At 43.4% G+C, this 144,179-nt stretch overlaps 6 protein-coding genes across 9 annotated transcripts; 3 read left to right on the forward strand and 3 right to left on the reverse strand.

The window, feature by feature from the left end:
- The first annotated feature begins 8,877 nt into the window (after window positions 1–8,877).
- Window positions 8,878–19,839, forward strand: LOC120054700 (coiled-coil domain-containing protein 124-like). Of its 4 annotated transcripts, XM_039002242.1 has the most exons (6): window positions 8,878–8,961; window positions 14,657–14,786; window positions 15,393–15,576; window positions 15,769–15,976; window positions 16,081–16,186; window positions 17,813–19,839. In XM_039002242.1, exons 3-6 carry the CDS (start codon window positions 15,418–15,420, stop codon window positions 18,012–18,014), a joined length of 675 nt encoding a protein of 224 aa, XP_038858170.1. In that variant the 5' UTR covers window positions 8,878–8,961; window positions 14,657–14,786; window positions 15,393–15,417; the 3' UTR covers window positions 18,015–19,839. The 4 variants fall into 4 exon arrangements, with proteins under 4 accessions (XP_038858170.1, XP_038858169.1, XP_038858173.1 ...); XM_039002241.1 differs by lacking the exon at window positions 14,657–14,786; XM_039002245.1 differs by lacking the exons at window positions 8,878–8,961; window positions 14,657–14,786 and adding an exon at window positions 10,107–10,149.
- A 4,391-nt stretch (window positions 19,840–24,230) lies between these two features.
- Window positions 24,231–30,873, forward strand: LOC120055174 (small conductance calcium-activated potassium channel protein 1-like). Its single transcript, XM_039003096.1, has 9 exons — window positions 24,231–24,403; window positions 25,298–25,874; window positions 26,017–26,112; window positions 26,228–26,664; window positions 26,911–27,052; window positions 27,835–27,945; window positions 30,151–30,278; window positions 30,411–30,480; window positions 30,592–30,873. Exons 1-9 carry the CDS (start codon window positions 24,231–24,233, stop codon window positions 30,871–30,873), a joined length of 2,016 nt encoding a protein of 671 aa, XP_038859024.1.
- A 9,645-nt stretch (window positions 30,874–40,518) lies between these two features.
- Window positions 40,519–108,079, reverse strand: LOC120054701 (probable cation-transporting ATPase 13A3). Its single transcript, XM_039002246.1, has 32 exons — window positions 107,909–108,079; window positions 85,649–85,729; window positions 69,176–69,260; window positions 67,627–67,800; window positions 61,526–61,705; window positions 61,275–61,345; window positions 59,626–59,709; window positions 59,092–59,161; window positions 57,591–57,725; window positions 56,962–57,034; window positions 56,503–56,637; window positions 56,120–56,296; window positions 55,804–55,961; window positions 55,348–55,536; window positions 54,955–55,167; window positions 54,665–54,784; window positions 54,469–54,486; window positions 54,211–54,364; window positions 53,734–53,979; window positions 52,646–52,818; window positions 50,235–50,363; window positions 50,065–50,144; window positions 49,884–49,926; window positions 49,662–49,771; window positions 49,386–49,482; window positions 49,202–49,274; window positions 44,172–44,349; window positions 43,679–43,857; window positions 43,411–43,499; window positions 43,166–43,246; window positions 42,049–42,141; window positions 40,519–41,173 (listed from the first exon to the last, which is right to left on the reverse strand). The coding sequence occupies exons 3-32, from the start codon at window positions 69,224–69,226 to the stop codon at window positions 40,961–40,963; spliced, it is 3,786 nt and encodes a 1,261-aa protein (XP_038858174.1). The 5' UTR covers window positions 69,227–69,260; window positions 85,649–85,729; window positions 107,909–108,079; the 3' UTR covers window positions 40,519–40,960.
- Window positions 108,080–119,920: 11,841 nt separating this feature from the next.
- On the reverse strand, window positions 119,921–125,763 carry tmem44 (transmembrane protein 44). The gene is made up of 9 exons (XM_039002248.1): window positions 124,249–125,763; window positions 124,046–124,133; window positions 123,580–123,743; window positions 123,387–123,473; window positions 123,034–123,201; window positions 122,777–122,917; window positions 122,444–122,548; window positions 122,187–122,333; window positions 119,921–120,262 (listed from the first exon to the last, which is right to left on the reverse strand). The coding sequence occupies exons 2-9, from the start codon at window positions 124,125–124,127 to the stop codon at window positions 120,134–120,136; spliced, it is 1,023 nt and encodes a 340-aa protein (XP_038858176.1). The 5' UTR covers window positions 124,128–124,133; window positions 124,249–125,763; the 3' UTR covers window positions 119,921–120,133.
- Window positions 125,764–126,622: 859 nt separating this feature from the next.
- Window positions 126,623–133,911, reverse strand: lsg1 (large 60S subunit nuclear export GTPase 1). Its single transcript, XM_039002247.1, has 14 exons — window positions 133,712–133,911; window positions 131,879–132,005; window positions 131,658–131,778; window positions 131,425–131,511; window positions 129,867–129,953; window positions 129,713–129,773; window positions 129,389–129,565; window positions 128,872–129,267; window positions 128,658–128,759; window positions 128,398–128,541; window positions 128,031–128,154; window positions 127,820–127,899; window positions 127,423–127,593; window positions 126,623–127,262 (listed from the first exon to the last, which is right to left on the reverse strand). Exons 1-14 carry the CDS (start codon window positions 133,802–133,804, stop codon window positions 127,071–127,073), a joined length of 1,962 nt encoding a protein of 653 aa, XP_038858175.1. The 5' UTR covers window positions 133,805–133,911; the 3' UTR covers window positions 126,623–127,070.
- Window positions 133,912–135,104: 1,193 nt separating this feature from the next.
- LOC120054433 (protein FAM43A-like) lies at window positions 135,105–137,077 on the forward strand. Its single transcript, XM_039001850.1, has one exon. It carries the CDS (start codon window positions 135,313–135,315, stop codon window positions 136,345–136,347), a length of 1,035 nt encoding a protein of 344 aa, XP_038857778.1. The 5' UTR covers window positions 135,105–135,312; the 3' UTR covers window positions 136,348–137,077.
- The last annotated feature ends 7,102 nt before the right edge of the window (window positions 137,078–144,179 follow it).

Below are 144,179 nucleotides of genomic sequence, written 5' to 3' on the forward strand. Positions count from 1 at the left end.
TAACCCTAACCCTAACAGCTATTCAAAATGTACAGACGGTATAACTGTGCACCTCTCTACTACCTAAATAAAACAAACAAAAGATAAATAATGTAAAATATACTGCATCCATCAAATATATATAGTATGTATAAGCTGGAAGGAGAAGCCTAAGTGTTACTTTCCATTAGTTTACTCCAATTAGGGGAGGGGTTGCCAAGAGTGTGCACAGCTGTCATCAATGCAAATGGTGGCTACTACGAAGAATCTAAAATATATTTTGATTTATTTAAAACAACAATGGTTACTACATGATTCCATATGTGTTATTTCATGGTTTTGATGTCTTCAGTATTATTCTACAATGTAGAAATTAGTAAAAATAAAGAAAAACCCTTGAATGAGTAGGTGTGTCCAAACTTTTAACTGGTACTGTAATAAGAAAATCTCTAAAAATCTGTCAATTTAAACTAGAGAGCTTTTTTTTGCAGTGGATCCCCCGCATCGGTGGATGTCGCACTTCCACAACTCCGGTGAAAGGTGACAGAGCTAGAGCGGTGTTTGTCAGACCATGAGACATCCTGAAAATCGGTATTCGCACAAAATTGTCTGTAGCGTCCGAACAGTTTGGTCTACAAACTATTATTACTATTACTATGGTGTTCTCCGTTTTGCCCCCACAAGAGTCTTGGTACCCATCTGAAGTTGGTAGAACCGATCTGCCAACTTCTGTCTGTAGTGTCCGAACAGTTTGGGCTACGCACTAATATGAAACCCCTGTGGAAAGGTGAGACTCTCACGAAAACATTGGTTTTGCTCTAGGGCCTGGAGTATTTGACAATGTTTAGGGCCTTCCTCTGACACCGCCTGGTACAGAGGTCCTGGATGGCAGGAAGCTTGGCCTCAGTGATGTACTGGGCCGTACGCACTACCCTCTGTAGTGCCTTGCGTTCGGAGGCCAAGCAGTTGCAATACCAGGCAGTGATGCAACCAGGCAGGATGCTCTCAATGGTGCAGCTGTATAACCTTTTGAAGATCTGAGGACCCATGCCAAATCTTTTCAGTTTTCTGAGGGGGAAAAGGTTTTGTCATGCCCTCTTCACAACTGTCTTGGTGTGCTTGGACCATGTTAGTTTGTCGGTGATGTGGACACCAAGGAATTGAAGCTCTCAACCTGCTCCACTACAGCCCCGTCGATGAGAATGGGGGTGTGCTCGGTCCTCCTTTTCCTGTAGTCCACAATCATCCCCTTTGTCTTGATCATGTTGAGGGAGAGGTTGTTGTCCTGGCACCACACAGCCAGGTCTCTGACCTCCTCCCTATAGGCTGTCTCGTTGTTGTCGGTGATCAGACCTACCACTGTTGTGTCATCAGCAAACTCAATGATGGTGTTGGAGCCTGGCCGTGCAGCCTGGCCGTGCTGTCATGAGTGAACATGGAGTACAGGAGGGGACTGAGCACACACCCCTGAGGGGCCTCTGTGTTAAAGATCAGCGTGATGGATGTGTTGTTACCTACCCTTACCACCTGGGGGTGGCCAGTCAGGAAATCCAGGATCCAGTTGCAGAGGGAGGTGTTTAGTCTCCGGGTCCTTAGCTTATTGATGAGCTATGGTGTTGAACACTGAGCTGTAGTCAATGAATAGCATTCTCACATAGGTGTTCCTTTTGTCCAGGTGGGAAAGGGCAGTGTGGAGTGCAATAGAGATTGCATCATCTGTGGATCTGTTAGGGCAGTATGCAAATTGGAGTGGGTCTAGGGTTTCTGGGATAATGATGTTGATGTGAGCCATGACCAGTTTTTCAAATCACTTCATGGCTACAGACGTGAGTGCTACGGGTCGGTAGTCATTTAGGCATGTTACCTTTGTGTTTTTGGGCACAGGGACTATGTTGGTCTGCTTAGAACATGTAGGTATTACAGACTCGGACAGGGAGAGGTTGAAAATGTCAATGAAGACACTTGCCAGTTGGCCAGCGCATGCTCGTAGTACACGTCCTGGTAATCTGTCTGGCCCTGCGGCCTTGTGAATGTTGACCTGTTTAAAGGTCTTACTCGCATCAGCTGCGGAGAGCGTGATCACACAGTCGTCCGGAACAGCTGGTGCTCTCATACATGTTTCAGTGTTATTTGCCTCGAAGCGAGCATAGAGGTAGTTTAGCTCATCTGGTAGGCTCGTGTCACTGGGCAGCTCTCGGCTGTGCTTCCCTTTGTAGTCTGTAATGGTTTGCAAGCCCTGCCACATCCGACGAGCGTCCGAGCCGGTGTAGTACAATTCGATCTTAGTCCTGTATTGACGCTTTGCCTGTTTGTTGGTTCATCGGATGGCATAGCGGGATTTCTTGTAAGCTTCCGGGTTAGAGTCCCGCTGCTTGAAAGCGGCAGCTCTAGCCTTTAGCTCAGTGTGGATGTTGCCTGTAATCCATGGCGTCTGGTTGGAGTATGTACGTACGGTCACTGTGGGGACGACGTCATCGATGCACTTATTGATGAAGCCAATGACTGATGTGGTGTACTCCTCAATGCCATTGGAAGAATCCCGGCACATATTCCAGTCTGTGCTAGCAAAACAGTCCTGTAGCTTAGCATCTGATTCATCCGACCACTTTTTAATTGACCGAGTCACTGGTGCTTCCTGCTTTAGTTTTTTCTTGTAAGCAGGAATCAGGAGGATATAATTATGGTCAGATTTGCCAAATGGAGGGCGAAGGAAAGCTTTGTACGTGTCTCTGTGTGTAGAATAAAGGTGGTCTAGAGTTTTTTTCCCCACTGGTTGCACACTTAACATGAAGGAGGGAACGAAGTAGAACATACTATGGTAAGTCAACGACCAATCCTAGTCACCTGAAGCAAACTGAAATCACACTCAACGGCCCAGTGGATACTGATACTGAGCCTGCCCCCGGAAGCCATTCCTTCTAGGCTATAATACCGGGGTTCACATCCATTTCCTCAATTCAGTTCTGCTCTTCAGCGAGCCTAAACTCCCTGACGGCGCGGGGCCAAATATGTTATGCCTCGTTCCCTCCTTCAGGTAACAGAAGTAATATTCATAACTGTTCATTCCCTTTCAGTTGGTCACTTGGTATAACATACTATGGGACCATACATTCACGCTGCAAGCCGGCTCAGAGGGTGACAAATTAGGAAGCCCAAGGCAGCCCAAGCACACACAGGTTCCAACGGCTCCAAACAGGAGTTACAGATGCCACATTTTTCCCTAATACTTACCTGAGAAGCCTGAACTGTCAGAGTCCCATATAGTGAACCAGAACATGCTGCAACTGAAACATATCCCCACAGCATGATGCTGCCACCACCATGCTTCACCGTAGGGATGGTGCCAGTTTCCTCCAGACGTGACGCTTGGCATTCAGGACAACAAGTTCAATCTTGGTTTCACCAGACCAGAGAATCTTGTTTCTCATGGTCTGAGAGTCCTTTAGGTGCCTTTTGGCAAACTCCAAGTGCGCTGTCATGTGCCTTTTACTGAGGAGTGGCTTCCTGGCCACTCTACCATAAAGGCATGATTGGTGGAGTGCTACAGAGCTGGTTGTCCTTCTGGAAGATTCTCCCATCTCCACAGAGGAACTCTGGAGCTCTGTCAGAGTGACCATTGGGTTCTTGGTCACCTTCCTGACCAAGGCCCTTCTCCCCCGAGGCCACTGTGTTCTTGGGGACATTCAATGCTGCAGAAATGTTTTGGTAGCCTTCCCCAGATCTGTGCCTCGACACAATCCTGTCTCAGCGCTCTACGGACTCTAATTCCTTTGACCTCATGGCTTGGTTTTTTCTCTGACATGCACTGTCAACTGTGGGACCTTATATAGACAGGACTGTGTGTTTCCAAATCATGTCCAATCAATTGAAAATGATTGAAAATGATTTTTTAAATACATTTTAGAATGAGGCTGCAACATAACAAAATGTGGAAAAAGTGAAGGGGTCTGAATACTTTCCGAATGTACTGAATAATAGTGTATAGACAATATGGACAGTATATGAATAGAAAAGGTGTGTACAGCAGTAGTTATATAGGATGAGCATAACTATAATACAGTATATACATATAAAGTGGATAAAACAGTGTGTAAACATTACTAAAGTGACCAGTGTTCAATGATTATGTACTGTACATATGGCAGCAGTCTCTAAGATGCAGGGTAGCGTGCCGGGTGGTAGCCAGCTAGTAACAGTGACTAAGGTTCAGGGCAGGGTACTGGGCAGAGGCCAGCTAGTGGTGACTGTTAAAAAGTAGAATGGCCTAGAGATAGAAGCTGTTTATCAGTCTCTTGGTCCCAACTTTGAACCCGAGTGGTGCAGCGGTCTAAGGCACTGCATCTCAGTGCTAGAGGCGTCACTACAGACCCTGGTTCAATTCCAGGCTGTATCACAACTGGTCGTGATTGGTAGTCCTATAGGGCGGTGCACAATTGGCCCAGCGTTGTCCGGGTTAGGGTTTGGCCGGGGTAGGCTGTAATTGTAAATAAGAATTTGTTCTTAACTGACTTGCCTAGTTAAATAAAGGTTTAAAAAATAAAAAACCTGTACTCAGGCCGTGGCTCGAGTGATGAGGTCCATGATGATCTTCTTGGCCTTCCTGTGACACCGGGTTCTGTAGATGTCAAGGACGGCAGGCAGTGTTCCCCATGTGATGCGTTGGGCTTTCCGCACCACCCTCTGGAGAGCCCTGTGTTTGTGGACATTGCAATTGCTGTACCAGGTGTTGATATAGCCCAACAGGATGCTCTCAATGGTGCATCTGTAAAAGTTTGTGAGGGTCTTATGGGCTAAGCTGAAACTCTTCAGCCTCCTAAGGTTGAAGAGGCGCTGTTGTGCCATCTTCACTGCACTGTCTGTGTAAAGGGACCACTTCAGGTCGTCAAAGATGTGCAGGCCTGAAGAACTTGAAGTTGTGGCCTTTACTGTGGCCCCGGCGATGTGGATGGGGGCTTGCTCTCTCTGCTGTCTCCTGTAGTCCACGATCAGCTCCTTTGTTTTGTTGACGTTGCGGGAGAGGTTATTTTCCTGGCACTACTGTTCCAAGGCTCTCACCTCCTCCCTGTTGGCTGTCTCGTCATTTTTGGTAATCAGGCCTACCATTGTTGTGTCGTCAGCAAACTTGATGATTGAGTTGGAGACATGCGAGGCCACGCAGTCATGGGTGAACAAAGTACAGGAGGGGGCTGAGCACGCACCCCTGTGGAGTCCAGGACCCAGTTGCACAGGGAGGGGTTCAGACCCAGGGCCCTGAGTTTAGTGATGAGCTTGGAGGGCACTATGATGTTAATTTTCTAAATATCTGTGTAGTGAGTAGGCTAGTGTTCCTGTTTGTATGTTGACAATTAATGTTATTTATTTTTAGGAGATTCATTACGATCATATCAAGCTGGTGGGAAACTGGTGGGAAAAGTCCCTTAGGTTTAAAAATGTCAAAACTAGTCTTAGAACCCATAACAAAACAATACTGTATTAAAAAAGATATATATATTATTAAATACATATAGCCAGAAATGACATATGATCAAAGTTTTAATAAAGAAATGTCAGTCAAATTGATTGGGTTAGTTTGTAACGTCACTTAAACGAGCCATTTTGTTCAGTACATCATCGCTGAGGAATTTGATTGTGGAGAAGATGGTGGAAACTGAGGTTTTGTTTGAAACTGCCAGTGAGACGGGTGAAGCTAATAGTACAGAAAGTGAGAATGAGTGGGTTACAGTGGCGAAGAAAAGGGGAAACGAGAAGGAAAGCTGTGGTGGGAAATAGGAAACCACTAGACTTGTTTTTAGTTGGGGTGAGGGTTTTGGATCAATGCTTCTTGGGAAATTCGTTTAACGTCTCGAGGAAAATCTGGAGTGTTTTGGAGGAAAGTGTGAAGTCGGCGAGAGTCACAAGAAGTGATCTTATTTAGATTTTTTGTGTGTCTGCCGAGCAGAATAAGTGTGTTTTATGACTCCAAAATATATCAGAGTGGAAGGTTTCCTGTATAGATTTTCATAGCCGGGCAACTATCAAGGGGATTATTTCTGGGGTGGCGCAAGAAATAAAGGCAGAGGATATTACTGAAGACACCGATGGAGTGGTTGGTGCACGTTGACTGACCTGTATGGTGGATGGAGAAAATATATTAACTTCATCCATGCTACTGTTCTTTGATGAAGAGTCTCTCCCTTCTCATATAAAGTTAGGATTCATGATTTTGTGCATAAGCTAGGATTCATGCTTTTTGTGCATAAGCCCCTTCAGTGTCATAAATGTAAAAGATTTGGTCATGTGTCAAGTGTGTGCAGAAGGGAAGAGTATCATATGCCAGATGAAGTGAAACTATGCAACTGTGGAGGTGAACATGCACCTGAATTCCTGGAGTGCCCTGTTAGGGTGAAGGAGAATGAGGTGGCAAGGGTAAGGAGTGTTCAGCGTGTCTCTTATCTGGAGGGGGTGAGAAGATTGGAAGGAACGAGTGGCGGGGAAGAAACAATGTGTCACGCCCTGACCTTAGAGATCCTTTATTCTCTATCTTGGTTAGGTCGGGGTGTGACTAGGTTGGGCATTCTAGTTTCTTTATTTCTAGGTTGGCTTGGTATGGTTCCCAATCAGAGGCAGCTTGTTATCGTTGTCTCTGATTGGGGATCATATTTAGGCAGCCTTTTCCCACCTGTTTGTTGTGGGATCTTGTTTTTGTGTAGTGCCTTTGAGCACTGCGTTTGCTTCACGTTTCGTTACGCTTTATTGTTTTTGTGAGTTTCATTTATTAAACATGTGGAACTCTACGCACGCTGCGCCTTGGTCCATTTATTCCAACGATCGTGACAGAAGATCCCACCACCCACGGACCAAGCAGCGTGCCCAGGAGGAGCAGTGATCCTGGGCCTGGGAGGAAAGCCAGGAGTGGAGGACATCCTGGACTTGGGACAAAATAATGGCAGGAGACAAAAGCCTGCCATGGAAGCAGGCGGAAGCAGCGAAGGAGGGACAGCGACGACACCGGGGTGTCGAAGAAGCAGCCTCAAAAAAAATTTTTGGGGGGCACATGGGGTGGTCGGCGACGCTGAGGGGTGAGTCAGAGACCATGGAGGAAGCGATGGATAGATTGAGAGAGAGTGAACGGAGGGGTGAGATAGAGACCTTCAAGGAGTGGTTGGCAAAATGTGAAGAGAGTGAAGCGGAAGAGCTGTTGGTTTGGCTGGAGAGGCAAGACAGTCGCCCTGAGGAGCGTGTTAGCCGTCCGATGCCACCTGTGTCAGCCCCCCGTATTCTACCTGAGGAGCGTGTCATCTGTCCTGTACCATCTGTGCCGGCTCCACGCACCAGGTCTCCAGTGCGCCTCCACAGCCCAGTACGTCCTGTGCCAGCTCTCCGCACTCGCTTTGAGGAGCGTGTTATCGTTCCGGTACAATGTGTGCCGGTTCTACGCACCGTGTCTCCAATACGCCTCCACAGCCCGGTGCGTCCTGTGCCAGCTCCCCGCACTTGCCGTGCGAAGGTTGTCATCTGTCCAGGACACGTTGTGCCAGCTCTACGCTCCAGACCTCCAGTGCGCCTCCACGGCCCAGTACGTCCTGTGCCGGTTCTACGCACCGTGTTTCCAGTGCGCCTCCACAGCCCAGTACGTCTTGTGCCGGCTCCACGCACCCGGCCTCCTGTGCGTCTCCTCAGCCCGGTACGTCCTGTGCCGGCTCTACGCACCAGGCCTCCTGTGCCGGCTCCCCAGCCCAGTACGTCCTGTGCCGGCTCCACGCTCCAGGCCTCCTGTGCCGGCTCCACGCACCAGGCCTCCAGTGACGGTCTGCAGTCCGGAGCCTCCAGCGACGGTTCCCAGTCCGGAGCCACCAGCGACGGATCCATGGCCCGGAGCCACCAGTGACGGATCCATGGCCCGGAGCCACCAGCGACGGATCCATGGCCCGGAGCCACCAGCGACGGATCCATGGCCCGGAGTCTCCAGCGAGGGTTCCCAATCCGGAGCCTCCAATGACGATCCACGGTCCGGAGCTCCCGACGACGTCCACGGACCGGAGCCTCCAGCGACGATCCACGGTCCGGTTCCTCCGCCGACGATCCACGGTCCAGTTCCTCCGGCGACGATCCCCGCACCAGAGCTGCCACCGAAGGGGTACTGTCACGCCCTGACCTTAGAGATCCTTTATTCTCTATTTTGGTTAGGTTGGGGTGTGACTAGGGTGGGCATTCTGGTTTCTTTATTTCTAGGTTGGCTTGGTATGGTTCCCAATCAGAGGCAGCTGTCTATCGTTGTCTCTGATTGGTGATCATATTTAGGCAGCCTTTTCCCACCTGTTTGTTGTGGGATCTTGTTTTTGTGTAGTGCCTTTGAGCACTGCGTTTGTGTCACGTTTCGTTACACTTTATTGTTTTTGTGAGTTTCATTTATTAAACATGTGGAACTCTACACACGCTGCGCCTTGGTCCATTTATTCCAACGATCGTGACACAATGGTAGTAGAGCTACCACGACCAGAGTTCTTATCAACTGAGGGACAGTGAAATTATATATTTTTAAAAGGTGGACTTTGTATTATTTATTGCAATGGGCATAAACTGTACAGCACACGTGGAGAAGAAGTCTAAGAAAATTGAAATCATTGTGAATGCCACTGAACGTTTTGTGGTTTCACAGCCGAGTCCATGCAAGAATTCCTGTCGGTGAATGTACCACCATCACAGGCCCCTGAGCCTGTGTAGGGATGTATTTTGGAGTGGACTGTGATTGAAGAAGTGGGACGGGTTTTCTTAGTTGGTGTTTTATTTTGTATGATGACGTTTTCCCCCTTTCCCGCAATATGTTTGTAGTTTCTTATTCAACACCCCGTCCAGCTGGTGGCGGTAATGCACCATTAACATTGGATCCCAACCGCCGTTAACCCCGATGGAAGAAGAAGTACGTCATCGCTGTGCGTCATTGTCACGAAAGGGGGGTTGGCAGATGCCTTTTCGAAACAACAATAACCTGTTGTCGCTCAGGTACGACCCTTTTCTTTTCACAAACATATATATATATTTTACATTGGTTAATAGCGTCAATTGCCACGAATTCAGACTCTGTGAAATCTTTAATTGGTTCATCTTTGCTAGCTAACGTTAGCTTAGTAGCTAGCTAACTTCTATAGTTAAACAGCGCGTTATGCAAGTTGGCCAGCCGTTGTATTTATATGTTGGGTAAATACAGAACTCGTGTGACTCAGGTATGTAACGTTTGGCTTAGCTTGTTAACGTTATCATGCTATAGTTGACATGGAGAGCTTCTAGCTATACCAACTAGCCAGTGTGTAACATGTCATTGCTAGCTAAGATGGCTAGCTGCTTCTAGCTATATCATCTAGCCATTGTGTAACATCATGCCATTGCTAGCCGATTACATGTTTACATTTTAGCAGATGTTCTTATCTAGACCGACTTAGCCTCGTATGAATGTACAGCAATGAGTGGATACATTTTTGTACTGGTCCCCCGTCGGACTCGAACCCACAACCCTGGCATTGCAAGTGCCATGCTCTACCAACTGAGCCACAAACACCGTGACGTTTCCAGATGCCTAACTATGGGCGCATTCGTAAATTCACTCTGGCTATCTTCTCCGATTTCAGAGCACTCTCGTCTGAGTGTGCCAGAGCGCAGAATAACTTAATCACCAACGCTCTGGATAACATGAAAACAACCTAATCCGCTCTACTAGGACGAGTAAAATAGTCAGTGAGGTGTTCTCTCATTTGTGTCTGGATGTAGCAAGCAAGCAAGCTCGCCAACGTTAGCCAGTTAGCTTGGGTGCTTGACTGCGGTTGAGGTCAGAACGATCGGATCAACCCTACTCCTAGTTTGCTAGCTAACGTAAACTCACCCCATTCCGTACAAATGTGCACAACCGCAACATTCATACGAGGCTACAAAGAAAACTAATGGGACTGTTGACTTCAAAATCGGGGGTGTGAACTACGTTTCTATTCAAGCGTTGATCGACATGGTAATGGCTCTATAGTATTGGAGAAAAGTTGAAAAAACGGACCCTCCGTTACATCGTGAAACGTGTCATGTCTTAACGTACAGCATGCATAAAGCAACTATTTCTGTCTTACAATCTCTCCACCAGGTGCAGCACTTCTCTCATGTTTAAAAACAAGAAATGGACAGTGACGGGGTAAGGGGGGATACCCGGTAATTTTTTGCGTCATCATTGCATGCAATCATCACTCTCAAAGCCGCTGTTTACTTCTAAGATCACTTTAGCACCGCCCTAAAAACCCGACTCAAATTCAACAAACCTTCAAATAGATATGTAATGACACATTATATAAACTCTTTATAGTGTTTTATTTACATTTTAGAGGCGATAAGTTGGACAAATCGAGTGAAAAAAAGCAATTTTCCCACACATCTCTCCTTCTCACTATCACGCATTAGTTTCGCTTCCCCACCCGCCATTTTTTTAAAATTGCCTTGTTGAATTATGCAGAAACGGGCAGCGTGGGGGTCATGTAATTGATTCTGTTGGAAAGGGGAGAAATTGTGCTTTACAATGGTATTGACATTACAGTTGATCTGGAAGTATTACGTTTTTGGGGCGCTAAAATAAGGTCAATTTTAACGGACCAAGGCGATGTACAAAAGTGAGTGAGTTTACGTTACTTCCAGACAAATAAGAGAACATCTCACTCTGACCATTTTACTCGCCCTAGCAGTGCTGGTTGGGCTGTTTTCGTGTTATCCAGAGCGTTGGCGACTAACTGCGCTGCTGGGAACAATTTTATTATGCCTTTTTGCCGTTTACTGACACCAGCCATAATCAACTGGTGTTGAGCGTTCGTAAATGCATCACTTATTCTGCACTCTCGCATACTCAGATGAGTGTTCTGAAATCGGAGCAGATAGCCATAGTGACCCTATTGTTCGTAAATTCACTCTGGAGTGCCAGAGAGCGCTTGTAAACTCTTTGAGCGTTTCACACTCTGAACGCTCTGGCCGAGGAGTAGGTTTGATCGGAGTGTTCTGACCTCACAACGGCAGTCAAGCACCCAAACTAACTGGCCAAGTGGTTAGAGCGTTGGGCCAAAATCAAATCAAACTTTATTTGCCACATACAACTAGTGTAGATTTTACCTTGAAATGCTTACTTACAAGCCCTTAACTTCTCTAGGGTAGGGGGCAGCATTCGGAATTTTGGATGAAAAGCATGCCCAAATTAAACTGCCTGCTACTCGGCCCCAGAAGATGTGATATGCATATAACTGGTAGATTTGGATAGAAAACACTCTAAAGTTTCCAAAACTGTTAAAATAGTGTCTGTGCGTATAACAGAACTGATTTGGCAGGCGAAAACCTGAGAAATCCATGCAGGAAGTTTTTTTTTGTTGGTTTTGTAGTTTTCTATTCAATGCCATTACAGTATCCATTGACTTAGGACTCAAATTGCAGTTCCTATGCCTTCCACTAGATGTCAACAGTCTTTAGAAATTGTTTCAGGCTTGTATTCTGAAAAATGAGGGAGTAAGAGCAGTCTGAATGAGTGAACCCTGCTGTGTCACAGAGCTTTTTCATGCGCGCGACCGAGAGAGTGCCTTTCATGTTTACCTTTTATATTGACGACGTTATTGTCCGGTTGAAATATTATAGATTATTTAGGCTAAAAACAACCTGAGGATTGAATATAAACATCGTTTGACATGTTTCTATGAACTTTACGGATACAATTTGGATTTTTTGTCTGCCTGTTGTAACTGCGTTTGAGCCTGTGGATTACTGAAGAAAACGCTCAAACAAAACGGAGGTTTTTGGATATAAAGAGAGACTTTATCGAACAAAAGGAACATTTATTGAGTAAATGAATATCTTCTGAGTGCAACCATATGAAGATCATCAAAGGTAAGGGATTAATTTTATCTCTATGACTTGTGTAACTCTTCTACTTGGGTGGTTACTGTTTGTAATGATTTGTCTGCTGGGCTATGTTCTAAAATAATCATAAGGTATGCTTTCGCCATAAAGCATTTTTTAAATCTGACACTGTGGTTGGATTCACAAGAAGTTAATCTTTAAACCTATGTAAAATATGTTTTGTTTTCTGAATTTTTATAATGACTATTTCTGTATTTGAATTTGGCGCTCTGCAATCTCACTGGATGTTGGCCAGGTGGAACGCTAGCTTCCCACATACCCTATTAACCAACAGTGCAGTTCAAGAAGAAGAAAATATTTACTAAGTAGGCTAAAATAAAAAGTAACACAATAAGAATAACGATGCTACATACAGGGGGCACCGGTACCGAGTCAGTGTGCGGGGGTACAGGATAGTTGAGGTAATCTGTACATGTAGGTGGGGGTGAAGTGACTATCCATAGGTAACAACCAAACAGCGAGTAGCAGCAGTGTACAAAAGGGGGTAGGGTCGTCAATGTAAATTGTCCGGTGGCGATTTTATGAATTGTTCAGCAGTCTTATGGCTTGGGGGTAGAAGCTGTTGAGAATCCTTTTGGTTCTAGACTTGGCACTCCGGTACCGCTTGCTGTGCGGTAGCAGAGAAAACAGTCTATAACTTGGGTGACTGGAGTCTCTGACAATTTTATGGGGCGACAGCGTAGCCTAGTGGTTAGTGTTGGACTAGTAACTGAAAGTTTGCAAGATTGAATCCCCGAGCTGACAAGGTACAAATCTGTCGTTCTGCCCCTGAACAAGGCAGTTAACCCACTGTTCCTAGGCAGTCATTGAAAATAAGAATTTGTTCTTAACTGACTTGCCTGGTAAAATAAAATAAAAATATTGGTCCTGGATGGCAGGAAGCTTGGCCCCAGTGATGTACTGGGTGGTTCAGAGGAAAGCCCATAAAACTACCCTCTGTGTAGCGCCTTTACGGTCAGATGCCAAGCAGTTGCAATACCAGGCGGTGACGCAACCGGTCAGGATGCCCTTGATGTAGAAACTTTTGAGGATCTGGGGACCCATGCCAAATCTTTTCAGTCTCCTGGGGGGGGGGGAAGGTTTTGTCGTGCCCTCTTCATGACTGTCTTGGTATGTTTGGACCATGATAGTTCGTTGGTGATGTGGACACCAAGGAACTTGAAACTCTCGACCTGCTCCACTGCAGCCCCGTCGATGTTAATGTTCGGCCCGCCTTTTCCTGTAGTCCACGATCAGCTCCTTTGTCTTGCTCACATTGAGGGAGAGGTTGTTGTCCTGGCACCACACTGCCAGTTCTCTGACCTCCCTATAGGCCGTCTCATCGTTGTTGGTGATCAGGCCTACCACTGTTGTGTCGTCAGCAAACTTAATGACGGTGTTGGTCGCGTTTGGCCATGCAGTCGTGGGTGAACAGGGAATACAGGAGGGAACTAAGTACACACCCCTGAGGGGCCCCAGTGTTAAGGATCAGCGTGGCAGAAATGTTGCTGCCTACTCTTACCACCTGGGGGCGGCCCGTCAGGAAGTCCAGGATCCAGTTGCAGAGGGAGGTGTTTAGTCCCAGAGTCCTTAGCTTAGTGATGAGCTTCGTGGGCACTATGGTGTTGAATGCTGAGCTGTAATCAATGAACAGCATTCTCACATAGGTGTTCCTTTTGTCCAGGTGAGAAAGGGCAGTGTGGAGTGCGGTTGAGATTGCGTCATCTGTGGATCTTTTGGGGCGGTATGCGAATTGGAGTGGGTCTAGGGTGTCCGGGAGGATGCTGTTGATCTGAGCCATGACCAGCCTTTCAAAGCACTTCATGGCTACCGATGTGAGTGCCACGGGTCGGTAATCATTTAGGCAGGTTATCTTCGCTTCCTTGGGCACAGGGACTATGGTGGTCTGCTTGAAACATGTTGGCATTACAGACTAGGTCAGGGAGAGGTTGAAAATGTCAGTGAAGACACTTGACAAGTTGGTCCGTGCATGCTTTGAGTACACGTCCTGGTATTCCATCTGGCCCAGCGGCTTTGTGAATATTGACCTGTAAAGGTTTTGTTCACATCGGCTACCAAGAGTGTTATCACACAGTCATCCAGAACAGCTGTTGCTCTCATGCATGCTTCAGTGTTGCTTGCCTCGAAGCGAGCATAAAAGGCATTTAGCTCGTCTGGTAGGCTCGCATCACTGGGCAGCTCGCGTCTGGGTTTCCCTTTGTAGTCCGTAATAGTTTTCAAGTGCTGCCACATCCGACGAGCGTCAGAGCCGGTGTAGTAGGATTCAATTTTAATCCTGTATTGACGCTTTTCTTGTTTGATGGTATGTCTGAGGGCATAGTGTGATTTCTTATAAGCGTCCGGATTAGTCTCCCACTCCTTGAAAGCGGCTGCTCTAGCATTTAGCTCGATGCGGATGCTGCATGTAATCCATGGCTTCTGATTGGAAGCTTATCATAAGGTACTCTACCTCAGGCGAGCAATACCTCGAGACTTCTTTAATATTAGACATCGCGCACCAGCTGTTATTGACAAAAAGACACACACCCCCACCCCTCGTCTTACCAGAGGTAGCGTCTCTGTTTTGCCGGTGCATGGAAAATCCCGCTAGCTCTATGTTGTCCGTATCTTTGTTCAGCCACGTCTCGGTGAAACATAAGATGTTACAGTTTTTAATGTCCCGTTGGTAGGATAATCTTAATAGTAGGTCATCAATTTTATTTTCCAATTATTGCACGTTAACAAGAATGGAAGGCATTGGGAGTTTACTCGCTCGCCTCCTGATTCTCAGAAGGATCCCCGATCTGCGTCCCCTTTTCCGGCGTCTTCACGCAAAAAGTGTGGATCTGGGCCTGTTCCAATGAAAGCAGGATATCCTTCTCGTCAGACCCGTTAGAGGAAAAAGTTTCTTCCAGTCCGCGGTGAGTACTCGCTTTTCTGATGTCCAGAAGTTCTTTTCGGTCATAAGAGACGGTAGCAGCAACATTATGTACACAATACTTAAAAAAGAAGTTACACAAAACTCAAAAAATAAATAAAAAAATAGCACAATTGGTTGGGAGAATGTGAAACTTCAGCCATGTTCTTCGGTGCCATTTTTCCATTTTTGGGAAAGGTTACTGGATTGAATCGCCGAGCTGACAAGGTAAAAATATGTTGTTCTGCCTCTGAGCAAGGCAGTTAACCCACTGTTCCCCGGGCACCGAAGACGTTGATGTCGATTTAAGGCATCCCCCCGCACCTCTCTGATTGAGGTTAAATGCAGAAGACACATTTCAGGTGAATACATTGTTGGACAACTGACTAGGTATCCCCCTTTCCTCTTCCCAAAGTTGGCTAGCTAGCTACTGGGGGTGCATTCGTAAATTCACTCTGGCTATCTATTCCGATTTCAGAGCATTTTTGTCTGTGTCAATTCGATGGTGAGTCAACTTGCCACCTAGTTTGGTTTATGATAGAATGGCTCTATGTATAGTTAGGTTGTTCGTCGAAAACATAATGTCAAAATAATACATTGATTCTGTCAGCTGAAGAATAGGCCTAGTCTTAGGGATGCCGAAGAAGTTCCAGGGTGAGAACTCCAAGGCGGTCACTGCCAAGGTCCGCAAGGCAGAGGCCAAAGCAGTGGAAGACGCCCGCAAGAAGAAGGAGCTGGAGGATGCACTATGGCAGGAGAACGACAAACATGTCCTGAAGAAAGAACAGAGGAAGGTGAGACCTTTCGCACTCCGTTTCCTATTCTCACACGGGGTCAAATAGTCTGCAGTAGTATTATATTGGGCTATATCACAATCCAGTATCTGGCTATGTATGTACAGACACCACACTCTAGAATTGACTGAATGTTGAAGTGGGCCTGATCATTTAGGCTTGACTTTAAATGTCCCCTCTCTGAACCTGCAGGATGACAAGGAGAAAAAGCGCCTTGAGGCCCTGGAGCGAAAGAAGGAGAACCAGCGGCTCTTAGATGAGGAGGCTGCAAAGATTAAGGGCAAGGCCAAGGAGGCTGCTGCTGCTGCTGTGGTGGCAGGCAAAGTGACTCGGGCCCAGATTGAGGAGATACTGCGTGTCGAGCAGCAGCTACAACAGCAGGAGCAACCCAAAGAGAAAGGCAATGACCTCACCAATATACCTTCAATCATTAACCAGGCTCTCTTTCCTCTCCGGGTTCTGTTCTATTCTCATGGTCTCCCTCTCCTATGTTCGTGTCCACAGAGAAGAGCCACCTGGAGACGCCCCTGGAGGAGAATGTGAATCGCATCATTCCTGAGGAAGGTGTTGTGGAGGCTAGAACCATAGAGGATGCCATTGCCATGCTCAGGTACAGAATACTGTATAGGCATAACCTCTCAATGTTGCTTTTGTAGGGGGTAACAATGTTAAGATTACAGGTGAGAACCAGGGGAGCCTTTCCATTGTTGTACCATACCGTTATCAACAAAGTGGGTTTGGTGCGCCTTCAGAAAGTCTTAACAATTCTTGGCTTTTTTCACATATTGTTGTTAGTCTAAATTTAAAATGTATTGGATTTAGATTTTGTGTCACTGATCTACACACCCCATCACATCGAAGTGGAATTGTGTTTTTAGAAATGTTTACAAATTCATTAAAAATGAAAATCTGAAATGTCTTGAGTCAATACGTATTCAACCCTTTTGTTATGGCAAGCCTAAATAAGTTCAGGAGTAAAAATGTGTTTAATAAGTCATAATTTGCATGGACTCACTGTATGCAATAACAGTGTTTAAAATTATTTTTAAATGACAACCCAATCTCTATACCCCACACACATACAATTAGGTCCCTCAGTCGAGCAATGAATTTCAAGCACAGATTCAACCACAAAGAACAGGGAGGTTTTCCAATGTTTCGCAAAGAAGGGCACCTATTGGTAGTTGTCATTTAATATCTCTTTGAGAAAGGTGAAGTTATTAATTACACTTTGGATGGTGTATCAATGCACCCAGTCACTACAAAGATACAGGCACCCTTCCTAACTCGGTTGCCCGAGAAGAAGGAAACCGCTCAGGGATTTCACCATGAGGCCAATGGTGATTTTAAAACCATTGTGATGGGAGGTAATTGACGATGAATCAACATTGTAGTTACTCCACAATACTAACCCAAATGAAAGCGTGAAAAGACGTAAGCCTGTACAGATTACAAAATATTCCAAAACATGCATCCTGTTTGCAATAAGGCATTAAAGAAATTCACTTTGTCCTGAATACAAAGTGTTTTGTTTGGGGAAAATCCATATTTTGGTGGTGGCTGCATCATGTTATGGGTATACTTGTTATCGGCAAGGGAGTTTTTCAGGATAAAAAAGAAATGGAATAGAGCTAAGCACATGCAAATCCTATAGGAAAACCTGGTTCAGTCTGCTTTCCAACAGACATTTGGAGACAAATTCACCTTTTCAGCAGGACAATTACTTAAAACCCAAGGCCAAATATACACTGCAGTTGCTTACCAAGACGACATTGAATGTTCTTGAGTGGCCTAGTTACAGTTTTGACTTAAATTGGCTTGGAAGTCTATGGAAAGACTTAAATGTCTGTCTAGCAATGATCAACAACCAACTTGACAGAGCTTGAACAATTAAAAAAATAAAATAATGGGCAAATGTTTTGCAATCCAGCTGTGCAAAGCTCTTAGACGTTCTTCCACTTTGACAGAGTATTTTGTGTAGATTGTAAACAAAAAATGTAAATGGAATCCATTTTAATCCTACTTTGTAACACAACAAAATGTGGAAAAAGTCAACGGGTGAGAATACTTTCTGAAGGCACTGTATAACATCAGTTACTTCTCATACTCTAGGCTATATACAAGAAGATGAAGCAGGCATGGCAGGTTTCATAAGTATGAGGGTCCATAGAGTAGCTAAAGTGAGAGAAGTCGAGAGCCAAATTTCAACCCGTCCTCTTGTGTGTTTCTTTCCCAGCACGGCTGAAGAGCTCGACCGCCACCCAGAGCGCAGGGTGAAGGCAGCGTTCGCTGCGTTCGAGGATCTGAACATGCCCCTTCTTAAAAAAGAGAACCCCAACATGCGGCTGTCGCAGCTCAAGCAACAGCTGAAAAAGGAGTGGATGAAGTCGCCAGAGAACCCCTTGAACCAGCGCTTTGCCAACTACAACACAAAGTGAACCAACTCCAGCAGCAGCTAATACAAAACTGTCTACATATGCACATTGGACCTTACAATGGAAGATGCCCCCAACCTATAATTATTCCCCCATTTATGAATGTGTTGCTGGAAAAGCTGCACTCATTTCCTAGGAAGGACCTCCGATGCAAGGAATGACCTTGGGACTTCCGCTTGTTACGTTCCGATTTGACAAGGAAAAGCAAACCCCCTCCCCCAACCAATGTTCCTGATGATTTGACTTTAATGTGCATGTCCACTTGTGAAGCATCTCGGCAGTTTATGGATTTTATTCCCACTGTCAGGTTTTGGCACTTATGTTGAAAAGGGATTAAAGTCATTTATTTCAGTTCACAATACACTAACATATCTAATTCTTTCTGAGAATGAGACTACAGGTATGTGATCTGCACTCTTGCCTATCGTAGTCGCCTCCATTAACCCCCGATGACGATAATAATAACCCACATAAGAAAATATCACGACCAGAGCCAGTTGTTGACTTGTAAGAATACTGGCTTGTTATGAACTGCCATTTTGAGCACCACTGGAAATGACAACCCCTTTCCCTATGATAAAGTGTCATGTGGCACCTGTTCCCCATCCTAACAAGGCCCTATTAGGTGCACCTACTCAATACATCAATACTGTTGTTGCTAATCCTGGTATCATGCAGGATTCAGACCTAATATTGCATCTGCTTTCAGGTTACATTGAATTGCATGGAGATTGTTATCGCTTTTTTGTAAGTGAAATTTGAAAAGACTACAAAATAATATTTCGGATTTCAAATTCATGTAAATCTAAATCCCCCCCCCCCAAAAAAAATGTAATGCGGGTTTACGTACCATTTTCTCACCTTCATGTTTTCGAGAGTTTATGTAGAAAGGCCGTCTCATTTATTGAAAGCATACAGCTCACCACATCTCTTGTCAGTCGTGTTTTAGGAGCTGCAGCTAAGAAGTGTCTCCTAACACCCACCACTTCTGTTTCAACAGCACAATCATTTAGCACAAGTGGGTTTTTAAAATTCACTGCATTTTGATCTACACTCATTTCGCCACTTAAATAGACTTTCAGCCGTGTGCATGCCTTACATTAGTGCTCGTTTTCAGCCAGGTTTCCATCTGAAGAGGATACTGAAAGTGTTAAGCTGTGTTCTGGTTCTCTGTCCTTCTCCTCCCCATGTCCAGACAGGCATTTACTGCACTGCTGGAGCTAGAAACAAGTCATCTGTACGCGACTAAACTCTGATTTGAAGTGCACACATGTTCACTCCCTTACATAGATTTAAAATGAATAGACTGGTGTAAGGAATACGTGCACAAATCCAGTGCTTTTAAACACATGATGGAGTCAACAAGTGCACACTTACAGTAAAAAGGAAGGGAATTGGAATTCATCTTTTTGTTCCCAGTGGCTCCTGAATTTGACTCTCATGCTATGCCACTGGATGACACTCAGTAGACTACGCTCACATCCTCATCCATTTAGTTAATTGCTGATCTATAAGATATCTTATCAATTTTATATTTATAAGGTGGAATCGACTGTTGGCATTTATACAAGAATACAGTATTGACTGTTGGCATCGACTGTTGGCATTTATACAAGAATACAGTATTGTGTAGGCATGCCTTTTACTCTGCTACAATACTGTTATAGATGCCAATACCATACAGGTGTAAGAAGTTACTGTGGAATATATATAGTCAAAACCCTCTTATCTAAGTAAATCTGCATAGGTAGAGTTCCTTTTTAGTTCAAATGAAAGTTGTAACTGAGAGGACGACCAATAAATATCATTACCATATTTGCTGTTAAAACAACTGTCTTTTTGTTTTTAATTTATGCCACATTTATATTACAATTCACTTGAACACAATATACATTGACCTTTGAAGCTCGGCAACTATTTATTTGGCTTATAACAGTGTCCTGTGCTGCCTTTCTTTACAATGTTTTTTTAAAGCACAGCAACATTCAAACAGTAGCCTGCTGACCAAGCACGCAGTGGTCTTTGTAACTTTGCCTGCCACCAGTTTGAAAGAGCGTAACGATGTATTACTAACAGGAAATGTTTATAGCTTCACCTCAATGGCGTTTTGAAAGTAGCTGGGTGTCAGAATTAATGATAGTTTAATTATACTGAACAAAAATATAAATGCAACAATTTCAAAGATTTTACTGAGTTAGAGTTCATATAAGGAAATTAGTCAATTGAAATAAATGTATTAGGCCCTAATCTATGGAATTCACATGACTGGGAATACAGATATGCATTTGTTGGTCACAGATACCTTAAAAAAAGGTAGGGGCATGGCTCAGAAAACCAGTCAGTATCTAGTGTGACCACCATTTACCTCATACAACATGACACATCTCTTTCGCATAAAGTTGATCAGGCTGTTGATTGTGGCCTGTGGAATGTTGTCCCACTCTTCAATGGCTGTGCGGAGTTGCTGGATTTTGGTGGGAACTAGAACAAGCTGTCGATCCAGAGCATCCAAAACATACTCAATGGGTGACATGTCTGGTGAGTATGCAGGCCATGGAAGAACTGGGACATTTTCAGCTTCCAGGAATTGTGTACAGATTGTTGCGACATGGAGCTGTGCATTATCATGCTGAAACATGAGGTGATGGCGGCAGATGAATGGCACGAAATCTGGCCCTCATGATCTTGTCACTTTATCTCTGTGCAGTCAAATTGCCATTGATAAAATGCAACTATGTTCGTTGTCTGTAGCTTATGCCTGCCCATACCATAACCCCGCCTCCACCATGGGGTACTCGGTTCACGACGTTGACATCAAACCGCTCGCCCACACGATGCCATACATGTGGTCTGCGGTTGTGAGGCCGGTTAGACGTACTGCCAAATTCTCTAAAACGACATCGGAGGCGCCTTATGGTAGAGAAATTAACATTCAATTCTCTGGCAACAGCTCTGGTGGACATTCCTGCAGTCAGCATGCCAATTGCACGCTCCCCCAAAACTTGAGACATCTGTGGCATTGTGCTGTGTGACAAAAGTGCACATTTTAGAGTGGCCTTTTATTGTCCCCAGCACAATGTGCATCAGTGTAATGATTATGCTGTTTAATCAGCTTCTTCATATGCCACACCTTTTAGAGAAATAAGCTTTTTGTGTGTATGGAACATTTTATTTTTTATTTCAGCTCATGAAACATGGGACCAACACTTTACATGTTGCGTTTATATGTTTGTTCAGTTTATATATGATTGTTCATTCAAATGTCATAACTCCACATGTTTTTGAACCTTCAGAGTCGCTCTTGGTTGGTGAGAGACAATCCCTGGTATCCAATGTGATTAAGCCCTCAACTATAGTAAATAATTACATGAAGCGTAATATAACACTTTTATTAAGCCTATAGGTTTAATTATGTATACATAAGTAAATGGCCTAATGACCACATTAAGGACTGTATGTTGTCAAATGCGTTATTAAATCCAATGTTTTATGATTACTTGCTATGGCAAAAGCCAATGTCACTTTTGGACAATAGGCTGATGCAAGTGCTATAATTTATGACAACTGAATATATGATAGACACTTAATTAATAGCTGTATATAATAGCTGTATATAGGCTATTATTCTCTAAAACAATGCCAGGCAGCGAGTGCTGGGTATGGGAACCTTTTACCACAAAAATGTTGAAGTGTCCCAACCACCCCTTAAATGGGGAAGTTGGTTTGGAGCAGAAAGCTTGGATTGCTATTACAAACCTAAAAACATCCCCTGTTTATGATTCAAGAATGAATGACAACCTGTGTGTCAGGAGGGTATATAACATACATTGAGAACAACAAGTCAGTTGTCTAGAGTGTGACAGATCTGATGTGATGTATTATGTTCAGGTGATCTCACTCACGTGCAGATTAAAGAAACTTTGGCCCCTTCTCAGTTTATCTTTATGATTCCACGCATATTATTTCCTCAACTCTTTCTCAAGCGTATTGGAGAAGAAGACCCAAGGTCCTACACGAGACCTTTTTCTCCAATGCGTTTTTAAAAGGAGAGAGGATGCAAGGAAAGATGAATGAGAAAGAGGCTTTGTATGTTCCTTGTGGCGGAGGAGATAAGAGGCTCTGTGTAGGCTTTTGAACAACGAAACATCAATGACAAGTTTCTCTGACCCCTAATTGACTATTCTGCTTTGAAAGCCCCGACCGACTCCCCATGCACCCAACTGTTCTTTTAGCTATCTATGGGCCTGCTTTGAGTCCATTTATGTATGTGTGAAGTGTGAATTGGTCCTTATTGCTTAGATCTGATGTCACATCATTTTCTGTATCCCGCACAGACCTAATGCTTTGTCCCCCATTGCATTTGCATGCCAGGCCTTTAATAAGCCCAGCAGCTGCCCTTTCTTCAGTTTGAATCCTAATGATCACTTTCAAAGGAAAGCGGCCCTATCTCAAGTGTTGAGCACTAGGAAGTCTGCTGTCTGGCTCCCACTTCAAAAGCCTTTCGAGCGGTGCCCTGCCCCGGCACTGGCCAAGATCACCTCCAAGTTGTGTGTGGCTTTCTACAAGGAGAGTGAGAGAAACGTATCTGAAGGAATAAGGTAAGAGTCTCTGGGCTACGGGGGTCTAGTCAGTTATTTCTCATGCTTTGTGTCGATAGAGCAGAGAAAAGTAATAAATGGGAGATTTTTTCTCCCTAAAGTGTCATACAATTGATACATTTGTTAAGCAAGCAAAGAGAGGGTCTGATAGTTGTTCAGTTTAAATGCACAATATTGTGAACTGCATTTAACCAGTTCCTTGTGGAGTTTCTTGAATATTATGTAGTCGTTTGATAAATTAGGCTAGGTTTCTTGTCCCGGGGGCAAGTATCTGCGGTGCATTAGGACACTGTTAGACGGAAATGTAAAATCAATTGAATAATATGTGATTCTAATAATTTTCTAAAATAAGTAGTACTGTGGATGTTTTACCATCACCACATTCTACAAGCTCAGTTGGAAAATACACAAGGCTAAATAATGACAAAGGTTAGCGTACACACAAAGGTTTTTGATATAGTGTATTCAACATTGATAACCCAGTTATGGTTGACAATATAGGTTTATATATATATATAATATATATTCCTGTTTGAGGAAGATTCCTATCAGAGGGGTTCATCTGGTTTTGACAGGAGCTCTCCAGTCTCACTTTGGGAGACAGTTATACACAGGTCTCCTAAAAATGTTTTATCTGTTAGAAGTCCTATGTTTGATTTGGATCTTTGTTAGCTTTTGCCGTAAAATGTAGAGCATGTAGTTCACTTAAAATGATGTCTTATTGATCAGATACTTTACAGCTTTTAAGAGGGAGTAGTGTCAATGTCTTTGTATAGTATTCCTTCATGTTTTCTCTGCTTTCTTACAGATTATTTGTGTGTGAACCCAGCGCTCTTTTAGCTGGATGACTGTAATACACCATGAATATGGATGCAGCAACCTGAATAACCTGATGAAATAGGTTATTAATAATATTATGGACTGAATCTGATTTTTTTTTCTTCAATAATGATCAACAATGCATTGGCTATTGCACATGGTTATACCAACGTAAGCAGTTGGGGTGAAAATGCGAAACATTTTCATTTGAATCTGGATTCCTTCCTAGCAAAGTCTTTGCAGTTCATCAATGTAAACAGTGTTACAAGTGACAAGATGTTCCCATTAAGTTGCCAGCATCACCGTTTTTTCAAAATTCATAAAATTCATAAACAATTCTTAGTTAACTAACAAAAACTAAATGTTGATTAAAAAGACAGTTAAAAACAACTAAATGTGAATTAACATTAAGTTAAGCTGCCATCGGATTCCGGGGCATCCCCCAAGTCGGTGCTACACATTGGTAGTACGGAGGAGTAGCTAGCCAGCTACTTACAGAGTCCATAAGGAGAAGCTGAGGACGTCGGGGACAGCGAGGTGTGGTAAAGGCTCCGGACCGGTCTCTGACTGACTCTGATATGACCACCGACCTCCCTTGCTGTGACCAAAATGCTCCCCCCATCCCTCCACCGCTCATACTGTTCTACCTCCATTCTTGCTTCAACTCCCTGACTATTTGATCTTCTTGTATCTCGTTTGGGTCATTGAAATTTGGTTTCTTGTATGTGTTACTGCAATTCAGCTTTTAGCTGCCATAGTACACAGGAAATTAAATAAATAATTATCATCATCATCATACATTATGAGGCTGGTTCTGGTCAAACCCACCAATGCAACGCGTCGGCTCGATTCAACAGGAGACGCTTGCAACGACCAAGACCCGGATCACTGCAACTCTCGAGGGCAGTCCCTACCAGACAAAGCCCCTGAGGTCATGCAGTATCGCTACTCTGGAACTGCCCTCCAGCCCCAAACGTCAATACCAGAGCAGAGCAATAGCAGCATTTCCACTTCCACTTCTCCGCCACAGGCTACTCCAAATGGAGTCGCTCCACCACGGAAATCTACACCATTAAAAACTACACTGTCAAAACTGAGCAATCAAGATCTCCTGCTCTTTTGTAGCCAGGTGGGTGGTACTCTTGAACTGCAGCGTGAAAGCCCACTGTTGGCTGAGTGGCATGGGACCACGGTGGGACGTCCTGATGAGGACTGTGGCTCTGTTTGCTATTCTCCTAGTACAAAACATGGATCAGAGGTGGCCGGTTTCCAGCCACAATCAAAGCAGGGCTTCTTAAAGGACTGCCTCTCCACATTCTCCAAGAAGGGAACTCCTCCTTCTCTACAGTATACCCACTCCTATCCTCAGAACTCCCTGGTGTCATCGTCATCCCGGTTTTTCAGGCAGAAACCAAGTCAAGAGGATCCCTCAACAGAGACTGTCAATCACGAGAAGGATAATTTCACATCCCGATGCAGAGGAGAAGACGGGCTGAAGGAGTATAATCAATGGCAGCAGCAGACCCATAATCATTTCAAGATTAAAGAGCATAACCTACCACCAGTCTCGACTACTGAAAAAACACAACCTTCACTCAATATACCTCTGAATGGCAATGAGTCAAGTAAAGTTAGGCAGCTCTTGGTTTTGTCTAAATCTCAGGACCAACAGCAACTTCCCTTAGATACACAACACCAATGGACGCTAGGAAACGGTTTACCTAGCTGCTGTGCCAATGAGTGTGGAGTACATTGTGGAAGCCAACAACCTTACTTAAACCAGCAACTACAGCAACACCCTCAAAGGCAGCATTGTTGTGACCATCTTAGCATCCTAAAATGCCATCAGTGTTCTCTCTACCCATCCAGCAGCAGCCCACGAGTGAAGAATTCATTCCCGGCTACTAGCGACAAAAGCAGTGTTCACTCCTCTTCCAGTAGCCAGCGGTGGCCGGAGAACCATCAACTAGAGGGAGAAGGGCAACGACAAGGGGAGCAACAGGTACATCCTCATACCAAAAAGGTTGGCCATGTTGGTTCAACGCCTTCCCTGTCCAAGAGCAGTAGCCCACTCCCACCCGACACAGTTGTGACAAGCGCTAAATACAATGGGGATGTTGGGAGACCCCTGAGCAGCTTAGGAGCTTCGCCACCCAACCTTTCAGAGCTGGACTCAGCGAGACAAGAGCCCCTCCAGACTCTCCACAGGTCCGTCCTGGAGGAGGTGTTCTCAAAAGGCCTCAGTGAGGACAATAGTAAGGCCAACAGCGAGGGAGGAGGAGACGCGCCACAGAAGAGGACTAAGGACATTGGCTACAGATTGGGCCAGCGTAGAGCGCTATTTGGAAAGCGCAAACAGTTGAGCGACTATGCCTTGATCTTTGGGATGTTTGGGATTGTTGTCATGGTGACGGAGACGGAACTGTCCTGGGGGGTTTACACGAAGGTAAGAAATGTCTAAAGTGCAGTGGATTGACCCGTCATAATGTCATGCAGAATTAGAGGTCTACCATGAATATGAGGCCTAGAGTAATGGTAAGACAAGACATTTTAAAAGAGGGGATCTTAATTGTCTATCTTCTCTGCAGGAATCCTCATACTCATTTGCTCTGAAATGCCTTGTCAGCCTTTCAACTGCTGTATTGCTCGGCCTCATTGTGATGTACCATGCACGGGAAATACAGGTGATATGCCACCATCACCATCTCAACATTATTACAGATTTCCCCCTTGCTCTCTTTTCCCCCGCATCTAAATCTCCTTGTTTGCCCTCCTTTGATTACACCTACACACACACAGCTCTTCATGGTGGACAATGCAGCTGATGACTGGAGGATTGCTATGACGTATGAGCGGATCTTCCTGGTTGTGCTGGAGCTGCTGGTCTGTGCCATCCACCCCATCCCGGGCCAGTACATCTTCACCTGGACAGCCCGGCTGACCTTCACCTACACACCCTCATTGACCAATGCCGACGTGGACCTCTTCCTCTCCATCCCCATGTTCCTCAGGCTCTACCTAATCGGTCGTGTCATGCTGCTGCACAGCAAGCTTTTCACGGACGCCTCGTCGCGCAGCATCGGCGCCCTCAACAAGATCAACTTCAACACGCGGTTCGTCATGAAGACCCTCATGACCATCTGCCCTGGCACGGTGCTGCTGGTCTTCAGCGTCTCTTGTTGGATCATCGCGGCGTGGACGGTGCGTGTATGTGAGAGGTACAGGCCCCAGACGCAGTAGGCATTCCATCAACACTGTATCACTACTACCCAGTACATTTCTCAGTGAATTAGATCCTTATGTAAGATTAATGGCTCTCTTGATTAGGGTTAGCTCAAGATGTTGATATGGACTTCTACTATGCCTCTTTGCTTTATATATAATGAAGCATACATAAATGTATAGAATACAGTATAAGATGTTATACTGTAAAAAAGAGATACGTGTTTATTATAATACATGTATATTTCTTGTTCCTCCAGGTATCATGACACACAGGAAGTGACCAGTAACTTCCTCGGGGCCATGTGGCTCATCTCTATCACCTTTCTCTCCATTGGTTATGGAGACATGGTCCCTCACACTTACTGTGGAAAGGGTGTGTGTCTACTGACTGGAATCATGGTATGTTTCCTATGCATCCGCAAGTGTCAAAAGAGATCTATGACATTCAGGATGAGGCAGCTCTAAGGTGTTAAGTTCGAATTTCTCAGAGTAAAAACTCTACGGACACTTTGAAAGCTTAACCAAGTTTATTCTTCCCAGAGGATCGATACAGCTGCATTAGACAAAAACCTTTTCACACAAACACTGATATGTAACCCTTCCTCCTAGGCTGAGTCTCCTCCGACACGTCTGTACAAACATTGTATCTTTACTGCTAGGCAGGACACTTAAGTGATACGGGCCATAAACTTTTCTTTCTCCCTTAACGTGACCTGACCTCGACCCCCTTCATCACTAATCCAATGGTTCTCTCCCCTTATCAATGCCTGCCACTTTCCCTACACTCAGTACATTCCAAGCTTAATTGCACACACAATATACCTTCCTTCTACAGATAAGCATTAACTTCTGGTGTAGACCCTCTAAACCTAAACACTCAATATTTCAATATGATACCTGATAGTTAACCCTATCCCAAGTTTAGGAGTTAGTACCCAGAACCAGATCAGGGTAATCCGAGAACAGGTTTGTAGTTGGATGAACTATGGTGATAATACTGATACACTGACCATACTGGCAACAGCAACAAAACAAACATATACGCTACATGTGTTATTATATTGAATAAATAATATCTAATGAGATATTGTAGATATTTTTCAAATAAAGGTAAAATAAATATATAAAGACAACACTTTTACTCATGAAAAAGTATTACTGCCTTTGTCTTTTCTCCCCAGGGGGCTGGCTGCACTGCACTGGTGGTTGCTGTAGTTGCCAGGAAGTCCGAGTTGACCAGAGCTGAGAAGCATGTTCACAACTTTATGATGGACACTCAGCTCTATAAACGAGTAAGTGGACATTAGAGGTCTTCATGGCTCCAAAATGTTGGGCCTGACCCAAACTGAACCCTTGTATTTATGACCCTAACCTGATACGTTTCGGATTATCAAAATGTTTTATGAAGAGACATTATAAATAAAGAAAATGCCCCCCAATCAGCAACCCAGTAAGCAAAATGTTGTTGACAAGACGTTGAAGATGCGTCTTTGTCTGACATTGAAGCCACTTTAGTTTTCAGTTCTAAGTGAAAGTTTAAAAGACGTATTGTAAGACATTATCAAGGCATCTTTTTACAGATGTTGAACAGACGACTCTGCCGGTAGTTGGAAAGACTCTGCCGGACCTCCTATTGACATCCAGTTTTAGTTGAAAATACGTCTATTTTGGTTGTTGTTTCTACGGCAAAATATCAAAGAAGAAAACACCATGCCAAGTTATTATGTCCCAATAAAATAACAAAATGGGGCAAAATGGAGATTAAAGTATCGATTACTGATTATTGTTTCTATCTGTCACTTTCACTTATGTCAGACTTTTCAAAAGCTTCAGAACTGTCAGTGATCATGTTTGAAGTTTACTGACACAACCAACAGAATATTTGAACTACAACAACATTCTCAGTAACAGTTACAGCAACTGAACCCTTGCAAAGTACACTGAGTATAATTCTAATGAGCTCTGCCCCCAAACAAGGACAGTCTTTAAAATCTGGACCAATCATAGACTAGTATTATTGGGCAAATCAAGGCCGATCCAGACAATACTAAATCTATGATGGTCACCGACTTGACAAAAGTGATCCGCTCAAACACACCCAAGGACAGGGTGGATGAACCAAATGTCAACCAATAATAAACGTCCATAGATGTCCTGCGTCAATCAGTGCTCACTGGGTTTGGCTGTCATGTTATTAACTGTAGGCCTGGATCATAATCATGACAACTTTTGAATTGTATTGTGTGTGTATATGTTTTATATACACTACCGTTCAAAGGTTTGGGGTCACTTAGAAATGTCATTTTTTGTGTCCATTAAAATAACATCAAATTGATCAGAAATACAGTGTAGACATTGTTAATGTTGTAAATGACTATTGTAGCTGGAAACGGCTGATTTCTTTATGGAATATCGACATAGGCATACAGAGGCCCATTATCAGCAACCATCACTCCTGTGTTCAAATGGCTCGTTGTGTTAGCTAATCCAAGTTTATCATTTTAAAAGGCTAATTGATCATTAGAAAAGCCTTTTGCAATTATGTTAGCACAGCTGAAAACTGTAGTGTTAGTTAAAGAAGCAACAAAAAACTGGCCTTCTTTAGACTAGTTGAGTATCTGGAGCATCAGCATTTGTGGGTTCGATTACAGGCTCACAATGCCAGAAACAAATAACTTCCTTCGGAAACTCGTCAGTCTATTCTTGTTCTGAGAAATGAAGGCTATTCCATGCGAGAAATTGCCAAGAACTGAAGATCTGGTACAACACTGTGTACTACTCCCTTCACAGAACAGCGCAAACTGGCTCTAACCAGAATAGAAAGAGGAGTGGGAGGCCCCGGTGCACAACTGAGCAAGAGGACAAGTACATTTACATTTTACATTTTAGTCATTTAGCAGACGCTCTTATCCAGAGCGACTTACAGTAGAGTGCATACATTTTTTTTTAATTACATTTACATACTGAGACAAGGATATCCCTACCGGCCAAACCCTCCCTAACCCGGACGACGCTATGCCAATTGTGCGTCGCCCCACGGACCTCCCGGTTGCGGCCGGCTGCGACAGAGCCTGGGCGTGAACCCAGAGACTCTGGTGGCGCAGCTAGCACTGCGATGCAGTGCCCTAGACCACTGCGCCACCCGGGAGGTCATACATTAGTACATTGAGAAACAGACGCCTCACAAGTCCTCAAATTGGCAGCTTCATTAAATAGTACTCGCAAAACACCAATCTCAACATCAACAGTGAAGAGGCGACTCCGGGATGCTGGCCTTCTAGGCAGAGTTGCAAAGAAAAAGCCATCTCTCAGACTGGCCAATAAAAAGAAAAGATTGAGATGGGCAAAAGAACACAGACACTGGACAGAGATATGGCTTTTTCTTTAAAAGGTTTATTGCCGACAAAGCGCGATCGGCTTGAATCCCGGCCCAAGTCCCATGCTACCATCATAGGACTGTACCAAAACATTTCTGTTTTCTGGAATGTTCCCTACAGGTGAAAAACACAGCTGCCAATGTACTCAGAGAGACATGGCTTATCTACAAACACACCAAGTTAGTCAAGAAGATTGATCACGCCAGGGTACGCAAACATCAGCGGAAATTTCTGCAAGCCATTCACCAGTAAGTAGTGTGCCTTCTCAAACCATTGTTAAATAAATAGTTGATGTGTGTATATCTGTGAGTATGTTATGCAGCCCAACTTACCCCTTACCTTTGCCCTCCATAACTCACTTCCACTTCACTTTCCCCTAGACTGCGCAGAGTCAAACTGGAACAGATGAAACTCACAGACCAGGCTAACACACTTGTGGATCTAGCCAAGGTGCACCTTCATGATCATCTTCATTAAGCACCTTCATTATCATCATATTTAAATTATACATTTCTTTCTAAACACTGATCACAAGTTTGACACACCGTTTTTGCGCCACAGACTCAGAATATGATATACGACCTGGTGTCTGACCTGCAGCTGCGCAGCGAGGAGCTGGATAGGAGGATTGGTAGTTTGGACGACAAACTGGACTCCATCTTAGTCAATCTGCAGGCCCTACCCAGCCTGCTCTCCCAGGCGGTCACACAGCAGCACAAGGACTTCCTGGATTGCTTGGCCCACCGTGTACGGAAAGCCTCGTCGGAATCTGAGCTTCACTGGGTTCCCGCTAGGTGCCAACGGTCCCTTTCCACTGCACCACAGACCATACCTTACAGCTGACAGCCTAGCCTCATTGCCACTATTGTGACCTTAAATTATTTATTTAATAGTGTATTTCATACTACCCCAGGGACAGGGGCATTCTATCCTCTGACAATGAATTTGAGCATGGTTATATCTCTCCAGCCCCATCCCTCAGCCGTTTACCAAAAGAAGTAGCGGCGAGGCCGGTTTGTTGTTTTCCAAATCCTGGAATGCCAGTCTGTGTACCTGGGCCATTCTTGAATTGCGGTGGCATTTAGGCATGGCATTTTGAGAAAAAGTAACTTTTTTGTGCAGCCCCCCCCCCCCCTCAAAAAAGGGAAAAATGCCAGTCTTAATAAAACCCCATTACACCATCGTGCTAGGGTGGCTAATGCTGCTCCCCTATTAGCCACCCTAGCTATTGCCCGCTACATTACCTGCGTTGGGACACCAAAGACCAGACGACATACTTTGGCAAAACTCATTAAGTTCTAAACGATGCTTCAGATTTATACCCCCTGTGACGTGTCTGGGTTTCCCCTTTTGTCTGTGGTGTAACCGCCTGCATTATAGCTGTCGAATCAGTGAGCTGCTTTTGTAGTAGTCATGAAACCACACCCACTTTAGAAGTTTAGAACGAGAAACTGCAGGCTATATAGAAATAATGACAATTACATTTAAAATGATTAAATATCAAGGATTTATCAGACTAAATCAGTGTACATTACATCACACATTCCAGTGTTTGAACTTGTAACACGGTTGCATGGAATTTCTACTAATGCCACTCAGTTCATTCCATGGCAATGTCCGCGATAGATAACGTCAGGAGCCGCTTGTAGATTTGATAGGTCTAACATTACACCTCTGACACCGCCTTAACAAAAGCAATGAAAAGCCATGTATGCATTTGTCAGCTAAATGTGGGTTACTGCTGATCTGATTGAATCTTGGCCTAAGAGTACCACGAATCATAATACCCATAAAACCTAGTGGTCAAACAGGGAAATGGTTCCAATTGTTTTTTCCACCATTAATTTTTCCCATAGTGGATTTGAGAAACACTTAAAATTAGGGCTGTGTTTCATGCAGGCTTACCCTGGTGTGACATTTTGCTAACCATGTAAATCTCTCTAGGACAAGGTGACATCAATATAGTCGCCTGTATTTACCTCCCCAAAATGAAATGCTAATTAGCTGCTAATGTGGCTATTATAAAGAACTACAAATGCCTTGATCTGGACGAGACTGCCGAATTGAGGCAAAGATATTAATCTCTGGATTAACTATCTAATGTAGTAATGAATAAATAGGCTACATTTCTTTAAAAAAATTACAATTCTGTAAACTGTCCTGTGCAAGTTTTACATTGACAATACCTGCTTGCAGGGATTTGTAGTTTGCATGGGCAAAATTAATGTAGGTAAAATGATTGGAACCATTTCCCTGTTAGACCACTAGGTTTTATGGGTATTCTGCCACTGCCACTGTGGGGCTCTATTATGCCCGGGATTCAATGTGATTGCGCTTTGTCAGCAACATACACCTTTTAAAGGCGCATGTGTTCCTGCATTCAAGGAATCCGCATCACAGAGGTATAATAAGAACAGTCTGCGTTTATGGTAAATGCTGCATATGTCCGCTCAATCGCAAACTACCTGTAAATGGCACATTGTCGACAAAGCACGATTGGATTAAATCCCGGCCTAAATTTTTCATATAATTTTTTAAAAACTATAAAGTAGTCAAACATGTTTTTTGAAGACCACATTTATTGAAAAGACAATCAAAAGAAATTAGAAACAATCCTTAGTAAAGAAAAATAAAGATATAAATTACAAGCAATCTACATCTCTGCAACAAACAAAAAAACTTTTTTCCAGAGAAGAATCTTACTGAGGGTTGGGAGATTAGATTTTGTGGCAACAAACAATCTACACACAAACAAAGACATAGAAAATTGTAATAATATGTTTACCAACAGGCTTTGTTTTCCATTCGGTTAGGTATTAACTTTATTATAATTCTCTATACGTTACAAATACACACATTTCCCTGAGGAAACAATTCCACTGGAAGTTCTACAGACTCAGTGGCTGATATGTTCTAAATGCCTCAATGGTTTGTTTCAAACACTTAATAAAAAAAACAGGTGACTACAGATGTCAACAACCGGTATAATGTACCTTAAGAGCATAGAGTTTCAGCATACACTTCATTGCTATGATAGAGCCGTATCTGGGTAAAATATAATTTAGCAGAATAACAATTTGCAAGTTTTAGGGTTATCATTATGGATTCAAAGTTGAAGCATTAAGGTACATGGTTATGACAGTTGAGAGAATCATTCCCCTAGCAGCAAAACAATCCTCTCTAGAGAGGGGTTGTGATATCCACAGCAATGCACATTCTTCAGCCTGTACATTGTGATTTTACATACAGACTGTGTATAAAAACTCAAAGCATCATTTACATATTTTAGGTGCCAGGTGCTAGTGAAAACGAACATTCAACTAAAGATTGTCAGAATATTTCTGCCCAGAAACAATATTTGTCAAACTGAGGTGCCAATACAATGCCTTCAGAAAGTATTCACACCCGTTTACTTTTTACACATTTTTGTTGGAGTGGGATTTTTTTGTCAACGATCCACACACAATATTCTGTCAAAGTGGAAGAAAAATTATATATTTATGAAAAATAGAACACAAATATATCTTGATTAGATAAGTATTCAACAAATGTTAGAATCACCTTTGCCAGCAATTACAGCTGTGAGTGTTTTTGGGTAAGTCTAAGAGCTTTGCATACCTGGATTGTACAATATTTGCCTATTATGCCATTTCAAATTCTTCAAGCTCTGTCAAGTTGGTTGTTGATGATTGATAGACAGCCATTTAAGCCCTGCCATAGATTTTCAAGCAGATTTAAGTCAAAACTGTAACTAGTCCAATCAGGAACATTCAATGTTGTCTTGGTAAGCAACTGCAGTGTATATTTGGCTTTGTTTTTTAGGTTATTGTTGAAAGGTGAATTTGTCTCCCAGGAAAGCAAATCAGGTTTTCCTCTAGGATTTTGCCTGTGCTTAGCTCTAGTCCATTTATTTTGATCCTAAATAACTCCCTAGTCTTCACCAATGACAAGCATACCCTAACATGATGCAGCCACCACCATGCTTGAAAATATGAAGAGTGGTACTCAGTGATGTGTTGGATTTGCATCAAACAAAACACTTTGTATATTAGGTCAAAAAGTTCTTTACCAAGTGTTTTGCAGTATTGCTTCAGTGCCTTGTTGCAAACAGGATGGATGTTTTTGAATGTTTTTATTCTGTACAGGTTTCATTCTTTTCACTCTGTCAATTAAGTTAGTATTGTTGAGTAACTACAATGTTGTTGATCCATCCTCAGTTTTCTCCCATCACAGCCATTAAACTCTAACTGTTTTAAAAATCAGTATTGGTCTCATGGTGAAATCCCTGAGCGGTTTCCTTCCTCTCCGGCTACAGAGATAGGAAAAACACCCGCATCTTTGTAGTGACTGGGTGTATTTATACACCATCCAAAGTGTAATTAATAACTTCACCACCCTCAAAGGGATATTCAGTCTGCTTTTTGTTTTCTACCAATAGGTGCCCTTCTTTGCAAGGCATTGGAAAACCTCCCTGGTCTTTGCGGTTGAATCTGTGCTTGAAAATTACTTTTGAACTGAGGGACCTTCCAGATAATTGTTAACTACTAACTAAATAATGTTAACTACTATTATTGCATGCAACTTAAGCAAATGTTTACTCCTGTACTTATTTAGGCTTGCCATATCAAATGGGTTGAATAGATGACTCAAGACATTTCAGGATTTCATTTTTAATTAATTTGTCAAATAAATTCTAAAAACAACATTTGACATTATGGGGTATTGTGTGTAGATCCGTGACAAATCTCCATGCAATCCATTTTACACTGTAAATGTGGAAAAAGTAAAGGGGTGGGACTTTCTGAAGGCACTGGATATTATATGGAATCCCTTATTTCAATCATTAGATTCATAGTAACTGTTTTCAGAGTACTGAGAATAAATATTCCTCACAAGACTAGATATTGGTCGTAGGGCAAGGAGTTTTTCACCTCACCAAGCAACATTCCAGGCTTTAAAAATATAACTAGGGCCCAGTTTTTCATGGTTAGGTCAGAAATAACTTCTGGCCCTAGACAATCGCACCTCATCATTGGCTTAAATAATTATAGAAATGCCCAATAGAATCATGTCTAATTCAGAAAGATGAACACAGCATTGCTGTTCCGAAAAAAAAAAAAAAAGACAGACAACTGATCGTGACAAAACAGTACCACAAATAGAGAGTAGAAAGCAACACTACAGCCCTTAGATGAATGAAAAATACAGACTTCAGACTTCAAGCACATCTCTAAACAATATTTAAGCAAAATTTTAACACAAATACTGTAAATGTACACATAATATTCCAGTCTGATTTGTATTTCGGCTTTTTGGACCGATCTGGAAACAGATAATACTTGTTTACAACCATTTGAACATTGATTAAAATGTTCTTTACTCTTTGGGAAAGACAAAATATGGTTTGTTTTATATAATCATTCAACAAACTAACATTTGATTTTGAATTGAAGTAAATGCCACATTTTTTTTTTTTTTAAATAAATCGGAGTCTTCTACAGATGTTTAGGAAAGATCCCCTAAACAGAAGAAAATAACACCACCAATGTGAATAATTCTTCAGAAACATTGAGTAAAAATACTTACTAAAACTTACTAAAAGCAAAACTGTCATGGATTCAATCATAGAGTTGGTTTAGACACGTGAATTGGCACATAAGGATGTACTATTGCCCCTGGTCATATCGTCAATCAATGACCGATATTTCTGGAAAATGCTCTTTAGTGTGCATTGTATACGCCTTTATCACATTTTGTATTTATTATGGATCCCCATTAGCTGCTGCCAGCTACTCTTCCTGGGGTCCAGCAAAATTAAGGCAGTTTATACAATTCTAAAAACATTACAATACATTCAGACTGTGTGCCCTCAGGCCCCTACTCCACCACTACCACATATATACAGTACAAAAACCCATGTGTACGTGTGTATGTGCCTATGTTTGTGTTGCTTCATAGTCCCCGCTGTTCCATAAGGTGTTTTTTTAATCTGTTTTTGTTAATCTAATTTGACTGCATGCATGAGTTGCTTGACGTGGAATAGAGTTCCATGTAGTCATGGATCTATTTAGTACTGTGCACCTTCCATAGCCTGTTCTGGACTTGGGGACTGTGACGAGACCTCTTGTGTCATGTCTTGTGGGGTATGCATGGGTGTCCGAGCTGTGCGCCAGTAGTTCAAACAGACAGCTTGGTGCATTCAAATACAAGTATGCTCTCCTCCACTTTGAGCCAGGAGAGATTGACATGCATATTATTAATATTAGCTCTCTGTGTATATCCAAGGGCCAGCCGTGCTGCCCTGTTCTGAACCAATTGCAATTTTCCTAAGTCCTTTTTCTTAAGCCCGTAGCCATATTACCAACACACAGGAGATCATTAACATTACAATAGAGATCTGTAAGGGTTGATCAGGTAATCATGTATAACTAGGACATTGTAAGTAACAACCGTTTGTTATTCTTGAAATTTAAATGTGAATCTTAAAAAAGAAACAAAAGTGATTAATGCAGAAAAAAAACGAGATAAGTTAACACTGCCTTAACATGTCATTTGATTTGAACTAGCATTCTAGCGGTATCTCTCAGTACCGTGTTTCTGACAATTCTGAAACACATTTTGGATGAACACAAACTAGGATCTCTGACGATATGTGATCTGCTACTATGAGGAGAAAGACTGGCTTAGGTAGTACACAACTGACCGGCAGAAAATATGCCATCTACAATATGGTCAACACATGAGGGTGGACAGCAATGCACACAGTACATTTTATGTTATGAAATAATGTGAACCAATTTAGCTGTTGAGAATATATGAATCGCGACAGAGTGTGTGTGTGTGTGCGCGTGCATGTTTGTGTACTGTATCTTCGAGTATATGGACAACAATGGTGGCAGAGGTATAGGACTGGCTCATTGTAATGGTTAGAATGAAATGGTATCAAACACGTTCAGACTTTTCTCTCACATGTTTTAGACTGTTCTCTCTGCTACCTCACAGCAAGCAGTACCAGTGTGCACCAAGTCTGGAACCAACAGGACCCTGTACAGCTTCTACCCCTAAGCCATAAGACTGCTAAATATAGCTGAGCAATTAAGTTTATTTTTTGTTGCTTTAAGCAACTAATTGGCTAAATTTGGTTCAATTATTTGAATTCCATTCTGTTCAGATTTTTTCTGTATGCTCAATGCGCACATTGTACAGTTTCTCTCGAGATAAATCAGATCCAGCCTGAACTGTGCGATGTAGTTTCCAACAGGTCAGTATTCTACATAGTTACATAAAACATGGTAATTAACCACAATGACCATAATCCATTGCGCATCTACTTGTCCGGTCTATGTTTCTTTTACGCCTGCTACAGGAAGAGACAAGAATGCACGATCGTGAGGTGACAGAGCGGCTGTTGCTTCGCCAGGTATCTCAACCAGAAAATACATGATCAAAGTGATTGATCGTTCTTATTCAGCAGTCATACAAGTATTATTTACTTTGAAGAGCTACAAAATAGTGATTTTGTCAGACAGCAGCTCTATAGACATGAGATGACTTGTAATGAAATAAAGTCATCAAATAAAACAAATGTAATACACTGAAATATATTCTATATTAAAGTAATGTGAACAAATGGTTAATAAGTGATCAGCAGTAATGGGCAGCATTTAACCCAAATAATCGCAACCTAAAACCGTGATTATTTTTTAATAATCCAATCAACCCCCAAAAAACCACTAATCGCTTAGCACTACTGCTAAACAAGACTGGTAAATAGATAAGGAAATGGCTACCCGGACTACCGGCATTGACTCTTTTTTTGCACTAACTCTTGCACGGACTCTATGCACACACACTGGACTCTGCCTACACACTCACTTACACCCCCAACACACACACACACACATGCATACTGATGCCACACACACTTCACACTCACCACATACACTGCTGCGGCTGTCCATTATCTATCCTGTTGCCTAGTCACTTTATACCTACTTGATGTGTATATCGACCTCAATTACCTTGTACTCCTGCACGTCGACTCGGTACCGGTACTTCCTGAATATAGCCATGTTTTTTATTTTATTTTATTTTTTTACTTGTTATTGTTATTTATTTCTTGTTACTATTTCTATTGTAATTTTTTTATCTTTAACTCTGCATTGTTGGAAAAGGACCCAGAATTTCACTCAGTCTACACCGGTTGTTTACGAAGCATGTGACAAATGAAATTAGATTGTATTTGATTTGAGCCCGTCATCCTAGATCTCCACCCAGCAGCTTCCTCTGATGGACAATGAGTATTAGCCCTTTGATTTCACTTTTGACTGTGCAGTTTTTTATACATGCATGCTATTATGGCTATAGCGCAGTGTGTATCGGTAGTACAGTATGTGTTGCCAGTTGCACGGCTGTATGGAGAGAGCATACAGCTAGCTAATGGATTTCACAATGCCATTATCATACCTTGATTCTTCTTCCATGGGAAGAAATGCAATACAGGATTTTTTTTTTTTTTCAAAGACAGTTTTTATGCGGAGTAATGCTAGCCCATGTGTGGCCAGTTTGACACGATTTTGCAAGTCTATTCACCTATGGATGGTTTCTACATGCGGGGGGGGGGGGGGGGGGGGGGGGGCAGATTGCTGCTACACATGATTCCAAGCCGTTTGCATGCTGCCTCTTGTGCGCACATACTGTTTCATAATACAAAAAGGTTCTGGTTCAGCAATAATAGGATTACAGTACTGTTGGGTAAGCAGTAGTGTTCCAACCACCATGTAACAATAGCTATATGGAGCTGGGTTCATGCACATCCATGCTTCGAGTCTCCTGTATGGTGATAACCACCTTAGTGGAGATGTCTGGTGGCTGCTTACAAACAAAAGCAAATGGGAGAAGATCTTGAGCTCCTGGAGGAATCACGGCAGCAGCAACTACAACTGTAGAAATAAGAACTAAGATTGGAGTGTGTTCGGTTGCTGCATATTTCAGCACGGGGGTCTGACTCTGCCACAGGACCCAGCCTGTCGACACCAAGGACTATTGGACTGCAGGTAGAGCGGGTGAGGAGAAGTGGGGTGGATATAGAGTAGACCAGTGGTTCTCAACTGGTTTTGCCCCGGACACAAATTAAACCAGGTTGGCTCAGTCGCGATTTGATACACTATATATATACACAAAAGTATGTGGACACCCCTTCAGATTAGTGGATTCAGCTATTTCAGCCACACCCGTTGCTGACAGGTGTATAAAATCGAGCACACAGCCATGCAATCTCCATAGACAAACATTGGCAGTAGATTGGCCTTACTGAAGAGCTCAGTGACCTTCAACATGGTCCTGTCACAGGATGCCACCTTTCCAACAAGTCAGTTCGTCAAATGTATGCCCTGCTAGAGCTGCCCCGGTCAACTGTAAGGGCTGTTATTTTGAAGTGGAAACGTCTAGGCTCACCCGCGAAGTGGTAGGCCACACAAGCTCACAGAACGGGACCGCCGAGTGCAGAAGTGCGTAAAAATCGTCTGTCCTCAGTTGCAACACTCACTACAGAGTTCCAAATTGCCATTGGAAGCAACGTCAAAATAAGAACTGTTCGTCGGGATCTTAATGAAATGGGTTTCCATGGCCGAGCAGCATCACTCAAGCCTAAGATTGCCAAGTTTCGGCTAAAGTGGTGTAAAGCTCGCCGCCAATGGACTCTGAAGCAGTGGAAACGCGTTTTCTGGAGTGATTAATCACGCTTCACCATTTGGCAGTCCGACGGACAAATCTGGGTTTGGCGGATTCCAGGAGAATGCTACCTGCCCCAATGCATAGTGCCAACTGTAAAGATTGGTGGAAGAGGAATAATGGTCTGGGACTGTTTTTCATGGTTCGTGCTAGGCCCCTTAGTTCCAGTGAAGGGAAATCTTAACGTTACAGCATACAATGACATTCTAGACGATTCTGTGCTTCCAACTTTGTGGCAACAGTTTGGGGAAGGTCCTTCACTGTTATAGCATGACAATGCCCCTGTGCACAAATCAAGGTCCATACAGAAATAGTTTGTCGAGATTGGTGTGGAAGAACTTGACTGGCCTGCATAGAGCCCTGACCTCAACCCCATTGAGCACCTTTGTGATCCAGACTCAAATCGCCTAACATCAGTGCCTGACCTCACTAATGCTCGTGTATGAATGGAAGCAAATCCTCGCAGCAATGTTCCAACATCTAGTGGAAAGCCTTCCCAGAAGAGTGGAGGCTGTTATAGCAGCAAAGGGGGCACCAACTCAATATTAATGCCCATGATTTTGGAATGAGATGTTTCACAAGCAGGTGTCCACATACCTTTGGTCATAGTGTATTTGCATTGCAAAGAAAATTTGCAAAAATGCAATCTGGAAAAATGTATGTTAATAAACTCACTGGTTTGAGACCACAAAATCAACCAACATAGCGCTGCTAATTAGCTCTAGATTGAAAATACAGTGATTGAAGAAAAATAGGTCAGATTAAATTATTTAATCACTCTAACTGGTTTAAGGTCAGACTGAGTAAATAAATAAAATATCCAGACACCTGCAACCCAAATTTGGGTTGCGACCCACCAGTTGAGAATCGCTAGAGTAAACTATCCTTGGGATGTATTTGTGTAGTAGACAAACCTTTGTAGACCAGGGGGTGGTGGCAGGTTGAGGGGTTTGGTTGGTGGTGCTTATGTAGACTAGCCAGGGTCTGAACACTGTGATGGATCTGAGCAGCAAAGAGCATGGAGAGACCAGATACCTGGAGGATCCACACTCCCATTTGTCCATCCCACAAACCATTTTTACCATCACCCCATCTTTCATAGTCTTTCGCCTCGTCCTTTTCATAGACAACAGTTTATTTTTTGTCCTTTTGGTCGTGTATGTATATCTGCTTTAGCAAGATCGGGGGCGGGGGGGTGCTAGGAGTCGGCCATGATCTGGTAGGAGGAGCAGTTTTCTGGGGTGTTGCCGGGCGGCGGGGGATTGGCTTCGGTGGTGGTGGTGGGTTTGGGGGGCCAGTCGGGGTCCACACTCAGCTCCTGGGCCAGATGCATGTAGAGTGCCTTGGGTACCTTCCTCTGCCGGCAGCACAGCCACGACAGACACTTGGGTCCCCAGAGGTCTATGCCACCCTGGAAACCGCACAACGACAACAAGAGGAGGGAAAGGGCAAAGAAAACTTAATTAATATTTTTTTCCTCTGTGGATAGGTTTCCTCATTCATTGTCTTCCCAATTGTCTTTTGTATTTTTGTGCCTTTAGAAGGTAGAATGATCTCACATGCTTATGTCACCACATGCACTATATAACCTAAAGGTAGTGATGGTATTCAGATTGGTTCACTATTGCAGCATGCATACACATTGTTTTATTATGGTTTTTAACTGTCGTGAAAAATTCTATAATTTCAACAGAATTAGTTCTTAGGTAATTCAAATTCAAGTCAAGCATGGCTGGCAATACGTTTGGGGGATTGTCCTTTTTCTGCCGAGAATTACCTCAAAACAAGCAGACATGCAGTGCAACAGAAGATAATTAGGAGAATTTGTAACACCATGGGAGGGATCAAGAGTGACACCATGGGAGGGATCAAGAGTGACACCATGGGTGGGAGACATACCCTTCTCAGCTAGCCTGCAGTGGATACATAACTGTACCTGATCGAGACCATGCGGTTTCCACTCACACTGTTAGGAGCTAACAGGGGACGCTTTGAGGCGCATGCAGCGGGAGGAGCTTACTGGAGCCAATACTGTACTACTGCTGGGGGTATTAAATACAGGAAGGAATCGTGCTCCCAGAGGAGAGTAATAACACAGACAACCCACCAGGGGGCGAAAGAGGGTCAGAGAACAATAAGGTCCACACATGCAAGGTTTGGGTAGGTTATATAATAAGAGTGCTGGGTGATAGAGAAAGAGAAAGGAGAGAAAGAAGAAAGGGGGGGATGGGGGTCACCAGGGGAGATTAAAAGCGACGGTGGAAGAGGAGTGTCAGATTTCCCAACCTGTGTTGTCGGGGTGGCAGGGGTGGTGCCATAGCTGCCCTGCTTGTCTCGGCTGAACACAAGCTTCCATAAGACGACGTCAAGGACGAGGGTCTATGGAATAATAGGCGCAGTGGGCAGGAAAAAAATTACAAAGAGCAGAGTGGCTACTTGATCACACAGCTTTTCTCAAGCAGATTTTGTCCATCCTCATTTGTTTTTTGTATATTCAAACTACTGAAAGGGCATGTGAGGTGATTTCAGCGCTGTGCGTTAGTCGTGAGTAGAGGCAAAAGGGGTTATTCTCAACATAAATGAAGACAATAAAATACAATGAGAAAGAGGGTGTCATCATCTACAACAGGATGGTGCTTTTTAAAAGTGGATTTTGTTGTGACAGGGATCTGTTCCTGGTGATTATCCATTGAGCGTCATTGGTTGGTGTGTGGGAGGTTGGCAGCCTTGGCGAGACCGCCATCTTGTGTCACTGCTAAGCTGTGTGTGGGCTTGGGAGGCTCAAGAGCGGGGAGAGAGAACTGCTCTACTGCGCAGGGCAAGCCAGGGGCATTTTCTAATAGTAAATCACCAGTGAGCCATCTCTATCATTGGGCCACACAGCTCTAGGTCATCATTTTCTGCCACTTGTCTACGCTTGGAGATTGAGAAAGAGCAGAGCCTGGGTGTGTAACCAACCACCCATTAGATTTAATGCGCTGAGTGGTTTACAGCGTGGCCGTCACTGTGGTGATGGCAGGTTGTATTTAAAGAAAGGGAGGAATTGTGTGCGTGTCCCCGCTCAAGTTACAAGAGGGCTTTTTCAGTTGGTTATGTCAATGAAAGACGAGGCAGTTTCTGGCTTTTTCATACTGAAAAGATAGTCAAATGGTACATCACAGCTCAGCCCTCCACTTCATCCTTTAACACTTTCCGACAGTAGGTCAGAGTCAACGCACAATCGAACACCACGTGACAACCGAACACCACGTGACAACCTATGCATCTTAATGAAAACACTGATGACGACAACACTGACGACAAAACAAAAACTGTACATGCGAAAAATACCTACGTAACATGGTGTAAAGAGAGCCCAGAATACTGCAAAATGGACAGTTTAATGTGTGTGTGTGTGTCTTACCTCCGCCAAGACAGACACGGCTGCATTGACTACGATGATGAAGAACAGAGTGATTCTCCATTCAAACGGAACACACACAATCTAGACGGGAGGGAGAGGAACAGATTCACAAGAGCACATTTAAACAAGAAAAGTGAAGCAACGCCATGTTAATTCACAAAGTCATTACTGTAGGACCCAATTCAACCGAAGCTTGAGGCTAATATCTGTATGACGCTCGTCTCTCCTGGTTGATGTCCACTCACCTCTAGGAATTCATCGATAGCAGACACAGGGTAGAACATGATGAAGAACAGAAATATGTACAAGCCAATACATGACAGCACAAAGGGCCCTGCAGAGAAAGAGACGGACAGAACAACTCATCAAACATAGGTCAGTTACACAGAATTTTTCTTTTTGCATTTCCAACCAATCTCAAACCCTAACTTGATTTTGGAACCAACACTTTTATACTGTTATCCGATTTTCAGGCGAATACGTGGGAACGTTGGTGTTAGTAGTGGTCCTCACAGTTTTTGTAGCTGGGCTGTCTGAAGGGCTTCCCCTTGGAGAAGACGATGGCCACGATGAGGTACTGGAAGGAGGAGACATAGAACAGGGAGGTGTTCTCGTAGTTCTTGATGTTGTGGTCGTCCTCAGAGGAGTTGTGCTTCGGGGAGAAGTTGACATGGGGGGACGAGTTGCAGGCACTGGGAGAGGAGAGAACAGAGATGCACACAGTCATATGTAGATCGGGAAGCAGTTTTACAAGTCAAAAGTTGACTGGCGACGTCCCTACTGTTTGCATTAATGGTATACAATAAGACATTCACGGTATATGGCTTATTGGTTTGTTTTGAGTCTGGTAGTGTTGTCTCATTGGTCCATTGTTACAGGTTATTGGTGTGTTTGCACTGGAACAGTTTTGGTGTGAATTGGTGATTTTACATTCTTACTGCTGTCCCCCCAATGGTGTGTTTTGAATAGGTCCAGTAGTTAGCTTGGGGGTTGAACTTGGACTCACTCTAACTCTGGCGTCCAGATGTCGTACCAGGCCTGGTGTCGGACCCAGAGGAAAGCGATGGTCTGGAAGCCCAGACAGATGAGGATCTGAGTAAGCACGGAGAACAGCAGAGGGCCTGAGATCAGACCTGAGGGGGGACGCCTCGACACCAGCTCCTTCCATGCTGGGTTCAGAGACACTGGACAGAGAAGGTGGGAGAGACAATGACAAAGACACAGGGAAAGTAAGGAACCGGAAGGTAGGATGGGTACAGAGAGTGAAGTACAAACCCAGCAAAGCTGCATTCCGCATTCCGCTTCGCTCCACAGGTAGTATTACCATTTCATTTTCATTACAGTACAACGGTTTGATTTGTTTGATCTTAGCTAGCTACATAGCCGTCTTTGTATCAAAGATAATTGTGTAGTTATTGAGGTTCGCTAGCCAGCTATTTTCGTCCTAACGTAACGTAACGTAGTCAACACTGCTAGCTAGCCAGCTAGCCACCGAATAGCAGCACTGTAGAAACGATTGCATTACAACGGAACGACTTGATTAGTGTAGTGTTAGCTAGCTACACAGTTGTCTTTGCTATCTTTGATTTGTTTGATCTTAGCTAGCTACTTAGCTAGCTACATAGCCGTCTTTGTATCAAAGATAATTGTGTAGTTATTGATGTTCGCTAGCCAGCTATTTGTCCTAACGTAACGTAACGTAGTCAACACTGCTAGCTAGCCAGCTAGCCACCGAATAGCAGCACTGTAGAAACGATTACATTACAACGGAACGACTTGATTAGTGTAGTGTTAGCTAGCTACATAGTTGTCTTTGCTATCTTTGTATCTAAGATAATTGTGTAGTTTTGAGTAATTATCGGTTAGCTAGCCAGCTATTTTCGTCCGCCGCGCTGCCGTTCTCCTACCTAGTCAACACTGCTAGCTAACACTGCTAGCTAGCCAACTTCTACCGAATAGCAGCACTGTAGAAACTTACATTACAACGGAACGACTTGATTAGCGTAGTGTTAGCTAGCTACATAGTTGTCTTTGCTGTCCTTGTATCCAAGATAATTGTGTAGTTTAGAGAATTTTTTTTTATTTTTATTTTTTATTTTTTAGTAGCCTCTTCTGTAGCCTGTCAACTATGTGTCTGTCTATCCCTCTTCTCTCCTCTCTGCACAGACCATACAAACGCTTCACACCGCGTGGCCGCCGCTACTCTAACCTGGTGGTCCCAGCGCGCACGACCCACGTGGAGTTCCAGGTCTCCGGCAGCCTCTGGAACTGCCGATCTGCGGCCAACAAGGCAGAGTTCATCTCAGCCTATGCGTCCCTCCAGTCCCTCGACTTCTTGGCACTGACGGAAACATGGATTACCACTGATAACACTGCTACTCCTACTGCTCTCTCCTCATCTGCCCACGTGTTCTCGCACACCCCGAGAGCTTCTGGTCAGCGGGGTGGTGGCACTGGGATCCTCATCTCTCCCAAGTGGACATTCTCTCTTTCTCCCCTGACCCATCTGTCTATCGCCTCCTTTGAATTCCATGCTGTCACAGTTACCAGCCCTTCCTTTTTTTTTTTCTTTTTTTCTTAAAATTTTATCCCATTTTCTCCCCAATGTTCGTGGTATCCAATCGCTAGTAATTACTATCTTGTCTCATCGCTACAACTCCCGTACGGGCTCGGGAGAGACGAAGGTTGAAAGCCATGCGTCCTCCGAAGCACAACCCAACCAAGCCGCACTGCTTCTTAACACAGCGCGCCTCCAACCCGGAAGCCAGCCGCACCAATGTGTCGGAGGAAACACCGTGTACCTGGCCCCCTTGGTTAGCGCGCACTGCGCCCGGCCCGCCACAGGAGTCGCTGGAGCGCGATGAGACAAGGATATCCCTACCGGCCAAACCCTCCCTAACCCGGACGACGCTATGCCAATTGTGCGTCGCCCCACGGACCTCCCGGTCGCGGCCGGCTGCGACAGAGCCTGGGCGCGAACCCAGAGACTCTGGTGGCGCAGTTAGCACTGCGATGCAGTGCCCTAGACCACTGCGCCACCCGGGAGGCCTAGTTACCAGCCCTTTCAAGCTTAACATCCTTATCATTTATCGCCCTCCAGGTTCCCTTGGAGAGTTCATCGATGAGCTTGACGCCCTGATAAGTTCCTTTCCTGAGGATGGCTCACCTCTCACAGTTCTGGGTGACTTTAACCTCCCCACGTCTACCTTTGACTCATTCCTCTCTGCCTCCTTCTTTCCACTCCTCTCCTCTTTTGACCTCACCCTCTCACCTTCCCCCCCTACTCACAAGGCAGGCAATACGCTTGACCTCATCTTTACTAGATGCTGTTCTTCCACTAATCTCACTGCAACTCCCCTCCAAGTCTCCGACCACTACCTTGTATCCTTTTCCCTCTCGCTCTCATCCAACACTTCCCACACTGCCCCTACTCGGATGGTATCGCGCCGTCCCAACCTTCGCTCTCTCTCCCCCGCTACTCTCTCCTCTTCCATCCTATCATCTCTTCCCTCTGCTCAAACCTTCTCCAACCTATCTCCTGATTCTGCCTCCTCAACCCTCCTCTCCTCCCTTTCTGCATCCTTTGACTCTCTATGTCCCCTATCCTCCAGGCCGGCTCGGTCCTCCCCTCCTGCTCCGTGGCTCGACGACTCACTGCGAGCTCACAGAACAGGGCTCCGGGCAGCCGAGCGGAAATGGAGGAAAACTCGCCTCCCTGCGGACCTGGCATCCTTTCACTCCCTCCTCTCTACATTCTCCTCTTCTGTCTCTGCTGCTAAAGCCACTTTCTACCACTCTAAATTCCAAGCATCTGCCTCTAACCCTAGGAAGCTCTTTGCCACCTTCTCCTCCTCCCCCTCCTCCCCCCTCCTCCCTCTCTGCAGATGACTTCGTCAACCATTTTGAAAAAAAGGTCGACGACATCCGATCCTCGTTTGCTAAGTCAAACGACACCGCTGGTTCTGCTCACACTGCCCTACCCTGTGCTTTGACCTCTTTCTCCCCTCTCTCTCCAGATGAAATCTCGCGTCTTGTGACGGCCGGCCGCCCAACAACCTGCCCGCTTGACCCTATCCCCTCCTCTCTTCTCCAGACCATTTCCGGAGACCTTCTCCCTTACCTCACCTCGCTCATCAACTCATCCTTGACCGCTGGCTACGTCCCTTCCGTCTTCAAGAGAGCGAGAGTTGCACCCCTTATGAAAAAACCTACACTCGATCCCTCCGATGTCAACAACTACAGACCAGTATCCCTTCTTTCTTTTCTCTCCAAAACTCTTGAACGTGCCGTCCTTGGCCAGCTCTCCTGCTATCTCTCTCAGAATGACCTTCTTGATCCAAATCAGTCAGGTTTCAAGACTAGTCATTCAACTGAGACTGCTCTTCTCTGTGTCACGGAGGCGCTCCGCACTGCTAAAGCTAACTCTCTCTCCTCTGCTCTCATCCTTCTAGACCTATCGGCTGCCTTTGATACTGTGAACCATCAGATCCTCCTCTCCACCCTCTCCGAGCTGGGCATCTCCGGCGCGGCCCACGCTTGGATTGCGTCCTACCTGACAGGTCGCTCCTACCAGGTGGCGTGGCGAGAATCTGTCTCCGCACCACGTGCTCTCACCACTGGTGTCCCCCAGGGCTCTGTTCTAGGCCCTCTCCTATTCTCGCTATACACCAAGTCACTTGGCTCTGTCATATCCTCACATGGTCTCTCCTATCATTGCTATGCAGACGACACACAATTAATCTTCTCCTTTCCCCCCTCTGATAACCAGGTGGCGAATCGCATCTCTGCATGTCTGGCAGACATATCAGTGTGGATGACGGATCACCACCTCAAGCTGAACCTCGGCAAGACGGAGCTGCTCTTCCTCCCGGGGAAGGACTGCCCGTTCCATGATCTCGCCATCACGGTTGACAACTCCATTGTGTCCTCCTCCCAGAGTGCTAAGAACCTTGGCGTGATCCTGGACAACACCCTGTCGTTCTCAACTCACATCAAGGCGGTGACCCGTTCCTGTAGGTTCATGCTCTACAACATTCGCAGAGTACGACCCTGCCTCACACAGGAAGCGGCGCAGGTCCTAATCCAGGCACTTGTCATCTCCCGTCTGGATTACTGCAACTCGCTGTTGGCTGGGCTCCCTGCCTGTGCTATTAAACCCCTACAACTCATCCAGAACGCCGCAGCCCGTCTGGTGTTCAACCTTCCCAAGTTCTCTCACGTCACCCCGCTCCTCCGCTCTCTCCACTGGCTTCCAGTTGAAGCTCGCATCCGCTACAAGACCATGGTGCTTGCCTACGGAGCTGTGAGGGGAACGGCACCTCCGTACCGTCAGGCTCTGATCAGGCCCTACACCCAAACAAGGGCACTGCGTTCATCCACCTCTGGCCTGCTCGCCTCCCTACCTCTGAGGAAGTACAGTTCCCGCTCAGCCCAGTCAAAACTGTTCGCTGCTCTGGCACCCCAATGGTGGAACAAACTCCCTCACGACGCCAGGTCAGCGGAGTCAATCACCACCTTCCGGAGACACCTGAAACCCCACCTCTTTAAGGAATACCTAGGATAGGATAAAGTAATCCTTCTAACCCCCCCCCCCCCTTAAAAGAGTTAGATGCACTATTGTAAAGTGGTTGTTCCACTGGATATCATAAGGTGAATGCACCAATTTGTAAGTCGCTCTGGATAAGAGCGTCTGCTAAATGACTTAAATGTAAATGTAGTAGATCAAACATTTAATTTAAAAGGACAAGTTCACTTTTTTCTACCAAATCTCAATTTTCTAAAATTTCACCTGGTTTAAAGAAACTTACCAACAACATCTAAAGAACTGCATCACTCTACTGAGAGCTTTGCCATTTCTAAAATAAAGTATTTGGGTGTTTTTGGAGACTTTGTTCATATTTATCCATGACTCCCATACTGCAGAATGAGCAAGTCTTTTGCTGGTGGGGTAAGTTTCTAAAAAACAAATTAAATCGCAATAAAAGTGTCTGGACACTTGTGGACAAGTGTCAAACTAGCTAGTGTTGATCTACTTACTGGTGAAGACGATGAGGAGGATAATTGCGATGTCGATAAAGAGGAACTGGAAGTCTCCCAGGTTACTGAGGATCTGACATGGTTACAGAGAGATAAGGTCAGAGGTACAGAGGTACTGTATACACCAGAGACTAGTAATATCCTGACAGGAGTGCAGAGACTAAGGGAGGGGTACTGTACTCACAGAGTAGAGCAGGGTGACACTGATGTACTGGATGATGCTGTAGAGTGCCATGAACTTGAACACACAGAAGGAGGTGATGAGAGCCGCTCGCCCTTCTCTGTGGATAGACAGTTTTTGTGTGGTTTTTTTAGGAACAAATTGAGCGAGTCAGCATGCAAGTGCTTTTATAAGGCTCACTGATTAGTCTCTAAGCTTGGCAGTAGGCTGGTGTTCGTTTGTTAGCCATGTTGAGCTGATGGGTAGTGTTTTGGTGCTTGAGGCCCAGAGCAGGCCTACCTGATGAGGCTGGGGACACAGGAGATGTTGGGGGTCCTGGAGGTGAAGGGAGAGGCTACAGAGGCCTCCAGCTCAGAGAGAGAGATCCCACCATGAGCCTTCTTCAAAGCCTAGAGAGCGAGGTTGGAGGGGAGCAAGTTGAAACAATAACATAGTGTCTTTACTTCTATCTGCATGATCATTTGACAACAAAAAATGCTTTCAAAAGAGGTCTGTACTTACACCACAATCATTTGCGCCATCTCCACACATGCCCACAAAATAGCTGCACATGGGGAAAGATAATTTACTGTTTAACTGTAATTTACAAAATGTGTAACGAATGCAATTTAAACAGATCTATGAAGAGGGTGAGTGTGTACTGTGCTATTTGTGCCCATGGGTCAACAGCGTCTCTACTCACTCCACACTCTGCAGTGCTTCGATGAGCTGGGTCTTCTGGTCGGGGGCCATTCGGGCAAACACTGTGCCACGCAGCACCAACTACACCAGATAGGCCGACAACAATGCATTAGACATAACCAAATCACAACAGCAATAGCTATGTGTTTATTGGGGAATGGACCCCATTACCTTCTGCAGCACATCCTGAAAGTGCTCAGTGATGACAGCGAAGGACTTGCCACTCATGGCGAAGTGGTACTGGTCCTGAGACTTGGGCTCATCAGTGTGACACACATCCTCTAGACTGATCTCTACTTCCTGTTGGGACAGGAAGGGGCAGGGGCCAAGCAGGTACAGGTGAGCAAGGGAAGGTTGACATCTTGCAGATAATTGATATCACATGGCTTATGTAGAGTTGTAAAAGCTAGCGACTGACAACTTCAGTTTCCATCAATGTTAATTTTGGCACTCTGACAAAAATATCATTAAGACTTTTAATTTTTTACTTTTAATTTTTTTATTTTATCGTGTAGTTATTGTCAAAATGACGAAAACAGTGGGCCATTTTAGTCAACTAAATGCCCTTTAATTTTAGTCACGTCACATTTGTATTGCCTCATTAACCTATAGTAAACATACGTCACTGACTTCTATGTGCACAAACATACATAGCGTTGTCCTACCAACATATTTGTCTGCGTAACATCCTATTCTCTTCCCAGCAGCAGAAATATGACAAACATATATAAGAATTATCTGGCCATGTAAATTCTTAACTCGGCCTACATAGATAGTGTACATTACATACAGAAAAAATAGACACACACACACGTGGAGAGAGCACGAGAGAAGCATAATCACCAGATGGTGCCACAAAGCAGGAAGGGTTGCACATCCGTCACTCGGTCGCGTCATTGGCATTGTGGTCAACGTTCCACAGATGCCACAGCCACATTGGTGTCCAAAAGTAGAATGGGAGCTAATGACTGTTTCGCCCAGTGATTTAGTTGAGTCATAAAAACCTAGAGTCCGAATCAGTGCTCGAGTACTGGTCCAAGTGTTCAAGTCTGAGTCCCCATTAACTCAAAATAAAAGTTATTTACCCAGTCAGATACAGTGTAGTGGCAAGAGGAATTTAGTCAATAAATTGTTTGCTATGACTGAACAAGTTGTCACCTAAGTAAATAGTTAACGGTCCGGTCCGCAAGTAACCAAGTTTTAGAACGAGCCACTTTATGAATGATAGAAAGAAAAACACGTAGTGCCGGTATTATGGGTCATATCTTTTGAACCGTCAGGTCTAGAATCAAGCTGTTTCTCTGAGGAAGTGGGAGACTTGGCTACAGAACCTGGCTATGAAACGCAGCGGGGAAAGTGGGAGGGTTGAGCGAGACTACAAATGCAAAGACAGCCTACTTCTCTATACTAAAGGGAGAGAAAAACATAGCTAGACTTGTTTTTCTATTAAACTCAATGCAGCTACTGTTTGTCATTTCGTAAAGCAGCTTGTGTTTCTTAACCAGGCAAAGGATAGCCAACAAGAAAGCTGGTGGTGACTGGTTATCTACGGGAAGCAAGAGAGAGTCGCTAATGTGATGTGTATAATCAGAGACGGAGTCTGTCTGCCTCATCTCTTGCTCCCCCGCAGCTCACCTGATGTAGGCCGAGTTTGGTGCATCCTTCCCACTGCTGAACAGAACTGTGCTGCACATCTGTGCTGCTAATAAAGCTCTCAATCTCACCAAAAACTTTTGTCCAGTCCACTTAGTAGTCAGATTTTAGTCACAGAGGTAATTTATTCGTGTCTCGTTTTAGTCTACTGAAATGAAAAAGCTATTTAGTTAGTTAAAGTCTCGTCAATTGCCACTGAAAAATATTTGTGTCACTATTTTTGTTGACGAAATTACCACTGGTTTCCATATAAACGGATGTGGAGACCTTATAGGGATTTGGAAATGAAGCCCTTTATCTACTTCCTCAGAGTCAGATGAACTAGTGATACCATTTTTATGTCTCAACGTCCAGTACGAAGGAAGTCGGAGCAAGTTTTGTGAGCCAATGCTAACTAGCTTTAGCGCAACAACGAAGTCCACAAGGACAGCTAGCATGCTAGCTGTTCCCATAGACTTCCAGTAATTGCACTAACGCTAGTTAGCAACTTCCTTCAAACTGAACAACACATACAAATGGTATCCACAAGTTCATCTGACTGAGGAAGTAGATAAAGGGCTTCATTGCCAAAATCCCAAACTATCCCTTTAAGGTATGCCAGTAAATATACATATTCCTGATAGCATCTAGACACAATCTGACAATGACTGGCTGCCATTGTCTAGAACCCAGAACACACCCATTCATTCATCCATTCCTGCTGCGTGTGATCACTGGGCTATTTCTGAGTTCTGATGTAACCATGCATGGCTCTCATTGAAACTGAGGGGGATCAGAGCAACTAGCTTAATCATGACTCATGCTGGCCCACAGAGGGCACTCACATGTGTGGTGTTTCTGTTTTCCATCTCACTCACCCAGCATCTAGTGTGTGTGTGTCTGACAGAGCTGTAATTAGCCACACCCACCACCAGGGGTCCATCTCTCACCTCCAGGCGTGGGGCTTTGCCCACATGTTTGCTGGGTTTGTCTGCGTAGCGCCAGTTGATCTTGGCCGACTGACCATCTTTGGAGGGCAGCGCGTCGGCGATGATGACCCGGTCCTGAGGGGGGATCATGCCACAGTCCCTGGCCACTGAGATGGCTGTCAACATGTTGTCACCTGGAGGAAAGATGTTAAATGTTGCCCTTAGGCACAGACCTACTCATAACCATTATGGAAGTGGGTGGACACAAAACAGATCTCAGATCATTGCCCAAGAGGCGACTGCCTCCTATTCCCTGAGGTACAAGGGGGTATTGTCCTGGCGCTATGCTCTTTGTGAAACTCTAAACCTGGGTAGGGGTTGGGATGGGGCAGCCTGGGCATACTGGCTCTGGACCAGTGGTCCGCATGACAGGCCACGGGTTAGTGAGAGGGGTTGGCGTGCGGTGAAACCATATAATTGTGTGATTACATTTACAGTGCTGAAAGCGAAAGAGGGAGAAAAGGAGAGAGAGAGAGACACCGGACTGGACTTTGGCTCTTTCTGCCCGTTAAGCTGCACGGCCCAGAACTTTTTTAGTCTGGATTCCAGGAATACCTCCGTAAAGCGTTGAGAACCACAAGAAAAACCCAACGATCATCACAGCCAACATCACATTCTATCTGTGTGAGGTATGGCTACAGTATGAATGGGTACTGGTGGTTGTCATTAGAGAGTGACAATCACTCATGTCTGATAGCGATCCTGTGTGGCTCGGTTGGCAGAGCATGGCGCTTGTAACACCAGTATTGTGGCCACCCATATGTAGAATGTATGCATGCATGATTATATGTCGCTTTGGGGAAAAAAAGCTTCTGCTAAATGGCATATACCTTGAGGTCACTCATCACTGATTCAAGACCATTGGCATCCAAGTCTACTGAATGGCTTTCACAAACCCAATGAAACTAGTTCAGACAGGACAAACCGTTCGGTAAGGGAGAGGAATGGTTAAAAAAAAACAAATCTCACTTAAAGTCAAGTCAGATCAGTGATGATGTTTTACTGTGTATGTTGATATGATAAACATGTTGGTGTGCCCGCTTTCTCACCAGTGACCATGACGGTGCGGATGTGTGCCCTGCGGAGGTCCTCCAGTACCCCGGCGGTCTCAGCCTTCAGCTTGTTCTGCATGATGATCAGCCCCAGGAACTCCATGTTGGCCTCCATCTGGTCCCTGTTGACGTTCTGGACTTTGTGCCAGGTGAGTTTGGACTCGAGGCGGCGGTGGGCCAGGGCGATGACCCGGAAGCCCTGCTTGGTGTAGTCCTCCAGAACCTCCGCAAAGTCCTCTGGAACTACACGGACAGATGGTTTCGAAAACATCTTCAAAATGAACAATTCCAGGGAACAAAACATTTTACTTAAACTGCTCGTCTTTATCATGGCATCGGCATCATGTCAATACACCATTCATATGAAGTGACCATGATTATCACACTTAGTCCAAGGCTACAACTGAATAGCAGAGCGTAGGAGGGTCTGCTAAATGTACTGTCAAATTCAGAGTAAACCGTTAAGAGACCAACCAGTGTCTTTCTTGCAGAGGCTGGCCACCACCTCTGGCGCCCCCTTGAGGTAGGCATCCATGCGCTTCTCCCCCAGCAGACGGGCTACCACACACATCCTCTGCAGCGCCGAGGAGAAGGGGAACTGACGCACAATACCAATCTCATAGGCCAACTGTATGGGGACACAACACACAGAATTACCTTTCACCTACGGATCTTTCACCTCCAAGTCAAACTAGGAGAAATATTAAAAACAAGAGCGATAGCACTACTTACCGACAAGTCATACAGCTCCTACAGTGTGAAAGTGAAGTAAACAGAGTGAATGTACAATCAAACAGTGCATTTCAAAGAATATGTGACAGATGAATATGTGACAGGTGAATATGTGACAGGTGAATATGTGACAAAGCTTAATCTTTTACACATCAGTGCCTTGCTCTCGGGGGGGGGGGGGGTAAACTGTTCGTACCATGTCCTGTTCGGGTGACATGACGGGCTCGGGGGGCATCAGCTGCTTGGGGGGCCGCACCACGGTGGGCATGATGCGGTCGTGGAGGGAGGTCTCCTCCTCAGTGGCCTCCTCCAGGATCTGACAAGGAGTGGAGGGAGTAGTAAACATGAAAGAAACGCTAAGCTGCATCGGAAAATCTATCAAAGCAAGTGTCCAACATACTTTCGACATATCTCTGCATGATACACATTGGACGGATGAAGAAATAGTGAAGGACAGAGGTTAAAGGTCCAGTTTCGGTCACTCACCCAACCTGTGGCCTCAAACATCTTCAGGTCCAGAGGGTCTCCGGACAGCTGGCCATCGATCTTGGTAAGAGAATGGCAGGTAGCCATGCAGGCTACAAACTGGGACTTGACCAGACTCTCCTTGTAGGCATTCTCCTCTGACAGGTGGAAAGTGCCATTCTCCACTCTCTGGACTCCCCATAAGTCTAGTCCATCCTCTGTGAGTGTACCCGTCTGAGGAGAGAGTAACAGAGATGGTGAATAGGGGGAGAATAACCCTTTCAACAAAGTAAATATAGAGAAGTAACTGTTAAGCAGGGCGATTACCATATCAGATTACCAGGCCACAATACAACTAGTTTCCCAAGCACAGCCTCTACTAGTCTGTGTGTGTGTGTGTGTGTGTGTGTCCACCTTGTCGAAGCAGACCAGGTTGAGCTGGCCACAGATGTTGATCCTCTGGGGGCTGATGCAGAAGATGCCGATGCGTTTGAGGCGGCGCTGGGCGTACACGATGCCCGCCGTCATGGCAGCGGGCAGCGCGGGGGGCACGGTGATGGTGATGATGTCCAGGGACTCGATGATGATGGTCTTGGCTGGCACCTGGGCCACAGTAGAGGAGAGGGCAAAGAAAACAAGTCCAATACAATAGGAGTTCATGTAGGAATTGAACGTGATGCTAAATAGCCAGTCTTTTTCAGTTCAACTCCATTTTCCAATGAAATGCCCTGACCACATTACCACTGACCTAGACACCATCTAAAAATGACTAGTCACTTTCCCTCTTCCCTGACTCACTTCTTGCCTTCTCTTTCTCCCCAGCCCGGCAGTAGCCCGTGAGAGAGCGTCCTGCTATGTTCAGTCCAGTACCTTGTTCATGATGCTGAGGACGATGGAGTAGACAAAGCCGATACCGGCTATAGCCACCAGGCACAGCAGGAAGAGGTAGGCGTCGCGGTACAGCTTGAAGTCCGTGGGCTTGGGGTAGAGGATGGAGCGCACCAGCTGGCCCTTAGCTGTGCTGAAGCCTGGTGGGGGAGGGGGACACGGACGAGCATATTTAGATAGCAGAATTCAGAATGTGACAACTGGTCCTAAAAATAAATCTGAGGGCAGATCATGATCGAACAAAAATAAAATAGGTAGTGTTCGCACGTGTTGTGACTGAGGACACATACACACTAACCTGTGCGGACCACCACTGCCTTGACCAGTTCCCCTGAGTAGAAACGAGTCTGGATGATGTGTGTGCCACAGAAGAGGGTGTGTCTCTTGTGCTCCTCCATGCTGTAGGCCCCGTCACCCTCCTTGTCCCCCTCACCCGGGTTGGGGAGGTTGGTCTTGGTGACGGGCACACTCTCGCCTTGGGGGAGGAGGGGGGAGAGACAGGGACAGGAGGGGAGACTGAGGTTGAGTCTGGGAGCTTTGATGTATAAGTATACAGCATTTACAGAGTGTAGTGTTGTGTGCTGCTTTGCACAAATGTAAAATATACATTTTGTATTTGGGTAGTGAGACAGACAGACAGACCAACGTCTGTCTGTCTGTGGCAGAATATCCAGGTCACACCTGTCAGCATGCTCTCGTTGACAATGCAGGTGCCGCTGACCAGCACCGCATCACACGGCATGATGGTCCCGTTGCTAGGGATGACCATGACATCGCCGGGCACCAGGTCAGTGGACAGGGCCTCCTCGATGTCTGCTATGATCCAACACAAAGGAGAGGAGAGAGGCAGTAGGTGTGGAGACAGGGGGGAGAGGGGGAGAGCAGAGGAAAGAGAGAACGGAAGGGAAAGTAGAGGGAGGTAAGGGAGAGAGAAAACGAGAGCTATTCTGTGCATCTTTCTTGTTCCACACATCTCTCATTACTCTTGCCACTCTGGGCAGCAGGGGGAAAACGCTGAGGCATCATATGCACAGCCTGAGCCCACTGCCGCAGACACACACAAGAAAAGTGTGACCTTCTAGCGGCTAATTGAACACTAGCCAAAGTGCATAAAATCGAAATGAGGTATGTTAGACAAACCGTTGTTGGCTCTGCAGACTGAAACACGGACAATACTGTGTGCTGCCACCATGTCGTGAAGCATGACGTATTGCTGAAAAGTAGAGAATAGTTTCAGAAAACAGAAAATAAGCAGAACCACACATCAGGTGCTAGAAAAACAGGCCTCTAGCTAACAGCTTCTAATTTCCCTCGGGGTTAGAGAGAAGCCTTCACCCCCTCCCTCTTCTTCCACCCTTTCTCCATCCATGCCCTTCCTCTACATATCCTTCTCTTCACAAATGCAGTGTGATTCTAAAGGGGGCTTTGGGTAAACCCAGGGCACCGGCAGAAGTCTCCACCCCTCCTCCTCCATCTCCCTACCTATGCGGTGTGATTGTAAGGGGGTGAACCCAGGGCCTCGGGGGCAGCAGACCATACAGAGATGGGCCCTTTCATGCAGGCCTGAATGGTTCTGGGATTAGAGTGGGGAGGGGGCTATTGCAGTTAACTCTGGCTTAGTCCAGCTTTGTTGAGCTCAGGCTGGTTCAGCAAGGCCCCAGATTCACCTTTAACTTTGGATTATTTCATAAATGTTGTAAAAATGGAGGAAGGAAGAGTTGAGAAAGGGGAGAAAGACAAAGAAGGGAACGTGAGGGGGGCAGACGTACCTTTTTAATGGTGTACAGAGAGGTAGCTATGGATATGACCGACATGAAGACGATGGCTACGGCGTAGTAGTAGTACTCGTCTGCGCTCCACAGGATCACACTGAAGAGCTGGAAGATGTAGAAAGGGTTGAGGACCTGCAGGAGGAGAGACCGGGTGACAGGTAGTTCAGCCAACTTCTTCAAAACAACAAGTGTTGTTGTGTTTAGATGGTATAATTGAATGCCAAATATCCCTTGATTGACACATATGGTTCAATGTGTTTCTTTATACAGAGCGCACAACAGAGACAGAGAGCGAGATGGAGACTGTCGCAGAGAGTGTGAGGTCAGAAAGAGCGAGAGAGACGTCAGAGAGATAGAAAGACAATAAGGAGCTGAGAGGAACTGCGGAGGTGGAAAATGCTGTTTGTATTGCCATTGTTAGCCCTGTTCACTCATTAGACTAAAGACAACCTCCCTGCAACAACTCAGAATCATTATGTCCGGTCATTTAAAAAAACATTTTTTTTTTAAAGCCGTTGGCTTCCATTCAACAGAATGTTCTCATTAGAATGCCACGCACAGCTCTTGGATATGATTCTCATTATTTGGACCACACTGTTGCAGGAGAGCTGTAAATGTAAAACTTGTAGTGTATTTGAGGTTTAAAAGTGCTTCTGAAGTTTGTAATTTCGACTTTGAAATTTCAGACTTGATTTTCCCTTATGAAAAATTTAACCCCTACAAAAATGTCCATGAATTAAAATTCACATTTCCTGTTGCTAAAGGATTCTTTTCCAGCTGTAGCAAACAGGCTCAAATTAAGATCCTACATCTGTATCAGGATCACAGATAAAATAGCTATTGATTTTCATATGCACCTTTGGATGTAAATTATTACAAATATATGTATGTGCACAAAACATTAGGAACCCCTTCCTAATATTGAGTTGGACTCCCTTTTGCCCTCAGAACAGCCTCAATTTATTGGGGCATGGACTCTACAAGGTGTCGAAAGCGTTCCACAAGGATGCTGGCCCATGTTGACTCCAATACTTCCCACAGTTGTGTCAAGTTGGCTGTATGTCCTTTGGGTGGTGGACCATTCTTGATACACCCGAAAACTTTTGAGCGGAAAAACCCAGCAGCGTTGCAGTTCTTGAAACACTCAGGCACTTAATTTTTGTCTTGCCCATTCACCCTCTGAATTGCACACATACACAATCCATGTCTCAATTGTCTCAAGGCTTAAAAACCCTTCTTTATCATGTCTTCTCCCCTTCATCTACACTGATTGAAGTGAATTTAACAGGTGATATCAATAAGGGAGAGTAGCTTTCACCTGGTCAGTATGTCATGGAAAGAGCAGGTGTTCCTAATGTTTTGTACACTCACTGTAGGCCAATGATATCAATTACTTCTCAGAGACAATGAAAAAGGATCCATGGCAAGAACATCAAGCATTCTTTAAGTAGTGGATATGAACGCCTTATTCCTATTTAAACCCCAAAACCTCTCCTACCTCTTTGATTAGCAGCTTGAAAACTGAAGGCACTTTCACTGCAATTTCATTCACTCCAAAAAACAGTCTCCTGTGGGAAAGAATGAGAGAACGGGTTCAACATTTACAGTTCAAACACTAACAGCTCATTACACTTTATAACAAACCGTTGTAAAGGGTTGTAATAAAACCCTTGATAAGGTGCAGACACTGACAGTGCTGCATTAAGTAGGTCAGAGTCACACTCTCAACACACACACACGACGCTGGGTATGTGATACACAGGGAGCATTAGGCCAGTTCTGAGCAGACTGACAGCAGGGCTATTATCAGGTGTTGTCAGGGCTTTGTTAGGTGACTGGGCTATTAGATGTCCGGTCGTCTAAGGCGACAAGAGATGCTGCTGTGGCCGGCGGTTGTGAAGTCTAGCACTGGGGGATGGGGGTGGTGAATCTACCATAGGAAAGGGCAAACCCCAGGGTTATTCAATAAGCTGCAGTAGTAGCTGTAGTCCGGAGTCCAGTCGAGGGTAAAGTGCAATAGAATAGTCTCTACCTGTACTCCTGCTGGTTGCTGGTGAGCCCCGTGCTGTGCTCTGAGTGGATGTTGGAACAGGTCACCTCCAGGTCTTCCAAGCCCCTGTGGTGTGTGCGTAGGCATGCGTGAAAGAGGGGAAACCAGAAATCTCCACTGGAACACATTTACTTGGATACACACACACATAAAAATGGAAATATCACATTTACATAAGTATTCAGACCCTTTACTCAGTACTTTGTTGAAGCACCTTTGGCAGCGATTATAGCCTTGAGTCTTCTCGGGTATGACGCTACAAGCTTGGCACACCTGTATTTGGGGAATTTCTCCCATTCTTCTCTGCGGATCCTCTCAAGCTCTGTCAGGATGGATGGGGAGCATCGCTGCACAGCTAATTTCAGGTCTCTCCAGAGATGTTTGATTGGGTTCAATTCCAGGCTCTGGCTGGGCCACTCAAGGACATTGAGACTTTTCCCGAAGCCACTCCTGCGTGGTCTTGGATGTGTGCTTAGGGTCGTTGTCCTGTTGGAAGGTGAACCTTTGCCCCAGTCTGAGGTCCTGAGGGCTCTGGAGCAAGTTTATCAAAGATCTCTCTGTACTTTGCTCCATTCATCTTTCCTTCGATCCTGACAAGTCTCCCAGTCCTTGCCGCTGAAAAACATCCCCACAGCACGATGCTGCCACCACCATGCTTCATGGTAGGGATGGTGCCAGGTTTCCTCCAGACGTGATGCTTTGCTTTCAGGCCAAAGAGTTCAATCTTGGTTTTATCAGACCAGAGAATCTTGTTTCTCATGTTCTGAGAGTCCTTTAGGTGCCCTTTGGCAAACTCCAAGCAGGCTGTCATTTGCCTTTTACTGAGGAATGGCTTCTGTCTGGCCACTCTACCATAAAGGCCTGTTTGGTGGAGTGTTGCAGAGATGGTTGTCCTTCTGGAACGTTCTCCCATCTCCACAGAGGAACTCTGGAGTTCTGTCAGAGTGACCATCGGGTTCTTGGTCACCTCCCTGACCAAGGTGCTTCTCCCCGATTGTTCAGTTTGGCCGGGCAGCCAGCTCTAGGAAGAGTCTTAGTGGTTCCAAACTTCTTCGATTTAAGAATGATGAGGCCACTGTGTTCTTGGGGACCTTCAATGCTGCAGAAATGTTTTGGTACCCTTCCCTAAATCTGTGCCTCGACACAATCCTGTCTCGGAGCTCTACGGACAATTCCTTCAACTACGTGGCATTGTTTTTGCTCTGACATGCAGAGTCAACTGTGGGACCTTATATAGACAGGTGTGTGCCTTTCCAGATCATGTCCAATCAATCGAATTTACCACAGGTGGACTCCAAGTTGTAGAAACATCTCAAGGATGATCAATGGAAACAGGATGCACCTGAGCTCAATTTCGAGTCTCATAGCAAAGGGTCTGAATAGTTGTGTAAATAAGGTATATATATATTTTTTTATACATTTGTAAACATTTTTTAAAAACCTGTTTTCGCTTTGTCATGGGGTATTGTGTGTAGATTGATGAGATGTATGCATTTAATCTATTTTAGAATAAGGCTGTAACGTAACAAAATGTGGAAAAATTGAAGGCGTCTGAATACTTTTGAATGCACTGTAACGTCAGAAAAGTTTCCAGGTCACTGAATATAATTATGGTTCGTTAAATTGCTTACGTTAACACCTCAAAATTCTGGACCTCGTCGTTCCAGTAGTACTTTGTGCTATGGAGTGTAAAATAGCGAATCTGAAACGAGAAGAAAAAATAATAAAACAATGTTATCAACAGAAGGCAGAAACTTTTTTGTGCACCCCCCCAATTGACCATGAACATTTATATTTTTGTGACTGTGTGAGAGAAAGACAGGTAAAATAAGTAAAAAGACCATCCATGTATGCTACTGTGTGTGCCATCACGTGTTATTACCTGAGTGGGCTGGTACTCTGCATACTTCCTGTTGAACTCCTGGCTGGGGCTGTTCGAGGAGTGGGGGGAGTGTCCGTTGGCCATGGGGGGAGTGGTCTGGGTCTCCAGGCTGTCAAAGGGGTTCCTCCCGGGGGCCAGCATCACACGCACCTTGGCTAGGAACCAGCGCTTAAACTCATCCTGAGAAACACACACACACACACACATAGCATCAGCGGTGACAGGTTGTCTTGTATTCCCGTTACTTAGTGAAGCAAAAATAAAATAAACCTTTGTATGGGAACAGCTTCAGATTCATTGAGGGAGAGTCTGCTCTTGTAGATTTTGAAGCATTATCCTGGTTTTGTATTTTTCTATCCACTATGCTCATTGACGGGACATTCCAATTTACCATGATAATTATTCATCACAATAGAAATATAATCCCCGGTACTGCACTGCTGCGCTTATAGTCTATGGCGGGCCCGTGTGTAAAATCTCATGATGACCCGCTGCCCTGTTTTCCCAAACTCTTAAACTAACCCTCAAATCCTTTCAAATAAAGGTATATAATGAGTCAAATAAGCACTATGTTAAAACATAGGCAACAAACGAAAGCTGGTAGACACTAGATAGGTGTATAAACTACACCTCCACGCTTGGATGTGATCGCATCATTGCGAGCTACAAATTCTACCTGGTCACTTCACTCAAAACGTTATATTTTTGGGGGAGCTAAAACCATGATTTGGTCAAATATTAGCATCCTGATTCCTGCATTAAAATGCAAATGGGCAAAAAAAAACAAAAAAAAATCTAGTTTGTTGTGGTTTTGGTTTCAAGTTGCCCAAAGTCAATTAGCCTGTGCTATTTGTTCAAAAAAAGATAAGCAAATTCATCTCTATTGAACAAAATAAATCTGCAATTCCGGAGCCCTATCTTGACAGCAAAATTGTAGCAACAATAGCCTAATTGGCAACCCAAATTCATGCCAATCACTGGTTTAGGTATTGCACGTCAAAATATATTTATCATGCATTCCTGCTTGGACATGTCAGACAAAACTACTTATTTCTTGAATCATACCATCTCAATAGCACTGAAAATTACCCTATAACATTATTCCAAATGTTTTCTGATGTCGTAACAAAATCATGGGCTGGTGCCACCAACTGAAAATGTTAGTGGCAGTGGCACCAGTGCCAAAAGGGGAAAAAGTTAGTCTGAAACTATACTGTTTTTTAAAATAGAGTACAGGTAACTGCCCAAGAAAAGGAAATACCAACATAAAAAGTCTCTTAATAAGGGCTCATTCTGGCTCATTGGGCCACCACGAGCCAGAACAACTTCAATGCACCTTGGCATAGATTCTACAAGTGCCTGGAACTATATTGGAGGGATGCGACACCATTCTTCCACCAGAAATTCCATAATTTGGTGTTTTGTTGGTGGTGGTGGAAAACGCTGTCTCAGATGCCGCTCCAGATTCTCCCATAAGTGTTCAATTGGGTTGAGATCTGGTGATGGCCATGGCATATGGTTTACATCGTTTGCATGCTCATCAAACCATTCAGTAACCAAACCTGCCTTGTGGATGGGGACATTGTCATCCTATGGGGGCATAGCCAAGATAGCCAAAATAATGGCCTGCCCAGAATTTTTATACATGTTCCTAAGCACACATTGTATATAGATTCTCTTTTTTTCCCCTTCTATGTTATTGACTTGTTTATGGTTTACTCCATGTGTAACTCTGTGTTGTTGTCTGTTCACACTGCTATGCTTTATCTTGGCCAGGTCGCAGTTGCAAATGAGAACTTGTTCTCAACTAGCCTACCTTGTTAAATAAAGGTGAAATAAAAAAATAAAAAATATAATTGCTTAATGGAACCACACCTGTGTGGAAGGACCTGATTTCAATATACTGTACTGTGTATCCCTCATTTACTCAAGTGTCTCCATTATGTTGGCAGTTGCCTATATATGGATAACATGGGTTCATTGTAGGCTAACATTTCATTTTAAAGAGAAAGCAAGTGCCATGATCCCACAGGAAATAGGCCTATGGGAGTTTCTTATGCTCCGGCGTTGAGAATATGGATATTATAGTCTATCCAGAGACCAAAAAGCTGAACAGATGAGTCATTCCACAAAATGAGTGCCTTTTAATATTTTAAGGACAAATTGTGCACCAATATTGAATTTTAAAAGCCTGTTACATTCAATTACGTGCCCTTTAATATAGACCACATGGACAATTCAATAAATCAGATTTTTATATGAATAAAGTCTTGTTAGTGCCAAAATTCAGCATGTCCCTCATTTTAAGGTCAACCCTGTTACGTGAACTGAACTCTCGTTTTAACATATTGAAACTATTGCATTTTATTCAAAAAATTGCAGCAAAAAAAAAAAACTTAACATCTAATAGTCAAATCATAGTGTAAAAGCAGGTGAGCTGATTCTACTATTTTTGGCCATTTTCTGGTGTTTATAACAGAAAACTGAGTGGGTCAAGCATAACAGGTCAACCTTGTTACACATAGATAGACAGGCTAGAAATGTTCGAACAATGACACATTTTTTGTGTGAAGCTTACATTTAATTGCCCCTCCCTGTTGCACACAAGTTTCCATTTGCCCTGTCACAAGGGGATTGATGCTTGTTACAGTCAACCCTGATACTTTATTTGGCACTTAGAGGCGTTCCAGAGGATGAAAACATTGTTATTTTTTAACCCTCCCATTTTGGAACCAATGTGTCAATGTCTCGTACATGCATAATGAACCATATATCTATTAGACCTTGTTAATTTCGCTATCAATAGGCTCCATTTCTCTGGAAACCAAGCAGAAAATTACGTTCGCTAAACATGCCATTTTAGCCAGACAAATACATTAGAAGACAATTCTCAAACCGTTCAGAAACACTATGCTCACAACCTGTATCTCCTCAATGGTGTCACTGGTGTATTTAGTTAGACATTTTTTATATATTGAACAATAAACTAAGGTTTTTACCAGGCACAAATCACGACAACACACATATAGCATGTAACATAGTCTGTACATCAAGGAATTAGCCAGCAATGTTGACTGGCAGGTGGAATGATGTCCAATGAGGTTGCAAGTTTAAATGAGTTTGTGGGGTGAGCCTCACTGCTGCTCGATCATTTTCAGATTTTTTTTTTTGATACGGTCACAAAGCTAACTAAAAAGCAGCATTCCCCAAGAGAGGATGGCTTTCACTTCAGCAGTAATAAATTCATGAACTTCTTTCAGGAAAAGATCACGATCATTAGAAAGCAAATTACGGACTCCTCTTTAAATCTGCGTATTCCTCCAAAGCTCAGTTGTCCTGAGTCTGCACAACTCTGCCAGGACCTAGGATCAAGGGAGACACTCAAGTGTTTTAGTACTATATCTCTTGACACAATGATGAAAATAATCATGGCCTCTAAACCTTCAAGCTGCATACTGGACCCTATTCCAACTAAACTACTGAAAGAGCTGCTTCCTGTGCTTGGCCCTCCTATGTTGAACATAATAAACGGCTCTCTATCCACCGGATGTGTACCAAACTCACTAAAAGTGGCAGTAATAAAATCTCTTGAAAAAGCCAAACCTTGACCCAGAAAATATAAAAAACTATCGGCCTATATCTAATCTTGCATTGCTCTCAAAATAATAGGAAAAAGCTGTTGCGCAGCAACTCACTGCCTTCCTGAAGACAAACAATGTATACGAAATGCTTCAGTCTGGTTTTAGACCCCATCATAGCACTGAGACTGCACTTGTGAAGGTGGTAAATTACCTTTTAATGGCATCAGACCGAGGCTCTGCATCTGTCCTCGTGCTCCTAGACCTTAGTGCTGCTTTTGATACCATCGATCACCACATTCTTTTGGAGAGATTGGAAACCCAAATTGGTCTACACGGACAAGTTCTGGCCTAGTTTAGATCTTATCTGTCGGAAAGATATCAGTTTGTCTCTGAATGGTTTGTCCTCTGACAAATCAATTGTAAATTTCGGTGTTCCTCAAGGTTCCGTTTTAGGACTACTACTGTTTTCACTATATATTTTACCTCTTGGGGATGTCATTTGAAAACATAATGTTAACTTTCACTGCTATGCCGTTGACACACAGCTGTACATTTCAATGAAACATGAAGTCCCAAAATTGCCCTCGCTAGAAGCCTGTGTTTCAGACATAAGGAAGTGGATGGCTACTTTTAAACTCGGACAAAACAGAGATGCTTGTTCTAGGTACCAAGAAACAAAGAGATCTTCTGTTGAATCTGACAATTAATCTTGATGGTTGTACAGTCGTCTCAAATAAGGACCTCGGCGTTACTCTGGACCCTGATCTCTCTTTTGACAAACATATCAAGACTGTTTCAAGGACAGCTTTTTTCCATCTACGTAACATTGCAAAAATCAGAAACTTTGTTAAAAAATGACCTTTTGTTACTTCTAGGTTAGACTACTGCAGGGCTCTACTTTCCGGCTACCCGGATAAAGCACTAAATAAACTTCCGTTAGTGCTAAATATGGCTGCTAGAATCCTGACTAGAACCCCAAAATTTGATCATATTACTCCAGTGCTAGCCTCCCTACACTGGCTTCCTGTTAAGGCAAGGGCTGATTTCAAGGTTTTACTGCTAACCTACAAAGCATTACATGGGCTTGCTCCTACCTATCTTTCCGATTTGGTCCTGCCGTACATACCTACACGTAAGCTACGGTCACAAGACGCAGGACTCCTAATTGTCCCTAGAATTTCTAAGCAAACAGCTGGAGGCAGGGCTTTCTCCTATAGAGCTCCATTTTTATGGAATGGTCTGCCTACCCATGTGAGAGACGCAGACTCGGTCTCAACCTTTAAGTCTTTACTGAAGATGGGGCCATAGATCATCAGATGGGGCCACAGTGTCTCCTGACCCCTCCTGTCTCAGGCTCCAGTATTTATGCTGCAGTAGTTTATGTGTCGGTGGGCTAGGGTCAGTCTGTTCTATCTGGAGTATTTCTCCTGTCTTATCCGGTGTCCTGTGTGAATTTAAGTATGCTCTCTCTAATTCTCTCTCGGAGGACCTGAGCCCTAGGACCATGCCTCAGGACTACCTGGCATGATGACTCCTTGCTGTACCCAGTCCACCTGGCCGTGCTGCTGCTCCAGTTTCAACTGTTCTGCCTGCGGTTATGGAACCCTGACCTGTTCACCGGACGTGCTACCTGTCCCAGACCTGCTGTTTTCAACTCTCTAGAGACAGCAGGAGCGGTAGAGATACTCTCAATGATCGGCTATGAAAAGCCAACTAACATTTACTCCTGAGGTGCTGACTTGTTGCACCCTCGACAACTACTGTGATTATTATTATTTGACCATGCTGGTCATTTATGAACATCTTGGCCATGTTCTGTTATAATCTCCTCCCGGCACAGCCAGAAGAGGACTGGCCACCACTCATAGCCTGGTTCCTCTCTAGGTTTCTTCCTAGGTTTTGGCGTTTTTCCTGTTTCTGTACAGCACCTTGATGTATCAGCTGATGTAAGAAGGGCTACATAAATACATTTCATTTTGATTTGATTTGAGCCCAAGCACGTGTATGTCTTTGTGCACAGTTGCAGGGGTTTGACAGCAATTACGTGATAACATAGTACACAACTTTCAGGGACCCCATTTGGCGCTTGGTTGCTGCTTTCAGAACTACTAAAACTACACAAAAAAATTACAGAGAGCCATTATTTAACCTCAAGTTGGGGAAAAAACATGTTTTTTATTAAGTTGAACATGTGCTCTTTATGACAGAATCTTAAAATTAGGCCCATCCCCCCAAATAAGCACCATGTTACACATCTCAAAGGGCACTGAATTGGTGGAACGACTCAGATACACATTTTTATTTGCAGGAGGGGGGAATTGCATTATCTAGAATGATTAATTTCCAATGATTTACCGCATGTAAGGGCGGGGTACTGCTAGTGACTTAATGTTTGAATAAGAAAACACTTAATTAAGGCCTAATATATTTATTTTTAACTACAAATTGGTGGCTGAAAATAAAATAGGTACTGAAATATCAAGAATGGTTTCTGCCATAGTAACGAGGACAATGACTTACGGTGGATTGGAGCAGCACCACTTCGGCCTCTCTGACAGTGGTCCGGCTACAGGTGGCCTTCACACACCATTCTGGCATCCAGTAGAGCAGCAGCAGAAGGAAGCCCCCCGTACAGAGCACCCAAAGACCCACCAGCGCCACGCGCCACCGACACACACGGTATCCCTGGAGCTCCTAGAGGGGGCCATGGAGGGGAGAGAGGACGGTTAAAGTTGTAGTTCATATTAGTGTTGCACAGTACACCGAAACTGTACTTTTTCGGTACTTCTGTCAAATGTGTGTCACGTCATAAACGGATTGAGAGGATAGAGAGGATCGAGTCTGTTTCGTAATATGTCTGAATCGTCAAAGGGGGCAGTAGCTAGCCAGGCTGTGTTTGCACGAGAGTGTGCGAGAGCACGAGCGAGAGAGAGACAGCGAGCGAGCGAGCGATGGAGAGACAGCGAGCGAGCGAGCGATGGAGAGACAGCGAGCGAGCGAGCGATGGAGAGACAGCGAGCGAGCGAGCGATGGAGAGACAGCGAGCGAGCGAGCGATGGAGAGACAGCGAGCGAGCGAGCGATGGAGAGACAGCAAGAATGAGAGACCGAAAGAGCAAGAGACGGAGAGAGGAAGCGTGTGAGCGATCGGGGAGAGGTAGCGTGTGAGCAAGAGCAACAGAGCGAGAGAGAGCAACCAAATGAGAGGGACAGAGAGAGCGAGAGACGCACAGTTGGACAACTGAATTAATGATAAACTAGAATAGACTAGACCGGACAGTGTTGGAATACTCTCCAACATGCTGTCCTACTCGAGTTGGCCAAATGTAGTCCTACTGTATGACATTGGGTTTGCCATATGACTCTGGGTTTGCTTCTGCCAGTTCCTACAGGCTCAGACAGCCGGTTGACCTGAGAGCGGAGCCTGAGTGGTGTAGCTGTGACACAGTGTGAGAGAGCAAGAGACACTTCAGCTCCACTATACGAGTCAAGTTACTTTGCCATCAGCGTCGCGTCAATGTGACACTACCTGCTACACAGAGTGCGCTGTTTTGACAGCAGAGGGGAAGTGTCTATTCTATTTTCCCCTACTGTACCATATTCATCGATTACGTGTAAGTACAATAGGTTTGGTTCAGTTTATCGCAAGTACTCATTAAAATGTTGCTAGTGGTTGTACTAAATGATCCTCTAATTACACAAGAAGCTTTTGTTTACATTGTGAAAATAGTCAATGTAGCTAGCTAGAGTTTCTGCTAGCTAGTAGCTTCTTGGAGGCCATATGCAACCAAAATCAACTATTTGTCATTACTTTAATTCAGCCATCGAGAATTGAACCTTGGCGATTCTTGAGTTGGACGCTGCCATTGGACGTGACGCAATATGAGCGCAACACGGGCAGTATAGCGGCTTTCAAATGATTTCAAAGGAAGCATTCCCTCAATGGCTGATGGCGATGCCGGACGCCCGATGGCTGTAGTGTAGCAGGGCCGTGCGAGTGTGAGTGAGTGAAGGAAAGGGGGGGGGGGGGGGGGGGGGAATGAAAGAGGTAATAAAATGAGGGAACACACCATCTCATCCTCCTCATCCTTGTTCACGATCTTCAGGTCTTCTTTCTCCATTCTGCAGATGAGTCACCAAGCCCACTGAGCACCGCTTCATTGAAACAAGAGCACAATGACACCACTACATGAGACCGTGAGTCTACCCCAGTACAAGGGCATGAGTATATCTCAGAGTGGGTGTCCAACCCAGTGCATACCAGAACATGACTCAACCACACTGAACCGTCAAGTGAGTCCAATGAGATCAACCCCACCACCTGTGCAGTGACTGAAACCAGAGCCATATACGCACAGTTGGACAACTGAATGAATGATTAACTAGAATAGACTGGACATTACATTCACAAGTTTAACACACTGTGTGCCCTCAGGCCTCTACTCCACTACTACCACATATCTACAGTACAAAATCCATGTGTGTATAGTGCATATGTTATTGTGTGTGTATACATGTGTCTGTGCCTATCTTTGTATTGGTTCACAGTTCCCGCTGTTCCATAAGGTGTATTTTTCTGTTTGTTTTTTTTTAAATCAAATTTTCCTGCTTCATGTGTGATAGAGTTTCATGTAGTCATGGCTCTATGTAGTACTGTGCGCCTCCCATAGTCTGTGGACTGTGAAGAGACCTCTTGTGGCATGTCTTGTGGGTTATGCATGGGTGTCCGATTCAACATGTGCATTCAACATGTCAACACCTCTCACAAATACAAGTAGTGATGAAGTCAATCTCTTCTCCACTTTGACGTGCATATTATTAATGTTAACTCTGTGTACATCCAAGGGCCGGCCGTGCTGCCCTGTTCGGAGCCATTTGCAATTTTCCTATGTCCCTTTTTGTGGCACCTGACCACACTACTGAACACTAGTCCAGGTGCGACAAAACTAGGGCCTGTAGGACCTGCCTTGATGATAGTGCTGTGAAGAAGGTAGAGTAGCACATTATTATGGACAGACTTCTCCCCATGTTTTGACCATGACAGTTTACAATCCAGGGTTACTCCAAGCAGTTTAGTCTCCTCAACTTGCTCAATTTCCACATCATTTATTATAGATTTAGTTGAGGTTTAGGGTTTAGTGAATGATTTGTCCCAAATATAATGCTTTATATTTAGGACTAACATTCCTTGCCACCCACTCAAACTAACTGCAGCTCTTTGTTAAGTGTTGCAGTCATTTCAGCCGCTGTAGTAGCTGACGTGTAGTGTTGAGTCCTCCGCATACATAGACACACTGACTTTACTCAAAGCCAGTTGCATGTCATTAGTAAAAGATTGAAAAAAGTAAAAGGGGCCTGGACAGCTGCCCTGGGGAATTCCTGATTCTACCTGGATTATGTTGGAGAGGATTCCATTAAAGAACATCCTCTGTGTTCTGTTAGACAGGTAACTCTTTATCCACAATATAGCAGGAGGTGTAAAGCCAAAACACAAGTTTTTCCAGCAGCAGACTACAATCGATAATGTCAAAAGCCACACTGAGGTCAAGTCTAACAAAGCAGCCCCCCTAATCTTTTTATCATACATTTTTCTCAGCCAATCAGTCATTTGTGTTAGTGCTGTGCTTGTTGAATGTCCTTCCCTATAAGCGTGCCGAAAGTCTCATCAATTTGTTTACTGTAAAACAGTATTGTATCTGGTCAAACACAATTCTTTCCAAAAAATTACTAAGGGTTGGTAACAGGCTGATTTGTGCCAGTAAAGGGGGCTTTACTATTCTCAGGTAGCGGAATGACTTTTGCTTCCCTCCAGGCCTGGGGGCACACACTTTCTAGTAGGCTTAAATTGAAAATATGGCAAATATCGTCCATTATTATACTCAGTAATTTTCCATCCAAGTTGTCAGACCCCAATGGCTTGTCATTGTTGATAGACAAAAAAAAAAAAAATCCACCTCTTCCACACTAACTTTACAGAATTCAAAATTACAATGCTTGTCTTTTATAATTTGGGTTAGATATACTTGGATGTGTAGTGTCAGTGTTTGTTGCTGGTATGCCTAAGTTTGCAAATCTTGACAATAAAAAAAAAATCAATATCATTCGGTTTTGTGATGAATGAGCCATCTGATTCAATGAACGATGGAGCTGAGTTTGCCTTTTTTCATAAAATATAATTTAAGGTGCTCCAAAGCTTTTTACTATCATTCTTTATAGAATTTATCTTTGTTTCATAGTTTAGTTTCTTATTTTTATTCAGTTTAGTCCCATGATTTCTCAATTTGCAATACGTTTGCCAATCGCTTGTACAGCCAGACTTATTTTTCATTCCTTTTGCCTCATCCCTCTCAACCATACAATTTTTCAAGTAACTGGAATAAGCAAAAGTGCAGCGTCTGTTTGCTCCTTATTACACACCACGGACCAACAAATATTCTTTACATTAACATAGGAATCACTACAAAACTTATTGTATTGTATCTATTGTATCTATTATATTAGGCCCAGTCTTTGGAACTTTGGTTTTCCTAGATATGGCTACTATATTGTGATAACTACATGCGATGGATATGGATACTGCTTTCAAGCAAGTTTCTGCAGCATTAGTAAAGATGTGATCAATACATGTTGATGATTTCATTCCTGTGCTGTTTGTAACTACCCTGACTGATAACCTGAACAAGGTTGGAGGCACTGGTTACCTTTTGAAGCTTTTCTTGAGTGGGCAGCTTGATGAAAGCCAGTCAATATTTAAAAATCACCCAGAAGAAAATATACCTCTTGATATCACATACATTATCAAGCATTTCACATGTTATCCAGATACTGACTGTTAGCACTTGGTCTATAGCAGCTTCCCTCACGAACGGGCTTTAGGTGAGGCAGATGAACCTGTAGGCATATTACTACTACAGTTTTTAACATGAGATCGTCTATGATTTACAGGAATGTGGTTCTGAATATAAACAGCAACACATCCAATGGCATTTCTGTCTTTTATGTAAGTGTTATAACATTTTATTGATACCGCTGTATAAAAAGGTATTATTTAAGTGAATTTCAGAGATAGTCAGAATATGAATGTCATCGGTTATTAGCAAATTATTGATTTCATGAACCTTGTTTCTTGAGCTACATATGTTAACTTGGACAATTTTGAGCACTTGTCTAGTATGCTTACTTGTTTTCACTGCTTTACTGGGAAGCTTAGCAGAAGTAGATATGCTCATGTTATTTATCTTAGTGCAGGGTGAGCTGCACACAGTGTCTTCCTACTAGGGCACACCGCCTCAGTGCTAACTGTATAAATCTGGTTCATAGGCACATGATTGCTGCATACAATAGCTGTAGGACCAACAGATACATTCAGGGCAGTTAGAGGGACATACATTAAGTTACTTACATTGTGTCTACCAACGCCCCTGGTATAATGTTCATTTGCTGAAGCATTATGACAACTCAGCGTCACAATGGTAGGGATTAACTGAGCTGGGTTTGGGTCATTGATAAGTCACTGTCTCAACGCAGCCTTATAATGCTGTGAAAGGATCCAGGAACCCAAATGATTTGGGTGGATCCCATCCTCCTTATAAAACGTGTTTTGTTTCCAAAAGGTAGCGAAATTGTCAACAAAAGTTACACCCATTGTAAGTTACATACATTGAGTATGTAGCCCTACTGTATGACATTGGGTTTGCCATATGACTCTAGGTTTGCCTCTGCAGGTCCCTACAGGATCAGATAGCCGGTTGACCGGAGAACACCTGAAACAAAGCATGAGTGGTGCAGCTGTGACAACCGGTATGGAACACTCCCACAGACAGTGACAAGCTCCTTTCCCAACAGCTGGCCATCCCTGGAGGACAGCTGAGCGGGAGAGAGAAAAGCCATGGGGGGTATTGAGTAACACCCATCTGATGACTCAGGACTCAGTGGGAGTGTGTGTCTGTGTGTGTGTTCTGCAATGACCTTTTTGAGTGGAACCTGACCTCTCTGTACAAAAGAGGAAAGGGTTTGAAGGGGAATGTCAGGGGCAAAAGGCAGTTGGAATCAACCAGTACAGCCAAAGCTGAAAGAGAATCAAAGATGCAGCAAGAGACACTACAGAACTTCAACATGCATCTGGCTAAAAAACAAGCATCTATTCAATCAACAAATGTGTAGCGTCTACAGCAACAGTCGGTTTCAAAACAATTAGCTAAACTCCCAAGGGCCAGATTACTCTCAATGTTATGGACATGAAGTGAAAAAAGACGACAACGTAATGGAACGCAATCATAACTTCCAACATCAGCACCACATCAGCCCCAAACTGAAATCAAACCAAATAAACCATGGAATGTTATTTACGGTGTCATCGCTGCAATTTCCCAACGGGCTTGGGAGAGGCAAAGGTGGAGTCACGCGTCCTCCGAAACATGGCCTGCCCAACCGCGCTACTTAACACCCGCAAGTTTAACCAGGAAACCAGCCGCACCAATATGTCGGAGGAAACACCGTTCTAATGGCGACCGGGGTCAGCCCGCAGGCACCCGGCCTGCTAAAAGGAGTCGCAAGAGCGCGATGAGCCCAACCGGCCAAACCCTCTAACCCGGACGACGCTGGGCCAATTGTGTGCAGTCCTATGGGGCTCCTGGCCATGGCCGGTTGTGGCACAGCCCGGGAAATGAACCCGGGTCTTTAGTAACGCCTTAGACTGCTGCGCCACACGGGAGGCCCTAACCCATGGAATGTTTTCTCATATCCTGACAACATGATAGGGACGGTCTCCAGAGTCACACTACGGAAGGCTTGGAATTCCAACCAGATTCCATGATGCCCACCAGAGCATGATGGCAGCAGGTTGAATGCCCCCACATTGAAAGGCCATTGTGCCAGGGGCACTAGGCAGCAATGAAAATAACAAATACCTTTATTAAAACATTAAAAAAATTGTAGCAGGCCTGGTTGACCCAGAGGGAGGTCCATCCTCTCTTTGTACATGTGCCGGTTGTGTGGTACAGGTTCGCCAGATTTAGCTGGGCTCACTGCTGAGGTCTGGGGCTATGGTAGGAAACGGGCTGGCCCATGCATGTCTGCGATTAGCTGCAGCAGGGGGGATAACACACACCCCCAACAAAAACAACAGACTGGCTTTCGCCATCGCTGGGCTGGTGTCAGATATCATGCTGGAGAGAATCGCAATAAATTAATGTACAGTATATCTGTAGCGGGGGGGGGGGGGGGGGGGGTCTGTGCGCAGACAGACAGCACTCTCAAGGACAAAAATGCTCAGTCGCTTTTACAGGATTAGACTTGTCACTGAAAACAGAGAAGCTTCTGGCCATCAATGTTGCCAGTGGTTATTATAATCATCAAAGCCTCTCTTAACTTTTATTAGGTGCGTCCTCTTTACACACACCAAATATTTGACTGCAGCAACATATTTTCCCCCTCATGTAGGTCGAGCCCCATTGAAGTGCACTACAAACAGCAGGTGCCTTCTGCTTCCACATATGGAGTGTGGGTATATCGCCATGGTACAGACTACAGAAACCATTCCTACCCCAACAAGGCCTCTGAGCAGACACTTTGCCTGTGCTCTCAGGGGACTGGCTTTTCACAAGGCCCAAAGGTGAAGAAAAAAGGATGCATGAGGGAGGCAGGCCGGCCAGCAGCGATATAGAGGGGCTTTTGGCAGGACATTGTTGCAACAACAATGGAGCGACAAGGGAAAAGAGATTGAGAGAGAGAGAGACGCAGAGAAAGAGCAGTGTGAAAGGGGAGAGAGGGAGAAAAGAAGGGGACTCAGCATCAGGGCTAACCCTGGCTGGCTGTCAGGGCCGGCGCTGGGTTGGGCCGCCCCGCTGCCGCGCTCCCCTGCACTGTGCCACTGGCCCCCGGCCCTGATCTTATCTGCCCACAGCACTCAGCCCTTTCTTTCCCTGGCACACAGCAGGATATTTAGCTTGGGACCAAGCCCTTCCTACTATTTTACAGCAGGTCAGGAGTCCAGGGCGGGCGACGGGCCGCTGTGCAGGCCACCCTATGGTGTGTGGAAATGACATGGGCAGTGTATTAAAGACAAACAGACAGTTCATAACATTCCCAGACAGTGTATACAGAATACCAGTGTGGGACTTTTGAGGGCATTCATTGTTAAACATTGCTGGATGGTTGGCACTGGAGTCAATGCAAAAACTGAGGTAACTTAAGGCATCATCATCCATTGATTTTATCACCATAAAAAATAAAAATATTACCAGCCATATAACGAGGGGATTATTTATCTGGATACAGAACAGATACAGCCATTTGATCTATATTTCAGCACTAATAAAACAGAGGCGTGACTACGGTCTAACCAACCCAACACATTTATGGGGCGGCAGGTAGGTGGTTAGAGCGTTGGGCCAGTAACCGAAAGGTATGATCGAATCCCAGAGCTGACAAGGTAAAAATCTGTCGTTCTGCCCCTGAACAAGGCAGTTAACCCACTGTTCCTAGGCCATCATTGTAAATAAGAATTTGTTCTTAACTGACTTGCCTAGTTAAATAAAGGTAAAATAAAATCTCTGCTTGTGACTAAAACATCAATACCTCACCTTTTAAGTCCAGCTAAACAGGAATAGAGCAGTTAATGTTTCTTTGGCATGTTTGGTAAACATAGTGCCTTCAGAATGTATTCATACACTGACTTATTCCACATTTTGTTGTGCTCCGCCAATTAATCCACACATAAAATGGTCAACCGAATCGTTTCTAGTCATCTCTCTTCCTTCCAGGCCTTTTCTTCTCTTGACTTTATATTGCGATTGGCAACTTTCATAAATTAGGTGCATTACTGCCACTGACCTCATTCGTCTTTCAGTCACCCACGTGGGCATAACCAATGAGGAGATGGCACTTGGGTACCTGCTTCTATAAACCAATGAGGAGATGGGAGAGGCAGGACTTGCAGCGCGATCTGCGTCAGAAATAGAACTGATTTCTATTTCAGCCCATGGCAACGCAGACGCTAGTTGGCACGCACGAGCAGTGTGGGTGCAATAATTGAGTAACATGGATTTCTAAATTTAGTTTGCAACGCTCGCTCATGCGACGCAAGCGGTGTAGTCAGCCTGTTAGCCCTTGGCAATGCAGACGCTCGTTGGCGCGCACGAGCAGTGTGGGTGCAATAATTGAATAATATAGATTTCTACATTTATTTTGCAATGCTTGCGCACATGAAGCGAGCGGTGTAGTCAGCCTGTTACTCTCCTGAAGTTGCCGGTAATAGGCCAAACAAGGAGTCGGCACAATTTATCTTACCATTTCTACCGATCTGCGTGCCAGTTAGTTTTCATATGCACATTTGTGAAACCGTTTAATTTAATTCATAATAACGTCATCATATCTCAAAATCATTGTCATGTGGTTAATCAAAATTCTATCAAAATCTAAATGAAAATGATAAACCTAAAACTATGTAAAAGGCCAACAAATAAAAACATCGCAGCCTGCAGGTTGAAAATAACCTGATCAAAATAAATATCCTAGAAATCACATTGGCTACTCATGGCCTGTCTGCAACGAACTTGAAACATTGCATAAACTATTAACTTAGGTCCGGCCTGAAGCTCGCGCTAGCAAACTTTATATTCCCGAGTCAATGAGCTAGGGACAGACACAGCTGTAGACTATTTGCGTAAGGGATAAGAAGCAGTGCTCAACTTGGGCAGGAGCTCACCTGAGCTAAGTACCTGCACCTCATTTTCTACTGCTTGAGCTTCTGTTCCTGTTATGTAGAATATTAGCTCAAAAGTATTGTGGCGCTCCTGCACCTAAATATAAAACAGTACCAGCACCCAAAATGAGTACCGGAAACTATTTCAGTCCAAGTCAAGTACTGATAAGAAGTAATCAGGTAGGCCTATTTTATGACGTTTCCACTGGATCAGAGCATGACATGTTTCCTTTTCATGCAGAGTGATTATCAAAACGGAAAGAGCTGGAAAGATTTTTCAAATACATAGAACTATTATAATTCTCCATGGACGTAAAAACAGATGTTGTTTGTTTGCTGATTGAGGTGAAGGAAACATTACTTTGAGAAGCTCCACAGGTCATTAGTGGTGGTGCGTTAAGGCAATCAGAAATACTATCAGATCCCCAAATGGGAACCTTTGTATGCCTACATTGCGTGCAGGCCAGGTAGCCTATAGGCCTACTTCTATGCGTGCGCGTCCTTACTCAACATTGACAGGAGCGCGCCAAACAAAAGACAATGATTAAATTGACAGAACTCATAAATGGAATTAAATAAACCAAAACTTGTTTCTCACAAGTGTAGCATAGGTTGTGCACTCTGCAAACAATGTGACCACTCCGACAATGACAACTGGAAGAATGGAATAATATTGAATACATTAAAATAAATGACCATAACCAAAGTAACAAACATTGTAGATGAGAAATTATAGGAATTAATGGTAAATGTACTACTTGTGATATACAGTGCCTTCAGAAAGTATTCAGACCCCTTGACTTTTTCCACATTTTGTTACGTTACAGCCTTATTCTAAAATGGGGGGGGGGGGGGGGGGTCAGCTCTATGTGTTATATAGATGGATTTCAGAATTAACCTGGAAGAATCCATTGGAGGGTTTAGGTAAACTGTCTGGGAGGTATTGAGTATTTGTAGTTGAAAGTGCATAATTGGCCCACATTGTCTTAAATAGACAAGATATTGAGTTTCTTAAACAAAGGTGCAGATGGAGCCAGGTAATTAGAGGTGGCTAGTTTATTTTGTATGAGTAATTTGTGTAGGTAGGAGGAATATGTACTGGCCCAGACATATTATAGTAAATTAGATATGGATAAATTAAGCTATAGTATAGAGTTAGATAGCAAGCATGATGAACCAAACCACTAATCTTTCTGATGATACCAACAGATTTAATCACTTTGCTGCAGACAAATTGAATATGATCTTTCCAGGGTAACTTATCAATTAAACTCAGGAATCTAGTGGATGTGACTTGTTCCATTTCATTCCCACCAACTGAGATTCTGGCACTTTTTTTTTTAAAACAATATTTCTTCCTACTAGTGAATACAATAAAGTTGGATTTTTTACATTTTAAAAGTATTTCTTTATCTGGAACCATACAGAAAATGTGGCCATGCATGAGTTGGCTTCATTAATTAGTGAATAAAAATTGTGTGATAAAAACAAAATTGGTGTCATCAGCAAAGAGATTGGGAAGTACGGTGTAAGACACAGCAGCTAGGTCATTGATATAGATTAAGCATAACAAAGGTAACCCTCTGGCACGCCACAGGATATCTTGGCTCTGGTAGATGCACAGCCGTTTGCATAAACACATTGTTCTCTACCATAAACATAACTATATATCCGATTATATGTATAATCCTGAAAACCGTAATAATGCCATTTAGAAAGTAATATTTCATGATCAACCGTGTCAAACGCTTTGGATAAATCTAAAAAGATGTCAAGGACGTATTCATTGTTTAGGGCTCTATAGATTATCCACATGTTGCAAAAGAGCCACAACTGTGGAGTAGTTTTTACGAAAACCATATTGGTGCTCATATAGGATACAGTGTTCATTTAAATGTTTCAACATTCTCTTATACACCAATTTTTCTAGGATTTTAGAAAAACGTGGTAGTACAGATATTGGCCGATAATTTCTAAAAGAACTGGGATCCCCAGACTTATAGAGGAAGGATAACTTTGGCAATTTTCTCATCTTCAGGAACAATACAAGCTTGCATTGATTTGGGGAAGATATATGTTAGAGGCTCAGTAATCGTGGAAGACACAGATTTCACCAAAGAGGCACCAATCTCTTCATGAGATGACATCTTTAAGTTACCAATTACCTATATTACACCAGGAGGATCAAACTGAAGCAGACAAGGGACATGTCAAATTAATGTAATCCAAGGGCTTTCCATCAGTTTTCTATTTTCTTTGACAGAGAGGAACCCACATTCACAAAAAAAAGTATTAAATTCACATGAAATAACATCAGGAACACTGTCTTATTTCAACAATATATTGGAGATGGAATAGTTGTAGATTACTTTTTCTAATTCAACAGTTGATTTTCCAAGTTGACTTGGAATTTGTTAGTAAAATATTTTTTGGGGGGAAATTCGAAGTAGGCGAGTAAAATGTGTTAAACTTTTTGTAATTTGCAGAATTCAGGGGAGAGGGATTTGTGACCAACTTTTTATACAACTTGAATTTAAAAAATTTAACTGAGGATTTTTTCTGTAAACCAAGGTTTTCAGAACCCATCTACTGCTCTCTTACATGGTTTAACTAACATTACCAAAAGTATGTGGATACCTACTCATCGAACAATTCATTCCAAAATCATGGGCATTAATAAGGAGTTGGTCCCCCCTTTGCTGCTACAACAGCCTCCACTCTTCTGGGAAGGCTTTCCACTAGATGTTGGAACATTGCTGCAGGGACTTGCTTCCATTCAGCCACAAGCGCATTAGTGAGGACATTGTCATGCTGAAACAGGAAAGGGCCTAACCCCAAATTGTTGCCACAAAGTTGGAAGCACAGAATAGTCTAGAATGTCATTGTATGCTGTAGCGTTAATAATTTCCCTTAACTGGAACTAAGGGGCCAAGCCCGAACTATGAAAAACAGCCTCAGACCATTATTTATCCTCCAAACTTTATAGTTGGCACCATGCATTGGGGCAGGTAGCTTCTCATGGTATCCTTCTCATGGAACTTTACACCACTCCAGTCGACGTTTGGCATTGCGCATGGTGATCTTCAGCTTGTGTACGGCTGCTCGGCCATTTCATGAAGCTCCAGACGAACAGTTCTTGTGCTGAAGTTGCTTTCCGAGACAGTTTGGAACTCTGCAGTGAGTGTTGCAACCGAGGACAGATTATTTTTACGCGCTTCAGCGGTCCCGTTCTGTGAGCTACCACTTCGCAGATAAGCCATTGTTGCTCCTAGATGTTTCCACTTCACAAGAACAGCAGTTTCAGTTGACCGGGGCAGCTCTAGCAAGGCAGAAATTGACAAACTGACTTGTTGGAAAGGTGGCATCTTATGACATTGCCATGTTGAAAGTCACTGAACTCTTCAATAGGCTATTATACTGCCAACGTTTGTCTATGGAGAGTGCATGGCTGTGTGCTCAATTTTATATACCTGTCAGCAAAGGGTGTGGCTGAAATAGCTGAATCCACTCATTTGAAGCAGTGTCCAGATACCTTGTACAGTTGAAGGTGCAAGTTTACATACACTTTAGCCAAATACATTTAAACTCAGTTTCACAATTCCTGACATTTAATCCTAGTAAAAATGCCCCGTCTTAGGTCAGTTAGGATCGCCACTATTTTAAGAATGTGAAATGTCAGAATAATAGTTGAGAGAAAGATTTATTTCATCACATTCCCAGTGGGTCAGAAGTTTACATGCTACCAAATACTTATTGAGTGTATTGCCTTTAAATTGTTTAACTTGGGTCAAACGTTTTGGGTAGCCTTCCACAAGAAGTTGCTTGGGGTCATTGTCCATTTGGAAGACCCATTTGCGACCAAGCTTTAACTTCCTGACTGATGTCTTGAGATGTTGCTTCAATATATCCACATAATTTTCCTGCCTCATGACGCCATCTATTTTGTGAAGTGCGCCAGTCTCTCCTGCAGCAAAGCACCCCTACAACATGATGCTGCCACCCCCGTGATTCATGGTTGGGATGGTGTTCTTCGGCTTGCAAGCCTCTCCCTTTTTCCTCCAAACAAAACGAGGGTCATTATGGCCAAACAGTTCTATTTTTGTTTCATCAGACCAGAGGACATTTCCCCAAAAGGTACGATCTTTGTCCCCATGTGCAGTTGCAAACCGTAGTCTGGCTATTTTATGGCGGTTTTGGAGCAGTGGCTTTTTCCTTGCTGAGCAGCCTTTCAGGTTATATCGATATAGGACTCGTTTTACTGTGGATATAGATACTTTTGTACCCGTTTCCTCCAGCATCTTCACAAGGTCCTTGCTGTCGTTTTGGGATTGATTTGCACTTTTCGCACCAAAGTATGTTAATCTCTAGGAGACAGAACGTGTCTCCTTGCTGAGCGGTATGACGGCTGCGTGGTTCCACGGTGTTTATACTTGCGTACTATTGTTTGTACAGATGAACGTGGTACCTTCAGGCGTTTGGAAATTCCTCCCAAGGATGAACCAGACTTGTGGAGGTCTATAATTGTTTTTCTGAGGTCTTGGCTGATTTCTTTTGATTATCCCATGATGTCAAGCAACGAGGCACTGAGTTTGAAGGTAGGCCTTGAAATACATCCACAAGTACACCTCCAATTGACTCAAATGATGTCAATTAGCCTATCTGAAGCTTTTAAAGCCATGACAATTTTCTGGAATTTTCCAAGCTGTTTAAAGGCACAGTCAACTTAGTGTATGTAAACTCTGACCCACTGGAATTGTGATACAGTATATTATAAGTGAAATAATCTCTGTAAACAATTGTTGGAAAAAGACTTATGTCATGCACAAAGTAGAAAGGAGAAATATTTGCTTGTGTATGACATACGCTAGTGGCTTTGATTGACGGGTGCTTTTACGGGGGGGTGCTTGTGTGAGTTCGCTGAAGTAGGCCTAGCCTGTCCGGACCATCTCTTTAATAAGAATCAAAACACTCATGTCATGATTTAATCTTGTAAAAGACTTCACAATTTACATACATTTAAAAACGTGTGTGTGTGCGCACCTCAGTTACACATACATGTCAGTACATAAACAAATAGGTCACATGGGGGAGAGGTGTTGCTTTATTTGTTTTTTTAAACCAGGTTTGCTGTTCACTTGCGCTATATAAGATGGAAGGGAGTTCCATGCACTCATGGCTCTGTATAATACTGTACGTTTCCTTGAATTTGTTCTGAACCTGGGGACTGAAAAGACCCATGGTGGCATGTCTGGTGGGGTAAGTGTGTGTGTCAGTGCCCGCGTGTAAGTTGACTATGCAAACAATACGGAATCTCCGATACAATGTTTCTTATAAAAACAAGTGACGCATCAGTCTTTCCACAACTCTTAGGCAAGAGAGACTGGCATGCATAGTATTAATATTAGCCCTCTGATTACTGCTCTGGGCCTGCTGCAGCTTAACTAAGTCTTTCTTTGCAACACTTGACTGGACAATCAAAATATGATAAAACTAGAGCCTGCAGGACTTGCTTTGTGCAGTGTGGTGTCAAAAAAGCAGAGCATCTCTATTACGGACAGACCTCTCACCATCTTTACAACCATTGAATCGATATCTTTTGACCATGACAGTTTACAATCTAAGGTAACACCAAGTAATTGCCTCCTTGCTCAACAGCCACACCATTCATTACCAGATTCCACTGAAGTCTAGAACTTCGGGAATGATTTATACCAAATACAATGCTCTTAGTTTTAGAAATGTTCAGAACCAGTTTATTACTGGCTACCCATTCCAAAGTAGACTGCAACTATTTAAGGGTTTCAGTGACTTCATTAGCTGTGGTTGCTGATGCATAAATGGTTGAATCGTCAGCATACATGGACACACATGCTTTGTTTAATGTCAGTGGCAGTTCATTGGTAAAAATTTAAAATAGCAGAGGGCTTAGAGAGCTGCCCTGCGGTACAACACACTTTACATGTTTGACATAAAATGAGCTTCCATGAAAGAAAACCCTCAGTTCTATCAGATAGCGCTGAATCCACGATATGTCAGATGTTGAAAAGCCATAAAACATAAGTTAACATAACAGATTATGGTCAATAATATCAAAGGCTGCACTGAAATATAACAGTACAGCTCCCAATCTTCGTATTATCAATTTCTTTCAACCAATTATCATTCATTTGTCTCTCTAAGCAGGCTAAAAGTCTTAATTTGTTTACAGAATAGTAGCATTGTATTTGGTCAAAAAAAAAATCCAACAGATCGCTGAGATCTGTAAGCAAGCTGATAGGTCTTCCGTTAGAAACAGTAAATGCCGCTTTACCAGTCTTGAGTAGCGGAATGACTTTGGCATCCCTCAAGGCCTGAGAACAAAGACTTTCCTCTAGGCTCAGATTAAATATATGACATAAAGGAGTGGCTAGAGAGTCAGCTACCATCCTCAGTTGTCAATGCCATGAGGTTTGTCATTATTGGTCAATCATTTTTCCACCTCTCCCACACTAACTTTACAAAATTCAAACTTGCAATGCTTTTCTTTCATTATTATGTTTTTATGCATGAGTTCGATGGCTAACTGTTTGTTATTGGCATTTACTGCCTAAGTTTGCCCACTTTGCCAATTAAGAAATGTAAATAATTGGCAACATCATGGTTGTGATGAATAAGCCATCTGATTCAACAAAGATGGAGTTGAATTCATTTTTCTGCCCATAATTTAATTTAAAGTACTCCCCCCAAAAATATGCATTCTTTATATCATTGATCTTGGATTCATAAAGGTTTCTTCTTTCTGTTGAGTTTAGTCATATAATTTCTCAATTTGCAGTAAGTCAGCCATGTAAACAAGTGTACAAAATGAACTGTGACCTCCCCTTGCCTCCCAGTGTGTTGGAAAGCAGACAACCCGGCTTTCCTCTAGGACTTAGCCTGTGCTTAGCTCCATTCTGTTTTTTATTATTATTCTAAACTCCCTAGTCCTTACCGATGACAACCTAGTCCTTGCCAATGACATACTGTAGCCACCACCATGCTTGAAAATATGAACAGTGGTACTCTGTGATGTGTTGTGTTTTCTCCAAAGATAACACTTTGTATTCAGGACACAAAGTTAATTTCTTTACCACATTTTTTGCAGTTTTACTTTAGTGCCTTATTGCTAACAGGATGCACATTATGGAATATTTTTTATTCTGTAGAGGCTTCCTTTTCACTCTAACATTTAGGTTAATATTGTGGAGTAACTACAATGTTGTTGATCCATCCTCAGTTTGCTCCTATCACAGCCATTAAACTGTTTTAAAGCCCCCATTGGCCTCATGGTGAAATCCCTGAGCGGTTCCCTTCCACTCCAGAAACTGAGTTAGGAAGGACGCCTGTATCTTTGTAGTGACTAGGTGTATTGATACACCCATCAAAAGTGTAATTAATAACTTCACCATGCTCAAAGGGATATTCAATAACCATGTATCCATCCTCAGTTTTTATGCGAGTAAAGTCATATTGTATTAAAAAAATAATAATCACAACAGCGGTGATGGAAACAGGAAGTTTCGGTGTTCGTTTGACATGGTGGGATCTTTTTGTATCTGTAAAATGTATTATGTTGAAATGGCTGTGGAAATGCCTTTATGCGCAAATAATTGATATAATAACCATATCAAAGTAAATTTGGAGTAACACAAATATATGGTGTGTGGTCCTCCCACTACAACTCGGTAAACCATGCAGTTTATTAGGCTACAGATGAAATAAGTGATGAACTTCAGAGGGTGGTGATAGTGCACGGTGATGAACTTGATGCTCCTTTCCAATAAATATCGAGGGTCTTAATCTGGTGACATGATCGATGCTGGACTGCCACTTGACCCCAAAAAATATTCTCGCTCTTATCCATAATAATCTCTTGTAGATTAGACAAACCGCACAGCCCACCGCACTGTATCTGCAAGCTGTTGGCTAGAGCGCAGGTGCCAAGACCAGAATCAGCACATTTGCTATTTAACGCAATCGTTTTTTTAGACAAAAATATCAGTAGAGTTGAAAAGGCAAATGGACACACAATGAACTTTAGTTTCGTATTTAGTACACAAAAACTTAAGCGAAAAAGTACATTTTCTGTGCACTACGTCATCACGTACTGATTTTGTGGTGGAAAGTTAATTTGGTGGAAACTGTGCATATTTTCTTTCTATTGTCTGCCATTTATCTATTTTTTACCCACTCATCTACCAATAGGTGCCTTTCTTTGTGAGGGGTTGGAAAACCTCCCTGGTCTTTGTGGTTGAATTGGTGTTTGAAATTCACGACTCGACTGAGGGACCTTACAGATTATTGTATGTGCGGGGTCAGAGAGGAGGTAGTAATAAAAAAATTATGTTAAACACCATTACTGCACACAGAGTGAGTCCATGCAATTTATGTGACTCGTTAAGCAAATGTTTACTCCTGAACTTATTTAGGCTTAATAAAGGGGTGAATGCTTATTGACTCAAGACATTTCAGCTTTTCATTTTTTTTTTTATTCGTACACATTACTAAAAACAAATTCCACTGACATTATGGGGCATTGTGTGTTGGCCAGTGACATAAAATCTCAATATGAATCCATTTTAATTCAGGCTTGTAAAATAACTTGTGTGTGTGGAAAAAGTCTAGGCTTATGAATACTTTCTGAAGGCACTGTATAACTTCAGAGTGGGTAGGTGAGAGTGTGGGGGGAGTTGTACAAACAGAGTGACATAACTAAAGTCTCAATGGTCAGACAGATTTACACAGAGCCTTAATGGCCAGACAGACTGGCACACATACTCTAGAGAGCCATGACAGATATCAGAAGAGATCCAGGTGTTACCTTGAGAACCCGAGCAGCGACGCCCCCAGACGTTCCTCCTCCCCTCTGTAGCTCTCCCTCTCACGACACAAACCTGGACCCCTGGGAGACAGACAGGAGAGAACCATCATCAGACACTTCGATCAAAGGCCCTGAACCCTTTCTCTAAAATCTTACCACGTATATGCACACCTAGAAGGGACTATAGGGCAACTGGCTGATAGCATGAGTAGTTGGGAACATTGAAAAGTTTGACCTGTTGTATGCATGTATAGCTGTATGCATGTAGACCTGTTGACCTGTTCAAAAACTGTGTCAAACAAGAGACTTTAGACTGAAAACAGAACAATGTTGAGCATTTTGACAGTCATTTTGTAAGTTTAGGTTTGAGACATCCCTGGATTCAGATTCTTGTCAATTGTCAAAGTAAAAATAACACTTGTCATTACACTCTTGAAAATGTGCAATCGGTTTCTGAATGCTCAAAGAGTCGCAGCAGGAACCATCATGGTTGACAGAACCTTTATTTATTTGTGAGCTACGCTACTGTTCAGAACCCCCTGGTAGGCTCAGTCAGATATGACTGCAGATATTATTAGACTCCTCCACAGCCGGGTAAACCCTGCATTGTTGGTCTTCATTTGATTACCTAGCATCGTCTCATGTAGAGAACGAGAACAAGGCCATCATTTGACCACAGTTGGCCCCGCCACATGCGGGGCCAACACCTTTATCCTGTTAAAATGTGAGACTGGTAGGCAGGCAGGGTTAAGGTTAAGCGACTTCCGCACATCACGACAAACCTGCACCACTGTCAATGTTGTATAACAGGCCAATAATCACACAGTCCCACAGGCAGTTTGTAGCCGTACTTCAAGAAGCCCTTTCTACAAGGGGCTCAAAAAAAGCTTGGTTTTCTAATAACAATGTTCTGAGTGAAATCAGTTCACAAAGCTGTCTGGGGCAATGTTATAACACAAATATGTGTGACATTCCTCAGGCCTGTCCTGGAATACGGTTCACCAGATTGGCCAGGTCTCACAAAGCACCTGATCAAACACATGGAAAGCCTTCAGAGAAGATGCTGCCGTATAATTGGAACACCCGATGACACATTTCCCAGCCTGGAGAAAAGAAGATACCACAAGATGAGAGTTCACTCGGCTACTGAAGGAGGGGACCCACCCACTTCTCCAGGCGCTACCCACAAAACCAAACCACTCTAACCTGTGAAATGGGAGACAACACAGCCAATCAGTCACACAAAAAGACATCAACTGACCTTTCTGCCTAAAGCATACAGACTGACCCTGTAATGTACCTGTGGGTCATTTCTTAACTGTAATTTTGTCCATGAGCCCTAAATTGACAGTAATATAAAATGGAATTGGCCTAAACTCTGGGGTTGAAATCAACTATCAAAAGACATGTTCCAGGGTCCACTGGAAAAAACTAAGCATTAGTGAGTAGCAGGTTTGTTTCACCTTTAACACTTTTCTCTTAAATGTCACAGAGCAAGTTTGCTCTCAGGATGAAAACAGTTGTGACGGTGGAGGTTGAGCAATCTCTTTGAAATCAAGGAAGCCTTCTGCAGCAGCAGCAATTCAGCCACCCACATAGTTGACTGACCGCATACGTTTCACAACAACCTGAATGAAAGACTCGACCTTCAGGATAAACACGTCTTCAAAAACCTGTAACTCAGCAATTTGGATGAGACAGACTCCGGTCCTTCTCTTTTTTCCCCCCCTCGCCTGTTCTTGGACACTGGGAGAGAAAAGCTAACAATAACCCATGACCTTTTGACGTGCTGTCATAATTCATGGAAGAATTCGGAGGAAAAGTGTTTGTTGCAGTCGTGCTCTCAGCTCAATATGCTTTCTTTATCACTTCCCCTCCTACTCACAGTGCATTGTTGCTGGGCTTTGTTCCCGGCCGTGCTGACATCCAGTCGTATATCACCCCCGCCAGTGGCCTTGGGCTTAGTCCATGTTCACCTGCCCCTCCTCTGCTCTCAGGTCAGGACCCTGGACCCCCTGCATCTGCTTTTGTTCTAGTGCGTGTGACCCCCCCCCCCCCCTCCTGATAGAGCTTCTGCTGAGCCATGTACCAGACATGGCACTGTAAACCATGGCTGAGATTCATGTGTCCCTCTCGGCTGTACATTTTGTGGTATTAGATTCATTCAAATGAGCATTCATTTGTTAAACAGATGCAAATAAAGTTGAATTGAAGTGAATTGATTATACACAAGTGAAAAAATACCCAAGTTTGCTAGAGGTGAAGTAAAAAGAGGTTTGTACAACCAATACAAATGGCAGGAATGTGTTAATAAAACCAAAGCTTTTTACAAACGGCAAATAAAGAGCTCCTTGCCATTTATTTTATGAGCAGCGTTCGGTTCAATCCCAACCTGTCAAAACATGACTCACCCAGTCAAACTCACCTTAAGCTGCGGTAGGAGTCCCTAACTCTAAGCGATAGTCAAAGCAGTAGTCAGTCAAGCCTCACTCAATCTCAGAGACCGCTATTACCAAAATCACAGCGTCAAGATGAGGGACTCAAGTCATCCTGAGTGGAGACCGCACAAACGTTATCTCATAACAGACAAGACCACGGGGCTGACGTTAGAGATGGCATTCATCCACCGACCAGAAGGGAGAGGGGGGGGGGAGACAAGAGATGAAATCAGATAGGGAGGTTAAGGAGAGCCCTAGATAAAATGCGTGTAGGCTAGCTCCGGAGGCCGAGAGAGAGAGGGACTGATGGAGGAGAGAAAAACAAAATGTAGAGATCAAACGGCCGTGGAGCCCTAAGTCAGGGCACATGCTCCTGGATTAGCCGTGGCATGGCCCTACAGCCTGGGAAAAACGGCTGATAACACCCTTCGAGAGATTAAGCAATATTTTTTACATAAGAGATGCTTTTTGGCACTGAATAGACCTCGGCATGGCAAGCATAGGCTACTCGTTGGCACTAGCTCGAAACAAACCGAGGCCCTCTTTATGAATGTCGTAATACAAAGAAGAAGGATGTCATGACTTCCCTCTGATCCTGAACTAACTAGCAAGATCTCTAGCTAAGTGCCTTTCAAAGAGAAACATGCTGGTAAGGACTTCAAAGTGGAAGGAGGTCCACACAAAGTCAATGTCCATATGCAACAGTTATAAAACCCACTGGCCTTAGTGAGTATACATTAGTGATGGAAGGGAAGAAAAAAAAACAATACAGTTATCAAATCAAAATTGTATTTGTCACATTTGCCTAACACAACATGTGTAGACCGTACAGTGAAATGCTTACTTACAAGCCATTAACCAACAATGCTTTACGTTAAGAAAAAACGTGTTAAGTAAAAAATAGATAAGTAAAAGAAAATAAAACAAATAATTAAACAGCAGCAGTAAAATAACAAGCGAGGCTATATACAGGGGGTACCGGTACAAGCGAGGCTATATACAGGGGGTACCGGTACAAGCGAGGCTATATACAGGGGGTACCGGTACAAGCGAGGCTATATACAGGGGGTACCGGTACAAGCGAGGCTATATACAGGGGGTACCGGTACAAGCGAGGCTATATACAGGGGGTACCAGTACAAGCGAGGCTATATACAGGGGGTACCAGTACAAGCGAGGCTATATACAGGGGGTACCAGTACAAGCGAGGCTATATACAGGGGGTACCAGTACAAGCGAGGCTATATACAGGGGGTACCGGTACAAGCGAGGCTATATACAGGGGGTACCGGTACAAGCGAGGCTATATACAGGGGGTACCGGTACAAGCGAGGCTATATACAGGGGGTACCAGTACAAGCGAGGCTATATACAGGGGGTACCGGTACAAGCAAGGCTATATACAGGGGGTACCAGTACAAGCGAGGCTATATACAGGGGGTACCGGTACAAGCGAGGCTATATACAGGGGGTACCGGTACAGAGTCAATGTGCAGGGGCACCGGTTAGTCGAGGTAATTGAGGAAATATGTACTTGTAGATAGAGTTAAAGTGACCATGCATAGATAATAAACAGAGAGTAGCAGTAGCGTAAAAGAGGGGTTTGGGTAGCCCTTTGATTAGCTGTTCAGGAGTCTTATGGCTTGGGGGTAGAAGCTGTTAAGAAGCCTTTTGGACCTAGACTTGGCGCTCCGGTACCGCTTGCCTTGCAGTAGCAGAAAAAAAAGTCTATAATTAGGGTGGCTGGAGTCTTTGACAATTTTTAGGGCCTTCCTGACACCGCCTGATATAGAGGTCTTGGATGGCGGGAACCTTGACCCCAGTGATATGTATGTATGCATGTATGTATTTTCCTTCATAGCTTGTTCTCCATCTTTTCAAATAGGGAGACAAATTTGTTTTCAGCACTTTTATTTCCGCAAATGATCAAAACTAGTTCTCATGGCTCGTCTCTGCAGCAGAAATATGGTGAGCAATATGTTTGGAACTTTGAATTGCAATAAAATCACAGTATCGAATCGCAATACATATAGAATTGTGAGAATCGCAATAGATATCGTATTGGTACCTAAGTGATAATATCGTATCGCAAGGTCCCTGGCAATTTCTAGCACTAGTATACCTGTGAGGACCAATAAATATTGGTATTTATTAGGATCCCTTACAGCCACTGCAAAAGCAATAGCTTCTCTTCCTGGGGTCCACATGAAATAATGCATAGTGCAGAACATTATTAGTCAAGGACAAACACATACATTTAAAACATCACACAGCCTAAATACCAGTACATATACAATATCTAGGTCTAATACATAGTACAGTGCAATACAAGATTAATAAAATGGCTGGGTCTTTTCAAAGTAAATATTATTTTCAGTTTAAAAAAAAACAGGTTTTCTGCTAGCTTGAGCTACCTGGGGTGGCAGAGAGTTACATGTATTCATGGCTTTATTTAAAACGGTTTGTTTCCCAGCCTCTGTTCTGGACCTGAGGACTGTGAGGAGAACTCTGGTTGCCCGTCTTGTGTTGTACCAGATGAGTGTCCGAACTGTGTACCAATTGCTTGCACAGAGTTCGGTACCTTCAAAAACAATAGCTCACACAAAGACCAATAGTGATGCAATCAATCTCTCCTCAACTTTGAGCCAGGAGAGACTGACATGCATGTTACTGACACATTCCATCCGCGTACATCTAAGTGCGATACGTGCTGCGCTGTTTTGGACCAACTGCAAATTTACCAACGTCCTTCTTTGCTGCACATAACAACATAGCTGGGCAGTAGTCCAGGTGCGACAACACTAGGGCCTGTAGGACCTGCCTTGTTGATAGTGCTGTTAAGGTAGAGCAGCGCTTTATTATGGACCGACTTCTCCCCATTTTAGCAACCATTGAGTCTATAGGTTGACCATGAAAGCTTGCTATCTAGGGTTATATCCAGCAGTTTAGTCTCCTCAACTTGCTCAATAGCCACATTATTCAGTAATAGATCTAAAACAAGGTTTAGCGTTGAGCGAGTGATTTGTCCCAAAAAGTATGCTTTTAGTTTTTTGAGATTCGTATTTATTATGGATCCCCGGCAGCAGCTACTCTTCCTAGGATCCAGCAAAGTTAACGTAGTTATACATTTTTAAAAAAACATTGCAATACATTCATAACAGATTTCACAACATATTAAGTGTGTGCCCTCAGGCCTCTGCTACCACATACCGCATATCGAATGCGCGACCCGGGCTGGGAAAATTCTGGATCATTGTTACTCTAACTTCCGCGACGCATACAAAGCCATCCCTCGCCCTCCTTTCGGCAAATCTGACCACGACTCCATTTTGTTGTTCCCAGCCTATAGACAGAAACTAAAACAGGAAACGCCCGTGCTCAGGTCTGTTCAACGCTGGTCCGACCAATCTGATTCCACGCATCAAGATTGCTTCGATCACGTTGACTGGGATATGTTCTGGATAGCGTCGAACAACATTGATGAATACGGTGAGCAAGTTTATTAGCAAGTGCATCGTTGATGTTGTACCAACAGCAACTATTAAAACCTTCCCCAACCAGAAACAGTGGATTGATGGCAGCATTTGCACAAAATTGAAAGCGCAAACCACTGCTTTTACAATCAGGGCAAGGCGACCGGAAACATGACTGAATACAGTGTAGCTATTCCCTCCGCAAGGCAATCAAACAAGCTAAGCGTCAGTATAGAGACAAAGTAGTCGCAATTCAACGGCTAAGACACGAGAGGAATGTGGCAGGGTCTACAGTCAATCACGAACTACAAAAAGAAAACCAGCCCCGTCGCAGACCCTGATGTCTTGCTCCCAAATAAACTAAACTTCTTCGCTCGCTTTGAGGACAATAGTGCCACCGACACGGCCCGCTACCAAAACCCGCGGACACTCCTTCACCGCAGCAATTGTGAGTAAAACATTTAAAACGTGTTAACCATCGCAAGGCTGCCGGCCCAGACGGCATCCCTAGCCGTGTCCTCAGAGCATGCGCAGACCAGCTGGCTGGTGTGTTTACGGACATATTCAATCAATCCCTATCCCAGTCTGCTGTTCCCACATGCTTAAAGAGGGCCACCATTGTTCCTGTTCCCAAGAAAGCTAAGGTAAATGAGCTAAACGACTATCACCCCGTAGCACTCACTTCCGTCAACATGAAGTGCTTTGAGAGACAAGTCAAGGATTATATCACCTCCACCCTACCTGACACCCTACACCCACTCCAATTTGCTTACTGCCCCAATAGGTCCACAGACGACGCAATCACACTGCCCTAACCCGACTGGACAAGAAGAATACCTATGTAAGAATGCTGTTCATTCGATTACAGCTCAGCATTTAACACCATATTACCCTCCAAACTCGTCATTAAGCTCGAGACCCTGGGTCTCGACCCCGCCCTCTGCAACTGGGTCCTGAACTTTGACGGGACGCTCCCAGGTGGTGAGTGTAGGAAACAACATCTCCACACCGCTGATCCTCAACACTGGGGCCCCACAAGGGTGCGTTCTCAGCCCTCTCCTGTACTCCTTGTTCACCCATGACTGCGTGGCCATGCACACCTCCAACTCAATCATCAAGTTTGCAGACGACAATACAGTGGTAGGCTTGATTACCAACAACAACGAGACAGCCTACAGGGAGGAGGGGAGGTCCCTCGGAGTGTGGTGTCAGTAAAACAACCTCACACTCAACGTCAACAAAACAAAGGAGATGATTGTGGACTTCAGGAAACAGCAGAGGGAGCACTCCCCTATCTACATCGACGGGACAGTAGTGGAGAAGGTGGAAAGTTAAGTTCCTCGGCGTACACATCACGGACAAACTGAAATGGTCCACCCACACAGACAGCGTGGTGAAGTAGGCACAGCAGCACCTCTTCAACCTCAGGAGGCTGAAGAAATTTGGCTTGTCACCAAAAACACACACATTTTACAGATGCACAATCGAGAGCATCCTGTCGGGCTGTATCACCGCCTGGTATGGAAACTGCTCCGCCCACAACCGCAAGGCTCTCCAGAGGGTAGTGAGTAGAGGTCGACCGATTAATCGGAATGGCCGATTAATTAGGGCCGATTTCAAGTTTTCATAACAAATCGGTAATCGGCATTTTTGGACACCGATCATGGCTGATTACATTGCACTCCACGAGGAGACTGACTACCTGTTATGTGAGTGCAGCAAGGAGCCAAGGTAAGGTGCTAGCTAGCATTAAACATATCTTATAAAAAACAAACAGTCACTAGTTAATTACACATGGTTGATGATATTCCTAGTTTACCTAGCTTGTCCTGCGTTGCATATAATCGATGCGGTGCCTGTTAATTTATCATTGAATCACATCCTACTTCGCCAAACGGGTGATTTAACAAGCGCATTCGCGAAAAAAGCAGTCATTGCACCAATGTGTACCGAACCATAAACATCAACGCCTTTCTTAAAATCAATACACAAGTATATATTTTTAAACCTGCATATTTAGTTAATATTGCCTGCTAACATTAATTTCTTTTAACTAGGGAAATTGTGTCACTCTTGCGTTCTGTGAAACAGAGTCAGGGAATATGCAGCAGTTTGGGCCGTCTGGCTCGTTGCGAACTAATTTGCCAGAATCTTACGTAATTATGACATAACATTGAAGGTTGTGCAATGTAACAGCAATATGTACTTAGACTTATGGATGCCACTCGTTAGATAAAATACGGAATGGTTCCATATTTCACTGAAAGAATAAACGTTTTGTTTTCGAAATAGGTCATTAATATGGTCAAATCCGGAAACTAAGGCTCGTATTTCTGTGTGTTATTATATTATAATTAAGTCTATGATTTGATAGAGCAGTCTGACTGAGCGGTGGTAGGCAGCAGCAGGCTCATAAGCATTCATTCAAACAGCACTTCACAGCGTTTGCAAGCTATCAACTCACGAGATTAGGCTGGCAATACTAAAGTACCTATTAGAACATCCAATAGTCAAAAGGTATATGAAATTCAAATGGTATAGAGAGAAATAGTCCTATAATAACTACAACCTAAAACTTCTTACCTGGGAATATTGAAGACTCATGTTAAAAGGAACCACCAGCTTTCATATGTTCTCATTTTCTGAGCAAGGAACTTAAACAGCAGCTTTTTATTTTTATTTTTACATGGCACATATTGCACTTTTACTTTCTTCTCCAACACTTTGTTTTTGCATTATTTAAACCAAATTGAACATGTTTCATTATTTATTTGAGACTAAATTGATTTTATTTATGTATTATATTAAGTTAAAATAAAAGTGTTCATTCAGTATTGTTGTAATTGTCTTCATTACAAATATTTAAAAAAAATATATATATATATACATATTTTTTTTTTAAAGAAAATCGGCTGATTAATCGCCATTGGCTTTTTTTGTCCTCCAATAAATCGGTATCGGCTTTGAAAAATCATAATCGGTCAAACTCTAGTAGTGAGGTCTGCACAACACATCACCGGGGGCAAAGTACCTGCCCTCCAAGACACCTACACCACCCGATGTCACAGGAAGGCCATAAAGATCATCAAGGACAACAACCACCCGAGCCACTGCCTGTTCACCCTGCTATCATCCAGAAGGCGAGGTCAGTACAGGTGCATAAAAGTTGGGACCGAGAGACTGAAAAACAGCTTATCTCAAGGCCATCAGACTGTTAAACAGCCATCACTAACATTGAGTGGCTGCTGCCAACATACTGACTCAAATCTCTAGCCACTTGAATAATAAAAAATTGGATGTAATAAATGTATCACTAGTCACATTAAACAATGCCACTTTATATAATGTTTACATACCCTACATACTCATCTCATATGTATATACCGTAATCTATACCATCTACTGCATCTTGCCTATGCCGTTCGGCCATCGCTCATCCATATATTTCTATGTACATATTCTTATTCATTCCTTACACTTGTGTGTATAAGGTAGTAGTTGTGAAATTGTTAGATTACTTGTTAGATATTACCGCATGGTCAGAACTAGAAGCACAAGCATTTCGCTACACTCGCATTAACATCTGCTAACCATGTGTATGTGGCCAATAAACTTTGATTTGACCTTTAACACAAAATCCATGCGTACATGTGTGTATAGTGGGTATGTAATCGTGTGTTTGTATGCATTTGTCTATGCTTGCGTTGCTTCACAGTCCCCGCTGTTCCATAAGCTGTATTTTTATGTTTTTTTTTTAATAAAAAATTTACTGCTGGCATGAGTTAGTTGATGTGGAATAGAGTTCCATGTACTCATGGCTCTATTTAGTACTGTGTGCCTCCCATAGTCTGTTCTGGACTTGGGCACTGAAGAGACTGGTGGCATGTCTTGTGGGGTATGCATGGGTGTCCGAGCTGTGTGACAATAGTTCGAACAGACAGCTCGGTGCATTCAACATGTCAATGTCACAAATACAAGTAGTGATACAGTCAATCTCTCCTCCACTTTGAGCCAGGAGAGATTGACATGCATATTATTAATGTTAGCTCTCTGTGTATATCCAAGGGCCAGCCGTGCTTCCCTGTTGTGAGCCAATTGCAATTTTCCTCAGTCCCTCTTTATGGCACCTGACCAAACGACTGAACAGTAGTCCAGGTGCGACAAGACTAGGGACTTCTCTCCATCTTAGCTACTGTTGTATCAATATGTTTTGACCATGACAGTTTACAATCCAGGGTTACTCCAAGCAGTTTAGTCTCCTCAACTTGCTCAATTTCCACATTATTCATTACAAGATTTAGTAAAGGTTTAGTGAATGATTTCACTAGAAATCATTTCAGCGTGCCATTTCACGTCAATGATGTTCAGTCTTCGAGGGTACCAGTTCGGACTCCCCATTTCGGCAGAAAAACTTGATTCTCTGGTTCACTCCGTTGCGCAAAATTTCACATTTGTTTCTATTTTAATCTAAAGCACTTCATTACGCTTTCAGTGATGGGGGTTGCTGGTTTGTCTTGGCCTTGGGAGGTAAACCGCAGGGCAGGGACTAGAAAGGCCTCCCTCTATGTGCCGCGGCCCGTGGGCTTGGAGTGCAAACAGTGCCGGGCTACTGAAGGGACTTGCACCATGTCAGGATATTTCTCGCCCCAACTCCAGATCAACATGGGCAAACCTGTTACAGACCAGTCTTTGAGCTCACCTGTGAAAAGTACCCAGGCTTCGGCTCAAAGGCCTGGGGGAGATTGGTGCCGCGCTTCTCAAGCCCTCCATAACCACCTCCAAATCTCCAGTTTGGCAAGAACACCCTGTACTAAATTGAGCTTTCCAGACAGCAGAGTTCAGTGGTCAACAGGGCAAGGTCAGAAAGAGGGGCTCTAACTGTACTGTGATAGTGAACACTGCAGCCAGATGCAGAAAAAGTAACGAGGTACTTATCTTCACATGTGAAATGTTTAATTATCCTAATCAATTCATCCCAAAAATGGAATGGCAAAACATGATGCTGAAGAGCCTCAATATTTCTTCTGCAGTTGGCACATTCATGAGGAAACCAAGAGGAGACTGTCAAGTCTTAAAATAAAAGCTGACACCCAAACTAATCTATTAACAAAGACTTACCTCCAAGATGCTCCTGATCAAAGAAAAGAAAAAGAAATACGTGCTAGTAGATAGCATTTTATTCCTCAAAAGGCAGTTTAGTTACTTATTCATCACAGTGACCATACACTACCGGTCAACAGTTTTAGAATACCTACTCATTCAAGGGTTTCTTTATTTTTTACATTGTATAATAATAGTGAAGACATCAAAACTATGAAATAAGGTATGTTTCTTTTTAATACATTTGATAGTGTGTAGATTGATTTATTTTTTTAAATACATTTTAGAATAAGGCTGTGTCATAACAAAATGTGGAAAAAGTCAAGGGGTCTGAATACTTTCCGAATGCACTGCACGTACATATCCTAACCAGAAGCCATGGATTACAGGCAACATCCGCACTGAGCAAAAAGTTAGAGCTGCCGCTTTCAAGGAGTGGGACACTAATCCGGACGCTTATAAGAAATTCCACTAAGACCTCCGACAACTACATCAAGCGTGAATACAGGACTAAAATCGAATCCTACTACGCCGGCTCTGGTCGTGTAAACACTTGACACTTACATGCGACTTCTTCTATCAAAATACGAAGACCGCATTGAAAAAATGGGACACACAAAAGTCGTTTTGTAGTCTGATTGTGTTCAGATCTGGCTGACCACTTCAACAGGTGGTCAGGGATGCATTGTGTGCAGATTTCTCCTCTGGACGCAATCAGGCTACCGAAAGTGCATACAATGAGCGACGCCTTGCTCCCACAAGTATCCAGAAAACGTATGTTTTGGGACTAAGAGAAACATTTTCATTATAGCGTTGGAGGAAATACGTTCCTAGCATGAGGAACGTGTTTGTTGACCTCAAATGTGAGGGGGTAGCAAATATTTAGAAAATATCATTTTGGTTTGGCTAGAGTTATGCTAACCCTTTTACAATCCCTTTAGTGTTGCTTGCTAGCTACAGAGGCTAGCTCGCTAGTTAGCTACTGCAATTAGTTGTGTTATTATATTTACCATAATCCACTGTTTGTAGAACGCATACTGGCATTTGAATATAGCGCGGGATAAGGGAATCCGGACACACCGTGGACACTGTAGACATTTAAATTCTTATGGCTGCATCCCGCTACCGGGATCGATATGACAGCAGCCAGTGAAAGTGCAGGGCGCCAAATTCAAACAGAAATCTCTTAATTAAAATTCCTCAAACATACATGTATCTATTATCATTTTAAAGGTAATCTTGTTGTTAATCCCACCAAAGTGTCCGATTTCAAATATGCTTTTCAGCGAAAGCACTAGAAACGATTATGTTAGGTCACCACCAAACCACAATAAGCACAGCCATTTTTCCAGCGAAAGATAGCTTTCACAAAAAGCAGAAATAGAGATAAAATGAATCACTAACCTTTGATTATCTTCATCAGATGACACTCATAGGACTTCATGTTACACAATACATGCATGTTTTGTTTGATAAAGTTCATATTTATAACAAAAAATCTGAGTTTACATTGGCGCGTTACATTCACTAGTTCCAAAAACATCAAGTGATTTTGCATAGCCACATCGTTTCAACAGAAATACTCATCATAAATGTAGATGATAATACAAGTTATACACATGGAATTATAGATATACCTCTCCTTAATGCAACCGCTGTGTCAGATTTCAAAAACACTTTACGGAAAAAGCAAATCATGCAATAATCTGAGACGGAGCTCAGAACAATAGCCAAATTAGCCGCCATGTTGGGGTCAACAGAAACTAGAAAAAGATAATGTCCGTTATTTATGTCCAATTAGCTACTTTGGTTAGCGCGTTAGCGGTAAACAATTCCAAAGTCACGAAGCGCATCCACTATAACGTGACGAAATGTCCAAAAGTTCCGTAACAGTCAGTAGAAACATGTCAAACGATGTACTGAATCAATCTTTAGAATGTTGTTAACATACATCTTGAATAACGTTCCAACCGGAGAATTAGATTGACTTCAGAAGAGAGGTGGAATAGAGGTCCTCCTCATTGGAAGGCGTGTGTTCAATGCGTGGTCACCTCATGGCAGTGATTATTAATTACTGTCTCCTTCGGCCCCCCTTCACATTAGAGTCATCAAAGTTCTATTGACATCTAGTGGAAGCCGTAGGAAGTGAAAACTCATGAATATCTCGCTGTAATTTCAATGAGAGCTTGGTTGAAAATCTGCCACCTCAGAAACAATTCAAACAGGAAGTGGAACTTCTCAGGTTTTTGCCTGCCATATGAGTTCTGTTATACTCAGACATAATTCAAACAGTTTTAGAAACTTCAGAGTGTTTTCTATCCAATACGAATAATAATATGAATATATTAGCAACTGGGACTGAGGAGCAGGCAGTTTACTATGGGCACCTCTGTGCACCTTTCATCCAAGCTACTCAATACTGCCCCTGCAGCCATAAGAAGTTAAATGTAGACACATGACGCTGTCAGAATTCCATCATGAGAGCACTAAAGCTGCACAAACTGTCAAGTCGAGACACGGCCCGACACTCGTTGGATGTGGCAGGGCTTGGAAACTATCACGGATTACAAAGGGAAACCCCCCGCGAGCTGACCAGTGACGTGAGCCTACCAGACGAGTTAAATGCCTTCTGTGCTCGCATCGAGGCATGCAACACTGAACCAAGCATGAGAGGACCAGCTGTTCCGGTCAACTGTGTGATCCCTCTCCACGTAGCCGATGAGAGTAAGACCTATAAACAGGTTAACATTCAGAAGGCCGCAGGGCCAGACTGATTACCAGGACGCATACTCAGACCATGCACTGACTAGTTGGCAAGTGTTTTTACTGACATTTTCAACCTCTCCCTGACCCAGTCTGGGAGAGGTTGCGCACATGTTTCAAGCAGACCCTATAAAATCTGCGAGGCAGAGAACGCAGATGGAATCCAGACAAACGGAATTCAATACTCAAAAATGAATTGAACTTAAGGAATCAACTAAATATATTGAATATTTATTAAATAGCCTAAGTTTATTGTAAGAAATTAACAGAATGCATCAGTGATTCGTATTTCCTGCAACTTTCTGAAGAGACAATGAGAATTCTCTATCTCTGTATGTGCGGTGCACGCGTGTACCACTTTGTGTTAGTGAAAAGTCTTCTGGTAGATAGAAAGGGTTTCCCAAAAACCTCTTAAATTAAAATGTTTATTTTAAATGTGATTGAGAGCAGAAACCTGGAAAAACAAAACAGAATTTGGGGGGGGGGGGGGGGGGGGGACTGATTTTATAGGGCCTGTGCCCAAGAATGCCATGGTAACATGTCTAAATGACTATTGCCCGCTAGCACTCACATCTGTAGCGATGAAATGCTATGAAAGGCTGGTCATGGCTCACATCAACACCATCATCCCAGACACCCTAGACCCACTCCAATTCGCATACCACCCCAACAGATCCACAGATGACGCAATCTATATTGCACTCCTGCCCTCCTCCACAAGAGGATCACCTGTGAGAATGCTGTTCATCGACTACAGCTCAGCATTCAACACCATAGTTCCCTCCAAGCTCATCACTAAACTCAGGACCCTGGGACTAAACACCTCCCTCTGCAACTGGATCCTGGACTTCCTGACAGGCCACTACCAGGTGGTGATGGTAGCTAACAACACATCTGCCACTCTGACCCTCAACACGGGGGCCCCTCAGGGTTGCGTGCTTAGTCCCTTCCTGTACTCCCTGTTCACCCACAACTGTGTGGCAGCGCACGACTACAACACCATCATTAAGTTTGCTGACAACCAACGATGAGACAACCTATAGGGAGGTCAGTGCCCTGGCAGTGTGGTGCCAGGACAACAACCTTTCCCTCAACGTCAGCAAGAAAATCTAATTGTATGTCACGTGCCGAAATCAACAGGTGTAGACCTTACCGTGAAATGCTTACGTACAAGCCCTTAACTCTATTTCTTGAACTGCATTGTTGGTTAAGAAAATATATACTAAAATAACAATTTATTTTTATTTTTTAAATGACAACAATAACAAGGCTATTTTTTGGGCCTTCCTCTGACACCGCCTAGCATATAGGTCCTGAATGTCAGGAAGCTTGGTCCCAGTGATGTACTGGGTTATACGCACTACCCTCTTTAGCGCCTTATGGTCAGATGCCGAGCAGTTGCCATACCAGGCGGTGATGCAACCGGTCAGGATGCTCTCAATGGTGCAGCTCTAGAACTTTGAGGATCTGCGGACAGAGTGCAAATCTTTTCAGTCTCCTGAGGGGGAAAGGTGTTGTCGTGCCCTATACACAACTGTCTTGTGTGTTTGGACCATGACAGTTCGCTGGTGATGTGGACACAAAGGAACTTGAAACTCTCAACCCACGCCACTTCAGCCCCGTCGATGTTAATGGGGGCCTGTTAGGCCCACCTTTTCCTGTAGTCCACGATCGGCTCCTTTGTCTTGCTCACATTGAGGGAGAGGTTGTCCTGGCACCACACTGCCAGGTCTATGACCTCATCCCTATAGGCTGTCTCATCGTTGTCGGTGATCAGGCCTACCACTGTTCTCGTTAGCAAACTTAGTGGCGTGGAGTCATGCTTGGCCACGCAGTTGTGGGTGAACAGAGTGTACAGGAGGACTAAGCACTCACCCAAGGGGCCCCTGTGTTGAGGATCAGCGTGGCAGATGAGTTGTTGCCTACACTTACCACCTGGGGGCAGCCCGTCAGGAAGTCCAGGATCCAGTTGCAGAGGGAGGTGTTTAGTCCCAGGGTCCTGAGCTTAGTGATGAGCTTGTTTAAAGGTCTTGCTCACATCGGCTACGGAGAGCGTGATCACACAGTCGTCCGGATCGGCTGGTGTTCTCACGCATGCTTCAGTGTTGCCTGCCTCGAAGCAAGCATAAAAGGCATTTAGCTCGTCTGGTAGGCTTGAGTCACTGGGCAGTTCGCGGCTGGGTTTCCCTTTGTAATCCGTAATATTTTTCAAGCCCTGCCACATCCAACGAGTGTCAGAGCCGGTGTAGTAGGATTCAATCTTAGTCCTGTATTGACGCTTTGCCTTTTTGATGGTTCGTCTGAGGGCATAGCGGGATTTCTTGTAAGTGGCCGGATTAGTGTCCCACTCATTGAAAGCGGCAGCTCTAACTTTTAGCTCAGTGCAGATGTTACCTGTAATCCATGGCTTCTGGTTGGGAAATGTATGTATGGTCACTGTGAGGACGACGTCATCGATGCACTTATTGATGAAGCCGGTGACTGGGGTGGTATACTCCTCAATGCCAGTGGATGAATCCAGGAACATATTCCAGTCTGTGCTACGCTACAGTCCTGTAGAGTAGCATCCACGTCATCTGACCACTTCCGTATTGAGTGAGTCCCTGGTACTTTCTGCTTGAGTTTTTCCTTGTAAGCAGGAATCAGGATGTTAGAATTATGGTCAGATTTGCCAAATGGAGGGCGAGGAAGAGCTTTGTATGCATCTCTGTTTGGTGAGTAAAGGTGGTCTAGAGTTTTTTTCCCCCTCTGGTTGCACATGTGACATGCTGGTAGAAATGAGGTAAAACGGATTTAAGTTTGCCTGCATTAAAGTCCCCGGGCCACTAGGAGCGCCGCTTCGGGATGAGCATTTGTGTTTGCTTATAGCCTTACACCGCTCGTTGAGTGCGGTCTTAGTGCCAGCATCGGTTTGTGGTGGTAAATATACGGCTACGAATAATAGATGAGAACTCTCTTGGGAAATAGTGTGGTCGGCAGCTTATCATGAGGTATTCTACCTCAGGCGAGCAATACCTCAAGACTACTTTAATATTATAGATCTGGCATCAACAGTTACTGACAAATAGACACACTCCTGGCCCTCGTCTTACCAGATGTAGCTGCTCTGTCCTGCCAATGCACAGAGAAGCCAGCCAGCTCTATATTATCCGTGTCGTCATTCAGCCACATCTCGTTGAAACATAAGATATTACAGTTTATGTCCCGTTTGGTAGGAAGGTCAATCGTTCAGTTTGTTTTCCAATGATTACACATTGGCCAGTAATATGGAGGGAAGTGGTGGTTAACCTACTCATCCTGTGTTTGAATACTCATACTAAGTGCACAAATTGTGATGTAAATTGAGCATGTAGTATGCTTATTGGTCATAGTTAATATATCACAAGTTCCCGGACGTCATACTAAATTCACAAAAATACAAAGTACACAAGCAGTAGACACTATTTCTGTGCTTTTAGGGCCCATAATACAATTCTTCAGAAAATATGCAGCCGAAGTCCGACAAGAGCGGATACAAATTCATTGCTTTAATTAATTATGGACAAATGTTAAGAAAATGTTGAGCAATGTAATAAAGTAATGACTTTTCAAATAAGTTACACGTTATGTTGGCTGACAATTTGTTAGCAATGCTATCCTTACGAACCGCATATCATTACAGTAGTATGTACCGGTACGTTAACTAGCTACCTAGCGTAACTAATATATCGGACTTGCCAGTATATTAACTATATGCCATCTAGAGGTCGACCGATTATGATTTTTCAGCGCCGATACCGATTATTGGAGGACCCCAAAAAAAGTCGATACCGATGAATCGTACGATTTTATTGATTTATTTGTAATAATGACAATTACAACAATATTGAATGAACACTTATTATAACTCAATACATCAATAAAATCAATTTAGCCTCAAATAAATAATGAAACATGTTCAATTTGGTTTAAATAATGCAAAAACAAAGTGTTGGAGAAGTAAGTAAAAGTGCAATATGTGCAATGTAAGAAAGCTAACATTTAAGTTCCTTGCTCAGAACATATGAAAGCTGGTGATTCCTTTTAACATGAGTCTTCAATATTCCCAGATAAGAAGTTTTAGGTTGTAGTTATTATAGGAATTATAGGACTATTTCTCTCTATACCATTTGTATTTCATATACCTTTGACTATTGGATGTTCTTACAGGCACTTTAGTATTGCCAGTGTAACAGTATAGCTTCCATCCCTCTCCTCGATCCTACCTGGGCTCGAACCAGGAACACAACGACAACAGCCACCCTCGAAGCAGCGTTACCCATGCAGAGCAAGGGGAATAACTACTCCAAGTCTCAGAGCAAGTGACATTTGAAAGGCTATTAGCGCGCACCCCGCTAACTAGCTAGCCATTTCACATCGGTTACACCAGCCTAATCTCGGGAGTAGATAGGCTTGAAGCACAGCGAAGAGCTTCTGGCAACACACAGGAAAGTGCTGTTTGAATGAATGCTTACGAGCCTGCTGCTGCCTACCACCACTCAGTCATACTGCTCTATCAAATCATAGACTTAGTTATAACATAATAACACACAGAAATAAGAGCCTTAGGTCACTAATATGGTCGAATCCGGAAACTATCATCTCGAAAACAAGACGTTTATTCTTTCAGTGAAATACGGAACCGTTCCGTATTTTATCTAACGGGTGGCATCCATAAGTCTAAATATTCCTGTTACATTGCACAACCTTCAATGTTATGTCATAATTACGTAAAATTCTGGCAAATTAGGCGGCCCAAACTGTTGCACACACACTGACTCTGCGTGCAAAAAACGCACAATTTAACCTGGTTAATATTGCCTGCTAACCTGGATTTATTTTAGCTAAATATGCAGGTTTAAAAATATATACTTCTGTGTATTGATTTTAAGAAAGGCATTGATGTTTATGGTTAGGTACACATTGGAGCAACGATACGCACCGCATCGATTATATGCAACGCAGGACACGCTAGATAAACTAGTAATATCATCAACCATGTGTAGTTAACTAGTGATTATGATTGATTGATTGATTATTTTTTTATAAGATAAGTTCAATGCTCGCTAGCAACTTACCTTGGCTTCTACTGCATTCGCGTAACAGGCAGGCTCCTCGTGGAGTGCAATGTAATCAGGTGGTTAGAGCGTTGGACTAGTTAACTGTAAGGTTGCAAGATTGAATCCCCCGAGCTGACAAGGTAAAAATCTGTCCTAATTAATCAGCCATTCCGATTAATCGGTCAACCTCTAATGCCATCTAACTAACTACCCAACCTTTATTGACTTGATTATTCGTCATTCTTAGCTAAGTGGTATAGACATTGCGTTTCTCAATGGACATTATTAATTCACTCTGGTTATCTACTCCGATTTCAGAGCACTTTTGTCTGAGTGTGCCAGAACGCAGAATCACTGATGAATTTACGAACACTCAACACCCGTGGAATATAACTGGTGTCAGTAAACTTCATCAAAAAAAGCGTAATTAAATTGTTGCCAGCAGCACAGCACAGTTACAGTCACCAACGCTCTGGATAACATGAAAACAGCCTAACCAGCTCTGCTAGGGCGAGTAAAATGGCCAGAGTGAGAATTCCTCTCATTTGTGTCTGGAAGTAACTAGCCAACGTTAGTTTGGGTGCTTGACTGCCGTTGTGAGGTCAGAACTCTCAGATCAACCCTACTCCTCGGCCAGAGCGTCCAGTGTGCGCTCTGAACACTCCGAGAGCGAAATGCTCTGAATTTACGAACTGACAATCTGAGAACACTGACTTTACGAACACCCAGAGCGCACTCTGGCACTCCAGATTAAATTTACGAACACACCTCAAGTCGTATGATGTTTAGCTAGTATTTTATGCTAAAAAAAGCTAGCAAAAGGTTGCATAGCAACAGCATCAACTTCCTGTAGACAGGCAAAGCTCTAGTACGCTCAACTGAAAGGATACCGTTGGTTTACAAATGAACTAATAGTATGTAGTATATACTCATTAAGTATGTAGTATGGGTAATTGAACACAGCTAGGGACTTCCAATAGTCCGATGGCACATTATGGAAACTGTAGCCTACTGTTCAGATGGGTTAAATGGAAACTGAAATCTTGACTGACTGTAAACCTTTAACCTCATATAACTAATATTAACTCCTGCAGGATTAATAATTTCTAGTTGTAAATTTATACGCCAAATGTAGGCAAAATGTTAACTTGAGAACAGGTGTGAAGAAATATTCTTTCTTTCAGCATCTTGAGAGAATGCAAATGTCATTTGTAAACTTCCCAGTTCTCTTTTGTTATTACATTTTCTCCCCAGTTCCTAAATGACTTTGCTCCAAAAAAAAGCAGGGATGACAGAAAACTTTCCCGATGTCAACTAGATTGAAACGATTTATGACGTTCTGGTGAGCAAGGGTTTATTTAGTCTTCTAGGGCAACATATAATGACAGAAGAGAAGCTGCATGCATCTAATTACAGAGATGACTTACAAAAAAATAAAAAATACCAATATGTCAGAAATTATAAGCAGAAACGTATCTAAATCATGCAAAACATAATCATGCACCCCCTGTCAACAAAATACTTCCGCAGTATGACTGTAGCCTCCAGCGCATTTTCTATATTAGCGAGTTATGGTCGGGTGCGAGCCTCAGATTTCCACATATAGTTGGGCGGTTGCGAATGGGTTATTAGCAATTGCGGGCGGGTGCGGGTGAACAAACAGCTGACCTGCGCACCACTAATATAAATACATATACACACACATACACACCTCTCTACCTCAATTACCTCGTACCCCTGCACATCGACTCGGTACTGGTACCTTGTGCATATAGTCAAGTTATCATTACTCGTCGTGTATTTATTCCTAGTGTTATTATTTTTATATTTTCTCAGCATTGTTGGGAAGGGCCTGTAAGTAAGCATTTCACTGTTAGTTTGCACCTGTTGTTTACGAAGCATGTGACAAATAAAATGTGATTTGATCAGGCTGATCACTTGTATCCTAAGGTTTACTTAATTTCTTTGATTTGGGCAAAGCCCTAATTTCCTGAAAGAGCAACTGCCACTAAAAAACTCAACTTCTCATTTAGGAAACAGACTACGTGGCATCGATTTGAGTTAAACATTTATTGTCAAAATGTACTACGACCTGTAAATAGGATAATTTGGGTCATGATGTCAGTCACGTCTAAACAGCGTTGTGAGACTTGTGGTTGTGACTGCATCACAACGTCAATGAAAGTTGGTCTTGTTTCACACATGCTCACAGCTGGCAGCACCCAAGTGATCATCAATTTAGAGTCCAGAAGCACACAACCCAAGCATAATTTGGGTTGACTTTGGATATCCCTATGGGGCTAGTTAGGGTAAATTTGTAAGTTACACAATGTACATGGGACAATATGTTACATTCCAATAGCTCCAAATTTCAATGACTTAAAAACCATACTATACATTGTAGAAATGTATATACAAATATTTAAAGCATTTAATGAGAACTAAAAGGTGTGAAACATGAAAATATTGCCTAATTAACATTGTGAAATTTATTGACAGTCCCTAACTAGCCCTCTGATAGCTTTTTACTGTATAGCCTGAGTGATGGGCCTGGAGAAATGTAACCACTCAAATCCATAGACAGAGCTATGGATGCAAGGACTGACTATCCATGATATAACAATTATAGTTTTAACCATGTTTTGAGGCTATACAGTGATTGTTTACAAACATTGGAGTAAAACAAGCTTATATTTTGGTTTCTGATGGGGTACAACAGTTGAAGCTCATAAGGCATTTTTTTTGTTATATTCAAGAATCAATATATCTTTAATGTATACGTCCAAAGATGGATGTAGTAACTAAGGATTCCAGCTTTAAAACCTTAAAACGAATTCCTCTAACCTGCTACGTTAATACTCCTAACCTGCTGCGTAAATTATCCTAACCTTGTACGAAAAGTCACTTCTACTAGTCAAAACCGGCAGACCTGCCCGCCTGAGAGCAGTGCAGTAGCCACTAATTAGATACAGAGCCAGACAGCGATGATACACTAGCTAGTTACCTAACGTTAGTTAGTAGCAAAAGCAAATAGTCGTGTTGTCATCTTAGCCAGCCAACTCTGTCATAAACGGCATACAATACCAGCTAGCAAAGCTTAGCTAAATTAGCTTATGTTTTCTTCAGATAATATCATGAGTGTATCTCGCTAGCTCTACTCTTTCAGCTGTCAATGTGAAACTACTTACTTGGGTCAGGAGAGACGACAAACAACCGACATGAGGCTTCCCCATTTGATTATACACATGGGAACGCAATCCGACCAGGTCTATCTACACTCCTGGCTGAGGATGACTGGCACTGTAGCTAGGTTGCTTTCTTATAGACAGCTAGCTAGCCTATATAGCACGCTCCAACAGTACATGGGTTGATGTGGAGGGCTCAAATGAAATTAATAAAGACACTTACCAGAACCACCTGGACTCTCTGAAGATCACCTGAGAGTCATAGTAAGACGAGAACAGCTATTGTTAAATGGGAAAACGTTGTTGAAGAGTCATATAGTTCCTTAGCTAGCTGGCCATCTATATTTTAATATCTAAAGTGTTTGACAGCTCAGTGGAAGAGCGAGCGAATGAGTCGTCGAATGAACTGCCTGAAACTGGCTCACTTACCAAGAGGATGTTTGTCACAGGATATGAGATCACGAGAAAACCTACGCAAGGTGAAATGGCACACATTCTTTCCTTATGATATATTCTATTCATTCCCCTCGTTGGGTCACATTTGTTGTCTTTAAACATTACAACCTAGCGTTACATTTCATTCATGCTTGTACTCTGCATGCATAGCCACAGCATGAATAGGCAAGTGGCCAATCCTCAAAAAGGGCTTTAGTTATTGAGATACCCCTACCCGAGGTAGAACAAAACACAACCATGTTTTTTCACATCTCTAATATCTCCCATTTATGAAATGGATGGTTGTAAAAAAAATTTTTTACCTCAAAAGTGGTTAAATGTATAGATATGACACACACTCTAAACTCAAAATGTGTGCGGCCTGTGGTCATCATAGAGGGGACAGAAGGCACGTCCATGTTCAAGAGACTAAGCTTTTAGTAATGGGGTCATAATAGCTTATAGCCAAAACGGTTAAAACGCTAGACACATTTATATGAAGAAAATACATTTAAACATGCCACATTGGCTTCAGAAATGGCCAGAAGCTTATGTTTACCACAGAGAGCGTGTTATTCTATCTGTTCTCTAACATTCCTGGCTGGCAAAGTACCAGGATCTCTCTGGTTTTGAATCTGAATTTAGAGAACCGAATTTGAAAACTGAATCTGAATGCATCCAAGAATTTGAGTGCCTTCAGAAAGTATTCATAGCCCTTGACTTATTCCACATGTTGTATTACAACCTGAATTCAAAACGGATTAAATTTATATTTTTTCTCACCCATTTACACACAGTACCCCATAATGACAAAAATAAAAGTTTTTAGAAATTAAAGCAAATGTATTGAAAATGAAATACAGAAATATCTCATTTACATAAGTATTCACACCCGAGTCAATACTTTGTAGAAGCACTTTTGGCAGCGATTAGATTACAGCTATGATTCTTTCTGGAAAAGTCTCTAAGTGATAATGCCCTCAAAGCTGGTGTTTGGAGGATATATTGGAATGGGGGTTGTTAGGTCCGAGACTAAGTCGAGGGTCGGCAAACTGTGCCAATATATCCTCCAAACACCGGCTTCGAGGGCATTATCATTTTTATACAACAGGTTACCAACATATTCAAATAATGATTGACATATTTTCATTAAAAACGTTATTTTGCTGAATTTATTCATACTATTTAATCCTTCCACAATAAATAGTCCCGACACAAATCTAGGGTTGTTGCCCAAGCCGGCTGGTCGTTCGTTCTATCGGTTCGGTTGCTCAAAGGCGCAACTTTGGTTTTAGAAGTGGGGGGACCTAAATATACACTGCTCAAAAAAATAAAGGGAACACTTAAACAACACAATGTAACTCCAAGTCAATCACACTTCTGTGAAATCAAACTGTCCACTTAGGAAGCAACACTGATTGACAATACATTTCACATGCTGTTGTGCAAATGGAATAGACAAAAGGTGGAAATTATAGGCAATTAGCAAGACACCCCCAATAAAGGAGTGATTCTGCAGGTGGTGACCACAGACCACTTCTCAGTTCCTATGCTTCCTGGCTGATGTTTTGGTCACTTTTGAATGCTGGCGGTGCTCTCACTCTAGTGGTAGCATGAGACGGAGTCTACAACCCACACAAGTGGCTCAGGTAGTGCAGCTCATCCAGGATAGCACATCAATGCGAGCTGTGGCAAGAAGGTTTGCTGTGTCTGCCAGCGTAGTGTCCAGAGCATGGATGCGCTACTAGGAGACAGGCCAGTACATCAGGAGACGTGGAGGAGGCCGTAGGAGGGCAACAACCCAGCAGCAGGACCGCTACATCCGCCTTTGTGCAAGGAGTAGCACTGCCAGAGCCCTGCAAAATGACCTCCAGCAGGCCACAAATGTGCATGTGTCAGCATATGGTCTCACAAGGGCTCTGAGGATCTCATCTCGGTACCTAATGGCAGTCAGGCTACCTCTGGCGAGCACATGGAGGGCTGTGCGGCCCCACAAAGAAATGCCACCCCACACCATGACTGACCCACCGCCAAACCGGTCATGTTGGAGGATGTTGCAGGCAGCAGAACGTTCTCCACGGCGTCTCCAGACTCTGTCACGTCTCTCACATGTGCTCATGTGCTCAGTGTGAACCTGCTTTCATCTGTGAAGAGCACAGGGCGCCAGTGGCGAATTTGCCAATCTTGGTGTTCTCTGGCAAATGCCAAACGTCCTGCACGGTGTTGGGCTGTAAGCACAACCCCCACCTGTGGACGTCGGGCCCTCATACCACCCTCATGGAGTCTGTTTCTGACCATTTGAGCAGACACATGCACATTTGTGGCCTGCTGGAGGTCATTTTGCAGGGCTCTGGCAGTGCTACTCCTTGCACAAAGGTGGATGTAGCGGTCCTGCAGCTGGGTTGTTTCCCTCCTACGGCCTCCTCCACGTCTCCTGATGTACTGGCCTGTCTCCTGGTAGCGCCTCCATGCTCTGGACACTACGCTGACAGACACAGCAAACCTTCTTGCCACAGCTCGCATTGATGTGCTATCCTGGATGAGCTGCACTACCTGAGCCACTTGTGTGGGTTGTAGACTCCGTCTCATGCTACCACTAGAGTGAGAGCACCGCCAGCATTCAAAAGTGACCAAAACATCAGCCAGGAAGCATAGGAACTGAGAAGTGGTCTGTGGTCACCACCTGCAGAATCACTCCTTTATTGGGGGTGTCTTGCTAATTGCCTATAATTTCCACCTTTTGTCTATTCCATTTGCACAACAGCATGTGAAATTTATTGTCAATCAGTGTTGCTTCCTAAGTGGACAGTTTGATTTCACAGAAGTGTGATTGACTTGGAGTTACATTGTGTTGTTTAAGTGTTCCCTTTATTTTTTTGAGCAGTGTATATATATATTTTTTAATCCAGTCGTATAAACACTCCAAACAGCCTATCCGACCGCTTGGAGGCGTCTGCATTGTCCTAAAGCACATCGTTACCTCGTTCTGTATCACATTCCAATTATAAAACTGGGGGGGACAAAAATGCAATTTCAGAATGTGGGGGAGACATTCTCCCCAGTGCATTTGTTTAAGTTGTTTTCTAGTGACATTTATTTGGATACATCCATAACAATGAGCTAATGAAGCACAATTTCACCTGGCATAGAACATTTCTCACTCCTCAGGACACTGTTGTTCAGAGGAGCTAGCCAACAACACAGCTAACACAATCACTTCAAACTGAAGCTGGAAAGACTGCAACTAGCTGCACTTCGTTTCATTGCACCTTTTTTCAATTTACATTTCTTTGAAATATCCATAAATATTATGCCAGCTGATTCATGATTTCGACTGATTGAGAAACGCTGCCTGCCTGTCTGTTTCGTCCCGACTCCCGACACGTTCATTACAATGGGACAGCTGGAGATCGAATTTGAATATTGAAACAATGGTGCAAATGTTGGAGACAGACAGCAAGGTTTATACAAATCAAGTTTATTAATTGCTTGGCTGGGCTGATGAAACAGTGGATTGCGCAGTCAGATGAAACAGAGTAAATAGGCATTTTTACGTCATAAACTTAGCCAGTGGTAACTTGAAGAATAGACACTGGCTGGAATGCGCTTTTAACCAATCAGCATTCAGGATTAGACCCACCCATTGTATAAAATAGCTTTCCACATGTGGATAGTGCAACACCATTTTATTATTTTCTAAATGATTCAAGTTCTGTCAAATGGTTGTTGATCATTGCTAAACAACCATTTTCAGGTCTTGCCATAGATTTTCAAGTAGATTTAAGTCGAAACTGTAACGCGGCCACTCAGGAACATTCACTGTCTTCTTGGATAGCAACTCCAGTGTAGATTTGGCCTTGTGTTTTAGGTTATTGTCCAGCTGAAAGGGTAATCTCCCAGTGTCTGGTGGACATTAGACTGAACCAGCTTTCCTCTACGATTTTGCCTGTGCTTAGCTCCATTTTGTTTCTATTTTATCCTGAAAAACTCTGGTCCTTAACCATTACAAGCATACCCATAACATGATGCAGCCACCACTATGCTTGAAAATATGGAGAGTGGTACTCAGTAGTGGGTTGTATTGGATTTTCCCCAAACATAACACTTTGTGTTCAGGACAAAACGTGAATTGCTTTGCAGTATTACTTTAGTGCTTTGAATTATTACACACAGAGTCCATACAACTTATGTGACTTAAGTCCCACCAAAAATACTGAAATTATTTAGGCTTGCCATAACAAAGGGGTTAAATACTTGATTCAAGACATTTCAGTCTTTCTTTTTTTATTATTTGTAAAAATAAATAAATAATAACACATAATTCCACTTTGACATTATGGGATATTGTGTGTAGGCCAGTAACACAAAATCTCAATTTAATCTATTTTAAATTCAGGCTGTAACACAGCAAAATGTGGAAAAAGTCAAGGGGTTTGAATGCTTTCTGAAGGCCCTGTAGCATATGCATAGGCTATGATGAGCAAAAGCTCTAATAGCTTAGACTTGCTTGAATACCTCCAATATCTATCTTCCCTCAAAGCGTGGGCTTCTATGACGTACTCACCAATCCTAAAGAAAAACAAGAAAGCCCATTCAGGACTGCTGCTTCAGATGTTTTAATCCTTGCTCCCAGTCAGTTGTGCAAACAGAATTCCACATATTTATATGGACAAGACAGTTTGTTGTCATTTGCCCCAGTCTTAGAAGGGAAAATAATAAATCTCAGGCCCTGTCCCCTTACAACTCAAAGGCTGGGGAACGCCAGCTCAGCACTCAGACGACATCAGAATGAATACAAGTCACTGGCAGTGACTTGGTTTCAGGTTTCAGGACCTGCATTTACAATATGCATGTGTGCTGTGCTGGTTTCTGCATGCCTGACACCATCTCTTTGTTTTCAGCATGTCAAAAGAGTTTGAGACAAATATGGTAATACGTCGTTATAGATGTGCAATATGAAAGGAAATGCCAATGTCTTAAGGATAATTCATGTTGATACACTACATGACCAAAAGTGTGTGGACACCTGTTCATCGAACATCTCACTCCAAAATCATGGGTATTAATATGGAGTTGGTCCACACTTTGCTGCTATAACAGCCTCCACTCTTCTGGGAAGGCTTTCCACTATATGTCGGAACATTGCTGAGGGGACTTGCTTCCATTCAGCCACGAGCATTAGTGAGGTCGGGCACTGATGTTGGGCGATTAGGCCTGGCTCGCAGTTGGTGTTTCGGCAAATCTGACCACGACTCCATTTTGCTCCTCCTTTCCTATAGGCAGAAATGCAAACAGGAAGCACTCATGCTAAGGACTATTCAACGCTGGTCTGACCAATCGGAATCTACGCTTCAAGATTGTTTTGATCACGCGGACTAGGATATGTTCCGGCTAGCCACTAAGAATAATATGGAGGTGTGCAAACAGTCACTGAGTTTATCAAGAAGTGTATAGGAGATGTTGTACCCACTGTGACTATTAAAACCTACCCTAACTAGAAACTGTGGATAGATGGCAGCATTTACGCAAAACTGAAAGCACAAACCACCGCATTTAACCATGGCAAGGTGACGGGGAATATGGCAGAATATAAACAGAGTAGTCGTTCCCTCCGCAAGGCAATCAAACAGACAAAATGTCAATATCGAGACAAAGTGGAGTTGCAATTCAACAGCTCAGACACAAGACGTATGTGGCAGGGTTTACAGACAATCACGGACTACAAAAGGAAAACCAGCTATGTCGCGGACACTGACGTCTTGCTGCCAGACAAGCTAAACACATTCTTTGCCCACTTTTAGGATAACACAGTGCCACTGACGCGGCCAGCTACCAAGGACTGTGGGCTCTCCTTCTCTGTGGCCGACGTGAGTAAAACAGTTAAACGTGTCAACCCTCGCAAGGCTGCCGGCCCAGGCGGCATCACTAGCCGCTTCCTCAAAGCATGCGCAGACCAGCTGGCTGGTGTGTTTACTGATATATTCAATCTCTCCCTTTCCCAGTCTGCTGTCCCCACATGCTTCAAGATCGCCACCATTGTTTTTGTACCCAAGAATGCAAAGGTAACTGAACTAAATGACTATCGCCCCGTAGCACTCACTTCTGTCATCATGAAGTGCTTTGAGAGACTAGTCAAGGAGCATATCACTTCCACCTTACCTTTCACCCTAGACCCACTTCAATTTGCTTACCGCCCCAATAGGTCCACAGATGATGCAATGACGCCATCACACTGCCCTATCCCATCTAGACGAGGAATACCTATGTAAGAATGCTGTTAATTGACTATAGCTCAGCATTCAACACCATAGTACCCTCCAATCTCATCATTAAGTTTAAGGCCCTGGGTCTAAAACCTGCCCTGTGAAATTGGGTCCTGGACTTTGACGGGCCACCCCCAGGTGGTGAAGGTAGGAAACAACATTCCACTTCGCTGATCCTCAACACTGGGACCCCACAAGGGTGTGTGCTCAGCCCCCTCCTGTACTCCCTGTTCAACCATGACTGCGTGGCCATGCACTCCTCCAACTCAATCATGAAGTTTGCAGACGACACAACAGTAGTAGGCTTGATTACAAACAACGACGAGACAGCCTACAGGGAGGAGGTGAGGGCTCTCGGAGTGTGGTGTCAGGAAAATAACCTCTCACTTAATGTCAACAAACAAAGGACATGATTGTGGACTTCAGGAAACAGCAGAGGGAGCACCCCCCATCCACATCGATGGGACAGCATTGGAGAAGGTGGAAAGTTTTAAGTTCCTCGGCGTACATATCAGTGACAAACTGAAATGTTCCACCCACACAGACAGTGTGGTGAAGAAGGCACAACAGCATCTCTTCAACCTCAGGAGGCTGAAGAAATTTGTCTTGTCACCTAAAACACTCACAAACATTTACAGATGCACAATTGAGAGCATCCTGTCGGGGTGTATCACCGCCTGGTACGGCAACTGCACCGCCCACAACCGCAGGGCTCTCCAGAGGGTGGTGCGGTCTGCACAACGCATCATCGGGAACAAACTACCTGCCCTCCTGGACACCTACAGCACCCGATGTCACAGGAAGGCCACTGCCTTTTCTACCCGCTATCATCCAGAAGGCAAGGTCAGTACAGGTGCATCAAAGCTGGGACCGAGAGACTGAAAAACAGCTTCTGTCTCAAGGCCATCAGACTGTTAAACAGCCATCACTAGCACAGAGAGGCTGCTGCCTATATACAGACTTGAAATCATTGGCCACTTTAAATGGAACACTAGCCACTGTAATTATGCCACTTTAACAATGTTTACATATCTTGCATTACTCATCTCATATGTACAGTCGTGGCCAAAAGTTTTGATAATGACACAAATATACATTTTCACAAAGTCTGCTGCCTCAGTTTGTATTGTGGCAATTTGCATATACTCCAGAACGTTATGAAGAGTGATCAGATGAATTGCAAAGTCCCTCTTTGCCATGCAAATGAACTGAATCCCCAAAAAACATTTCCACTGCATTTCAGCCCTGCCACAAAAGGACCAGCTGACGTCATGTCAGTGATTCTCTCGTTAACACAGGTGTGAGTGTTGATGAGGACAAGGCTGGAGATCACTCTGTCATGCTGATTGAGATCGAATAACAGACTGGAAGCTTCAAAAGGAGGGTGGTGCTTGGAATCATTGTTCTTCCTCTGTCAAACATGGTTACCTGCAAGTTAACACGTGCCGTCATCATTGCTTGGCACAAAAAGGGCTAGTCAGGTAAGGATATTGCTGCCAGTAAGATTGAACCTAAATCAACCATTTATCGGATCATCAAGAACTTCAAGGAGAGTGGTTCAATTGTTGTGAAGAAGGCTTCAGGGCGCCCAAGAAAGTTCAGCAAGCGCCAGGACAGTCTCCTAAAGTTGATTCAGCTGCGGGATCGGGGCACCGCCAGTACAGAGCTTGCTCAGGAATGGCAGCAGGCAGGTGTGAGTGCATCTGCACGCACAGTGAGGCGAAGACTTTTGGAGGATCACCTGGTGTCAAGAAGGGCAGCAAATAAGCCACTTCTCTCCAGGAAAAACATCAGGGACAGACTGATATTCTGCAAAAGGTACAGCGATTGGACTGCTGAGGACTGGGGTAAAGTCATTTTCTCTGATGAACCCCCTTTCCGATTGTTTGGGGCATCCGGAAAAAAGCTTTCCCGGAGAAGACAAGGTGAGCGCTACCATCAGTCCTGTGTCATGTCAACAGTAAAGCATCCTGAGACCATTCATGTGTGGGGTTGCTTCTCTGCCAAGGTAGTGGGCTCACTCACAATTTTGCCTAAGAACACAGCCATGAATAAAGAATGGTACCAACACATCCTCCGAGAGCAACTTCTCCCAACCATCCAGGAACAGTTTGGTGACGAACAATGCCTTTTCCAGCATGATGGAGCACCTTGCCATAAGGCAAAAGTGATAACTAAGTGGCTCGGGGAACAAAACATCGATATTTTGGGTCCATGGCCAGGAAACTCCCCAGACCTTAATCCCATTGAGAATCCTCAAGAGGCGGGTGGACAAACAAAAACCCACAAACTCCAAGCGTTGATTATGCAAGAATGGGCTGCTATCAGTCAGGATGTGGCCCAGAAGTTAATTGACAGCATGCTAGGGCAGATTGCAGAGGTCTTGAAAAAGAAGGGTCAACACTGCAAATATTGACTGCATCAACTTCATGTAATTGTCAATAAAAGCCTTTGACACTTATGAAATGCTTGTAATTATACTTCAGTATTCCATAGTAACATCTGACAAAAATATCTAAAGACACTGAGGCAGCAGACTTTGTGAAAATTAATATTTGTGTCATTCTCAAAACTTTGGGCCACGACTGTATATACTGTATTCTATACTATATATTGTATCTTAGCCTATGCCGCTCTGACATTGCTCATCCATATTCTTACTTAATTCCATTCCTTTACTTAGATGTGTGTGTGTTAGCTTTACAATACTCCAGCCGACGCTTGGCATTGGCATGGTGATCTTCGACTTGTGTGCGGCTACTCGGTCATGGAAACCCATTTCATTAAGCTCCCGATGAATAGGTCTTGTGCTGACATTGCTTTCAGAGGCAGTTTGGAACTTGGTAGTGAGTGTTGTAACTGAGGACAGACAATTTTTACGTACTACGTGTTTCAGCAGTCTCGTTCTGTGAGCTTGTGTGGCCTACCACTTTGTGGCTGAGCCGTTGTTGCTCCTCGACATTTCCACTTCACAATAACAGCACTTGCAGTTGACTGGGGCAGCTCTAGCAAGGCAGAAATTTGACGAACTGACTTGCTGGAAAGGTGGCATCCTATGATGGTGCCACGTTGAAAGTCACTGAGCTCTTCAGTAAGGCCATTCTACTGCCAACGTTTGTCTATGGAGATTGCATGGCTTTGTACTCGATTTTATACACCTGTCAGCAACGGGTGTGGCTGAAATAACCGAATCCACTCATTTGAAGGGGTGTCCACATACTTTTGTAAATACAGTACCAGTCAAAAGTTTGGACACACCTACCTACTCATTCAAGAGTTTTTCTTTATTTTTACTATTTTCTACATTGTAGTATAATAGTTAAGACAAACTATGAAATAACACATATGGAATCATGTAGTAACCAAGAACGTGTTAAACAAATCAAAAAATATTTTTGATTTTTCAAAGTAGCCAAGCTTTGCACTTGGCATTCTCTCAACCAGCTTCACCTGGAATGATTGTCCAACAGTCTTGAAGCGGTTCCCACATATGCTTAGCACTTGTTGGCTGCATCCCAAACCATCTCAATTGAGTTGATGTCGGGTGATTGCGGAGGCCAGGTCATCTTATGCAGCACTCCATCACTCTCCTTCTGGGTCAAATAGCCCTTACACATCCTGGAGGTGTGTTGGGTCATTGTTCTGTTGAAAAACAAATGTAGTCCCGCTAAGCACAAACCAGATGAGATGGCGTGTCACTGCAGAATGCTGTGGTAGCCATGCTAGTTAAGTGTGCCTTGAATTCTAAATAAATCACTGAGTGTCACCAGCAAGTACCCCCACACCATCACACCTCCTCCATGCCTCACGGTGGAAACCACACATGCAGAGATCATCCGTTCATTTACTCTGCGTCTCACAAAGACACAGTGGTTGGAACCAAATATCTAAAATTTGGACCCTTCAGACCAAAGGACAGATTTCCACCGGTCTAATGTCCAGTGCTCGTGTTTCTTGGACCAAGCAAGTCTCTTCTTCTTATTGGTGCCCTTTAGTAGTGGTTTCTCCTCAGCAATTCAACCACGAAGGCCTGATTCACGCAGTCTCCTCTGAACAGTTGATGTTGAGATGTCTGTTACTTGAACTCTGAAGCATTTATTTGGCCTACCATTTATACTGAACAAATATAAACTCAACATGTAAAGTGTTGGTCCCATGTTTCAAGAGCTGAAATAAAAGATACAAAAAAAGCGTATTTCTCTCAAATTTGGTTTGCCTTGATAATCTATCCACCCGACAGGTGTGGCATATCAAGAAGATGATTAAAACAGCATGATAATTACATAGGTGCACTTTGTGCTGGGGACAATAAAAGGCCACAAAAATGTGCAGTTGTGTCACATAATATAATGCCACAGATGTCTCAAGTTGAGGGAATGTGCAATTGGCATGCTGACTGCAGGAATGTCCACCAGAACTGTTGCCAGAAAATGTAATGTTGATTTCTCTACCATAGGCCGCCTCCATGTCATTTTGGAGAATTTGGCAGTACATCCAACCGGCCTCACAACCTCAAACCATATGTAACCACGCCAACCCAGGACCTCCACATCTGGCTTCTTTACCTGCAGGATTGTCTGAGACCAGCCACCCAGACTGCTGATGAAACTGGAGGAGTATTCCTGTCTGTAAAAGCTCTTTTGTGGGGTAAAACTAATTCTGATTGGCTGGGCCTGGGCCTGGCTCCCCAGTGTGTGGGCCTATGCCCTTCCAGGCCCACCAATGGCTGCACCCCTGTCCAGTCATGTGAATGAATTTATTTCAATTGCCTGATTTCCTTATGAACTAACTCAGTAAAATTGAAATTGTTGCATTTATATTTCTGTTTATATATTAATCAATTTCTTGGATACCAGTCATTCTTGTCACAGACCAATGTCTTCAGCAGACATGTCAAAGGATATGTAATGTGGTGAAGAATGTGCTTCACAGTTTTGCTCGAATATATTTATTGTCCTTTTATTAGAACCCAGGGAAGTCACTTGAATGCACATCAGTTAAAACAACTCTGGCACCATACTATCCGCTAGTTAGAGAAACAGGCCAGACAGGCAGAGGATTGGGAGCTACTGGGAAGGACAGAGGAGCCCTTGTCCTCTAATCTGGCCCCAATCAGGTCTGCTGGGCCTTTTCCAGTTCAGCCCTGAACCTGGCCTGACTAGGAAAATCTAGGAAGTGAACCCTTGACCTTCCGAGGCGGACATGGAGCGATATTGTTTTATTAAGGGTGGTCTACGGTGACACATCCCGAATGGGTCTCGTTATTTAGTGCAGTCCATGCAAAGGCCAAGCTGATGAGGAGTCTGGGTGTCATCCGTTTAATGAGTGGTGCAAACCCATTACAGGAAAGCTGTCTGAGGCTAGCTGAGCATCTGAGTAGCGATGACAGCATCTGTAGTTGACAAACTTACAAAGAGAATCAGATGCACTGCCATACAGTGCATCCATTAGTAATTGAACCCATTAATTGAATCTTTCATGAAGCTAAAACCAGCTGGCTCAATGTCCACATTGTTATGTCAACAAACCAATAACTTATTAAACCCAATGAGAGTATAAGACATGACAAAAACAGAAAGTTTGATGGCAGATCAATTTTTGCACTTTTATTATCTTTCTTATTCACAGTCCAAACACAGATCTGACCATGTGATGTAATGAGGAAGTGTTACCAGGTCATTCACCAGTGTTTGAAATTATCACGCCACTTCACCATCACCCACTCTGCTTTATACCCGCTTCCCAGCCTGTCAAATGATGCCACCACAGCTGCAGATGGGTTTTGGGCTTGGGTTCTTCGGCCATTCTTGCAGGGGAAACCCATCCACTTTCTCTTTTTGCAGTTTGTTCCACTGTGCATTTGCGTCTTCAAAATCCCACTGGAGAGAAGACAGTTGTGTTGTTACAGGGCAGAGATACCGTTTACCCATTATGCATATTCATTATGGTTGACACATTGTTTGTCTACCTCTTAAATTACATTGTGTTCTTGGTCTAAGGAAATATTCTACACTGCAATAAAAACACAAATGTTCACTGCAACCTGCAAACTGTGATACTCAATGTGGTCACATGTTCAACCAAAAAACTCCTCAGTCCTTGGAGAGCGGTGTCCAAAATATTGAGCCAAGCCCCTGACCAGCAAGCAACACACAGGAGGCCGTAAACAGCTCCCAAAATAGCAGAGCTGAGTGACAAATCCCCTATAGACTAGGCAACCATTTTGTGCCTGCTTGTGAGGCAGAATGGCCCTGCTATTCAACTCTTGATTTTTAAAAGCAGAATAATGGGGCCACAATGCAAATCTTGAACAATTCAACCCCTCTGCCTCACCTCAACTTGAACAAGCACTCAGCAGAAATGAGCAAAAAAAAACAATACTAATGGGAATTCCAAGCAGCTTTCTTGTGGCTGGGGTTGTTTTCAGAGTAACAAGAAAACAGACCACTTATACAGAGCCCTGTGGTGAGTTTATGCAGCCGGCAAATTGCAAAAGGCCTTTATTATTTCCTCATGAGAATTCAATACAAAAGCAAATAGTGATATGCAAAAATGACCTAAAGCCTTTGTCAGCATCATGGTTTATGCAAATTATTTTTAGATCATTCAGTAGTAAATTAAATGCTTTAAATACTTGACCTGTTTGTTATCCAAATAAGACCAAACAACTTTACAGCTGCATGGCCCTAGACAGTCTAGTACTATGTAATAGAAATGAAGGTAGAGGGGCATTACATTCAAAGAATCCAGACAGCCCTTCAGACCTAAAGGAAACAGGTACCAGGTGTCAGGCTGCCAGCCCATCCCCACTTATGGATGATTTGTCTGAGTGTTAGTGATCGAAGATTATGCAATACGTGTCGACGGAACTAAACGGACAAACTGAACCCCCATCATATATTACTAAGTAACTGGACGTCTGACCTTTATCAGACCATAGTTAATGCTAACCAAAGGCAAATAACATTTGAGATGTTAAGTAAACGGATGATAAACCTCATACTGTACAAACTACAGCCCATAGCTGTAGAATGCCACTGCTGACAAAATGACAACGACTCAATTCAGCCATGTTAACTACAGAATGTTCTGAATCCTTGTTTGGGCCCTACTGCTCTTTAATGCACTTAGCCAGGGGAGGTTCACATCATTTGCTTTTTCCTGTTTGGTGAATAGTATAAAGTTCCAATTGTTTTCCCTCACACCATTTGCAATTGTTTCAGATTAAATGACATCCTCTGTGACTTGGCTTTCTGCGAAACCACAGAGAGCACCATTATTCGAAAGATGTGAGGGTGCCAATAGAAAATGAATTTCCCACAAGGCATTAAAGACATCGCACGCTCACCCTAACCATTATAAACTTTTCCTAATTATGAGGATGACAGGTTGGTTATGAGTGGACTGTCACTGCACCAGAATAGCAAGTTCACATGGGAAGACCTGAGCGTAATAAAGTAAAGTTAAATAAATAGTAAGTTGGCAAGCAAAGCACTTCAGAAGAGCTTGCAGGTAAAGGTCTTGATTTGACCTTCATTACTTGGTAATAGGTCTGCAATGTGTTCTGACAGAAAATGATCGGCTTCCTTGACGTGTAGATAAATCCCAAGCAACTAGTGTGTGGAGGATGGTTGAACACTATCACCACCTTGTGGCAGAAAGTGGTTTTACAGTTCACATCTGTTGACTACCACATACTACACTTCACTAACTCAGAAGACCTGGACCATATCTCACTGTAGAAGATGATTTTACATAATAGTAAAGTTGTTGATAAAGGATAAAGATTCGTCTTCATCTGACCTCCAGATCCGAGTTGAGGGATGAGGAGTCTGAGAACGTTTCGGAGGTGCAGGGTTCGTCCACTCTCACTACCCTTACTGTCCTCCTGAGGGGATGGCTCTCTGAAACCCCCTCCTCCCTAGAGAGAGTCACCTCCTTCAGACACACCTGAAATCATACATCGAAGTAAGTAAAGGAGGTACAAATCTGAGTTCTATGTCAAGTTTAAAAAAAAACTTTGCCCATGGCAGACGTTCTGAAGAAGTCTTGACCCTCACCTTTCGCACGGGTTGAATGTTGACATCCATGTAATGCCCCATGTCAGCAAACTTTAGATTCTTCTTACTGGAGAGAACCTGGAGAGGAGCTCCATCCAAGTCCAACTCACATGAGGAAATAAGAGTGGTGTTTATTTAAAAAGAGGATTATCAAATACTGTGTGAAGCAAAGCCTGGATATGAATGAGAGTTCTCAAACTGCCATTTTGTATTTCATTCTGTAGCTTAAAGATCTTTAGTTGGTCTTTCATTCCAATACAAGTAAGTATTTAATCAGACATTCAGAGTCCAGGTCCTCAACCCGGGCATATGAAGACAGGACTATAGGCTTACTGGGTGTTTTTGTTTTGTCTTCCAACTGGGGTTGTGCTGAGTGGGGGGAGAGGAGCCACCCAGGAGACTCTCTGTATCTGGAGAACCCCCTCCAGGCTGCTGCTCAGGGGTACCCTTCCTACACCAGGACAAGACCACGATCTGACCACAAAGTCAAGACAACACTGAAAGGGGGGTTGGGGTTCAATTAAATCTCAGTCAATTCAGGGAGATGACCCGATATTCTATTCACATATTCATAAGCTTGAGAAGGATACAGCAAGATCCAGGGCTGCACAGCACGTTGACGCCAGGAGCCACGGCATGGCTCTCAATACAAACTCATACTGGGTGTCGTAAAGTAATATGGCCGAGGTGTAGAGGGCACCGGCCAAAGAGCACAGCAACCCCGAGGACATGTGTGCCCTTGAACTCTCCCCTCTGTGCTAAAAGATCAACGTAGAGGTTAAAGTGCTACGGTCATTATGCAGTATTGCAGTGAGCATTATGTTATGTACAACGCCGTGTTTTACTACATAACAGTTGGCTTTGAGGGACTGTTGTGACAATACAGCAAAGTATGGGCAACTCAGACATGAATGGACGTGGACTATGATGGGGTGTCACTTACTGCTCTGGAGAGGTCAGGGAACTTGGAGGTCCAGGCAATCACAAAAGAGAGCAGACCAAGAATGTAACCCAGGACCTCCATACGGTCCTGCCCAAGAAGACAGCGTAGTAGTCAGTGAGCCATTGAAAAGGTCACTCTGGAATTTATGGGAGGTAATAGAAGAGTGATTTCATAGGAGAATTTGCACACTTACGTGCAGGAGGTCAGTGAGAAGAAGTCTTCTCCCAGTGAGAGGTCGGTCTACAAGCCCATGGCTGGTCCTGGAGGTTAGGTAGCTCCCTCCACCCACCACCAACAGCAGAGACACGGCCATGAAGTTCTGCCTTCTCCTCCTCTTCATCATCCTCAGCCTCTTCTCTGAGGGGAAAGGGGGCGAAGGTTAAGGATTGCAGTTCTGCTGACTGAACGTTGCCCATTGAAACATAAAAATATATATTTCACAAGGCCCTCTTCAGCCTCATTTGTTTGGCATCTCGGCTTTATAGATAAAACATTTCTTTACTGTTTTGCCTATGCACATTGTGCAAGTGTAGTGTGTTGATAAGGGCTTGTAGGACAGGATACAAAGCACAAGCTGTGCCAAAAGGGCTATTGTGAGCAGCTCTGGAAAAAAAGGCAAAAGTGATACATGTGTAAAAGGGACCCACCCTCTCGCTTACCTGCTCTGGTGTTCCAACACAAAAATATCGGGAAGATGGAGATGAAATGAATAACTTCTACAGCTGCCATAAAACCACCCATTATGACCTTAAACAATCACAATGGAAGAAACATGGAATATAGTGATGGACGTAGCAGGTAATCATGATCTTATACAGTATAGGCCCATACAGCGTCTGGAAATAAAATGTCGTTTTGTCACCTGAAGAGCCAGCTGATTGGAGAGAAATGCCCCGACGGTGCTGCACAAATTGCCAAAGAAACAGTAGAGGACACAGGCTGCCTCCTTGCCGGAATTCCTGTCCCGGCCTCTGCATCTCAGACATACCAGCCTTGAACAAGCATTTCGGACAAAAGTTAAGTAAAACTATAATAAGTAGCCTTTACTCCAGGTTTAAATGCGTAATTACCCACATACTCACATAAAACATGATATTATCAAAAGAAGCACCGACAAACAGACGAGTCCGGTCGAGATGCAAACGTTGTGTCTGTTTGAAAAACAGGTCGATATAATGTCGTGGCGCCACCAAGACGTAAAGTCAAACGACAGGCTTTCTGATCTGCTTTGTCCATTTGTGACACTCTGTGCTTCCACTCCCATATCTTCTAACTATGCCGTTGACCTAAAACAAATCTATGGAATGGTAAATATGACCAGTTGCGTCAGTGGCGCGAGCGACAGGTGGTGCCCAGCACAGGTATGTAAAAGATGTGCGCAATTGTGCCCTGATCACATGCAAATTTACTTCACAAAAGCGCTGCCCAATAGAGACCACTGGTTCAATATACGAATTTAAACGCAAGATCTTGCCAGGGCATGTTGATGCCTTTCCTAAAATAAAATTGAGGTAGATGTAATAAGAAAGTCGGTCAATTGAATTTATATTAATATGATAGTCACATTAAAGAATTTATAAGGCACATTTAATGTACTTCGCTTTGGACATAATTGCGTACACCAGTCATGTGCAACAAAGCAAACCAAGGAACACATTTCTAATGGTACAGTCAGACACATTTCTGCTGTACACTGAAAGATAAAGGGCAGTTCTCTTGCGAAAAAAATGTAGGTGAGCAATAGCAAAGATTGTCTATTATATTGATATTCGAGTGACAGCTCAAACAATGGAAATGCCCGTCCTCAAAGATGGAAGGCAGGTGAGATCAGGTGGGACCATTCTAGCCAATGAGAGGGCAGATACCCGTGTGAACAGGCCATAGAGATAAATAGAGGATTCATCTTTGTATCTGTGCTATTATAGTCTGTGACAGCCTCAATGGCGCTGCCCATGCTATCTCCATTTTAAATAAGTAAATTGTTGTTCATTTGCTGAATGCTCCCAACTCATAGGAATGCCCACCCAATTAAGTACATTAAAATGGTGGAAACCCTGAATGACAATACTCATGAGTCCTCTATCTAGCTCTATGACAGCAGGCACAACTCCGATATACTGTAGTCGTTTGCTGTGTAAGTTGCCGAAATGCCACGTGCGCCAACTTATCAGTGCTTTTGTAACAACCTAACCATGATGAAACGTATATTCGATCAAATAAGCCTCACGTAGCAAATTAGCAATTAATCCTTTTGTTGCCCAATTTCGACAGACACTCATTAAACGCCATACAAAAATTCCTCACATCGTGGGTTTATTTTCGTGGACAGATTTTGGGTGGGGTAAAACCTCTCGCCTCTTCCTCCCTGGCTATAGCTTCAAGTACCTCGTTGAGGCTTTTGTTGTGGCAGTTCGATGGTACATTGAGCACATAGTCAGGGAAAATATTGCAAACACTCATAAGAGAGCCAAAAACACCACAAATTAACGTTTGAAAACCATCATATATAATTATTTAATCAGGGATATTACACAATTGTTTTTGCTTCAAATAAATGTATAGCAAAGTAGCAGTCGGGTTGTAGATCATAGGGAATCCAACTAGTTAATTATCTCTGTAAAGCAGGGTTCTTCAATCTTTCCTTGCCCAGGGCAAACCGGCGACCCAGGGTCCCCCATCATACCATAAAAAGATGACGTCTAGTCTTATCAGGTGAATGATAATGGCAAGAAGTAATCTTCATTTTAAAATAAATAGATATGGTAGTGTTTTTTTTTTTAACCTTCCCGCAATATAATTACTAGAAAAGGTAACTCGAAACATTTTAGCTAAGAGCAGCTCTTTAGCTGGTTAAACAAAGGTTAGCAAAAATGTAACGTTATGTCCAAGTCAAGAAAGCTTACCAGTAGCCACATTATAATTTGAAGTGGAAGTGTAAACTCTAACATAACCTATTAACTATAAAAGGTAACTCCAAACACGTTTTCGCTGAAAGGTTAGCCATGTGTTGGCAAAAATGTATATCCAAGTAAAGAAAGCGTATAAGCTGCACTGGTAGCCTATTCGCGGGTGCTTTTTCAATTCCTATAACAGTTACTCCAGTGAGTGTAATTTGCTCAATATTAGGAGTTGACAAATAAAGTTGACATCAGAAATAGATTCGCCTCTTTTCTACTGTAGGTATGTAAGTAAAAAAGTATATTCTGTTACTAGCGATATTCATAAAAACATTGACATTAAAAAAAAACATTTTTTAATTTTTTTTTATTTACTTTTGCGGACCCCCTGCTGAATATCCCTGCTGTAAAGTACAATAGGCTGCACCTTGTAACAAACATTATTTAAAAAAATTATCTTCACTGATTGATCTCCAATGAATTTCCTCTGGTTCAGAGTAAGGCTCAACTTCAGTTGCAGAAATTCCTGGGATTGAGTTGACCCCAACTCTGCTCTGGTAATAGTGGAATGTACTGTCACTGCAATGCATGATGAGTTACACAGAATATCCTGAATTATGTTTGATATCAAAAGGCAACCTTTTCCCATTTCTCCATATTGCAAAGTGCAATGGAGGTTATTGTTGTTGACCAGTATCTACATACCAATTGTGTAATTGCATTGGAAAGTCCTTTGGGGGTTAACAATCCAAACTACCAGCGATTTCTAACAGTTTATAGATGTTCTTCAGGCATCCAGGTGCTTGGTGAGTCGGCGTACTTTCTCTTTCTTGTTCCTGTTGCCATGCTTCTTCCAGGGTTTGCCCACAGGCTGTTCTAAGCCAGGTTTCCCTTGACTTACCAGTTCACGCTGGCCTACGCTGCCTTCCTTGTAACCCATGAAAGACTGGACCCCCTTGGTGAGCGCCCGAACATTCTCCTGGAACAAAAAACACAACAATGGGGTTACTATCTGAATTATCCCATTTCACTACAACCCATGGTAATAAAGTAATCTGCCTAGACTGGCTTGAGTTTGGTGTCAATTCTGCAAATGCAGCATTTTAATGTAATTTCTATGGAGTTGCCTTCTACTGTACCTGATGGAAGAAGTTCTTGTCGACCAAATTCTCGTGCCTCTTGACTTTGCTCGGTTTGTTGCCTATCTTGGCGTCTTCACCGTCTGCATCTCTGGTCTGGAACTTGCTGTGCTGGGGCTGGAAGTCTGCAGCACTGATGTGGGGAGGAGGGTGGCAGTACAGCAGTTTTCCCTGGAGATGATCAGACAGAATCAGTTAGTGGTGCTGCTCTCCCATTACTACTACTGAGTTTAGGTAAACAGACTAAACAATATTTAGACTATTCTGCCTAATAAACCAGAGTTGTACATTTACATTTAAGTCATTTAGCAGACGCTCTTATCCAGAGCGACTTACAAATTGGTACAACAAGAGCATGTATTTGGTGGCGGGAGGAGAAGGATGAGGGTTAACTTACAATGACGTAATCCTTGAGGATGTAACGGGCTGATCTCGACTGGTCAGGTTGTCCGTGTGCTGTCATGAAGCCCCTCATGTCTGAAAGAGAACCGATCAGAACAGTGCCAATGGCTTGTTCGGACTCCATCACTATCATATGGCTTACATTGTGATATGTCAGTTGTTCTACACTGTGCTGTACTGAATAAAGACAGGGTTTATAGTCTCACATCCATAGGCCATCAGTAGCTCCTCATAGTTGGGTATGCGGTCGGGGTCCTCGTCCTCTCGCGGGCGGATGATGTTGATGCCATAGGTGCCGTCCAGCACATCCCGAGGAATTGTCTGACACACGTGAGAAGTCTGTTAAGGCCTTAACCACACTGAACACCCAATCAAACATCTGAAAACTCCTTTACCGATGTAAAATGTGCAGCTCTATTTTCGTCCAACTTAAAACAGATCTAGCCGTGACTCAAATGTATTTCAGAAAGAGATTTCTCCAGTATTATCTATTGATTGGGACAATAAATATGACTCTTCTACACCCATAAGTTAACAGACAAGCGGTGTGTAGGGTTGGTAATTGAAGGATATGAGAGAGATGGCAGGCACATGGTCTCGTATCTGGTCGATGGGCAGGATCCCACAACAGATCATCTCAGCTTTAGTGGACACAAAGGAGGGCATGACCAGGCCAGGGCAGTCACACAGACACAGACCTGGCTCCACGTACAGTGTCTGGAACACAAACAAACACACTTGAATGCTTTGACCCCACAAGAAAAGAATGTATCGTCACCAAATGAACACATTTTTAGAGGTCCAGCAGGCTACATCAGAGAGCCGGTCTTTACCTGAAAGTGCTTGGTGTGCCCAGGCGTGACTGAGACGGACACCTTCTTATTTCTCAGAATGGTGTTGATGGTCGAACTTTTGCCCACATTGGGATACCCCACCTGTTCAGAGAGTATATAGGAGAATTGAGATCCCACAAACGTCACTCCAAACACTCGACCTGTTCTCCTACTGCAACATTTGAGCCTATTGATTTCCAGTGTGTGAACTCACCAGCCCCACAGTGAGCTCGCCCTCTTTCAACGTTGGCCCATCGTGAGCAGCCTTAAATATGGCCAGCAGCTCATCTTTGGTCAGCAGGCGACTGGAGTTGTGGAAGGAGGAGCCGTGGGTGGAGCCATCTATACTCTCTTCGTCGTCTGCCTCCTCATCCTCTGATGCCTCTTCACCCTCTGATGCCGTCTGCCAGTCTCCCTCTGCTACGCAGTCTTTAAACTGCTCCCCTTCCATATCGCTCTCCTCATCTTCTTCCTCCTCGCTCTTTTCCTCATTCTTCTCCTTGTTATCCTCTACCTCCTGTCTTCGGCTCATATTGTCGTTGTCTGGCATTCCCTCGTCTTCATCCTCTGCTTCGCTCTTTTCATCCTCCTGCTCCTCCACTTCCATTCCCTGTGGAGAATGAACAAGGGCAGAAGAGGAGAACCATAGCAACTTGTCTTTCATCAGTCAAAAAAGTAACCAGGTTTAAACAGGCTAAGACATTACAATTAAAATGTGACTGCCTCCTCACCTTCTCCTCTGCCTCCAGCCTCTCGTTCTCCACCAGTGCGGACCAGAATACAGCGCGGAGTCCCTCTCTCTGGAAGTATCTGGCCCAGATCCTCCGCTGCTGCTGGGTCAGCAGGTCAGCCTTGTTCACCAGCAACAAGTTCACCTTGTGCCGGGACACCTCTTTTACATAGCACTCCTACAGGAACCAGGAAGATCAATGGGTGAAATACCGCAATGTTTCCCCCACTATCAGTTTGGTGGGGTGGGTTCCCCCACCTGGCAATGTCATACTACATTCAAGAAAAATTGGCCTCAATAGTTTGATGTGACAGCCTTTACTTACCAGGTCAGGGCAACGAAATAGCAATGGGTTTCTGGCATCAACAATCTGAACAACAACGTCACTGCGGAGGAAAATTCACAACATTTCCACCATCATACAAGGCATCGAACAGCTGACAATCAGTGTCACAAGACAGAGCAGCTCTGATTCCTACCTCCTCTCAATCACTCTCCAGAGCTGTCTCCAGAAATCCAAATTCCTCTCAAAGGGTGTGAGAATCATTTTCTGCTCCTCTTCAAGCCTATAAAACAAGATAGATAAACTTCCAGGCACTGCTGACATAAAACAGTGTTAGGAATTGAAGGTGAATTAAAGGATTATTACTAACTCATAAGAACTTCCAGTTGTTTTTGTTCTCCAGCGCTCTACCAGGTGGTTGAGAAGACAAGATGGTCATACCACCAATGCCATATTAGAATGGCAATTTGCATTGCATTTTTACTCATCTCAACAATATTACAAAAACTACTTTAGGTCTGCTTCAATGGCTTTTATAGGTAGGTAAGCATAGTTAAATCAATGAAATAAGAACATTATTGTAATTTTGTATGTCCAAACGTGAATATGAAATTAATTTCAAATTAATGCGTTGTCAGGTGGTGTATAGTGCGATGTCCCTTACATTTCAAATGATCCCGGTTCTTCCATGTTTCCACATGTTTAGACTACATTTTGAGGTATGATAAAGTGCCATTTTTTATTACTATTATAGAGCTCGCCAGTTTGTGGTCCTAAAAAACAGAAATTAGTTACCTCTGGTTCGTTCAGCCATTCATATGGGGGAAATAATGGAGTTTTGGGATAAATACATGCTTTGGAGATCTTATACATTTTAGTCTAAGATAATATAATCAACCTTTGTGCTTGTTTTGATTACATAAGTGCTTCAAAATTCACAAAAAGTGACATTAGCTGATGAAGATTCTCAGAACAAAACACAAGATCTCCTAAGCCTGTGTTTACCACAGATTTTATTTTTGGCATTTATCCAAAAACACTACAAAAAGACATTGATTTCCCCATAGGCTTTGGCCAATGAGCCATGTCGGAGTTAGTGCCTACAAAAAGACTTCATTACAATTGCTCTCTATAGGCATTATTTTATAGACGACCTTAAGTCTGAATATTGATTAATTGTCCATGTAATGTGGTTTATCCAATTTATGTTGCCTAATAGTGTGTTGTCAACAATTCAATCATATTTTCCACCAAAATAAGTTTTTAATAAAAAATAAATGTACCCTATTCTTAGTCCACCATACTCTTTACTGACCTATCAACCGCCTGGTTGAATACTTTTTTAAACAAAATTCTTACATTGTAACTATTTAATTTCATATTCTTACTCTTTAAGATCTACTAACAGGATTATGCAATATTAATCCCTCACCAAGTGAAATCATGCCTTTTATCCCATATCTTTGGTTACCATTTTTTTGTTCTTACAGCCCTCTGAGTGGGCAAAGTTAGAGTGACAACACTGAACTGCAGCAAAACAGAATTATACAAATTGTGTTAATAGATGCAGGAAGGCTGTTGGAGTTGATCAATCAAGTTCAAGTGAAGATTTTTTTCATATCAACTTTTAAATCCATTGCCATAACATGCTATACCAGACGATTAAGAATAGGGTTAAAGGTTTAATTGCAGGCACACAATCTATAACATCAAAACAATTACATCCTATTCAATTAATGGGGGGGGGTTCATACTCTGCCAGTTCTCGTCTCCACTCCAGGAAGCTGTCTCTCTCTGTCTGCTGGAGGACCTCTGGACTGGTGCCTTCATCCCAGTGAGGCCTGAAATATGACAAGACAAAGAAGGCAGTAATGGAACATCAGAAGCAATGCAATATTAGCACAATTCCTACTTCTAAGACAACTAGAAAGAAGACAAAATACATGTTGACAGTGTAATGTCTTTGGAGTCTCTGGGCTTACTGCACCTTCGTGGAATTCTGAGGAGTTGTTTGTTCTCCTCGTGCAGCTTCTTCAGCTTTGCCGTCTCCTCGGCTGTCAGTAATCCTGCCCGAGCTTCAGCTGCCACAAACTTGATGTTGAGCTTTTCTGGGGAAACATTTTATCTATCAGTTGCATCCAGTCTAAAGTACTTGTAGATGACCGTTTTCAAGGATCACTTGTCACGTCAATGCAATAGAGTATTTACCTGCAACAAACTCTGTCCCGGCCATTTCAGCAGTTGCAAGGAAGTCATCCATAGAGCTCTGTTCAGTCACTGACTGCAGGTTGAGACGACCCCAGTCGTAGCCATCGTTCAGTTCACTGGTGTGGAGCTGGCAATGTGAGATCAAGTTTAGTCATCAGAAAGTTGTCTAGCTAGCTACAGCTAATAAGACAGACAGACGGTCATTAAAACATGTACAGTGCCTTCGGAAAGTATTCAGACCCCTTGACTTTTTTCACATTGTTACATTACTTCCTTATTCTAAAATTGATTTAATTTAAAAAAAAGAATTAAAGCAATTTGACAAAGCAAAAACAGGTTTTTAGACAGCATGAAGTCTTCTTGGGTATGACGCTACAAGCTTGGCACACCTGTATTTTGGGAGTTTCTCCCATTCTCCTCTGCAGATCCTCTCAAGCTTTGTCAGGTTGGATAGGGAGCGTTGTTACACAGCTATTTTTAGGTCTCTCCAGAGATGTTCGATCGGGTTCAAGTCCGGGCTCTGGCTGGGCCACTCAAGGACATTCAGAGACTTGTCCCGAAGCCACACCTGCGTTGTCTTGGCTGAGTGCTTAGGGTCGTTGTCCTGTTGGAAGGTGAACCGTCGCCCCAGTCTGAGGTCCTGAACACTCGAGGTTTTTATCAAGGATCTCTCTCTACTTTGATCTGTTCATCTTTGCTTCGATCCTGACAAGTCTCCTAGTCCCTGCCGCTGAAAAACATCCCCACAGCATGATGCTGTCACCACCATGCTTCACCATAGAGATGGTACCAGATTTCCTCCAGACATGATGCTTGCCATTCAGGCCAAAGAGTTCAATCTTGGTTTCATCAGACCAGAGAATCTTGTTTCTCATGGTCTGAGAGTCCTTTAGGTAACTTTTGGCAAACTCCAAGCGGGCTGTCATGTGCCATTTACTGAGGAGTGGCTTCCATCTGGCTACTCTACCATAAAGGCCTGATTGGTGGAGTGCTGCAGAGATGGTTGTCCTTCTGGAAGGTTCTCCCATCTTCACAGAGGAACTCTCAAGCTCTGTCAGAGTGACCATCAGGTTCTTGGTCACCTCCATGACCAAGGCCCTTCTCCCCCGATTTCTCAGTTTGGCAGAGTGGCCAACTCTAGAAAGAGTCTTAGTGGATCCAAACTTCTTCGATTTAAGAATGATGGAGGCCACTGTGTTCTTGTGGACCTTCAATGCTCCCGAAATGTTTTGGTACCCTTCCCCAGATCTTTGCCTCAACACAATCTACGGACAATTCCTTCAACCTCGTGGCTTGGTTTCTGCTCTGGCATGCGCTGTTAACTGTGGGACTTCCCTAGTCATGTCCAATCAATTTAATTTACCACAGGTGGGCTCAAATCAAGTTGTAGAACCAACTAAAGGATGATCACAGGAAACAGGATGCAACCGAGTTTAATTTCGAGTCTCATAGCAAAGGGTCTGAATATTTATGTAAATATTAAAGTTGTTTTATCTAAAAACCTGTTTTAGCTTTGTCATTATGGGGTATTGTATGTAGATTGCTGAGGATCATTTTTTATTTAATCCATTTTAGAATAAGGCTGTAACGTAACCAAATTTGGAAAAAGTCAAGGGGTCTGAATACTTTTCAAAGGCACTGTAGTTACTTCATTTTCAACAGTTCAGTATTCACCAAATTCTGCTTTCCTCCAATTAACGTTCCTCAGCGAAATAGTAAGGTAGAACTGGATAGAACCCTTGGAGGTAGGCATCTACTGTTATATGTTTAGCTCGCTAACTAGCTAGCTAGCTGTTGAAACGTGTATCAACATATAGTAACAGTTAACGTTACCCAAGTATCGCCCCTCTTGTTGCCTCGGCCTGCGTTGAGTCTCTCCTTTATCAGTGATCTCCCGAGCCCCATGGCAGACTTCTTCTTACCCATTTTTTCGGTTTGGGTTTAGCCTTGCTTGTTAACGTTACCACAAATCTGTTTTTGTAAAATTTAGCCCATGTGAGAATTATTGTCCCATGAGGAAGTGAAACGGAACGTCCCAACTTCACTGCAGAATGACGAATAACTATCGAGATTAATCATGTTTTCTCTAATGTATAATTAGACTTATTTCTGGAGATTATTGAACCTGGAGGTTATTGAATCAAACTCGCTGTGTATTTGTATAGCTTTTATTGGGATTTAATGTAATGATTTGTGCATTGACTTTGGATTTGTGGTACATTCCAAAATATGTGTCCAACACTCAAATATGCATTGAAGGAAACATCCTTTGGCAAATAATAGTTCCGCCAAGGACAACGTCATGTGACAGGTGCTACCACCTAAACGTCGATACTAAATTGTATTCATTTCTAAATATATAACCTACTCAATATATTTATAATTACATTTCTGCAATGTATGCGCAACACAAGAAACTAGTTCAGATAGATTTGTAAACTAGATTTTTTCATAACTGTAGGCCTTTAAAAAAAATATATATATAATTTTTTAAATATATATATAGTTATTTTTTCCTTTTTGTGGTGAAAATTTTCAGAAAATTCCACACTTTTGTTTGGGGGTGTTTCATGAAGAGACTATTATACTCTAGCCCAATTATACGTATAGCCTACTTATAACATTCTTATTCTTAAATGTTATTTTATTTTAAACTTGTTACAGACTAATGAAAGAGGCTTGAACGCATGTTATCAGTACAGGGGGAAACTCTCTTGCATTGCCAACAGATGGCAGCATAAAACAAAGGATGAGGACCAAAAATATTATTTTGGTGCATTGCCATGCATTGAATAATTGACAGCAAACCAGCGTTAATTTGTATTATACGATTGATATAATGAAACTTTAGGTAGGCTATGTATAGGCTCGATTTGTATCCCTCTTGCATTTAGGTTTATGTTTCTAAGCGAACTAGATACAGAAGTTATATCCGTTGTGTTCTGAGTGAATACAGGTACAACGGAATTATTGTTGCAATTTACAGGTCGGATGTATATAAGCTGTTATCAGTTTTGTATATTAGCCTATATTTCCCAAATTCGCATGATTTCAGTTCATAAATAAACCTTTGTAAGTGCGCTCTGAGTGCCAATTTTATCCTCAAGGGAGAGCTGTTTGACTTTGGTCTCCTCCTCTATGTTCCCTGCAGAGACACTGAAATGGTTCAACCCAGTATATATCCACTATAGACCATCCCACTCACAGCAGAACCAACCTCACAGCAATCATTAACCGCAGAATGGGATAGCGCAGTTGTCTGGTTATGGAGAAGTCTTCAGAGGATGAGCAAATGAATTACAGGGTAACTTGACCGTTTGTTGTATTGGAGTTGCTATTATATGAAAAAGATCAGTAAAAAGATAAGATTTAGTTGCAGTAAAACGTTCGCTGTAGTTGTAGATTTTTTGCTGTTTACGTGACACGACCATATAATGCTGCCTTGGAAGAAGAATAAGTTCGACCTGATAGATGAAGATAAACAGTCGAAGCAGAAGGGTTATGCCGTGAGTTTGAACTACTCTGCGCTGACCTCCTTTGCCAAGTCTTGTCCGGAGAGTGCTTTGAACAGGGTTGGAAGCATGTTCAAGTCAAAAAGGAAAAAGGTGAAAATTACCAGCGAAGACCCAACATACACGGTGCTCTACCTGGGCAATGCCACCACCATCCAGTCGAAAGGAGAAGGCTGTACGGACGTGGCTGTGAGCAAGATTTGGGGCAAGAGCGAAATGGGCAAAAATGGCACAAAGATGAAACTGACCATCAGCTCGCAGGGAATCCGGATGGTGCATGTGGACGACAAGGCGAGAAGACCGGGACATTTGTATTTATTGCACCGGATAACCTATTGCGTTGCCGACCCAAGGTTACACAAAATTTTCGCTTGGATATACAGACATGAGATGAAGCACAAGGCAGTGATGCTAAGGTGCCATGCGGTGCTGGTGTCCAAGCCGGAGAAGGCAAAGGCCATGGCACTGCTTTTGTACCAGACCTCGGCAACAGCGCTTGCTGAATTTAAAAGACTTAAAAGGAGGGACGATGCAAGGCACCAGCAACAGCAGCTGATAGGGGAACAAACCATACCCCTTGTGCCCCTCAGGAAGCTTCTAAACGGACAGTGTTATTACAAACCCCCGGTGGAGCGCAGCAGGAGCGCCCCCAAATTGGGCTCTATCACAGAGGACTTGATCGGAGAGGAGGAGGAGGAGAAAGCGATGCTCTTTGAGTGTGAGGACATTCTAGACACGAATGACGATTGTGTGGGCAATGGTAAACAGGAGCTGTCCCAGATTATCAGTGACCTTGGAGAGATGTGCATTGGAAACGACGTACAAACACTAAAAGCGGACTTTAGGGTTACCCGACTCCTCTCCGGGGAGAGCACGGGCAGCGAATCGTCAATAGAAAGCAACCAGGAGCCAATTTCGGTCTCAAACGGATTCGAGGGGGGAAGATGCAGGAAATAACATGAATAAGTCTGCATTTTCCTGGAGCCAAAATTGCCTCCACAAATAATTTCTGTATATTTCACGCTGTCCATTAAATGAGAGTGTAGGCAATGCCTGTAGTATTGCGGCTCCTCGTGAAAGGATATAATAGGGTTGTTACAATGATTGTGGACAAAATCCTCACAAAAAAACACCTATTATTGAATGATATTCTGGGAAACATGGATAGTCTACAGAAAAGGGGAAGACTGCATGCTGAGACTGAACCCCAAACTCGCAGTGCGCACCAGGACAGTGATTTCCACTCTTCAATAAGAGGGTTTGTATTAGAGCTTGTTTACCCAACCCATTTCCCTCATGGAAATGACATTCTTCTTGAACAACACTGTCCGCGATTATGTAACTTTACGTTTTAAAAGCACGTTTACTTTTTGGCTCGATGGGTTAAATTAGATGTCCCTCACTCTCCTTTCAGAACGCTTTTCTACAATTAAAAACTGTTGTTAAATTCAGTCGAGTATTACGTTTATTAGGCTATGTGTATAATATCGTTTTCTCGTAGGCCTATATGGTCTCATAAACATAATGTCATATCTTTGCCGTGCAAAAGAAAATTACCCTAATGTATTAAGATGTACATCGTAAATGCATTATGTGTATACAGATATCCATTCTATTTTAAAGGAGAAAATGTGGTTTGTTTATGTGAACCTAAAAAAAAGACCAATAAAAAATACAAATCAAAGAAGATGCAGGCGTTTGTATAGTTGATGCACTCATTTGGTACATTATTTCTAAGAATCCAGTATCATTTCCATAGAGTATGTACACCCTGTGATTTGATGCCTCAACTTTACCCCTCCAAATGTAGGTCCATGCATGCACCACTGGGTTTAGAATTGCAATGAGTTAATGGAACATATCAGCATTCACACCTACATTATTTTTGAAGGCCTACTTTTTTGCATGTAACTGATTGATAAAAGATTAATTTACCAACATTACACCCCCCCATCCTTGGGAATCACATAATTTGGGGGAAATAGTTTTAGTGGAGGTTGGCATGCATGGGAGAGACATCTCATGGCCAAGTTTATTCTGGGAAAGGGAAAACACTCTCTTGTTCTAATGATTTCTAGTAAATTAGTCAACTGTCAGTTCTCTCACAGACATTTCTGCATTGCTCAGTTTATGTTGGTGACAATGTTTCAAGAGGGTGTTACATGTGGTAGATCCATTACCTGTTGAGTTGACACCTGCAGTGCAAACAACACCTCTCCAACACCTCTATTTTCTCTCCAGCTCTGTTTTTGAAAGGTGGGCTCGCTGTATTGCAGTCACCATTGTAATTAGGGGATGACTAGAAATGTTTCATGATTGTTATTATGGTTGTAGTCGTACAACCGTAGGGACAGGCCCAGGTAAACCACAACACCACTAGGGGCTCAGTCATTAAAGAGAGAGTATTGTGTTACATCAAAAAAATACTTCATGTAAGACCAAGGAGTCTATTTATAGTAGTTACTAAGCTAATTCTTATTCATCTATTATTACAATTTTGTTACTGCAGAATTTGGTACAGATTTAAACTCCGTACGTACTTTACAAATAACAATGTGTATCAATACATCTGAGTCATGTCTGTATGTTAGCCCAATTGTCAGCGTGTTTGATATTTAAAGTCTTGCCTACAGTCTGGGTTGTCTTGCCTAAACAGAATACGCTCTTATTAGGCTCCATACAGATCCTATTCAATTCATAATTCTATGTTAGGCTCACACACACACGTGTGAGCTTAGGGTGCTATCTGCGTTCACAGACTGCCACCACACACCTACTTTTATTGCTTTTCTATAAGTAGGACTGTCACGGAAGCTTCTTGTCCATGCTCTACCAAACACGCATAGCAACAGGCCCACATGAATACCACCAACTGTATTCAGATCTTGCCTGTCACATTGAGTGGTATTAATAACACAGTAGTGCCACCATGGTCACAGCACTGCTCTGTCGGGAGTTGTCACACTACTGGGCATGGTGTTCTTAAGATCATATTTCATGAGAAGGGAGCTGAGGGCAGTCACCACTCTCTGTGGCTGTCTGTCTGCGAGGACTACTGTATTGATATGGACATTGGTATTCTAGTTGGGGATAGTTCAGTGCTGCTTCAGTCCAGCATTATCCTCAGTCTGTCTGCCAGTGCTTTACTCCAGAGCCCTCTACAGCATGCAGAGATGCTATTTCAGTGGCAGCCACTTCTACCTGTGCTGCGGCTCAGTAATAAGAACTGAATTAGAGATGAGGCGAGAAAGGTGAGCTTGTTCCCTGTTTAGAATCCAGGTGATGTGTGAAGGTGTCTTGTTATATGAACAGTGCCTATTGCACTAAACCAACATAGACCGTCCCAAGACCTTTCCAACACTTCATATATAGCCTGGATGGCCCACCACGGCTCTAGAAATGGGAAGTCAGTGCTTTGGGTCAATGTCACTAGGACACAGTAAGACAAAACTACACAACACCGAGGCGGTGTCACTCGCTGCACTTTCTTTCTTTCAGGGAGTGGATGGAAACTGTACTGGGGGAATCGAAATAGCAACAGTGTGTCAACCCACACAGTTTCCCTTGTCAACGTGGTGCTGCTTCCATCTGCACTAGCTGCAGTCTCACTGAAGCCTCCCATACAATAATTACACCACAGACAGTATGACATCATCAGCACATGCTCACCACATAATAAACGAGCAGGATGTGCTATTAGTGGACAACTGCAAACTAGCGCTTATAAACCTCTCATAACTGTCCATTAGTCTTCTATTTTTAAAGTACCCCTTGCAATAACTAGAAAGTTTCGCCCTAGTGCAGCCGTGACCTACTGTATATTTTCCCTCAGTGCCCGCAAGCTACATTTGGATGCTTTGTTAAGCTTACCATATGCTTCCTAGTCAAAACAGTTAATGCATATATTATGACAATTTTGTGACGTTTCTGTTCGTTTTGGTGTTCGGCTATTTGAGCGCACATTTTTTCTTGAGGCAAGCCAAAGTTCGGTAGCGGAAGGCTACACCCCTTCGTCTGTGATTGGTCAACAATAAGGATTCTTCAATTAAGTGATTGTTGTCTTTCAACGACAGATGACTAGTTTTCATGCCAATGTTGTTCACTTGAGAAATACTGCATCAAACATCTTGGTTAGATGTAAAATCAGGCGACTAAGACTTCAGAAAAAAAATCTAAATGAATGGCAGATTCATGATTTATCTTAGATTGATTCTGACTATTTTTAGGAAGTGTTACTGCAGGTTGTTTTGTACAGCGTCTCAAGAGGGACAAACAGTAATATTTCAGCTTTTTTCTAGTTTTTTAAGCAAATGTCTTTAAGGGAGTATGCGTGGCACAGATGTTAGCTTCGCCAAGCCGCGTTCTGCTAGGAGCAAACCGGACCAAGTATGCGGATGCCTTTACAAGGCCGCCAAACCTTGTTCCTGTCTCTTTTGTTTTTCAGCATAACCTGAATATCCTCTCCGTGTTTATTGAGTGTGTCTGATTTAACAGTTTAATACGATGTGTTGACATTTAGTGCATGTAAACATATGTTAATTCAAACCTCGTGGGGCGAGAGCAGATGTTATTGTCTCTCCCTTTTCACTGATAAAAGGAATAAAATAGGCTTTTAAAATTCAAATGTCACTTACAACTACACCTTAAAGGTCCAATGCAGCAGTTTGTATTTCAATAACAAATCATTCCTGGGTAACAATTAAGTACCTTACTGTGATTGTTTTCAATTAAAATGGTAAAGAAATAACCAAAATATGTATATTTTTTTAATGTTAAAAAAAATTAAGGGCTAATGTAAGGCTTGATGTTGGTGACGAGAAGCAGGTACAGGGGGTGAACATTTTAATAACCACGAACAGGAACAGAATAAGGACCGCGTCTGGACAGGTGAAACGGAACAACAATAATGCTGACACGTGGATGAATCAGAGGAAACAGACAGTTATAGGTAAGGCAATCAAAATGTGAAGGAGTCCAGGTGAGTTAAATGAGCGCTGATTCTTGTAATGATGGTGACAGGTGTGCGTAATGAAAGGCAGCCTGGCGCCCTTGAGCGTCAGAGGGGGAGAGCGGGAACAGGCGTGACAGGTAACTCAGCTTTAATATTGCAGATAGATTGTAGCTTCCAACAATTTAATTGTCTGCATCATTTCTAATCCCCCATATATATTTTCTTGTAAATATATACAGTGCCTTCGGAAAGTATTCAGACCCCTTGACTTTTTCCACATTTTGTTACGTTACAGCCTTATTCTAAAATGTATTACATCGTTTTTCCCCTCCCCTCATCAATCTACACACAATACCCCATAATGCAAAGCAAAAACGATTTTAAAAAACAATTTTTTTTGCTAATTTATTACAAATATAAACCTGAAATATTGCATTTACATAAGTATTCAGACCGTTTACTCAGTACTTTGTTGAAGCATCTTTGGCAGTGATTACAGCCTTGAGCCTTCTTGGGTATGAAGCTACAAGCTTGGCATACTTGTATTTGGGGAGTTTCTCCCATTCTTCTCTGCAGATCCTCTCAAGCTCTGTCAGGTTGGATGGGGAGCATTGCTGCACAGCTATTTTCAGGTCTCTCCAGAGATGTTCGATCAGGTTCAAGTCTGGGCTTTAGCTGGGCCATTCAAGGACATTCAGAGACTTTTCCCAAAGCCACTCCTGTGTTGTCTTGGCTGTGTGCTTAGTGTTGTTGTCCTGTTGGGAGGTGAACCTTCGCCCTAGTCTGGGAACCTGCTCCAGAGCACTCAGGACTTTATCATGGATCTCTCTGTACTTTGCTCCGTTCATCTTTGCCTCAATGCGTCTCCCAGTCCCTGCCGCTGAAAAACATCCCCACAGCATGATGCTGCCACCACCATGCTTCACCGTAGGGATGGTGCCAGGTTTTCTCCAGACGTGACACTTGGCATTCAGGCCAAAGAGTTCAACCGTGGTTTCATCAGACCAGAGAATCTTGTTTCTCATGGTCTGAGAGTCCTTTTGGTGCCTTTTGACAAACTCCAAACGGGCTGTGATGTTCATTTTGCTGAGGAGTGGCTTCCGTCTGGCCACTCCATCATAAAGACCTGATTGGCGGAGTGCTGCAGAGACGGTTGTCCTTCTGGAAGGTTCTCCCATCCCCACAGAAGAACTCTGGAGATCTGTCAGAGTAACCATCGTGTTCTTGGTCACCTCCCTGAACAAGGCCCTTCTCCCCCGATTGCTCAGTTTGGCCGGGTGGCCAGCTCTAGGAAGAGTCTTGGTGGTTCCAAACTTCTTCCATTTAAGAATGATGGGGGCCACTGTGTTCTTTGGGACCTTCAATGCTGCAGAAATGTTTTGGTACCCTTTCCCAGATCTATGCCTCGAAACAATCCTGTATCGGAGCTCTACGGACAATTTTGTCGACCTCATAGCTTGGTTTTTGCTCTGATATGCACTGTGGGACCTTATATAGACAGGTGTGTGCCTTTCCAAATCATGTCCAATCGATTTCATTTTTCAGTGGTGAACTCCAATCAAGTTGTAGAAACATCTCGAGGATGATCAATGGGAACAGGATGCACCTGAGCTCAATTTTGAGTCTCATAGCAAAGGGTCTGAATACTTATGTTAATAAGGTATTTTTTATTTTATTTTTATAAATTAGCATTTTTCTTCTCCACTTTGTCATTATGGGGTATTGTGTGTAGATTGATGAGGATTTGTAAAAAAAAAAATGTTTGTTTAGAATAAGGCTGTTACGTAATAAAATGTGGAAAAGAGGAAGGGGTCTGAATACTTTCCAAATGCACTGTATATAAAACATAGAATAATCACGTTTCTGACTGCACTGGGCCTTTTAAACAAACAGTTTTTGTTTAACCTACTGTAAGGTATATGACTCAACAGTTTGTTAAATAGTACACCACTCATGTTTGAACAAGACAACACGCTAACCTGTCAAATTGTATATACTATAGTCCTACTCCAGTCTTGTTTTAAGCTAATTTATCACCTGATTTACTTGACAAAAGGCACGTCTCAATAGGTGGTCAGGGTATCCTCATGATAGGGGGGTGGGCATTTCCTCTGTTGTTCTTTATTGCTCCTCTATTGTTTCTCAAGCAAGGGGGAGGCCGATGACATTACGAATCCCCGTCAGACCAACTCCTTGAATACCTCTTGAAGTTTGAAGTTACCTGAAAAACCCTGTTTGGCAAAAAAAAATGGTACCCTTTAGTGTGTGTACTGTACTGTATTTACAGTATTTTCAACAGTAAATGTTCAAATAATGCAGATTGTACATCTATTTTATAACACAGAACCATTTCCCCAAAATAATGGAAGTGCGCATTGTAATCATTTAGTCGGTGCCTTTAGTCATGCACAAAGTGAGGCCCATACAGAAATGGTTTGTCGAGATCTGTGTGGAAGAACTTGACTGGCCTGCACAGAGCCCTGACCTCAAACCCATCGAACACCTTTGGGGTGAATTGGAACGCCGACTGCAATCCAGGCCTAATCACCCAACACCTGTGCCCGACCTCACTAATGCTCTTGTAGCTGAATGGAAGCAAGTCCCCGTAGCAATGTTCCAACATCTAGTGGAAAGCCTTCCCAGAAGAGTGGAGGCTGTTATAGCAGAAAAGGGGGGACCAACTCCATATTAATGCCCATAATTTTGGAATGAGATGTTCGACGAGCAGGTATCCACATACTTTTGGTAATATATTGTATATACGTGAATTTGTCCGAATACTTTTGGTCCCCTAAAATGGAGGTACTCATTACAAAAAGTGCTCTAATTTCTAAACGGTTCTCCCGATTTTATAGATGAAAATATCCTCAAATAAAAGCTGACAGCACTTTAACCTCGTAGTTGTTGTATCATTTCAAATCCAAAGTGCTGGAGTACAGAGCCAAAACATCCAAAAATGTGTGACTGTCCCAATACTTTTGGAGCTCACTGTAGATCTCAACACCTCTCATGTTTGACTTACATACATTTTTCCTCAAGTGGATTTGCCATGTTGTAATCATCACTGCCGTCAGCACATTTTTTGTGTGCTCCATGGAAGATCTCAATAAATACTGCTTACTTGAATCGTAAGAGATTTGCTAATCATCTGCTTGTGGAACATAACAGTACAGGTTGAACCAGAACAACTAGAGCTGGGACTTGTTTCGAGCCGTGCAAATCAATCTGTTGTTAAATAATGCATGGGATGTTTGGAACAGTGGCCTTTTAGGTGGAGCTCCTGTTACATCAACAGCAGAGAGACAACATTGGCCTGGATCATTATGGAGAGACCATTGACCCTTTGAATAATGGCAATACACAAAAACACACATAGATCGTCTGGATGGCAAAAACAAAGGTGTTTTGGCATGCACCTTTACACAGACACACACAGATGGTGAAATATGACAATAGAAACCTAGACAGCAGGCACGAGCTTGCCTGGGGGCAGAGATAACTTTATAGTTGTTTTGGAGTCTGATTTATAATCTGGAGATCTATAATCAAATGGAGCTTCAATTACAGTAATCAACTTTGGTTGTGTTTTTTAGATCCTCCCACAATTCATCCTAGGCTGCTATTATGGCACATTTTGAGGTATAGCATGTATAGGCTAGATTGAAATCAAGGCGAACTTTGGCTGTATTGACTCAATGTAATCCAGCTGCTCATTGGCGGCCCTCCCTGGCAGTGGTACAATACATCTGGTCGTTCTGGTTTAGTGACATGGCAGGTGTCAAAGACAAGACAATCTAATCTGACACTCCTGATGACATTCGTAGGCTGTGTAAGGGAA

This window comes from Salvelinus namaycush, chromosome 10 (genome assembly GCF_016432855.1).
Source record: "Salvelinus namaycush isolate Seneca chromosome 10, SaNama_1.0, whole genome shotgun sequence".
In the NCBI taxonomy this organism is placed as follows: Eukaryota; Metazoa; Chordata; class Actinopteri; order Salmoniformes; family Salmonidae; genus Salvelinus; species Salvelinus namaycush.

Excerpts from the sequence above, each read along its gene's own strand:
- lsg1 (XM_039002247.1), bottom strand. The coding sequence starts at position 133,804 with ATGGGTAAGAAGAAGTCTGCCATGGGGCTCGGGAGATCACTGATAAAG. Across the intron at positions 132,006-133,711 it reads ACAAGAGGGGCGATACTTGG|CTCCACACCAGTGAACTGAA; the intron begins GTAACGTTAACT and ends TCACATTGCCAG. Across the intron at positions 129,566-129,712 it reads TATTTCGTTGCCCTGACCTG|GAGTGCTATGTAAAAGAGGT; the intron begins GTAAGTAAAGGC and ends TGGTTCCTGTAG.
- LOC120054701 (XM_039002246.1), bottom strand. The coding sequence starts at position 69,226 with ATGGAGAAAGAAGACCTGAAGATCGTGAACAAGGATGAGGAGGATGAG. Across the intron at positions 57,035-57,590 it reads CTCTGTACACCATTAAAAAG|CAATACGTCATGCTTCACGA; the intron begins GTACGTCTGCCC and ends TCTACTTTTCAG. Across the intron at positions 49,483-49,661 it reads TGTGTCCCCAGCCTCATCAG|AGAAGGGCGAGCGGCTCTCA; the intron begins GTAGGCCTGCTC and ends GTCTATCCACAG.
- LOC120054700 (XM_039002242.1), top strand. The coding sequence starts at position 15,418 with ATGCCGAAGAAGTTCCAGGGTGAGAACTCCAAGGCGGTCACTGCCAAG. Across the intron at positions 15,577-15,768 it reads TGAAGAAAGAACAGAGGAAG|GATGACAAGGAGAAAAAGCG; the intron begins GTGAGACCTTTC and ends CTGAACCTGCAG. Across the intron at positions 16,187-17,812 it reads GATGCCATTGCCATGCTCAG|CACGGCTGAAGAGCTCGACC; the intron begins GTACAGAATACT and ends TTTCTTTCCCAG.
- LOC120055174 (XM_039003096.1), top strand. The coding sequence starts at position 24,231 with ATGAGGCTGGTTCTGGTCAAACCCACCAATGCAACGCGTCGGCTCGAT. Across the intron at positions 27,053-27,834 it reads GTCTACTGACTGGAATCATG|GGGGCTGGCTGCACTGCACT; the intron begins GTATGTTTCCTA and ends TTTTCTCCCCAG. Across the intron at positions 30,279-30,410 it reads TTTCTGCAAGCCATTCACCA|ACTGCGCAGAGTCAAACTGG; the intron begins GTAAGTAGTGTG and ends ACTTTCCCCTAG.
- tmem44 (XM_039002248.1), bottom strand. The coding sequence starts at position 124,127 with ATGGGTGGTTTTATGGCAGCTGTAGAAGTTATTCATTTCATCTCCATC. Across the intron at positions 123,474-123,579 it reads TTCTCACTGACCTCCTGCAC|GACCGTATGGAGGTCCTGGG; the intron begins GTAAGTGTGCAA and ends CTTCTTGGGCAG. Across the intron at positions 120,263-122,186 it reads CCCTCAACTCGGATCTGGAG|TGGGATTTTGAAGACGCAAA; the intron begins GTCAGATGAAGA and ends TCTTCTCTCCAG.
- LOC120054433 (XM_039001850.1), top strand. The coding sequence starts at position 135,313 with ATGCTGCCTTGGAAGAAGAATAAGTTCGACCTGATAGATGAAGATAAA.